Here is a 106,182-nt window from a genome sequence, read left to right as displayed (position 1 = left end):
CAAAATCTGCTTTCACTCTTACCAGAGGTCCAGAAAATCTCTGAATTACAAGGTTAAATTCATGTACCCCAAAAATATTTATCAGCTTGGGAAGCATGCTTTCTATTTAATCCATAGCACATTCTTTTGTGTACTAATTATGATATGTTGTGTTATGTTACTAAAATTATAGAACAACCCCATCATAGAATTACAGTGGGGATATTAATGATTATATTGCTTTTGCTTATTTTAGAAATATTTTATTGAAAGATGTAATAGAAAAAGATGTAATAGAAATAGCTTTTATGTATTGCCTAAATATGTATTGCCATTAAAATTTGGAAATAAAAATGCAATGCCTAATGGAAATAGAGGTTTAGAAAGTTAGTTGTGCTAATAGCACAAAAGGGAGGAGTGAGGAAGCAGGAAAAAGGGAATAAGGGAATGTGTGTGCGGCCATCTTAGTCTTGTTAACAGGAGAGCAAGAGAAAGACTAATTCTGACTCCTGACAATGTGAGAGCTGTTATAAGATGCTGCCTTCACCTCCATACGAAGATAAGGATAGAATGCTGACTCTGGCAGGGACCTTGAGATAAGGAGCATCTGGGTGGAACTAAAATAACTGTTAGCCATTGGTGTTTGTAATGGGAAGGAGGCTAATTGTTATTATATTTAATGGACAGTATATAAAATGCTTCATAATTGCTTGTATATGAAGATCTGCCTCGGGGGGCTCCCCCCCCGTCCGAATCAGTTTTTGCTGCAGCTCGTAATAAAACTGGCTCTGGCTACTTGTTGCTTACAAACGCAGAGTGAGGACAATGTTTTCTTCCACAACTGTAAGAGCAGCTGAGCCCCAACTCAAAGGAGCCCAATCCAATCACAGGCACAGCATACTTTCCTTTCTGCTTCCTTGCAAGTCTCCAAGGAGAAACAAAGGAAGCTCCCCAGTACTCATAGAACACTTAGCTGCTGTTTAAGTGCTGTATGATGTGGGAAAGAAGCTGCTTTATGCAAAAGAGTTCAATATTCCTGCTGAAACTTCCTGTTCAATCTACTACTTCTCCAGTTTGCCACACACAGACAAAGCAGAGCCAAAATCATTTTGAGTTCTGCTATTCCCATCCTTCATTCGTTTCTGGTGAGAATGAGACCCCATCCCTTCCTGTGGACTTGTCATTGGAGCTTGGGTTTCACAGGACAGAGGGAAGAAGAGCTATAATCATGTCATTATACATGAGTTTATCTTGGCAAATGGTACCCAATTCACAGTGTGAAATTAGAGATTGGCCCCTCCCCTGGAATTCTGATCCAATTGGGAGCTACCTTAGAATGCAGGGAGGTCTTCATAGCTAATTCAGGCTCTTGTCTCCACACAGACATTAACTATAGCTACTAAGAAGACATCCACCAACATAAGACCATGACAAGATACCATAAAAATGAAATTGTATAAGCTGCGGTAACAAATTTTGTTTTTACATAAAAGGACCCATTCTTTTATCAACTTTATAACTGTGAAAATTAAAAATACAAGACCCATGACTGGTACTAGGACAGTTTCTTCAGTCAGTTTAAATGAGGTGCTCCAAGAAGGGCATTGGGGGTATAAATTCATTAGGAGTTAACGTTAGATGAGCTTTTTTTTTTCCCCTTAACTGTGGCAACTTTAAATGGCAGGAGATGAGGGGCAAGGCCTGAGCTGGAGAGGAGATACATGAACACTGAAGAAGAAGCATAGTCAACAAGCTGTAACAAAGGACTGGAAAATGTAAACCATTCTCACACAACCCTCTGTTTGTTCTGGAAGGGTAAGGTGCACTGAAAATCATAGTACAACAGGCATATCCACTTTGTTTTCCTTTTGTGACTTAACCATGGCTTGCTTTCAGTTACTGCAGTTAGCTTTACTTCCCCCACCCTTCTACACGTTTTTAGTTACTGTTTTAACTTGTGCACAGAGACTTAGAAACAGGAAAGGAATGTTGATTAATTCCCTCTTCCACATCTATATTTTCATGGGGAACATCTACCACACAAGAGTTAATTTGAAGTTTCAGCTGACCTAGGCCAGTGACTCAGTTAATTGTTTGTTCCATCCAGTCAGCCCTTAAAAAAATCTGAATTGACCTTTCACTCTTTTCAGGGAAAAGAATAGTTTAAAAGTCAGTAAGTCTCAGCTACATTCAAATAAACTCTCTTACTTTGCAGACTACTCCATCCCTGCATTGCAAATGTTCTTGTTACTATTTGATGTGTGGATATGATCCAGAAGTATAGAGAACAGTATCTTTGAAAAAAGGTCAATATGTCATCACAGATTACAGAAAAAAAATCTGCCAAATATAAGCGCCACATTTCCTACGTTAGGCACTCCCTAGAACAGATCTACCTTTTTCTGAATGCTGGATAATATTAGAATCTTCAGACATACAGAAACAAAACAGGAATCCATTCAGTGACTAGTAGTTTCCCTAGTGTTCATTCGCCTAAACAAAAGGGCAAGATTTACATCATGCTTATAAAAAATAGTTTATTAGGAAATATCCGTAGCTACCAAGAATAGACTATGATTCAGAAGGCTGCTTTACGTACCCTAGCATATAAAATTCCATTGCTTAGTCCCAGTCAGATAGATGTTTTCCATTTTCAAAAGTAACTAAGGTCAAGTCTATGAGTCGCATAACAAAATGTAAAGGCTCCAGTTCAATGCTTAGAAACATAGGAAATGGGTGGCAGATGCTCCATTAACCTACTTCGCTTAAATAGTTAAATGTCAGATGTTAAAGAAGGCAGAATTAAATTTTTATCATCTCCTGTCTGCCTTTTTCCTTCATAGAGCTGTTTTAGCTCCATCTAGCTGGCTATTAGACATTTGAATGACACTTTTGGACAAAGGAACGTAATGTGTTAGGCCCAGAAAATGCTAATGATGTATTCGTGTCCTATTATATAATTATTTCAGTATTAAAAGAGACCACACTAACAATGTTGCTATCATTTCTTAATAGCTGAAATACAATTTGGACGTTGTAGGTCATGTTTTGAAACCTCATTAATGTTTGCAAAACTGCTTATTTGAGAAAACTCCATAGCATTCTTGAGTCTAATAGATCCATATTCAACATTCTGTGTTTCTAGACGGTGTTTTTCACTCAGAGAGTCTGCCTCCTTTGTCTCAGAGATCTCCTCCTCCTCCTCCTCCTCATCATCATTTTCCTGGAACAAAGACAATAAAAAAATTCATTGGACTAAACCAAACCTATCTGGTATCTTCTATAAGGACTCGGAGACGCTGATAGTGATAGCAATGTGAGTTCTCTGTTACCTTGGGCAAAGTAACTCGATTAAGTAAGGTTAGGTTATTGTCTGACTGGCTGTAACCATTATACACAGAAGCAACAGGAACCCTGTCAAAGGCCAGAACTATAGCCTGAAACTTGTTTTAAGTTTCTGGAGTAGTGTTGTGTTCTGGAATTTAAAATGCTACAAAGCATAAAATATTTAAAATATATTCTGAAAAGCAATTGTGTAAAATCACCACCATCTTACTCAGCAGCTCTCAGGGTTATTCAGAAAGAGATCTATTTGTTTTCATGGAAACCCCTCCCCCCCTAACTTTTACTATTTTTTTTAGGTGTGCCAGTTTTGCAGAATGTGCAGCTGTGGGAATGCAAGTTGGATTTTTTTTTTGGGAGGGGCATCCTTATGAATCAGAATTAGTGTTCCAGTTGCAAAGCCTCCTCTACTCTACTGTCCTCAAATTATGCTCTCAGTTTCCCTTATCAATCCCACTAATGAGAACTAAATTAAATACATATGCAGAGATGTACCAGAAAGCTTAAATTTGAGGATAAATGGGGTTGCACAGATGGAAAGCAGAGTGTTTGGCTAGTGAAGAGCCAGAAAGAACCAACTTGATTGGAAGATTACAGGTGGAATTTGCAGATCTAGAGATGAGATTTTTATATTTTTTAAACATCTGTAAAAGACATATTAAATACAGAAATAATTGATCTACAAACTGAAAACACAAAATGCCATTTTTACATAAAGTAGGTCTGTAGGCTATAGGAATAGGTATTCACCAGTAAGGCATGGGCATAAGTTAAGGTGGTAACCCAATGAGCTTATGGGCCTCAAGGCCTGTAAGACAATAGCTTACCTAAGCAAGAAATAAGGTCCCAAGGCCTTATATAGTTAACCAGGAGTAATCCTAGACCACAAGAGAATGCTGTAATGACTAAACTGCTAACCACAAGATTCTAGCTCATACTGACTTGGGATATTTTAAATTAGAAACATTCCTAATGTCTGATCATCAGAGTGCCATGGTAATTGATATAGTATACCATTCAATAGTATAGTGCAGTGTTTCCCAAATGGTGTTCCGTGGAACCCCAGGGTTCCACAAAGTGAAAATAAGGGTTCCGTGAGAAAACTCCATTACAAAAACATTTTATGATTAAAAAATAGTAATTAATATTTATTAATGTTATTTTTGTTTTTAAATACATGCCATTAAACTAAATGTTGATCTCATGATCTTGTTTAGCATGTGTTTATTATTATCCTTACTTATTTGTGGTCTACTTTTTCAGCTCCATATATAAGACTGTTATTAGGGGTTCCGCAAAATTCTTTCAAATTTAAAAGGGTTCCATGACCAAATAAAATTGGAAAACACTGGTATAGTGTATAGTAAACTGGAAGTTAAAGGCCTACTATCCTGTGGAACAAGAGCAGTTCAACATCAGTAGGGTGAGGAAATACAAGTAAGGAAAAGGAAAGAAATCCTGACTGAATACATGTTAGGCATAGTGGGGTCAACGTAACAAATCATAAGAGCTGTGTGTCAGCCTGTGTGGTGAGGTGGGGAGAGATGTATCTCTTAGGTAGTGCCAGGATGATGGCCACTGGCAATGGTGATGAGGAAGGAGATGATGGCGAGGCAGATGACTAATATTTCATGTTGTTCTGCAAGGGATGGTGTGAGTATATGGAAGTTAAGATGCACATTCTGTATCTCTCTCACTAGGTTGGAATGTTTGTGACTTTGCTAACTGTATTATAGAAAACTGTCATGAATACAGAAGGTTTTTCATAAGTGTAAGTGTTGTAACCGTGTACATCACAGTTCACAACTGAAGAGCAAATCTTATACTACTGGCCTTGATCTCGGGACAAGGATCTATCAACCCTTGGGATACTAATGGGGAATTCTTGAGTCATCAAATTAATACACAATCCATAGATCAGTTGAGGGGACCATCTTTTAAAAGAGCAAATCTGATCCCAAAGAGGTATTTTAGATTTTGGGGACTGAGAGAACTGTGGTGGGCTTAGAATTAAAAAAAAAATTTTTTTTGACTGTTCTTGTCACTAAAAGGACCGAACTTCAAATTCTTTATAAGGAAATTTCTGAAATTTGGGATGGATTCAAAATCCAGACCCAGATCAGAATTTTGTCATTTGAAGGCTCCGTTTGCAAGCAGCCTTCAACAATGTAACATTGACTGACAATAGTGTGGTGTCATTATATATTCACTTCCACCATAATTCAAAAGGCTGTTTTTTGTACAACTTTGTTACTAGAACTCAGATTCCTGTGTCTCTAGCTAAATATAAAATTCTCTATCTGTATGCTCGTTTGGGCACAGCAGTTTCCTCAAGAAATAGATATGCCTTTGATCAACTTAACCTACAACAAAACCACCATTTATCATGGTGATCAGTAACCAGTTTCTCAACATAACAGGGCAGGGCAGATCATTTTGTTCCAAGTTTTAGAAGGAATGAGTAAGAGGACAATTGGAATTATATTACATTATTCAGTTGGAACAGTTTTCTGCACCACAAGCCAGCAAAGCTAAGAGAGACATTTCAGTGGAGTAGACCTCTAGTGCCTTGCAAACAGTTAAAGACAGAAAAAATACTAAAAATATAAAGTTTTAAAGATGTTGTATTGTTCATACCCCAAGGTTTCTTCATGGTTATGCTGACTCCTCGTGGAGTTTTCATTTATTTCTCAATTCTAGGACCATCATTCAAACTTCTTCTTCTGTATTGCCAATATACCACCTTGACATTCCAGACAGGTGGGGCAAATATTTTTCTCCAACACCCATCCCAACAGTGGTCTCTAAATCTGCTAACATGGAGCGATGTTGGAATGAATGATCAAACTTTCCTGATATCAGGAAACATACTCAGGTTGTCTTTCCAATGCAGCTCAACCTCATCAACTTCGGGAGTAAGACTCCAAAAGTCACATTGGGAGAGAACTAATCCACAATATATTTAAAATCAAAATCCTGCAGTCTGTAAGTCTAATGACAATCACTTCAGCGTATATAGTGCAGTCTGATGCCAACACATCTCAAAGCTTTTCACAGGACTTATGCAGAGCTAGTGACCTTAGTGAAGCTTCCAGGATGTGATCCACTCAGATTTTAAGTTAAGTTTTATTTATTTATATTTTTTATATGTGTGTGTGTGTGTGTGTGTGTGTGTCTATATATATATATATATATATATAGACACACACACACACACACACACACACAGACACACAGACACACAGACACAGAGAGGTGCATGCACATACACACAGAGATTTGTTTAGATTATAAATTCTTTGGGAGTAAAATTCTTTGCTTTGGGTCTTCTTTGGAAAGACTATTGGTTCTTAATAATAAAACATGATAAAAATTAAGTGCCATATTTTTTTTCTCCTCTTGTATTTAATTTACCTTGGTCTGTGTCCTGTAGTATTCATCTATTGCATATTGATATTTGGGTTCATTGAGTCCCAAGAAAGTGGCAAGCTTCCCACCAAGGAATTCGCAAGCTGAAAAGACAGAGAAAATTAAAAATAACAGCAATTCTATCCCTTACATAATTAAGGAACTTGTATAGTGAGACACATTATGTGATAGGAGAAAACAGTTTTACATGCTGATGTCTGTATGAACAAAAGGACAAAGGGGAGATATAATACAAGGACTGCCTTCATCAGCTCTGGAAATAGAAGTCAACTTTTGGTAAGTCTAATCCTCACTCCAGAAAACTACTTAATGGCTACCCATTTCAATCCTTTTCCAATGAGCTGGCCAGCATGACTGGAAATGAGGTATGTCACTTACACCAGCTGCAGTTTTAGGCAGTTTATTCCATACTATGTTTCAACTATACTCTGTGTAAACAAATTCATCCTGGGTTGTTTTACATGCCAATTCACTCTCAAAGAGTAACTAGGTCATAGGCCTACTAGTCTCCTTTCTTTTCAGGATCTTCTTTCAGCTTAGGAAAGGCTCCCTTACTTTGTATCAGGGAGAAGTGATGGACTTGGTATCTCTTCTGTTGATTTTTGAAGGGGGAAAGAAAATCATTGTGACTGCTTTCAGATGCTACTTTTTCAGATTTTACACTGATTTGCCTGCAGTAGAATGATCAAAACTGCATGCAATAATCTGTTAGCAGAGCTAGATTGTCCTAATCCATCTTCCTGCAGTACTATGCTTGTTAACCTGTCTTCAATTTGTCCCATTTTCTTTTCCTTGTGGCCTCAGTTTCTTGTCCCTCTTCTAATTTCTAATCTGCTTCAGTAGTTCTACTCTTATTTGTGCCCTGATTTTCAATTAGTTATATCATTCTGATCAGAAACACTATTCCGTTTTTTTCAAAAGTTGAGGTAGATTTTGTTCATGAATAATTTTACCCCTGCCTACAAATTAATGCCATTTATGATAGGTGGCACAGATAGTGATGATTATAGTAAGGTTTCCTGACACTAACAATCCTGTTATCAGTTGCTTATAACTTTGCTAGATTTAAGCCTCCATGGCTGAATTTTTCCATGCGTGGTGTCTCTCCCAAATTAAAATTTTTGCAGAAGTTTCAACTAAAATTCTTGTTATTTCCATGAATGAGGTAGGGAAAAATACATGTAGCCCACATTAAAAAAAATCGTTACATCAAGAAGCTCTAGCATCTTCATGATTTAGAGCCGAGACTAGAGATTTGGCAGGGTTTTGCTCTGGTGTCAGAGATGTACTTTTTGCCATTCCTATGAAAATGCACTGAGATTTGGTCAAGTTGTAAACCAGTGTTTCTTAAACTTTTTGAGACCACAGAACACCAAACAATTTTTTTTTTAAATGCAGAACACCTATGGTTGCCAGATGGTGTCTTAAAAAAAAAAAAAAAAAAAAAAAGCACTCAGGAAAATTTTTTGAGGGAGACCTCGGGAGGTCGGGCCAAAATGCAGTCACAGCCTCTTTAATTGCCGCATGTCCCAAGCAGGCTTCCGTCAGCTGCCAAAAAAAGCAGAAAAACGTCCTTAAATGGAAAAAACCCTAGGAACACCTATGACAATTTTCTTCAAAAAAAAAAAAAAATGGTCACAAAAGAAAAACCCCAAAGAAGTAACAAAAACAAAGAAGAGGTTGCGACACACCTCCGAGTTGTTCAAAGAACACCAGTGTTCCGCGGAACATTGTTTAAGAAACACTGTTGTAAGCCATAGTGTAAGGAGGAAGAATGGCCATACTGAGTCAGACTCATGGTTGAAATACATCTTCCAACAGTGGCTTCAAAGGGAATGAATAGAACAAGGCATTCATCAAGTGAGCTGTCCATCCAGTCTTACCATCCAACAGTCAAAGGCCTAGGGACTCCCGGAGCATGGTGCTGTATCTTTGGTCATCTTGACTAAAACTCATGGATGAATTAAACTATTTTCCATTAACCTATTTTCTTTTTAATCCAGTTATAGTTTTGGTCTTCACAACATCCCTTAAAAATTCTCTTAGCATGTGCTCACTATAGATTTGTTAAAAGCTGGAAGCCAAGTGCTCAGATTTCATCTGCGCTGAGATGCACCATCCTCAGTATTGTGTCCAGTTCTGGGCACCGCATTTCAAGAAAGATCTGAAGAAATTGGAGAGGGTCCAAAGAAGAGCAACAAGAATGATTAAAGGTCTAGAGAACATGACCTATGAAGGAAGGCTGAAAGAATTGGGTTCCTAACTGTCAGGGTGGTTAAACACTGGACTAAATTGCCCAGGGAGGTTGTGGAATCCCCATTTCTGGAGATATTTAAGAGTAGGTTAGATAAATGTCCATCAGGGATGGTCTAGACAGTATTTGGTCCTGCCATGGGGGCAGGCGACTAGACTCGATGACCTCTTGAGGTCCCTTCCAGTCCTAGTATTCTATGATTCTATGATCCTTCACAGCTCCTGTGTGCTGACTGGATTGTGCATGCACCATCTCCAGATTGCTGTGCACATGACGTCCCTAGCTGAGTAGTTCTTTCCCTTCAACTGTTTTGCCCAGCTCCTAGGACCTACTGTAACAGAGCAGGGAGACTGCATCTCCTGTACCCTCAATGCTCCCCTTGCTGGTATCCAGAAAACACAGAGGAGGAGGAGGAAACAGCCTGACTTGAGAGGTGTGAGCAGGAGAAATAGGGAAAAGAAATGTGGGGCAAGGCAACTGGAGCAGAGACTGTGAAGTATAGGAACAGAAAGGGAAAAACTACTGTTTAGAAACCACTAAAGCACACTTTCCTCCAGACCCGGAAACTGAACCCATTATTCCCAGGTCTCAGTATTCCTTTGCTGTGTAGCAGATAGCAGTAAAACCCATGGGCCAAAGTTTGTTTTTAATTTCTTCTTTTATGTTGACCTGCCACTAGAAAGGGCTAACAGCATTCTGCTGCCCCTGGTTACTCTCTTAAATTAAGTGGCGGAGGACTGTGCTGTGGATCTACATATCCAAACTCATATGATAACCTGTGTGTGTGGGAGTGTGTGTGCAGTGAATGAAGCAGGGACTGCAGGAACAGAAAGGCTGGTCTCATGATTAAAGTAGCTGAATGCTACCCTGGAGCAAAGGATTTTATCTGGGCCTCCATTGCAAAGTTCCTGTGTGTCATCAGATGACGAGTTCCAGGTTGACACACGGGATTTGAACTGTAGAAATGCTGAGCTCACAGCTGCAACAGAAGTTAATGGGAACTTTGCTTTGATCATTACATGCCCTAATATGCTATGTACTCACAAAAAACCCTCTATGCAGCTCAAATAGGGCAACCAAATCAGTTGACACACTTGACAATTTTGGATCTAATTTACGTGCATCAATTCCCAATGTGTAAAAGGGAGAGAATATCCCTGTACCATAGAATGGTATTTTCAAAATAATTCCATTGTGTTTGTGGAGCTCTCTGGTACTATGATGGCAACATCACAGAGATGCTCAAGAGAAAAGTAATAATTCTAGGGTTTTATGGTGTGCTTAAAGATCACATGGGACCACACACTGAATGAGGATAAAATACGATACTGAATAGCTAACCATTCCGTGAGCACCATCCCTCATGCGTACTGAATGAGGCAAGAGTCTTCATGGAAAAAGTAATGTCTGATTATGTAATTGAGAAGATTATATCATAATGCATATGTACAAGGGGACTAACGTAAAATTGCATAGACACTAATTTCTAGCTTTTGAGTACTTGACCTTGAAACTTAATGTTCTTTTAAGGCAGTTAAATATTATCTTAATAGTATTTATATTCAACCCATCTAAAATAAACCTCCCATTGACACCAAAAAATATACCTACTAAAAAGTGAAGTTGTTGCAATTCGAACTGCCCACAGCCGCAGATATAGCCCCCACGAGAGCTTGGACTACAAAACAAGAGCAAAAGGAAAACTTGAATGTTAGACATACAGAGCTAAACTCATCCAGGGGTTAAACCAGAGGTGAATTTGATGCAGAATATTTGGAGAATGCAAAGAATCTCCCATTACATAGGGGAGAAAGCTAATTGTTTTCTTCAGTCTTCACACAGGGTGCTGCTCAAACTATCAAGTCGCAGCTGACCTACAGCAAATTTCTGTGTATTTACACTAGGGATGTCAGTCTCATATACCAAGCCAACAAGAATCATCAGTACAATGAACATAAGCAACATATATCCATTAGGACACAAAGGATCCAATCCTGCAAAATACATAAAGCTCTAAGGAACTTTGAGCACAACGGGACTTTATGTGAATAAAGTTGTTCACAGATCTAAGTATTTACACAATCAAGCCAAAATACTAAATATATGGATTTGATAGACATAGACAATTGCGTAAATGTCAGTATTTAGTGTAATATCAGAAATGTTTATAAATATTACTTATTTTCACTGAATCCTTGCAAGGTCAGTTGGGCTTCTATAAACGAGGATGAATTAAGACAAAGTTTAACCAAGGCCTGGTCTACATTCAAAAATTAGGTCAGCATAACTACATTGGTCTGAGGTGTGAAAAATCCACACCCCTGAACAATGTAGTTCAACTGACATAACCCCTGGAGTCAGTTCCCTACTACACAAATGTAATTCCACCTCCACAAGAAATGCATGGCTTATGTTGGTGCAGTTAGAGCAATGCAATGTCTACGTAAACTGTTACTTGCATCGCTTGTTGGCTGTCATCAACTTCATGCATAGGCATGGGAAGTAAGGGTGCAGGGAGGGCTGCAGCTGGCCCAGGTTTGGGGCATCCTGGACCCACACCCCTGCCACCTGGGATACTGGCCACCAGCACCACCACACATAAGAACATAAGAACGGCCGTACTGGGTCAGACCAAAGGTCCATCTAGCCCAGTATCCTGCCTACCGACAGTGGCCAGCACCAGGTGCCCCAGAGATGGTGGACCAAAGACAATGATCAAGCGATTTGTCTCCTGCCATCCCTCTCCAGCCTCTGACAAACAGAGGCCAAGGACACCATTTTATCCCCGGGCTAATAGCCTTTTATGGACCTAACCTACATGAAATTATCTAGCTTCTCTTTAAACTCCATTATAGTCCTAGCCTTCACAGCCTCCTCTGGCAAGGAGTTCCACAGGTTGACTACACGCTGTGTGAAGAGGAATTTTCTTTTATTAGTTTTAAACCTGCTACCCATTAATTTCATTTGGTGTCCTCTAGTTCTTCTATTTAGGGAACTAATAAATAACTTTTCTTTATCGGCCCTCTCCACACCACTCATGATTTTATAGACCTCTATTATATCGCCCTCAGTCTCCTCTTTTCTAAACTGAAAAGTCCCAGTCACTTTAACCTCTCCTCATATGGGACCCGTTCCAAACCCCTAATCATTTTAGTTGCCCTTTTCTGAACCCTTTCCAAGGCCAAAATATCACACCTACCACCCAGGCCCTCTGCTGCCCAGGAGCTCCACTTCAGGCCCTAGGTCGTGCATGGATGCCAGCCCCACGCCCAGCTCAGCCCCAGGGTCCTGCCCAGCTGCCAGCCCCAGCTCTAGGGGGTAAACAGGAGTGTAGGCAGGGATTGAAAGGGGTGCAGCTCAGCTCCTTCACTCCAAAAATTGTTCCAGTTCCACTAACTTCATGATTCTTTGCTGGAGAAGTGAAACTGACAGGAAAGTCCTTCCTGCTTCCAAATAGGCTGCTGTCCCAACTCCCCACTTTCAGCTGGGCTGCTTCCCAGGATCCCCGCTCTAAGCTGGGCTACTGCTAGGGCAAGAGCTGAGAGCCTGAGTGGTTGCTCCCATACTGGGAGGAAAGGAGGGAGGGAAGCGGTGGAGGTGAGAGGGAGCAGGCAAACAACTGGGGGGGTAGGGGGGCGCGCAGGAAGGGAGCCCATGGACCAGCCAGGCTTCCCGTGGGGAGATGTGAGCACAGCCAAGAGCCTTGGCTTTCAGCTCCCACATTGCTCAGCCTGGTCATGGAAAGTGCTTCTGGTGAGTGTGTGTACCTCCCAACTAAGGAGGATACTGTGGACATGAACTAGAGCAGGCTGTAAGCTGACCTAATATAAGCTGACTGAAGAGTTTCAGTGTAGACATGCCCTAAGGCCTCTTCTTCTGAAGCAGTGTTCAGAAAAGCATTTCCTGTGCTTGAATTTCCCATCTGTATTTAATCTATCTTAACTTTCCCCAGATTCTCCAGTGTAGACTAGGTCTCAGTCTTGTTCTCATTTTAGAGATGAGGAAACACACCTATAACATCAAATAATGGGCAAGAAAGAACCAGGGGACATATGCCTTCATGTTTTTGCTTAGGGATGAGAATTCCTTTGGGTAGGTTTTGTCTTATCTCCTTGATGCTTCTGTTCACCACAAGATGCAACTAGCCCTAAGTAGAATTATAGTGTAAGAGCCATTTTTTCCTCCTATTTTGATCTGCTTAACCACTACTCTATCTCAGGGGGTCAGTCTCATGAACGTCAGGAATAAAGCCCATTAGCAGAACCTGAAGAAGCTTGTATGGTTTCCAAATCTGTTCTGTGACTGAGAAGTCACAGCATTTACAGAAAAGAAGAGGTATGTGAGCATCTACAGAGCGGGCTACTGTGACTGTGAAGGGTGCAGTGTTCTCTAACATGCACTCCTCCCCCTTCCATTCTCCCCGAGTTGCCTAAAAGTCAATAAAGGGACTTACTGTGTCAAGTGGCTGCTGTGCCGCCTTCTCCTCCTGCTCGTCTTCCTCTTCCGTACTATATTCTTCCATGGTTTCACCATTTGCAAAGTAAATAATCCTCCTTGGAGACTTTGTTTTTCCCATGCCTTTATCTTCCATCACATCATGCTGGAAACCATCCTCCTCCTGCTCATGAGAAAGCCCTCCCCAGGAGTGCCCTCTTAGTACACTAATGGACGATGGACTATATAGTATTCAGCCTCACCTCTAACTCTTAGGCTAAGGAAGGTCAGAACTGGGTTTGAGAATCTTATTTGAATCCTCAAAAAGTTATAAATATCCCTACATATTTCAGTTTTGAGAAGAAGAAAGTCCCAGGATTGACATAGCCAGAGCTACAGAAACTTGGCCTGCATTAGGATGGCATTTTCAACTCTTATAAGAGCAGGTACCATTGCTGGTGTCACACACAGCTGTTCCATTGGTCTTCAGGTGTCTGTACATGTTTTCTGTCACTGACTCAGAGTGTACTACTACAATCGAATATGAAAACCACTTCAAAACAAGTAAGGTGTCAGAAGGGCCAAATCATGCAACACGAAGACATGCATGATACTCAGCACCTTGCAAGAGATCACAGCCTAAATGAACAATTTACAGCACGCTACTGGGTAACTGAACAACAAAGCAATATTACTTATATAGCACCAAAAAGAGCTTCACAATGATGGATGATAGGTTCCCCACCAGCACCAAAGAGCTTCCATATAAATGAACACAGATGCAATGGAGAATAATCATTACTTCCTTTTTCTATAATTTATATTTTTTTTCTTTTCTTTCCTCTTCTGCCGAAATTATTAGCATTTTCCTATTAAATTACTTAACTTGGGCCTATATGGGTTTTGTCTGGGTAAGGACTATAGAAAAAATGGCAATGCGTACACCTTTTTCATTTATCCTTTCATAATTTCACATGTCTAACAACAGCTACATAAAATGTAATCTAGAGTTAAAGAGGCAAAGGGGTATCAAGTAACCTTTAACAGCAAAACGATTAAGCTAATAATTTCATAAACTACATAGTGCTCCTAGCCAAATGGTATATCATACTTTTGTTTTTAATTTCTTCAATTTTTTTCTCCAAATGTATAGGAGTCTTCAAAATAAATACTTTACTTGAAGTCAGACAAGAAGAGTAATTATATATGCTACCTGCTACTATGTTCTCTCTCATTACCTGTAAACCAATTTAGAATCAGTAATAAGTAACAAGACAACAAGACCATTACTTCAATATTCCGATGACAAAATACATATTAGTTGACCGTGTTCTCCTTATGCTTGAAAGAGGATACTAAAATACTTGCTGAAATATATCAATGTGTGAAATCTGTAGCCAACAACACATCAAAAGCAAATTCACCTGTAGAATCTCTCTGGTGTCTTCCATCATCTGAAGAAATTGTAGTGTACAAACTGATTAAGTTGTTTCCAAGACAAGTAAGGGAAAAAAACCTAGAACCATGACACTTAGTGATCCCGTATGTAATTTGTGTATAGAAAAAACACTGTAGCATTTGCAGCAGCCCAGTTCTGGAAGCAAGTCAAGAAAGGTATGTTCAGAGTTCCAGGATACAACTATCTGAATGGGCTAGGCTTTGTTTGAATTGTGGGCAGGCCCTTTTTATTTGCATGATCAGCAAAGTTAAGATGGCTGGTTGGGGTAACCAAAGGAATGTGAGAAAGGACATATACGTTTGCAAATAGATACTCCTTCGGGGAAGCATGGAAAAACCTTCAATCTGGCTGTTTTTAAAAGCATAGCATATTTCTTGAAGACATTTTTCAGTATTCTGCTTCCCTTCATTTTTGCTTACTTTATGAAGTGAACTTAGACGTTAGTAAGGCTAAGTCACAGGTGTAGTATTTACTTTTCCTCAGCAAAGCCAAGGGACCAAACACACACATGCAAACACAAATATTTCCTGCAACTGGTATGACACCTACTGGCAGTTTGGAAAACTAGACCTATATATCAGCAACTGCTAAATAACTTTAGCAGAACTATCCCATCAAAGGAAATCTAATAGGTTGTTTCATCTGGCATCTTTGGTATTGGAACAACAGAACAAACTACATAGTGCTACAGATATGGGTGAAACTAGGGCCAACTACAACTAGTTAGGAAGTACAAATTCTGCTCACTGCTTTAGGTATGTACTGACATAATCTTGCCCAATAGAAATAGTGAAGTACCTCATCATCGTAAATTCTGTATCTTCTCAGTATATTAAGAATAAATCTGTAGGTTTTTCAATTTAGTGCAAATGCAGTAAAAATATTCAGTTTATTCAAAGGGAAATGCATTCCCTGCTACTGTAATTAAAATTTGAAAAGCAAAGCCAAAAGAGAGAGGCAAGTTGTAGATGGACAAAAAGAATAAAAATGATACGCTTGTGTTCTAGAATGTGCAGTCATATAGTTTTCAGACCAAATATGCGGTTGGTGTTTGACTTTAATTTTTAATTATTTTCCTTACTTTACTCAATTTAGAGATCAACAAGTGAGAGTATCACCTCAAATATTAGGTCATAGCCTCTGAAGATGATACACAGGAAAGATCACAGTCCTGGACTTCTTAGATGCCCAGTGCAATCTGCAGACATCAAGAGCATGATTGGCACTGAGAGGGACTATGTGAAGTTAGGATATACCATAGAGGCTATTGTGAGCTACTTACACCAAAAAAGGGAAAATAGCATGAATAATGTCAAGATGAGTATGGAAGGGTAGGTGCTTTGCACAGCACCTATACGCTGATAATCATCTTAAATTTGCTATGTTCTTTGTTTCTCATCTTATTCTCTCAATGTCAAAACACCTAATGCTGACCTTCCATAATACAAATCATTAGGGACAGAATTGAAATGAGAGGAATAAGTATTAGCAGGATCTATTTTCAGAGGGGTAACCGTATTAGTCATTTCAGAAAAAACAACAGTGTCCCATGGTACCTTAAAGACTAACAAATGTATTAAGGCATATGCTTTTGTGGACTGGAACCCACTTCAGATACAGGATCTATGTTAATTCTTTAGCTTCAGAGACTTAGGCCAGGTCTACACGAGACCTGACAGCTCAGTTTAAGATACGAAACTCCAGCTATGAAGAATACATACATAGTTGGTGGCTTCCTGACAGCGGTAGGCCTTCCCTTACTCCTCGCAGAAGGAATATTGGACACCAGCAGGAGCATCTTCTGAGTTCTATTTGAGTCTTAGAAAACTTGCTAAATCAAACTTCAGAAAATGGATCACAGAAGCAGTGATCTTCACGTAGTGAAGGTAAGCCCTTAAGATTCCTTTTGTCCCCATGTTTGGTATCACCACAAATATCCTCCTCTAACCTAAAGGGGAAGAATAAGTCTTCCTTCAGATCTTCTGTGAAAAACATATGAATCTGCTCTTTGTCCCCATCCCCATCTATTCCCTCCCACAATCTCAGGGCTGAAAAGGGAAAACAGGACAAGAAAATTTGGGTAGTAACAGAACTAGGTCTTTATAATCTTGGGAGAAGACTGTAGGTATGACCACATCAAGAAGAACCACTCAAAGGAGAGATCTTGGAGTCATTACGGATAGTTCTCTGAAAACATCCACTCCATTTGCAGCAGCAGTCAAAAAGCAAATAGAATGGTAGGAATCATTAAAAAAGGGGATAGAGAATAAGAAAGAGAATATATTATTGCCTCTATATAAATCCATGATACACCCACATCTTGAATATTGCATACAGATGTGGTTGCCTCATCTCAAAAAATATATATTGGCATTGGGAAAGGTTCAGAAAAGGGCAACAAAAATGATTAGGGATTTGGAATGGGTCCCATATGAAGAGAGATTAAAAAGATTGGGACTTTCCAGGCTAGAAAGAGGAGACTAATGGGGTGGGCGGAGGGGAGGGAGAGGGAGAGAAAGAGAATATAATAGAGGTCTATAAAATCATGACAGGTAAGGAGAAAGTGAATAACGAAAAGATCTGTACTTGTTCTCGTAACATAAGAACTAGGGATAACCAAATTAAATTAATAGGTCACAGGCTTAAAACAAACAAAAGCAAGTTTTTCTTCAAGCAGTGCACCGTTAAACTGTGGAACTCCTTGCCAGAGGATGTTGTGAAAACCAGGACTAACAGGGTTCATGAATTTATCTTGTTCTTTTTTGGAGGTTAGGTCTATCAATACTTTTTAGCCAGAATGGGTAGGAATGGTGTCCCTAGCCTCTGTGTGGCAGGAGCTAGAAATGGATGACAGCAGAGGGATCACTTGATGATTACCGGTTTCCGTTCACTCCCTCTCTAGGGCATCTGGCATTGGAAGACAAGATACTGGACTAGATGGACCTTTGGTCTGATCCAGTATGGCTGTTGTTATGTTCTGACTAACTATCTGGGCACAGACCAAGACCTGGGTGAGATTACATCTCCAAAGCACCTAGCTAGAATGTTTCTCAGTACCAACTATAAAGATCTGAACATATCATGTAGGACATTAGTGTCATGATTAATAAAAGGCAATCTGGAATCTTGTCTGCTTCTGGGAGACACTTTGGAATCAGTGCTGTGTAAGAACCCGAGGGCCTCATCAGGAACTTAAACATCAATCTAAATGGAGAGTTAAGAGCCTTACAACTTTTTTCTTTCACCATTACTGCACCAGAAATGGGGGGGGGTGGGGGAGGAGAGAATCAAATGTGGAATTTAGAAAGCATTCAATGTTCATTTATGCCTTAATGTATATTAAGAAATGAAGAAGTATATCAAGAGTTGCATTAACAGTTTATTTTATACATACATTTTAATTTTAATGCTTTCCCATCAAATCTCACTAGTATCACATTTCTGCAATCAGTACAACAGAAACAAAAATAAAGGAGTATTTACAAGCATATTGTACAGTACTGAAAATGAATTAAGTTTCTAAAGTGCAAAGTTGGCTAGACAATACTGTACATAAACACAAGTCTCTGCTTTCTTTGACTATGCACAGATATTGCCATGACACATCAGCCAATTAATTGTACTAAATATCTAAGTGGACTAAATCCTACAGTTGGATGCACATACAAGACTCCAATAGAAGTCCATGAGAGATGGGCATGCACATTCAAGAACCAGTTTTAGTCCTTTGGATGTACAGAGTGTTAGATGCTAAATGATTATATTTCATGTTAACTTAGTAACATGGACTATGGAGTGAGACACGTATCACAAGTGTTCAAAATATTTTCCTATAAAGGACATGTTTTGCTTTAATTATTAAGTTATGAGCCCCTAGACAAAGTACCAAGAGCCTGATGATCAGCTTGTACTCTAGTGCTTGCCTTCTTTATAGGTGTAAATGTTGCCTCCACTGTGAAGTGCACAAGTGAGACCTCAGACATTTACATTAACTTTTTCAGGTGTAACTAAGTGTAAAACTGTGCCATCACTAAAGCCTTATAAGAAAGCAGAGGCTACTAATGCTGATATTAATAAATATTAAGAAGTCATCTTATGAAATACATTATCTTTTAAAAAAGTACTAAAAAAACCTCAGCAGAAGGAAATGTATTATATATAGATATATGCAGACAGATTGAAGTTCCAACCCACTCCCAAGCAGGCTAACTGTTTAAGCAAATGGAATAGGTAACTCAAAGAATAGTGTCTATTTAAATACCTTAACAAAATCTCTCCTCTTCATAAGAAATCAAAAAGGAATCACATTACAGTTTAGCATCCTCTACTTATTTTCAGACTAAAATGTCTCTATTCCTTTCCCAGGTGGATTCTTGAATATCTTCTATGGAACCAACTTCAAAGACAGGCTTTCAAGCTACAGAGAGCTTGAAAGGTACTAAAAATGTCACAGTAGTTAGCTGTGACACACTTACTGTCCTAGACCTGAATAAGAACTCTGCAAGCTTAAAAGCTTGTGTCTCACCAATGGAAGTTGGTCCAATAAAAGATATGTCACCCACTCTGTCCCACTAATATCCCAGAGCCAACATGGCTATAACAACAATGCATATATTCCATGCCCACAAGCAAGACTACTTATTATGTACCATAGGCTTTAAAATACAAGGAAATAAGGTCAGTCTTGAGAAGCAAAGTTTAACAGCACTCATTCCTTTAGGTCAGTATTAAAAAGTTAACTCTCTTGTGGTTGCTGAAAACAGCTACAGCCTAGGACCAACACAAGGTTACAGACAGGACTGTATAACACTTAAGTTGCACATAGTCAACCAACATTTACAGTGAATTTCAAACAAGCCATTTAGTTATAGAAAATAAGGAATACCAGGGTCCAAATGCCAGTAAATATGCAAATTCTTAAAATCAATTTTTGAATGCCTTTGGGGAAATCAGTGATAACCCAAAAACTACAGATTTGTATCTCATGAAGAAACTTGCACAGACACATGGTCAAATGCCTCACTGCAGGTGCAAGAAAATGAAAACAAGTGAATTTGTGCAAGTCAGCAACAGCCATTAAGAACTGAAAACTGTTTTACTAAAATCTTAACTTTAAATTAGAAGAAGAATTGTCAAGTCAGTAGAAAAATGCCTCAATACAAGTATATTAAGAACAAAAGAGTAACAAAGTACATACTGAAAACATAAGATGGGAGCATGGAGCTAATCACAGCTAATCCTTTAGTAAAATGAAAGCCATGTAGCTATAGGATATAATATGCTTTAGAATTTTGTGGCAATGATACAAATTTGTCTCACTTTCTACACCCATCCTTCATCTTCAACTCCATCGCCTCTACCAATGTTAGAGATTCTAAACTGGCCCCCATAATTATTCAGGAGACTAGAAGTTTATCACTAAAATCAACACTTGGTGAAACCTTGGCCAAACATACTCAGCTCCCTTCCTTCAAAACTTGAGATGCAACAAAACTTCTGCCTTTCAACACCTAACCTCCTCAAATATTTAAACAACAGAAATGATCTTGTCCTTCATAACCTGGGGGAGAAATAGTTTGAGTAGTTTATAGGGACATGTGTATGGAACTGATTAGGAGAAAGGTATAATTGAGGAAATGAGTTTTGCATTTGATCTGTCCATATTGGTTAGTACCACAATCATTCCTGTGTCTTGGAACAATGAGTTGCCTATTCGGTCCAGTTTCTGTGAAAGTTCTGTTTCCCAATCTCATAAATTGTCTCTAATTGGCCAACTGCTTCTTTGTTCCAGCTGTTGGGGACCACGGAAGGTCACACACTGCCAGGCAGGTGGGTCCAGTCCCACAGAAGATTTTTAATATCAAGACACAGCTATTGAACCGAACTCTGTACTGAACAGAATCAGAGCACTGGCGCATACCTTCCTTGTACCCTGTGATACTAATCACATAGGTTGCTGTGTTTGTTATCAGCTGAAGCTTTTTCAAGGTGTGTATCTTCATTCCTAGGTGCAATGATTTGCAGAGATCAAGCTGGAAGACACACATACAAACATGGATCACTGTGATTAGCTGTGTGTGCCAGACAATTTTCTGATCAGTTACAAATGAAAACAGACGTTTTAGTTATTACAGTTATTTTGGACTCATTACTGCTGAATGCTCATAAGACACCAAGGTTGCAAACGAATTTGTCTGAGAGCTTAAGTCCTCAATTATGGAAAAAGTTATAGAAATAGCAAGTTCTTCTGAGCACCTCCCTCCTCAAACCAGCCTTAATCTTGCCTGCGGTCATTTTTTCCACAGCTGCACTTTATCAAGGAATCTGGGTGAAGATGCTATTTATGTTTCTAGAAAAGGAAACCTAGAGCCGGGTGTCATTTGTGATGAATTGCCAGCATCACATATTGTCTTAGCACTGTGAAGCCATTGACAGAGCAGGTATTATCCAACTGAAAACACAGCACATTAATAACAGCCCAATACAGTCATTTAAGTTCTAAAAAGTCACCCAATTTAAATTGCCCATAATTCAATCATTCCAGACCTTAAACTCTGAAAGTCTGGAAGCCTGACACCATGATTTATTCATTTTAAGATCTTTTCCACTTAATTTGCTGCCTCAGTCTCTCATGCCACCAGCAGACTCCCCATTTGAGATTAAAAGGCTTAAATGTAAGCAGTTGGATAAAATAAACAAGCTACAGAGAAAGCAGGTTACTATGAATTTGGGCATGGGGAAAATTTAAATAGAAGGGAGTGTCCAGTTGTTTCAACTGAATATAAATTGCATTCAGATTATGGAGAAATTCTGCGTCTGAAGAAGCATAGTGAAGTGTCTTCCCTATAAAAGTTTCCATATGGATAAAGCCCAACTGTGAGTGACTCTTCTTATTAATCAGGAACAACAGATTAGAAATGAGACAAACAACAAAAAACTGCTTCTGGCAAATTTCTATACGCAACTTTTTCCATTTTGGGTACTTGATAAGAAGAATTAAATCTCATGGAAAGAAACAACATCCTTCACTTTACCACCTTTTCCTTTCCTTTTGCCTATGGCAGGAAATACTAATTTTAGTATGCTATTCTCTGTACAGAAGCTAACCTGAGAACCAAACTTAAAACTCTTTCTATAGCATGAGGACATTTGAGTTTATTCTGAGGTCCCAACTAAAAACAACAAAAAGTATGGTTATAAATAATTTCATTTATAAATCTAGCCATGTCTTCAATGAAGAGACTTCAACTAAACATAAATCAATGAATTAATCTTTAAGGTTAAGAAGAATTAGAAAAGGAGATTGGAAATGAAAGCCCCAGAGTTTGTTAAATACAACTTGTAAAAGGAATTCAAAGCACTTATAATGTTTAAGAGATCTGGCATCCACTGTCTTTTTGAGGCTTTATATCTGGTTCTTTGAGCGGTTTCACTTCTTCCTCTGGTTTTGGCTTAGCCTGCAGACAAGAAAAGAGTTTGAAAAAGATGAATTAAAAGAATCATGGCTTTCACGCAATGTTCATATATAGGGTTACAGCAGCGAGGCCATGCAGAATTTAGATATACTTCAACTAGTCTTCTCTGTTCTCCCAGCTCAGGGCTTTCTGGTTTCTAACAAAAAAATTTAAATTTGTTGCATTTCAGGATGGCTTGAAATGGACAAGAGAGAATGGACTAAATTAAGTTCATCCAATTTACTGCACCTACTTTAGAAGTACAGCTGCAGTGTGTTTCAAGGCCATTGCCTTCTTCACCACATCACCCTTAAAGTCTATTTTAAGTAATGCAGGCTGGCTGCGTAACCACCTCACTCCTATATAGCACTTTTCATTCATAGACATCGAGGCTACGTCTACATTGGCCCCTTTTCCGAAAGGGGCATGCTAATTTGACAGGTCGTAATAGGGAAATCGGCGGGGGATTTAAATATCCCCCGCGGCATTTAAATAAAAATGTCCGCCGCTTTTTTCCGGCTTTTAGAAAAGCCGGAAAAGAGCGTCTACGCTGGCCCCAATCCTCCGGAAAAAAGCCCTTTTCCGGAAATCTCTTTGAAGTAGGAATAAGAGATCTCCGGAAAAAAGCCCTTTTCCGGAGGATCGGGGCCAGCGTAGATGCTCTTTTCCGGCTTTTCTAAAAGCCGGAAAAAAGCGGCGGACATTTTTATTTAAATGCCGCGGGGGATATTTAAATCCCCCGCGGATTTCCCTATTACGACCTGTCAAATTAGCATGCCCCTTTCGGAAAAGGGGCCAATGTAGACGAGCCCCGAGTGTTTTACCAAAAAGGTAAATCTCACTATATGAGCCAAGGACAACTAGGAAACAATGTAGCTTCTAGACTCTGGACTAACAGAAGTTGCTCAATCTGTAGAGAAGGTGATTGGATCTTAGATTATGACCTATAACTGACTGACTGCCTTTGCTGAAGTGGAAAATTCCACTATGTACCTCACAGGGATGTGGCAAGGCTTAAAAGATGACTTGAATGAAGAGTGCTCTAAAAGGCATGTTAGATAGTTGATACCATCATGTCCAATACCTCAAACTAAAAACAGATGCATTAACATTATGTGCCCACATAGATAATTTTTAATTATTTACATTAAGCTGCCCCATGGCTCTGGCATTAGCTCCTGTACCTCAGTACCTCCCCAGCTCCATTTAATTTAACCTTTACACCCTGAGGCATGAAAGCATTATTTCAGATGGGGACTCTGGCACAGAGAGGTTCAGTGATTTGCACCTAGTCAGGTTGTAGAAGCAGGAATAGATCCCAAGTTTCCTGATCGCCCTGCATTCCTCTCCCACAATGTCTGAATTTGTCCTACTGGGTAGGATAGAGCAGAGGACACTGGTGGAATAGCTGAGTATCAACTCTCAACTATGCAGTAGATAAAAGGGATGGGAGAAAGAGGAGGAACAATATTAAGTAAAATAGTCTTACGCTGTCGTCCTTTGGCCTCTTGGTGAGATCAAATGCAGCAAGTGTTTCAGGGGTCCAGTGTGCATGCAAGGCAGGAAATTCAAAAGGGATGGGCTCTACTAGGCCATAGTTCGCCTTCAGCTCTAGCTGAGGAGCCTCGGGTGGCACTTTCTGAAAGTAACTAAGACAAAATTTATTTTTTTAAAAACAGAGTAAACAAAAGACTTCCAGACAGAATATATACATTTCAGTTCATTTTTCTTCACTTTGGGAATAATCTGGCCACTCACAAAGGCACCATACTACGGATGTTAAATATCAGTTAATTGAAGTTGATTAGCCTAATGAATTATTGGTTACTCAATTATTCTATAGGCCCTGGAGACGGGGCCGGCGGCCCGCACGCTCTGGCCCCACTCCCAAGGAGCCTCTTGCCACTCTGCACTGCTGCTTCTGTAACAGAGGCAGCAGTGCAAGGTGTCAGGCAGGAGCTGATCTATGAGGGGAGCCAGTTTAAAAAACCAGCTCCTCTCATGGACCAGCTGCCTGTCACAGAGACAGCTCAGCCTGTCCAGAGGTGGGGCTGAGCTCCTGGACCCAGCACGAGCTGGAACTGAGCTGGGCTGCCTGCCTACCTGGCTCCTAACACACTTTAAACGCAGAACTGGGTAGGTCCTGGCAAGAGGGGTAGGTCCTGGCAAGAGGGGTGGGGGAAATGCATGTAGTCTCTAGCTTTTGCTTATCCGTTAATTGGTTTATTGACTACATTGTTACATCCCTACACCATACTATTATTGCTGAAATAGTCCCATTTTATTTAAAGATCTTAATGTTGGTATTATGAAGAGGTATTCACTTCAGTATGGTTTCCCTGCTGCTTCACAGAGACAATTTTCCATTTATTCTCTCTCCTCCCAACTGGCTTCCTTAGACTTTTCCATCAGACTGGTTTTCTCCCTTTTGTTTTGGTAGAAGTGGAGATAAATGTTGTTTCAATTTAAATACGCTTAAAATAAAAATCCAGATTAGGGTCAGAATACCATAGGAGAAAGGAAAAGACACAGAAGCAAAAATTTCCCTCTATCTCTTTGAAGTCAGATACTTGGCGTGCCAGCATGCACTAATGCTGGTAACACTGCAATGGCCAGAGAGCCTTGCTAGATCAAAAAACATAAAAGGAAGTACAGGTTGAACCTCTCTTTACCAGGACTCTTTGGTCCAGCAAGACCACGGATGTCCCAGGACCAGAGAGTCCCAGTAGAGCGCTGGTGGTTGGGCGCCCTGCAGCAGGGCTGGAGCCCAGCTGTAGGGCTGCCACCCAGCGGTAGGGCAAGCACAACCAGGAGCCTGGCAGCCCCGCTACTGCCAAGTGGCACAACTGCATGGTGGGACTAGAAGGCAGCGCAGCTGCCCCACAGGCCTGAGAGCCTGACCACAAGGCTGCCTGGTGGTAGAGCCAGGAACCTTGGAGTGGGACTGTTGCCTGGCAGCACAGCAAAGAGCCTGGCAGCCCTGCTGCTGCCTGTTGAGCTGCCAACTGAAGCTGAAGCCCCAGCAGGACTGTCTCCCAGCAGCACAGCTGGACCCCAGAAGGGGGGCTATCCCACGAGGTCAGGAGCCCAGCAGTGGGGGCTGCACGTGCTGGCGGCGGGGCTGCCACGATGGGGACAAGAGTCCTGTGTGCGGAAGGGCCGGCAACAGGGGAAGCCAGTGAGGACATGACTGGGGGGGAGCAGTGACAAGGGTCCCCAGAAATGACCTTTCCCAATCTGGCAAAATCCCTCATCCTGGACAGGTCCGGTCCCAAGGGTGCCGATCCAAGGAGGTCCAACTTGTATTGTATATTTATCTCTTTTGCAACACCACACCACACAATAGAAACTGACATTTACCTTGTGGTCAACACACATTATGTTTATGCTCTAACAGAGTTCTGTGACTATTGCTATGTCATCAGTATGGCATGAACAACATCTCAGTGGACAGGCCTTGGGCATCTGTCAGGTTTTGTGTTTTGTTGTTTTTTTTAAAAGGGACATACCATCAGACTTCTATGAATCTCTTTATATACTGCTGTCACAAGTCAAATAGAATCCATATAACTGAAGATTAGCAAAACACTTTTCTCTATTTTTAGTGTTCTGTGTGTATTTGACAGCACTTGTGTTCAGAAAGTTTCCTTATTTGAATAGGTTTTACACAGCACCAGGGGAAACATTTCCTATTTAAAAAAAAAAAAAAAAAAAAAAAAAAAAAAAAAAGAGAATTCTAAAGCCTGACAACTGGCAAGAGGATTCAGAAGAATTCAGGTGTAGTTCCTGTAAGTATTCTGAGCTTACTAGATTTAAAGTTGATGCCTCTTCAAGAGTAAGTTTATAAATCAGTTAACTGAATGCCCCATTTACCATAGTTACTTGGGCACATGGCAATTAACAAGGTCACACAGCTCAGGCTACACCACTGATTAACTGACTTTAACAACAGCTAAGTTTAGAAAGCCACAAGCCAAGACAAAATTCAACAATTCCTTATATAACATACAAATACAGAAAGTAGACACTCTTCCAGTTCCTTTAACACACTGAAACAAGTTTTTTATTTAGGGCAAAACTGTTCTTTGTAAAATTAATCTAATCTTACAAATAATAATAATAAATCAGGGATTTTAAAAATAAATGTGTAAAATAGTGTAACAAGCAGGGAATATATACTCACATGAATCCATTTTCTCTCAGGCATTTTTCTAGGGTATTCTTAACCAGACTTCCTAGTTTCCTAAAGAAGAGGTGGCCAGAGGGTTTGGCAGTAGTCCCAGGCCCTTTGGTTTCACCATATTCTTTGCATAATGCTTCAGCCTTGACAAAAACTTAAGAAAACAATGTTAAAAAAAGTTACAATTGGCCATAAAATTGTACTTATCTCTTGCTTTAATTGCAACACACCCAGTAATCTTTTCAAGATTCTGAATAGATAAAGCAGAAGAAGTTGGTTTTAGGGTAACGTCTCCAACCATGGCCAAAACATTCATGTTAGTCATGGAAAGTCAACTTTTTGAATGCGGAGGGTAGAGAAGAATTCTTACTTGTAGAGATAAGTAAAAGTGGAACTGTAAAACAAGAACTGGAACTATGCAACCATGGAACAGAACGCAGTCTTGAAAGAATTCAGGGACAGACAGAGAGGAACAGTATTGTGTTTGGCCTATTAATAAGCCAAGAACATTAAGTAAGCCTGAGATACATAGTTGTGCCTGAGAGACCAAAGCCATGTCTAGACTGCATTCCTCTCTCAAAAGAGGAATGCAAACGAAGCAGATTGAAAATTCAAATGAAGAGCGGATTTGCAAATCTCATGCTTCATTTGCATAATCACATGAGAGCACTTTTTCAAAAAAGCGTTTTTTTTTTTAAAAAAAAACCCCACAGTCTAGATGGGATTCTTTCAAAAAAAACAAAACAAAACAAAAACAAAAAAAAACACCCTTTAGAAAGAACCTGTACTCATTTTTTCAGGAGTAAGGGTTCTTTCGAAAAAAGGTTCTTTTTCCCTCCAAAAGAACCCCATCTAGATTGCGGGTTTTTTCTCTTAAAAATCCTTTTTTGAAAAAGCGCTCTCATGCGATTATGCAAATGAAGCACGAGATTTGCAAATCCGCACTTCCTTTTAATTTTCCATCTGCTTCATTTGCATTCTTCTTTCGAGAGAGGAATGCAGTCTAGACGAGCCCCCAGGGAAAAATCTAAGGGCATGCCTATGCTTACTGGGAGATCAAAGCTCCAGAGATCGATCTTTTAGCTTTCTAGTATAGACCTGTAAAGTTACCACTGAGGGCAACTCCTGCCAACATCCAGTACTCCTTTTGCAAGGAGTAAGGGAAGCAGCCTCCCACCGTGTGGACGCCTCCATAGCTCGGCTTAAGATAAACTGACTCTAGCTATGCATTTTGCGTAACTAGAATTGCGTTCCTTAAGCTGACCTTCCAGGTTCAGTGTAGACCTGGCCTAAGAATGGATGTATTTCTATGACGCTTTATTCTGCTTAGTCTATCAGAGAAGCAGAAAGTGTTCTCTAGAAATGCAAGAGTTATTTTAGTAAAGAGCTAATCCAAGGCAAAACTACCTAGTTTAACTCTTGCCAAGTATAGACTTTTCAACTGATTTCCTTCTATTTGTTCAATCCTTCCTTTTTATTGTTTTTGTTGCTTTCCACTACAGTTTCTCCAACGTGTCCCCATCCTTCCTTAAGTGTGGCACCCAGAACTGGACATAGTGCTCCAGCTGAGGCCTTATGCTGAGTACAGAGGCACAATTGCCTCCTGTGACTTGCAAAAAACCCTCCTGCTAATTCACCTCAGAATATTAGCCATTTTCACATTTGAACCACATTGCGGACTTGTATTAAATTTGCGATCCACTAGAATTCCCCCAATCCTTTTCAGCAGTACCCTCACCTAGCCAGTTATGTCCCACTGTGTAATTGTGCATTGAATGTTTCCTTCCTAAGTGAAGTACTTTGCAAACAGTCTTTGTTAAATTTTATCTTGATTTCAGACCAATTCTTTACTTTGTCAAGGCTATTTCGAATTCTAATCCTGTCCTCCAAAATTCTATTAATTCCTTCCGGTTTGATGTCATCTGCAAATTTTATATTAAATAGCACTAGACCCAGACCTCACCCCTGCAGAACTGCTCTAGATACACTCTCCCAGCCTAGCAGCAAACCATAGATAACTACCTTTTGAGCATGGTTTTTCAGTCAGCTGTGCACCTACTCACAGTAGTGTTGGCTAGGGCACATTTCCCTAGTTTGCTTATGAGAATGTCATGTGGGACTGTGTCAAAAGCCTTACTAAAGATCAAGATAGATCACATCTACTATTTCCCCCATCAGCTAGGCCACTAACCTTGTCAAAGAAGAAAATTAGACTTGGGTTTGTTCTTGACAAATCTATGCTGGATACTTCTTATAACCCTATTATCCTGCAGGTGCTTACAAAGTGATTGTTTAATAATTTATCTCAGTATCTTTCCAGATATTATAGTCATGCTGACTGATCTATAATTCCCTGGATCCTCTCTGTTTCCTTGTCAAGATATTTTGTTTTCCCTTATCCTGTCTTCTGAGATCTCAACTGTCCTCCATTTTGAAATTGCTTCAGCTAGTTCCTTAAGAACCATACAGTCTTATCAGGCCCTGCCAACTTGAATCTATCCCATGGGCCACTTGCAACCCTATCAGCACACATCTGCAGCCTGAGACATTCTCAGGATCACACAGTAAGCACTGGAAGTGGCCCACAACGGTAAAGTAGCTTGATTAGTGGTTCTCAACCTGTATAAGTTTTCTTTATTTTGTTCTTTCTCTATTTTGCTTTGTAATAGAGATGTAGCCATATTAGTCTGGTCTTGCTGAAACAAAAGACAGGACTATGCAGCACTTTAAAGACTAACAAGATGGTTTATTGGGTGATGAGCTTTCGTGGGCCAGACCCACTTTGTACCTTTGGTATATATGGTCATGCCAATTTTCTTCCACAATTTGATCTGAGGAAGTGGGTCTGGCCCACAAAAGCTCATCACCTAATAAATCATCTTGTTAGTCTTTAAAGTGCTGCATAGTCCTCTTTCATTTTGCTTTGCGTTCCTTCCTTTTTTCATAATATTAATTATATTCAATATCTGTTCACCATTAACCTTTTTAGTGAAGACTAAATCAACACAGGCATTAAACATCAAAGCCTTCTTGATGTTATCAGTTATTAACTTCTCATCAAATAGAGGACCTGTACTTTCCTTCATCTTTCTCTTACTTGTAATATAATTGAAGAACCTCTTAATGCCTTATGTCCTTGGCTAGATGTTATTTATTGTGTGCTATAGGCTCTCTGATTTTTTTCCTACATGGCTTGTGCTATTGTTTTTTTTTTTTAACTCCTCCTCAGCATTTCATCCATGCTTCCACTTTTTGTAGGATTCCCTTATGATTTTCAGGTCATTAAAAGAACTCTCAATGATGCTATCTTTAAAACACACTTTTTAAAAGCCTGCCAAGAGCTTGAATTTATGTGGTGTTTCTAGGCTAACAGGATAAAATACATTATAATAAAACGAAATACTGCATTACCAGATGTAACAAGGCCATCCCTTGTCTGGTGTTGGATCCTGCCTCTGTTCTCTTTTTTGGACTTTCCAACAACTGCTTTTTTGGACTTTCCAGACTGTCATGCAAGTCACACAACATCCCTTCTTGGGTCAGGTTTATTAAATCATCAGAGTATAAATGTCAACTTAAAATGAGTAAAACCTTTAATGGGATCATAGTTTGTTCCAAACCTAGGTCCCACTGCCTGGCATTTCCTCAGCCTTCTCTTAAAGCTTCTGCCCTCCAGTGCAGGTTGCTCCAGTCAGGCCTTTTTACATGGTGAGCAGACAGTTCTTTCCACAGTTCTCGGTGATCCTGACCCCTACAGATCACTGGATCTCCTCATGGAGCCTCCCTGTAGATCTCTCTCCTTCCACAAACTGAAGGAACATGCTCCCTCTCACAGGAACTTCAGCCTTTAACTACATCTTAGTAAGACCATTAGTACCACCAGGCACCACTCAAACTGGCCAGGCCAAAATGAAGGTGCAAAACCTGTAGGGAAAGTACATTTTCTACACTCGGAGTTTTTTTGAGTCAAATTCTTCTACAAGTCTACAATACCAACAGGAAGAGAGCCATGGGTTTACAGAAGACATCATTAGAAATAGAATAATAAGTTCAAAGAAATACATTTATACTGCTTTTAAATTCACTAGTATCCAAGTACTATTACTTTCAACAGGAGTATTCATCTTTCTATTTTATCCCTTAATATTAATAGACTCATTCATTCTATCACTGGACGAGAGCAATCTTACAATGTGGAAAACAGTGCCTTCCACCTCAATAAGCAAAATCTAGCAGCCATGCCTTGTAATCAGGATGTTAGCTATTGGGTAATTGAACAGTCATGTAACCGCACGAAATCTTTGTGGTTACACAAATATTCAATAGTCTCTAGGGGCAGGGCTGTCAGCCAGTACGCTCCCAGCCCCACTCTCAAAGAGCCCCCTGCCATCCTGCACTGCTGCCTCTGTATCAGAAGCAGGAGCATGGAGTGGCCAAGGGAGCTGGTCCACAAGGGGAGCCAGTTTTTAAAAAAAGTTCCCCGTGCAGACCAGCTGCCTGCTACCCCACACTGCTGCCTCTGATACAGAGGCAGCAGCGTGGGGTGGCAGTAGACCCTGTTAGTGGGTGATATGGGGCCCGAGCTCCAGACAGAGGCTTCTAGGTGGGATGCGGAGCAGTCTCTGCCTGCAGAGCACTTTGACACCTCACGGACAGGGGCTGCTACTGTGAAGCAGCCTCTGGCCACGATAGGCCCAGGCTCACTGCGACAGAGGTTGCTTTGCGGCTGCCTCCCCTACCTGCCCCCCAGCGAGGAGACAGCACTGCAGAGCCGGTACTGGGGGGAAATCAGCTTTTAAACTAGTTCCCCCAGCATTGGTTCCTGCTCCCCCACACTTGCTGCTTCTGATAAAGCCTAGGCTTATCGGTTAACCATATAGTCCACGTAGACATCCCTACCTTGTAACCCCCAAGTTTAGTGAGGATTTGCCTAATTTTGCTGCAGTATGATGTATAGCCTACCTATCAGGAACATGCACTTACCACAGGGATTGTATCAGTGGTGGGCAACATGCAGCTCATCGGGGTTGTGTGTGTGGTCCATGAAACATTTTGTTTACTGTTGCCTGTGTGCAGGTTTGCCAGATTCCACTGGTTTCCATCTATGTAGTTTTTTCATACCAGTATTACTAAAGCGTCATGCATGACAAGCAAGGGCATGTGAAGTGAGGTAAGTGCTGATTGAACACAACGACAGAGTCGTGTGTTCCCCTTGCATCCTATCAAAGTGCTGCTACAAGTTCAATTAGTACACTGTAGTTAGCAAAACTACCCCACCCTTATTTATGACAATCTTGCAGTCCATTGAGATGAAGGAGGGCCACTCATGTGGCCCACTCACAAGCCTAAGTTGCCCATTGCTGGGTTATATCATCCTCCCAAATAGGGGTGTAGCAGATTGACATTCATCTCCTTGCTGTGTATTTTCTTTGTACTACACATTTGTAGACTCTGGACACAGTGTAAGGACTCTAAAGGTCTTTATTGATTTTAGAGCCCGCTATAATCCGGTGATCGAATGAATGGGTCTATTAATATTAGAGCGCGCTAGTATGCATTAATTGCGTACTGTAATACAACCTTGATAATGTGTTAATTTGGTTTTAACACAAATATTTGCTATTTTGTGAGCTACTCTGAAGTATGAAAACTAAAGCTTTTTAAATATTCTCTAACCAGTACAACAGCAGATGTTCCAGGAGAGATTTGAGAATGTGGCAATCATACTTACATTTTTCTGATTCCTGCAGAGATCTGATTGCTTCTCCACATTTATCGCTGGCCAGCAGAGTTTGACCATGGTAGCAGTATGACTGATGAGAGAGAATAATGCAGGTACTGCCGTCAACTGCCAATTTCCTGGCACCACATCAGTTTTGCCATTTTACTCCTCACTGGATGGAGATCATTGCACAGTTTAACACAAGCCAGAATAGCAAGATCTGCATCTCTCTGAGGCTGCCAATAGTTGCACAGTCAACCAGAAGGGGGTGCAAGGAAGTAGCAAGAAGCAGCACTCACTGGTGCCTAAGTGAAAGTCCCTTCAGCAGAGAAGAAACTCAGTTGTTTTTATGGTGAGAATCAGGTACCATAATTTCAAATTTATGAAAAAAAATTACTCAATTCAGAAAGGCAACAGAAACATTCCTGATCTTCTGAATTGTTACAGCAACTTCCAAGTAGGACATCACCACACTCATATTTTCTCCCTTTTCTAAAACTACTTGGGCTCTTATGCACAAATAGGGTTCCTACTGGAGTGCAATATCAAATGTTCCATTTTATAAAACACACAATTTAGATGAGGCCCTGTAACGGGAGTGGGCACTCGCCTCTCATGAGCGCCCCCTGCTTGGTGGAGTGCGGGTTCCTCCATTGCCTCAGTCTTAAAAGCCTTGCAGCTACTCAGCCCTCCAGCTGAGTCTCACAGACTTAGGTGCATTCACAACACCTTTCCCGGGTACACCTCTAACAGAGGCCCATCCAGGTATGCTCTGCAGAGTGCCTTTGAGTCCAATCCAGTCTCAATCTGTTTCCCTCAGTCTCTTTCCCCACTCAGTGGGAGAGTAGTGCCTCCAGGGCTTCTCCTCCTAGAGACAGTGTCCTGAACAGCTCCCCACTTTGAGCTGTCCCTGGTTCTGCTAGCCAGCCCCCTTGACCTTCTCCCTTCCAGGTCTGGGCTGTAACTGAGCTGCCTCTGTTTCTGCAGCTTCTTCTGTAGTCTCCTCTGGCCTGTGATAGGCTGGTTCCTCTAGAGCCTCTCTAGCCTCCTGGAGGACTTCTCTATGGCCTTAGGGTCTAGCCCCATTACAGACCCAAACTAATAGAAATAGTCTCAAGATGCAACATATATATTACCTGCTATATTGTGAAACCAATTTCATATGGATGGTCTTAATAAATAGCACAAATCAAACACAGCCCAACCATAACTTTCTCATCCATTCACAAAACAAACAGCTTCTGGTTACAGACCCAAACTAAGAGAAAATCAAAGCATTTTTATTTTCAAAACCAAAATATGGCAATACCACAAGCTGCAACTATTTACAGTACAGAGCTACTGGTCCTTGATGGAGAATGTCACGCCAAGAGATAAATCATGAACTAGCAAAACACACACGATACAAGAAAGCATGGAGATGGCAACTGATATCAGATTATAACTTATCCATACATTTAGAAATATAATCAACTCTGAATTGCATCTGGAAGCAGACTGGGAATCAGTGCAGGGAATAGAGCACAAGTGTAAAATACTCAAACTGACCTGCCTCTCTCGTGGAGGTGAGTAACTACACTAAATTCCGCACGGCACAAATTGCATTTTATTCTAGAACATGTATTTTAAGTACTAAAGGGACTGCAATACATCATTTTGTAATGTGGTGACAAGAAGAAATGATAACTGACTCCCATTCCCCATCCAACTTCTAGGTAAGCCTTAGAAACCCTTCTGAAGCATTCAGATTAGCCACAGAGTACTCACATAGGCCATATAGAAACTTGTCTTCAATTGTAGGTACTTTCTCCATTTAGTAGTGTATGCTGGATCCAAACTGGATAACATTTGATCTAGAATTACATAAACAATATTTTTTCTAAGTCATTAAAAAAATGTAAAGCAGCACTCATCTAGTTGCGTCTGTCTATAGATCAGAAGTATGACATAGCTATAACCTCAATGAAGTGCAACGATTATGCCTGAAGCAGCAAAGAGATTTAAGCTGCATGAAAACATCAAGTTAAAAAAAACCTAAAAAACAATTATTTTTAAAAATCTGGGAATTCCCCTTTGCTAAACAAATATGCAATTTTCATTGCTAAACAAAGCATAGGAATTCCCTGATTCAAAAGGTTTAGTTTCTGTTTGAGGTAAGTAAGGCAAAAGAATACAGCTTTAGACTGAAGCTTTTCTTACCTTTTAATTAAAATTAAACAGATCATATTACTGCAATTTATCAAACTTTTAAATATTTCTCAGTAGTTTTCATTAATATAGTCTAATAAATTTATTTTCCCCAATTTAAACTAGTATATACACACCAGTACAAGTTTTCCCATAGGAAAAAGCCAATCTTGGCCTGAGGAGCTGTTGTCGAACAACTCAAGACATTCCTTTAACTTCCATCATTCCCTCTTGTCTACTAACTTATAATAGCAGTTCACTGAAGAACAGAACCAGAACAAAATCCCACAGAGCCAGTAGGACTGTCTCTAGATTCGTCCACTATAAATCTGTTATACAGGAAACTTCCAATAACCCAGCATCTTTAGGACCCAGGGGGTGCCGGATTATCAAATATGCTGGACTATCGGAAGGGGGGGCAATGAGGAGTATGGGGTGGGGGGGGGGTGCCACCTCAGACCCCTCATAGCCCCCCCTTCCGATAGTCCGCTCTGCCTCAGGCGTCCCCAATTCAGATGCTGCTGATCAGTTTCAGCAGCGGCTGAATCGGGGACGCCTGGGGCAGAGCAGCTGGGGTGCTGCTGGGTTGGTCCCATAGCGCCACCTCTCGGCGCTGCGGGACCAACCCGGCAGCACCCCAGCTGCTCTTCCCCAGGCGTCCCCAAGAGCAGCTGGGGTGCTGCCGGGTTGGTCCCGCAACGCCGAGGGGTGGCGCTATGGGACCAACCCGGCAGCACCCCAGCTGCTCTGCCCCCGGCTTCCCGCTTCAGCTGCTGGTCAGTTTCAGTAGCAGCTGAATCAGGGAAGCCGGGGGCAGAGCAGCTCTAAATGTCCGGCTGCCCGGAGCACGTCCGGGTTCCCGATGGTGCTGAACCATCAGGAGTGCCGGAGCATTGGATGCCGGACCAATGGAGTTTTACTGTACTGAGAATTAACATTTGATGATGATACTGTTAATGCTGTCCACAAAGAAATTGCAACAGGGTTACCTCTCTTGATTGCAGTATCAGTGTTTTATTTGTTTGTTTTCTGTAAGGTATGCAAATTAAATTACTAAGGACTTAAATAACAATGTAATTTAACTTACCAGCTTTTTGGTAGAAATTAGCTGTTTCGTAGGCTAAAGCAGCTATCAGACCAGGATTGTGTTTCAGCTCAATAGCTCTGGCAATTGTCACTAAAATCATTAACAAAAATGTAATTGCAGACAGTCACATCAAACCTAATTAAGTATTTAACAATCTGAATTCCTGAGTTCTAATAGCACAGAAATAATGGTGTGCTCTGACAACTGATGCAAGGTTTAGACACAAAATTAAGGCATAACTGAGTAGCACCAAATGAGTGAGCAGTAATGGGCTGCAGGGAGATTAGTTTTCAATTTCTTTATTTCAAAATATTTGGACTTTCAGTTTACTAGATGCTTGAATACAGCATTGAGCAAGATTGCCTGAGACTGAGAATCTCCCACAGAACTTCTTTGAAATTAAATCAACAAATATTTCCAATGTCTTATTGGCATTTAACAAAAGTGAAAATTTGGATTCTGTGTACACAATCAACCCCAAACTATAGTACTTTTGCTCTCACTATCCAAGAGACATCATGAACTACAAGAGAAATCCACAGATAAATGCCCTTTTTTTTTTACCTTCTTGAGCTTCAGCTTGGCACTGGATGATGTAGGAGTCTATAAGTCGAGCTTCTAAATCCCTTCCCTTTTCTACAGGTGTAATCAATTTGGGGATATGGCTGTCCTAAGTAATACAGAGATTGTCACTTTCAAGGTTAGTTCAAATAAAAGACACCACTATTACATTTAAGTTTTTTTCCCCTATATACACTTTTTATTACTAAATAAGTACAACTACAAGCGATGTTAAGTCAAGTTAATTGGTGGCCAGGTCACTATAATACACTATTGTAATTGCCTTTCTAGTTTGATTAATAGCCAGTCATAACAACTGACTAGTAGAGTGACTCAAATTGATGGCTTGTTATTTTCCACAGCATCCAAAAGCTCCATTATCATTGCATAAATCCCCTGCATATGACCCAAAAGTTTTTTTTTAGAAGTTATATGTAACACACTAACAATTCACTGAGTGTTATACAGGACAAGGAGAAGACAAAGTCTCTCTACAGAGAAACTTACAACTGATAAACCTGTTGGAATTCTGCAACAGAATCCATATGGCTTCAAATGCAACACTTGTAGAATTCCAGCAGAAGTAAACTGAAAATATAGGAGTAAAGATGTGTTTTCTACCTTTAGATGTTTAAAAAGCCCAGCTGCTATCTTCAAGCTTCTATGAACGTCTTTTGCTTCATCTTCTGTTATACTGAAAAATGTTTAATGAAATATGCAATTCTGCATCCAAGTTAATATTACACAGCAGAATTATTTACCAGCTCATAATCTTACAAAAAACTTTGACTACTCATATACTGGTTAATAGCCTTGTATCTGAAATTCTAAAGACCTGAGATTTTGTCCTTACTCTTACAGAGCAGTTTTTTTTGTTAACTATTCTTATAGTTTTATTGCTTGACCTTTATTAGCATTGCTTGGCTGTACTTTTTCCCTCAGCAAAATGCTACCTATGAAAGCACCATAGTGGCCGTGTTCATGTTTGCACTTTAAGCAGGACTACAATCCTCTGGTTCAAACTTAAATTTCAAAGCTAAATCCAGGCATTAATCATGCTCATTGTTGGAGAACTGAATTTTCTATATTTATTTTCAGCCTAATATTGAATAGTTTTCATAGAAAACATTATGATTTTCCTTCAGGGGGAGAAATCTCCAAAAGTTAATGCAAAGAGCCACAGTGACTAGAACCTTCTCACTTAGAGAATGTCTGAAGCTACTTTTTAATTCAAGTTGCAAAAAGTTATTTACACAGTTTCCTACAATTTATTTTACCCCTATAATGAAAAGCTAGTAATACTGTCAAGTTCTGTCAGTTTCTTCTGTTCATCAATGCTGCTAGCCGAATTTCCAGCTCTGCCCAGTCAACAGGTGCTATGGGAAGCCAAGGAGGTAGGGTTGGCAGCAAAAGATGCTGGAGAAACTATGTGAACACAAGGGAAACTAGTCTTCTCTCCAATGTGACACTGTTCCATGCAGAAATAAAATATTCTACATTTCAGTCTCTATCTTTAATGTTGTGTTCAACGCTGTATTTCTTCAAAGTTGGATGTCAAAACTGTCCAGTCAGCGAACAGCGTCACTGGTTAGATTGTGGATATCCTCCAGTGAGCCAATAAATGTTTGTGTTGGGCATTCCGCAACAACGTGGTGCATAGATTGCGGATTGTCACAATCACAAAGTGGAGATGGCAAAAAAAAAATCTACTTACGCAGTAGATAACAGCACCTGCCCTGACCGGTCCTAAGCCAGTATAGAACACACCACAGTCCTAGATTTCAGTGAACAGCAGGTTTATAAAAATGTGGTTAAAGTTTAAATTGTGTATTTCAATGTGAGGTAGAGAAATTTGGTGCATGCACTGTGTTTGGTTATATGCTGCAACAACAAGAAAGTTTGTTGGGGAAGTAAGAAGCCAGAGTACATCTGAATGATAAAGCATGTGAATGAAGTCTGCTTTAAAAGAGGATTTCCTTCTTGTTGGGGTATTATTGCAATGGAACTGCTAATGGAGGAAAACACTTACTCTTCTTTTCCAGCCAGTCTCGATGCATATTTTGTGTACCACAGAGCCACATTAAATCCCATGGAAACCAGTTCAAACACAGCATCCTGCTGGGCACTAAAGCAAAAACCAACAACAACGAAAAAGGTCACACAAGCAATGTCATGCTTGCCACTTTATTTAGGCAAGTTCTATAATTTGTATAAACTGTTCAAAGACATTTTAACACCAGACTAGAAAGAGAATCCTCTGAACTGTCATTCATGCTTAAATTTGACACTTTACGCCTAGATCTTAACAAAAACACTAATTACCTTACCCATTACAAAGATAGCTTCCCCAATTATCACTTCTAATATCATTAGCTCACAGACATTTACCTCCCCCACTCATCCTCCTTCTGTTCTGAAATTTGATTTGTCCTTTTCATATGTGTTCATTTTTTTGATTGTATCCTTTGGTATATATGGTCATGCCAATTTTCTTCCACTATTTGATCTGAGGAAGTGGGTCTGGCCCACGAAAGCTCATCACCTAATAAACCATCTTGTTACTCTTTAATGTGCTGCATAGTCCTGTTTTTTGTTTCGACTAGACCAGACTAACACGGCTACATTTCTATCAATATTCTTCATCTCAGGTGAGACACAATTGGAATGTGAGACTATCACCAGAAAGTATAAAGGTAAGACTTAAGTTTCAGATTTCCAGCTACCAGACACCGCTACAATCATATAAACTCTCATTCTTAACTACACAATTAAAAATATGAAGTATTTCCTATTTTTCACTATAACAATTAGCCTGTGTTCAACTGTAAATAGAGATTATAGAAAGCCCCAACAGATTGGATCCACCCTTTCAATGCAGTGTTTTAACCATAAATAAAAGAAAGAGGCACTTTACAATTCAAAGAACACTGTAATAGATATAAAGCAGAAAAGCAAAACAATTATTAAAATGTTAATGTAATCAGCCTCTTGGTAACTACTTAATAATCACATCATGCAACATTTACTATAGTGGCAGATCTATATTATAATCTAAAGAAACTGGCCACAAACATTGCAATCTCTATAGCCATGGTCACCAATCAGTCGATTGCGATCGACTGGTCGATTGTGAGGGCTCGACCAGTCGATTGCAAGGCATTCCAGAGATATCCTGGAAAAACTATTCTGCATCCAAGGATGCATTTGTTCTTCTTCTTTTCTTAGTGGAAGAGCAAACATACTCTTTCGGTAACCCCTATATTTCTCATTCCATGAGGAATAAGGTGGATTCCAAAAGAAGGGGTTTTTCTAACATTTGGTCCAGTCTAGACAGGCCAAATGTTGGAAAAACCTCTTCTTACATAAGAATTGGGAAAAAAAGTGGCAGTGTAGAGTGTATAAGGGCTGGGGATAGCAAGTGATGGAGAGGAGGGGAATAGAGAGGGCAAGGCTTCAAGGAAGGGGTGGGGTCTTTGGGGAAGGATGGGGCAATAGATCTTTGCTTGTTCTAAGATTTAAAAAGTGATCTTGGATGTAAAAAGGTTGGAGACCACTGCTCTATAGAATATATACCTTGCAACTTGTCCTTGTAATGTGTCTGTCCATTTAAAATTCTGAATATATCGCAACTTGCAGTCTTGGGAAGAGTTATCCAATGAGACTATAAAGCCTGTCAAAAAAACAAACACAAAACACATGACAACAAGCCATTTAAAAATTAGAAGACAGTGATATAAAGAAGCAAGTAGAACAGCAAAAGTCTCTCAGACCATTCATGTTACTCCTTAAAAGTAACTACCTAATGTGAAACCTGATACTATTTTATACTTTTGATATGATAATCTCTCTATGCTGAGAGAAGTTATAGACCTGATTTTAGAAGTAACACAATACAGTCAGAGACAAGGGAAATGAATTTCTTTCCTCCCCAAAAAAGCAGATGGTTGAGATACCTAATCTGGAACACTTGGTTAAAAGGAAGAGAGCAAAGGATTGTCTAAGCTTTTAGTATTGCCAGGATGCTGACTAAGGCTTCTAAGACCATAATAGGTGACAGGAACAGGAGACATATTTCCCGGTGAACAGACAGTGCCCCTACATAAGTTGGTATAACAAATTATTATGAATTTCATTAAACCTTTTACTGCAGTTTTCAAAATTCTTACCTTGCAAGAATGAAAAGTACATATCAGTTGCATTTTTCATCATTTCTGGATTGCAACTCAAATCAGTAAACAGCTCCAAGATCTGTGCTCTAGATGATCTTAAATCACTACATAAAGAAAACATCAACAAATTTTACACAAAAGGTGATCTTTTAAATACATAACACTCTCTCTTATCCTTTTAGCTAAGTGCAGAATCAATTTAATATACGAGACAGCAATTTGGGGGAAAAAAGAGACATATCAAACACTTCTCAGGGAGGGATCAGATGCAACATGTTTTTTAATCTCTTGTAGAATCCAACATTCATATCAACACTGGTATTTTCAGTTTAAAGTACGACTAATTTTGAACACAATATACAGCAGTTATCAGTTTTAGTAAATGAAGAACTTTATTGCTTACTCAACACATCCAACCAAAAAAATATTTGTTATCCTCCCAAAATGTCAGAGAGATTTCCACATCATTGATATTCCACTAGAATGTGTGTAATTCTAATTACAATCTGTACTAGCTCGTTCCAATAGTAATTTTTATCACTGTGTTTATTCAAAGATCTCAAATTACATTGCTAATATGAATTAAGCCTCACAATACATGACAGATTAGTAGTATACTAATTTCAGATCTAAAAACCCAGGCAAGCAAAGAAGGTAAGTAACTTGCCCAAGACCACATAGCAAGACTATGACAGAAGTTCAGGATAAAACCAAGGAGCCCTGACTCAGTCTCTGTTAATACACACACAGTGTAATTGATTTGCATGCTTTTGCACATGAAGCCATATGACTGTGTACTGCCATGCATAGGAACTGCTATTTGTCCTCTCCAGAGATGTAAACATGGCCAAGGTACCTATCAGCACTGGAATTTTACTCTACATCACTGGACTCCAACCTTTTTAAGCACAAGATCACTTTTTCAATTTAACTGCAATCCAAGATCTACCTCAAATATAAATACCCTTGCCCTGCCTCAGTCCCTCCCATTCTCTGAGGCCCCACCCCTGCTCACTCCATTCTCCCTCTCTTACTTGTCCTCACTGACTTTCATCAGGCTAGGGCAGAGGGTTGGGGTGCAGGATCTGGTCTTAGATTAAGGGATCGGGAGTGCGAGGGAGGCTCTGAGCTGACCTTGGGGCAGGCAGTTGGACTGAAGTGGTTCTAGGTGCAGGTTCTGGGAAGACGTTTGGATGCAGGGGTGCTTAGGGCAGGGGCTTGGGGTGCCGGAGGGGATTCATGACTGGGATAGGGTTTCAGGATGTGGGCTCCAAATAGGCACAGCTTACCTCAGGTGGCTCTTGGTTGGTGGTGCAGTGGGTCTAAGGCAGGCTCACCCCTACCCTGGCCCTGGCCCACTCCCTAAAGCAGCCAGCAAACTCCATTCCAAGTCCTGTTGTGTCCCCTCTCTGATTCGTGGAGAAAGGATACAAAGTGGGAGGAGGCAGCTTGACATCAGCGCCCCTTCTCTCCTTTCCCTGCCCAGAAAGCAGGAGGCTCCCCTGGGGGAGGGGCAGCTCCAAGGCAAAGGGCAAGAAATGAGCAGCAGTGAGGGGAGAGACAGCTGAAGTGCTGGCACTTGATAACCTCTTGGCCAAACTAGTTAGGATCATCTGTCAGAGGCCCAAGATCTACCAGAAGATCCCAATCTACTGGTTGGTGATCACTGCTCTACATGAATAGATGGAATTGTAATCTGTATTTATAAACTTGATTTAAATGCTTTTTCAGAGCCATTCCTATCTTTACAATAGAAGACTTTTAGTTTATTCATTTATGTAAATTACTTACACTAATCCTTCTGCAATACAATACATGCTCAGCAAAAAGTGATAGAACATCTAATCCTTTTAGCCTCTGTTTTGTTTCCAAAGACTGTGTTATGCAGCATCAGATTTGTAAGATTAGATTAACTCTTCTTTAGAACTGTATGCTGAGAATTCCATCAGTGTTTTATTGTCTTCCAGTCTACAAATCTCTAGTGTATTCAACCAATACTTAAAAGATGTCCATAATACACTCTGAACACTGGGGGGATGGGGAGAAACAGTGTTAGTGTGAAACACACTTACTTGCAAATCTTCGCTGCAGCGGGACTGGTGGTTACGCCATAGAAATTGAATGGGACAGGAGCCGTAGCTTTTAATGGGTTGCGATGAAACCAATGGGTCATTTCTCCCACTGTTTGAAATGCTATTTATTGAAAACCTAAGGAACAGAGGTAAACAGTTACTTGATAGTAATTGGGGTGCTGCTCTTATCCAAATGGAACATTTGTTGCTCCACTTGGTTCTATAAAGTGCATGAAAGATACATTATTGCACAGGAAAGCCCACAGCAGCAAGACCTTACTATACTACAAAGCACACTGTTTAAGGTGGTAGGCCATAAAGTTTTACTTGCCTTTCCTCCCATGCTGCCACTGCACCAAGAAGTCTCACATTCTTTACAGTGACTTTCCCTTTAACAAAAGACTGGATGCTCAACCACAATCAAAACAGCTAGTAATCTGATGTGTACTTACATATAGCAACATACTTTTAGGAGAAGTTAGAAGTGCTTTTTTCCCCACCTTTATCTGGAAAGGCAATAGTTTGATTGATGTGGCCTATACCTTTTTGAGCAAACTGTCACTTTAACAACTTTGGAGAAAGGAATCTCTTCCTTTGGCATTATGTAATGCCCCGAACCTGGGACCTCTGGAGTTGACTGCATAAGCCTCTACTGTTGAGCTAAAAGCCTGCTTAGCTCTCAGCCAAGGCTGCAGAACACACTCTTCTCTCTCAGCTCTAAAGTGCCACTAAGTGGGACAGTGAACTACACCCAGAAGCTGTGTGGATTACTATTACAAGGAAAAAGATGGCCAAAGAAAGTGCTCAGAACAACTATAAATAATGTCATTTTACAATATGCACCATCCCTCAACAATAATTCTTGTATTAGATTACCCTGATACCCAGGGACACAGAATATTTAAAGACCTAGAAACCAGGGAAACCTTAAAGATCTTGTAAGGCTGCCGAGTCAAGAGCTGGATGAGTCTGTCCATCATTTGGTAGCATAGCTATGTGTTTCGGTGCACTGCATACACTACGAACACGAGTGTGGCGAGCAGCTGGAAGAGTTAGAGCCACCCTCGTGCATCACCAGCGAGCCCGCGACCACAGCCCCAGAGCGGGGTGCTGCTTGGCCTGGAGCAGGGCCCCCAGACCCCCTCTCCCGGCCTTGCCCAGTCTGTGGTGCCCCGCTGGAGAAACAGGACTCAGCCCCCGCGCCGCGCCGCGCCCCGCCCCGCGCCCTCACAGGCCAAGACTCCCAGCGCGAGCGCCAGGCCGAGCTCAGAGCAACCGAGGCCCATCCCGCGGGCGCCCCCGCCGCGCTCTCGTACACTGGGGGCGGGGGCTGCTGTTTACCCCCGCGGACGAGCCAGCTTCGGGCGGAGCAGCAGCTCACCACGGGATCGCTTCCGCCCTCGCTGTTCCCAGCCTCACACGCCCTTCCCCGAGCAGCCCTACTTCCGCCCTCGTCGCGTGCGCCGGCGCAGTGTGGCGCCCACGCCAGCGCCTCGCGCCAAATGGCCGCCGCTACGCAGGCACAAGTAGAGGAGAGTCGATCTTATTGAGACCCTGCAGGCTGCGCACAACCGGGTGCATCGATCTGTGCCCGCCGGGCTAGAGACCTGCTTCCCCCGCACCTCTGGCAAGTAAGGTGCGCACGGAGACTTGCTTCTCCCGCACGCCCCGGAACGTGAAGGAGGAGGGGTTCCCACCCCACCCGGCTCGAGGCCTGTAGGGAACTGAATGAGCAAATCCGCGGAGAATTAGCGAGTGTCTGGCTGAAACATCCGGCCAAGTCCCTCCTGCCGAGGGCTGCGTGTGTCACACACTGCCCAGAGCAAGCCCTGGCCCATCTCAGCACCCCCTTTCTCCGTTTTCCCACCGTGCAGCGAGTGAACTGTGAAGCCAGCTCTATGCCACAGCGATGTAGAGGGTACAAACGTATCCCCCTCCACGTGAGCCAGGCTGTTAGGAGCCAGATTTGAGGACACGTTGAATTCCTGACCTCAGCCTCTCCTAAGGGTTAGTGAGCAGCTAGTCCAAAGGAAAGGAGAGCACAGCTCATTGTTTCCCAAAGCTGTTGCTCCCTTCAAATAGGTTACACTTTATTAACAGAACCCCCATCAAATTCAGAAACTCTGCACACTTAACATCTATCCAGCCACAGTGTTCGAGTTCACCTTATTTATACCAGGTTAGTTCTCCTGCACTAGATTTGTGCACCTGCAATGCTACTGCTCTTGCACACGCTGAGCTCCCATTATCATAGAATACTTGGACTGGAAGGGACGTCGAGAGGTCATTGAGTCCAGTCCCCTGCCCCCATGGCAGGACCTAATTCTAGACCATCCCTGATAGACATTTATCTAACCTACTCTTAAATATCTCCAGAGATGGGAATTCCACAACCTCCCTGGGCAATTTATCGTTACTAAATAAGACTGGACAACACCTCCAACCGCATCGTTCCTTCTCTAGAACTACAGATTGGAGCAGCCGATTCTCACAGTGAATCCCACCCTTTAGGGACCACTAAGGGAAGAATCCCCAGCCCGTTGTGTTTGCTCCTCATGGGCATTCTGGGTGAGCAACTCTACTGGCCTCAGGGAGTAGCCTGATTAAGACCTTTCACAACTAAAATATACACAGATCTGGTCTCAGGAGAGGAGACTAAACCACTGCATGAAACCAGACCCCAGTGAAAGAAGGGAATCTGTGTATGAAGCAGGGGTTACTAAACATAGACTCATAGAGCTGAAAGAGACCTCAGAAGGTCATCAAGTCCAGCTCCCTGCTCTAGGCAGGACCAATCCCAACTAACTCAACCCAGCCAGGGCTTTGTCAAGCTGAGACTTAAAAACCTCTAGGATGGAGATTCCACCCCCTCCCTAGGTAACCCATTCCAGTGATTCACTACTACAGTGGTGGGAACAAAGGAGGAGGAAAGGGAGACGCTAACAGTGAGGGGATTGATTTTTCTCCTGCACGGAAACTCGCCCTCTAATAGCAACTAATAGCCACCCCCGCGCACACACCTTTGGGCTGAGCAGCGGTGGATCGGGCACTTCTGAACCAGCCCCCTTAGTCTCGTTACCGCCGAAAGGCGCAGGCCAACCCCTGCTCCGGCTGCAGGAGATGGGGCTCGCGAGCGCCGGCGCAGGAACAGCTGGGGCCGCGCGGGTCAGAAGGACACGGGCAACCCCCAAACCGCGGTAGTGACTGTAGCCGGCCCAGGCGCACAGTCGCCTGCTGACCACGTGACCTCCACTCCCATGACGCACACCGAGGCGGAAGAGTCCGCACCGCCTTCCTGGCGAGGGTGGGGTTGCGTCGATAGCAACGGCATCCGAGGCGTCTCCCTCCTCTGTTGGGGCCGTGGGTGTGTCCGGCGCAGACTAGCTCGCTGGGAGGGGGCGGGGCCGACTGGAGGCGGCCGCCAGGTTCGGTTGTAGCCGCAAATGGGCTTGGTCGGCGGCTGGTGCCGCTGGGCTGGAGGGAGCGGCGCGCCCGTGTGATGGCCGGCCGGGGGCTGAGCATGCTGCCCTAGTGCTGGGGCCATGTCGGAGGCGGCCCGGAGCCTCCTGCAGCGCTGGGGCGCCAGCTTCAGGAAGGGAACGGACTTCGACTCGTGGGGGCAGCTGGTGGAGGCGATAGACGAGTATCAGATGTGAGCGCGGGCGGGGCCGGGACGGGAAGGGATGGAGGGGGCCGGGACACCGGCTGGGAGGGGGAGGGGCGGCCTGGGCTGGGGCGCGCGGGCTAGAGCAAGGGGTGGTTGCGTCCTGCCCGGCGTGCCAGGTGCGCACGCCCCGCCTCAGGGTCTTGTCCCTTGGCTTAGCTGTCCAAGAAGTCAGGTGCCCTGGGAGGCAAGGCAGCGCCTCCCTCGCCTTTGCTGCGGTCCCCCCCCCCCCCCCGCCCCCGCAGCTGCGCCGACCCTCTTGCACCTGGTCTCTGCGGGGTGCGGTGGTGGCTGGGGTGGGGCTGTGATCAGGGTGTGGAGCTGCTGGCGACAGCAGTTAGTGAGAGTGGAGGGGGTGTTAAGTAAGGATGTGAAAGGTTAACCCATAAGCATTGTGCTCACTGGTGATGCTCACTGGCTTCAATTAAACAGTGGAGGTGTGTCTACACTGGGCCACTTATTCCGGAAAAGCAGCTGCTTTTCCGGAATAAGCTGCAAGCTGTCTTCACTGGCTGCTTGAATTTCTGGAAAAGCACCGACGCTGTACTGTACAAAATCAGCCGCTATTCTGGAAACCGTATGCTGCTCCCGCTCGGGCATAAGTCCTTTTTCCGGAAAAGCTTTTCCGGAAAAGGGCCAGTGTAGACAGCTTTTCCGGAAAAGCAGAAGAAACGGAAAAAAGCGGTTTGGACGGTGGGAGACCCCGTAGAAGCCGCGGACTTCCGCGTTACCCGAGGGCTTAAAGAGCCCGCACGCTACTGGCTGCACGTGGCAGGAGCCCCCCGGAGACCACCCTTCCCAGCTCTGCCACGTGGCAACTGTGCTGCCCAGCCACCTCAGCGCAGGCATGGCAGGTCCAGGTGGTCGTCAGCCACCGTCACCCGGGGCAGGGGAGGAAGCCCCCAGGGGCCAGAAACGCAGGGCCCCATCCTGGACCCCCAGGGAGCTGGAGACCCTCCTGGACTTGGAGGAGGAGGAGGGTCTCCATGACCTGCAGTCCCGCCGCCGGAATGCCAAGCTGTACACCCGTCTGGCACGGAACCTGGCCCAGCAAGGCTACCCCAGCCGCAACTGCAAGCAGGTGCGCTCCAAGGTGAAGGAGCTGCGACTGGGGTACGTGCGGGCCACGGAGGGGAGGGGAGCAGGACCTGATGCCTGCCCCTATTTTGAGAGGATGCACTCTTTTCTGGGCGAGCCAGCCCCGCAAGCCCCAGCTGTCCCTGTAGATACCTGCCAGCACTCCCCCATCAACCGTCCCACCGAGCCGGAGGAGGGAGACTACAGTGGCGGCGCGTCGGGAGAGGAGGCCAGCGTTGCCACCCAGCAGGCCCCCTCCAGCAGCTCCTCTGTGGCAGGGGAGGAACCCACTGGTGAGTCTTTGCAGGTTACACTCCCAAAGGGCGGGGGGCGGGGGGGGAGGGAGAGCCAGGTGCCCGGAGGCGGGAGGGGGAGACCATGTCACTCAGGCCACGTGAGCTGCACGCTGCGTAGCATGAGGCAGTTAGCAGCACGTGCAGCCTGGTGACCAAGCGGCAGGTGGCCGTGGCAGGCAGCTGCAGGGCACGCCTGGGACCGTGCTCCTCGCACACATTCGGCGGGACCAGGGGGAAGGGTGGATGCTGGAACCGGCCAGGGCCCCAGGGACTCAGCCCAGAGCCCGCAGCCCCACCAAGGGGTGCAGCACAGGGAATGGCACACTGTCCCATGCCTGGCTGTGAGGCACAGCCAGCTGCTCCTGGGATAAGCGCAGCGTCACAGTCCTGTGACCGTGGACCCCCACTGAGCCCCTCACCTGCTCCCAGTGCCTTGGTAGGTTCCCCGAGGGAAGTCCCCACTGTGGCCACACCTGTCCCTGGGCTACCAGGCTTGTGGGAGGGAGAAGGGCCCCTGAGTTTTGCTGCAAGGATGGGACATCCCCCCCACCCGGTCACCCTTCTGGTTCTGTCCAGGAGATATCCCACACAAGGGGATCTGAGAGCCCAGACCGCCACTGACAGGTGTGCATCCAGGCACTGCCATGGGGATGCATCTCGCTCCCTGTCAAACACCACTGATTAGCCCTAAGATTTTCACAGTGTCCACCGGCAGGGAGTTCCACAGGTGAACGCTGCACAAGCACCCTCCCGCCCTGCATGGGGCCAGGATACAGACCGGTGCTTACAATACTGGAGGGAGGACCCTACTCCCAGGGGCGGTCCTCCTTGCCAACATACAACACGGGAGCAGGAGGGGAACCGAGTGGGCCCAAGCCACAACTGTGCGGTCACCTGGGCTCCGGGGTGGAGGGCATGGAGGTGTGGGGACAGTGGACGGCCTGCCTGACTGACCCGTCCTTTCTGCTCTTCCCTGCAGCGGGACCCAGCACCAGACCCGCGACTCCAGCAGCAGTGGCATCCCCAGCTGCCCAAGCCCGGAGGCCCAGGCTCCGACACCGGGACCAGCTGCTTCGGCATCATGTCACCGCGGTGGAGGGGATCCAGACCTCCATTGCGGAGCGTGTGCAGGGGGACCAGAAGTGGCGGCAGGAGGGATGTTCCTGGAGGAATGCCGCGAGATGCGCGCCACAATGGGTACCCTGATGGCACATTTAATACATGCTATCCACTACGGCATGGCCGGACTGCATGCCCCCACCATCCCTCCCGGAGCACAGCCCATACCCCCTCCTATCCCTGCCCTTGCCCCTGCTCCTTCTCATGCTCCTACTCGTGGGCACCTCAGCGTGCAGGCTGCCCCGACGCGGTCTGCCCAGCGTGGGCAGGTCCGCCCCCAGAGGAGCGCTCGCAGGGGCCACCCGTCCCAGTAACTGCCCCCCCTCCTTCTCCCAGTTAAAGGTCCCCCCCCTCTTCTTTGTAAATAAAAAGTTCTGTTTTCATTTGAATCTTGTGTGGTTATTGTGTTCCTCTAGTAACTGTACAGAAATTATGTGAGATGCCAATTAGCCACTTCAATTTAACAGGGTTACAAACTGTGGACAACAACTTCATGACTCTATCACCGGGGGGGAAGGGGGAAAGGGGGGAGGGCTTTTTCAGTGGTCATTGGTTTGCGGCGCATAAAGAAATACTGAGACTTTTCAGTAAAGATGTAAACCACAAACTATATTTACATAGCAACAAACAAGCAGAAATGGTTAAAAGATGCAGTACAGTACAGATTGTACAACATAGTCTAGGCGCAGGGAGGATGATTGTGGTGTTGCTGGCCACCTCAATCCTTTGGTCTTTCCGGGCCTCAGGAGAGAAAGAGCCAGGAGATCCCTCGACGGACGATGACAGCGAAGCTGGCCACCTCAATCCTTTGGGCCTTCCGGGCCTCAGGAGAGGAAGAGCCAGGAGATCCCTCGACGGATGATGACAGCAAAGCTGGCCATGTCAATCCTTTGGGCCTTCCGGGCCTCAGGAGAGGAAGAGCCAGGAGATCCATCGAAGATGGCACTGATGTGAGCCTTCCGCACAAGTCCCAAATCCTGTTGGTTGTTCTTCAGGACGGCGATGGTGGCCTAAACCCTAGCCTAACTTAAAAGAAAAACCCTAACTGCGCCCAACGCACCCGACGAACAGACTCGATGACAGCTGATGTGCTGTGACCCGACACTTTACTATACTATTGGGGGGGGGGGGGAGATAAGGGGAGGAGGTGGGGAAGGGTAGGAGCTGGGACGGAGTACTCTGGGGTGACCCAAGTGACCCTGCTACGGGGCTTGGGCAAACATGTCCACCAGGGCCTCTCTAATGCGCACCGCCTCCTGGCGCGCCTGGCAGATGGCAGCTGTGGCGGGCTGGTCCAAGGTCTGTGCCTCAGCTGCTACCCATGCAGGGAGGAAGGCCTCCCCACTGCGCTCCACAATATTGTGGAGCATGCAGTACGCGGCCAGCACCTCCGTTGCATTCTGCTCACCCATGTCGAGACGGGTGAGCAAACAACGGAAGTGGGCTTTTAAGCGTCCAAATGCCAGCTCCACTGGGTTTTGGGCCCGGTTGAGGCGGTCGTTTAACCGGGCCCGGTTCTGGTCCGGCTGCCCTGTGTAGGGCCGCATGAGCCAGGGCATCAGGTGGTAGGCCGCGTCCCCGACGATGCAGATGGGCATTGGCACATCCCCGACAGTCAAGTCCTGCCGGGGGAAGTAGGTGCCCGCCTCCAACCTCTGAAACAGTCCTGAGTTCCGGAGGATGCGGGCGTCGTGTGCCCGGCCGGACCAGCCGCCGTAGATGTCCAGGAAGCGGCCCCGGTGATCCACGAGGGCCTGCAGGACGATGGAGCAGTACCCCTTTCGGTTCATAAAGTGGGCTGCTCAATGCTCCGGGGCCCGGATGGCGATGTGGGTGGCGTCCAGGGCTCCCCCGCAGTTGGGGAACCCGAGGGCAGCGAAGTTGGCCATGGTCTCATCGACATCGCACAGGAGGATGATTCTCGGGAGCAGGACGTCATTGATGGCGTGGACAACCTGCAGAAGGGTGCAGAGAAACACAAGGGAACACCTTACATACAGCCAGGGGTGAGTGTGCGCTCCCTTGCGTTTCCCCCCTTGATTCCCTCTGTCCTCTCACACTCTCACACACACACACACACACACACACACACACACACACACACACACACCAGGGCCCCCCACGCGCCCCCCACCAGCGGGCCTGTGCAAGGGAGGGACGGCCAAAACCCCTGGGCGACCCAGCCTGGAGTCTTGGGTGTTCCTGGGCCTGGAGTGGAGCACCCTCCCCCCATCCCAGTCCCCCTGGGACTTACCTGGATGACGATCACTCCAACGGTGGATCTTCCCACCCCGAACTGCTGTGCCACCGAGTGGTAGCTGTCCGGTGTGGCCAGCTTCCACAGCGCGATGGCAACCCTCTTGTTGACGGGGATGGGTGCCCGCAGCCGGATGGCGGTTCTCTGCAGCGCGGGGGTGAGCCAGGTGCACAGCGTCATGAAGGTCCGTTTCCTTATCCGAAAATTCCGGATCCACTGGTGGTCGTCCCATTGTCCGAGGACCACACGGTCTCACCAGCCGGTGCTCGTCTCAAGTCCAGATGGGCCGGTCTATGGTAGGGTGCTGATGCCACGCAGTTGCCAGGACCTCCCTGGTGAGGGAGTCCAAGGCAATCTTTGCCTCCTGGTATATGAACGCCAGGGCACCAGCCTGCAGCACGAGCTCCAGGCACCTGTACAGGTCCAACAGGGGCCCGAGCAGGTACATGGCCACCCACAGCTCCATGGCAGATAGAGCAGGGCAGAAAAAAGAAGACGCTGGGAAAAGCAGTCGGGGGCCAAAGGGTGGTGTCCCCAAAACTCACAGGGCAACCACCGACCCTGTGAAGGGTTCCAGTCCCTGGCAGAGGTCACAAGTCACGGGAGCACGAGACCAACGGCTGCCCGGCGAGACCCCTTTAACCACGCGTCTGGACGGAGCTCCGGCCCCGCCCCCAGAAAGGTCTGGTGGCCTTTGCCCTTTTCAAAATGGTTCCGGGCTTTTGCTTTTCCGGAAAAGCGTGCCGCCAATGTAGACGTGCTTTTCCGGAAAATCGCATCGTTATCACGGAAACTCCGCGGCCAGTGTAGACGCTCCTTTTCCGGAAAAGCTGAAAACAGAATAGTATTCCTTTTTAAGCATTTCTGGAAATTCATGCCAGTGTAGACGTAGCTTGGGAGCTGAAGAAGTGCTCTGCCCACCATGGGCACGGGGCTACTCTAGCTCAGCATCAATGGCAGGCCCAGTATGTCACAGGCCCAGCCTGATTGCATGAGTGGGCACAGGTGCTGTCACTGGGTTGGTGAGGTGCCCTTAATTGCTTGACGGGTGTGAAGTAAATTTTATGTTTAACTAGTTAACCAGTGACATGTAATATTACATCCCTAGTGTTAAGGGTCTTTCCTGTGGTGTTGGGGCTTTCAAGGGGGACCTGGAGAACTTATGGGTGTTGTTTTGCTTTGGGTGTCATAGGTATAGTGGAGTCTGTGGGCAGCTGAAGGTAGTGCATAAGTCTGAGATTTAGGGGTAGTCTGGAGCAACTTTTGGAAGCGATAGTTGTGTGAGAGATGTGGGTAGTTGGGCTGGGGGGGAGGGGCGGGCAGATGAGGCATTGGTGGGCCTAGCCCCTACTTACTTAAGGGAAAGTGCTGGCCCACCCTACTCCTTCTCACATATGACCCATTGTTAATTTGATTGGGGTCAGAGTCCAATAGGCATGGGAAAAAGGCTTACTCCCCCTTTTGCATGATGGAGGTTCTCCTTTAAAAAGGGGAACCACCTTGGTGTGAGGGGCAAATACTAGCTACAGTTGATAATGCCTCTTTTGAAGGATCAAGCTGCCAAGCACACACAAAGCAATACTGGTTAGACCTTTGATCATCCTTGGTGTTTATGTATTTGTGTAAAACAAAAAACCCAGTAATCTTTGCCAAATGCTGTCCTGTCTCCTAATGTCCTTTTGTGGAATGGAGGTGGATAGGAAGGCTATCAAGGTAATTATGAAACAATTACTCTGAGTCTATAGATCTTCTTGGTCCCCCCCTCCTCCTCCTGTGTCTGGGTATAGAACAGACTGCAGCGACATCAATTGTTGATCTCCTCCTACTGATGGGGGAAAAAACGCCACTGGCTGTTGTTGGTTCCCTCAGCAACTTTTTGATACACTATTGATCTAATGATGACAGCCTGTGGAATCTTGCAGGAGTGCACAGCAGTGACTCTTCCATGAGTTAATTCCTGAAACTTCAAGAGGTTTCACTTTTGTGCAAGAACTCACCTCTTTCTCTCTATGCATTCACGCTCTATACATTACAGTCCCTCAACAGTTGAGTCTAGTAGCAGGCAGAATGCTAGCAAGATAGGTACTCTCAGGAAAATGCCTGTCAAAAGGGACAAATCTTGCATTGTGATTGGAAGGTTGCACATCTCAGAGTCAGCTTAATCATGGGGTGGTGAATATCCGAAGTCATCTGTTGCTTGGAAAATCTGTCAGCTTCACACTTGTGCTCCATCATTTGCCATTCTTCTTTGAGAATATTATAAATAAGGTGGTTTGAGAGAACCTGCTCAAAATCTTAAAGAAGTTATGAAGACAAGGGCCAAGACTTTTATTTTATCTGAAATTGGGCTTGTAGTCAGTATAGATAATAAAATGTTGATGTTTTGTGCTGTTGTTAGCTTTCCCAATTAGCAAGTGGGGTGACCCAAGTTGAACTGTTTGGTTTGCTGTTGGCCTTTTGAATGAGACATGGTATTGCAATAACCAAACCCTAGGATGGAAAAGAAAACAAAGAGCTCTGTTGCTAGTGCAGTACTTGAAAAGGGGAAGTTCCTTCAGCAGGTGAAAGTAAAAGGTGTTTCTAATAGTTATTGTTCTATGGGCATCCAGAAGGAAAAAAGTCAATTGGAACCTGAAAGTTTGAAATCATCTTGGCAATCTGCAAACAGAAAATCTAATGAAAGAGTGGTATCTAACTTCCTGTCAGTTTCCCTAAGTGAAGGTTTCTGTAGACACTTTTCTCTCTGAGGTCACTTGAGGAGGGTTCAGGGTCTCAGAGTACCTATCTTCCTAGTGCTTGCCTTGTAAAATACTTAATTCTGCATACTGGTCCAATTTGAGAATCTTTCTCTAGTCTCCTCTCACCAGCTTCACTTTTTTCTGATCAGGACTGAGCTGAAGCAGGTGTCTCACACGTTCAGTCTTGTTTCTTTCTGCCTTGTAACTGGTGATTCTCTTTCCAACACAAGTATATGAACATACAGCTGAGCATTATCAACATGTTTGTGATGTAGTCCATAAACTGCAGATTCTCAGTGGTTTTATGCATTGAATAAGAGAAGTGGAAGCAGGAGACTTGAAGATCACCATAAGAAGGGACTTTCATGAGGAGGAAGAGCATTCAGTTGATCTTACATAGGAAGGAGCAAAGCCAATTTAACATGACTGTTCACTTCTTCTAGTTACCACAGGAAGGTTAGTTGTATCTCTTGGTCTGATGGAGGTTGCTAATAAATAACAGATCCAAATATCCATGCTAGCACTATCTTAAGCCCTAGAGAAATATATCAGCATGGTTTAATGCTGTTGCATGCTAAACCCTGCATGAAGCCATATTAGAAGGCATTTATTTAAGTTGACTAAGTCTGATGATCTCAATGTATTTACCGAGGAAGTGGAGGCTGATGATGGGTTGGTCGCTGACAAGGTTGTTGCCATTTCATAACGGCTTCCTGAATACAAGCTGGCTTTTGGTTTTATTGCAGTTGGTGGTCTCAAAAAATAACTAAAGTCCATGGATTTCTTAATGACTATTAGCCAGTATGGTCAGGAACATAGCCCAGTGCTCTGGGTGTCCCTAAACCTCCAACTGCCAAAATCTCATTTGAAATTGCCCTGTACTGTTAATTCCCTCTGAAGCGTTTGGCTCTACCTGCTATTGAAAGGCAGGCTACTAGCTTAAGTGGGCCATTGGTCTAAGGGGTGACAGATTTCACCAGGCCCCAAGCAGTAGGAGAGAGGGAGCTTGGCTCTGGGTGTGGCAGAATGGGCAGAGCTTAGGGCAGAAAACTCTGTGCCCCCTGGACTAGGGATGTAATAGTATATTTGATTTAATCAATAAGCAAAAGCTTATAGATTAATGCTTTAGACAACATGCATTCCCCCCTCCCCCCCCCCAGTAAATTTTTTAGCAGGTTGGCCAGCAACCTGGCTCAGTCCTGGCTTGGGCTAGGTCCGGGACCTGCCCCTGCTGCAACTCTGCATTTAAAGTGTATTGGGAGCCACGTGGGCAGGCAGCCTGGCTCAGTTCCAGCTCGTGCTGGTTCCGGGAGCTCAGATCTCCCTCCTGGACAGGGGCTGCGCCACCCTGTGCTGCTGCCTCTGTATCAGAGGCAACAGCGCAGGATGACAAGCAATTGATCTGCAAGGGGAGCTGTTTTTTTAAACTGGCTCCCCTCATGGACCAGCTCCCTCCTGGCACCCTGCACTGCTGCCTCTGATACGTAGGCAGCAGCAGAGTGGAAGGGAGGGGGCTCCTTGGGCGTGGGGCTGAAGTGCACTTGCAGCCAGCCCCAATCCCGGGGACTATAGACTAGTCGAGTAACCAGTAAGAATTCATAAGGTTAATTGATTAGTCAACTAACTGATATTTAACATCCCTAACATGGACGACAATGCACCTCCCCCAGCCAGCCTTTAGCATGGTCTGGGCTGCACTGCACAGGGTTCTGTCAGTGATTTAAAGGGCCCGGGGCTTTGTACGCCACTGTTGCTGCAGTAGTGGCCTGGACCCATGGACCCTTTAAATCAATGGGCCCTTGAGCAATTGCCTCCTTTCCCTCCCTCCAACCCTATCACCCTGGTTGGTCTTACCCAATATTGTCATTTTTTGGTGCAAAAAATCTGCTTGCCTCCTGCAAGTCTCTGTGAACATGTGGTTAGGTCTTTGTTTTGCCTTTCTGAAAGCAATGCAGAGTGTTGGTAGAGCAGTGAATGGACAAGTACAGTCACTTTGAGTGACCATCCCTTGAACCATCCCAGTAGTTCTGATTGGCAGTAAAACCCGTGGTTTGTCATCAGGGTCTTTCAACAAAAGACCACTTATCCTTGGAATTCTCTTCCCTGGGCAATTTAAATAGAGTAAACTTTATAGAGTATGATGCAATATGGATGTGAACAAGTTGTCGACTAGCCGATTAATCGATAAGCCTAGGTTTATTGGTTAATCTAGTTGATTACTCACATTCCTCCTTCCTCCGCTCCCTCTTTATCAAAGGCAGCAGGGGTGGAGGGAAGCAGAAGCTGGTACTGGAGGGAGGCAGCTTAAAAGCTGTTTACCCCTAGCACCAGCTCCGTGGTGCCGCTGCCGCCTCCTTCCCCTCCCACTGCCTCTATCCCACTTTTGGGAAGCCCCCTGCCACCTCATGCTGCTGCCTCTGATATAGGCAGAGGGCTCTCTGAAAGTGGGGCTGGATTGCACTGGCTGCTGGCCATGTCCCTGGGAACAATAGAAGAGTTGACTAACTGCTAAGAATTCATGCAAGTAGTTGACTATTCAATTAACTGATAGCTAACATCCCTACTCTGCAAGACATGCTTACTTATTTGCTTTATTTGTTAAATTTGATCAATGGACAGATGGTTGTGCTGATGTTTCTATAATTAATAGCAGCGGATTCTGCCATGCTGCCTGTTGTGGGTGGCTTAGTGCCCAACTGCTATGGCAATAAATTTCTCATAAATCATTACAGTTAGTACTACTGTGTATACAGTGCATCTTCACACTGCTTAGAGCACGTTATGGAGGAGTAGATATGGGTCTGTTCCTGCCACGTGACCTTGAATAAGTTGCATAACTTCTCTTTAACTCCATTTCCTTGTCTGTAAAAGGGAGAATATAACCACTGTGATGTATGGCTATCATAGATTTTCTCTCCCCTGGTGGAAGGTGCTGTAAGAACTTAACTGCTCCAACTCCATATATCCTCTTTCTGGGTTTTTAATTTGTAGGGTCTTGAGCTTAAGACACAGAGCTGGGAGTTCAGACTTTCAGTGGTAGGTTAGCTAATCTCTCTGCCTTTGTTTCTGCATCTATAGAATGGCACAATGAATATCTCACAAGCACTGTAAAGCTGGATTCATTCAATAGTGTAAATTATGGGGAGATCCCAGATGGAAGGGCTGGAAAAATGTTAGGTATTCTTGTGGTTTTTGCTGCCCCTTTATTTATAGGGAATCAAAACAATTGCCACTGAAGTGCTTTTGTTTACCTTTCTTCCTCCTTGGAAGGAAATTGTAGCTCTTCCCATTAATTCTCTTTAAAATACTCTTTAGTTTCCTTTCACTTTTAGGCTATTTGCTTACTGTTACTTTCCAATTCCACCTCCTGATTCCACACAGAGAGAAGGGAGTCAGGATGTGATGATCAGAAGAACAATTGTCAGCTAAGCTATCAAATACAGTTTCAGCCCATCCTTGCCTGCATTTAATCTCCAACAGCAGAAAATGTGATTACTACCTACTGCACCAGCTGCTATTCTCCTCTTAGGCCTCCCTGTGGAAACTTTAAGGGGAGATGTCTGACTGCTGCTATAAAGCATGCTCAGCATTGACTTGCATTAAGCCAGGCTTCCTCTACTGGAAGTATATCTTAATGTTAGTTTAAAACAGGGGAGGAGGAGGGGGGAAGAGTTTAGTACCTGTTCACAACATGCACGCATTTCAAGAAGAGCATTAGTTTCCCAGTTTGCTTAGAGCAAAAATTAAAGCCTCACATCGCCTTGTTTGCTTCATTTTTAGAAGGAGGTCAATGTGCTTGCTGCTGCTCTGAATATATTCCCCGTTCAGACTTGAATGAGCATCTCCAGCTCACCTGACTATCTGAGGATAAGTTGGGAGAATGGAATTTTGTGGGGTAGGGATAGCTCAGTGATTTGAGCATTGGCCTGCTAAACCCATGTTTGTGAGTTCAGTCCTTGAGGGGGGCCATTTAAGGATGAGGCAAATCTGTCAGGGATGGTGGTACTTGGTCCTGCCATGAGGGTAAGAGACTGGACTCAATGACCTCTCAAGGTCCCTTCTAGTTCTAGGAGATAGGTATATCTCCATATATTAGTATATATGCTGCCTCTTCTCTGATAGCATGGCTCTTATCAGCAGAAGACTGGTGGTGTGCTCTCTGAGCCTCAGGACTAATTGGGGAAGAGAGAACAGCTGAAGAAGTAGCTTGCTAAGTTACACCTGAGCTCCAGGGAAGAAAGCAGGGGATTCCTGGCATATGAGAGTAACTGTTCAGAGTACAGCTGCAGCTCCATAAAGACGCCTCCTGAACGGGGCAAGAGTCATAGAACTGGAAGAGACCTCAGAAGGTCATCAAGTCCAGCCCCCTGCTCTAGGCAGGACCAGTTCCAACTAAATGAACCCGGCCAGGGCTTTGTCAAGCCGAGACTTAAACACCTCTAGGAATGGAGACTCCACTACTTCCCTAGGTAACCCATTCCAGTGCGTCACCACCCTCCTAGTGAAATAGTTTTTCCTAATATCCAACCTGGACCTCTCCCACCACAACTTGAGACCATTACTCCTTGTTCTGCCATCTGTCACTACTGAGAACAGCCTCTCTCCATCCTCTTTGGAACCTCCCTTCAGAAAGTTGAAGGCTGCTATCAAATCCCCCCTCACTCTTCACTTCTGCAGACTAAACAGACCCAAGTCCCTCAGCCTCTCCTCATAAGTCATATGCTCCAGCCCCCTAATCATTTTGGTTGCCCTCCGCTGGACCCTCTCCAATGCGTCCACATCCTTTTTGTAGTGGGGGGCCCAGAACTGGACACAATACTCCAGATGCGGCCTCACCAAAGCCGAATAAAGGGGAATGATGACATCTCTGGATCTGCTGGCAATGCTCCTCTTAATGCAACCTAATATGCCATTAGCCTTCTTGGCTACAAGGGCACACTGTTGACTCATATCTAGCTTCTCATCCACTGTAACCCCCAGGTCCTTTTCTGCAGAACTACTACTTAACCGGTTGGTCCCCAGCTTGTAACTATGCTTGGGATTCTTCTGTCCCAAGTGCAGGACTCTACACTTGTCCTTGTTGAACCTTATCAGATTTCTTGTGGCCCAATCCTCCAATTTGTCTAAGTCATTCTGTACCCTATCTCTGCCCTTAAGCGTATCTACCTCTCCCCCCAGCTTAGTGTCATCCGCAAACTTGCTGAGGGTGCAATCCATCCCCTCATCCAGATCATTAATAAAGATATTTAACAAAACCGGTCCTAGAACCGAACGTTGGGGCACTCCGCTAGAAACCGACCGCCATCCTGACATCGAGCCATTGATCACTACCCGCTGTGCCCAGCCTTCTAGCCATCTTACCGTCCATTTATCCAATCCACAATCCCTTAACTTGCTGGCAAGAATATTGTGGGAGACTGTATCAAAAGCCTTGCTAAAGTCAAGGTATATAACATCCACTGACTTCCCCATGTCCACTGAGCCAGTTACCTCATCATAGAAGCTAATCAGATTGGTCAGGCACGACTTGCCCTTTGTGATCCATGCTGACTATTCCTAATCACTTTCCTCTCATCCAAGTACCTCAATATGGATTCCTTAAGGATTCCTTCCATGATTTTTCCAGGAACCGAGGTAAGACTGACCGGCCTATAGTTCCCTGGATCATCCTTCTTCCCTTTTTTGAAGATGGGCACTACATTTGCCTTTTTCCAGTCATCCGGGATTTGTCCCGATCTCCACGACTTTTCAAAGATAATAGCCAAAGGCTTCACAATGACATTTGCCAACTCCCTCAGTACCCTCGGATGCACTAAGTCCGGACCCATGGATTTATGTACGTTTAGCTTTTCTAAATAGTTTCTAACCTGTTCTTTACCCACCATGGGCTGTCCATCTTCATCCCATCTTGTGTCACTTGGCGCAGAAGTGCAGGAGCCGACCTTGTCCGTGAATACAGAGGCAAAGAAAGCATTGAGTACTTCAGCTTTCCCCACATCATCTGTCACTAGGTTACCTCCTTCATCCATTAGGGGCCGCACACCCTCTCTGATCACCTTCTTCTTGTTAACATGCATGTAGAAACCTTTCTTGTTATCCTTCACATCCTTAGCCAGTCGCAATTCCATTTGTGCGTTTGCCTTCCTGGTAACCCCCCGGCATTCTCGAGCTATATCTCCCACCCTTCCCAACTCCCTCTCAAAACTCCCTGTTAGCACTCACCTGTTCCCAAGCTCCTTGGTCGGTTGCCCACTGCCTTATAAAGCCCCTCCCCCTACCAAGGCTCAGCCAATCAGCAGAGGCTTCTAGAATTCAAACTTTAATTAGAAGCCAACAGTTTCCACCTGCCAATCACAGCCAATCACAGCACAAACTCCATCAAGGGGAGGAGAGGGGAGGGGGAAAAAAAAGCCTCACTCTCACACACAGGGTGAAATAAATAAATAAACAAAAAAGAACACACACCAACCCTCACTCACAAACACAAGCTCAGCACACAGCAAGAAAGCCCCAAACACAACAGCCACTTCCCTCAAGAGTCCTGTATCTGCTTCTCCTTCACCTGGAGAACTCCCTCTCAAAACTCCCTGTTAGCAAGAAAGCTGACTAGGACTGTTACCTGGCCCAAGAATGGGAGTGAACTGGGTAAGTTATATTGGATAGAAAGAAGTAATAAATTAGACCCATGAAAGGGATATTGTGACATTACCTAATGTACAATCTGGACTGTTGAACAGCTGTGTCCCCTCAGTTTTCCAACCTGGGGTGCCTTTCACACCTTTTTTTGTGAGAGAGCAACCATTCCCAGTGTCTTTATATACTGCCTTCAGCATGTAAGTACTCCCAGCTATACTGTATGGGTATATGGCCAGCCACTCTTCAGTTACAAGCCAGCAAATTCTCTGTCCCAGACTTGCCTCTAGAAATGTGTCTCTCATACTGCCCAGGCCTCTCCTGGACAACACAAGCTCATATAAATACTGTCCTTTTATTAATAGTTTCAGAGGGGTAGCCGTGTTAATCTGTAATTGAAAAAAATTAAACAGTGAACGGTTCTGAAGGACCTTAGAGACTAACAATAAATGTAGATGGTATCATGAGCTTTTGTTGGCACAGCCCATTTCTTCAGATGACTGGAGTCAGGGAGTCCAGGTTGCAAATAAATTGCAGAGAAAGAGAGGGGATGAGAAGGGAAAAGGAGAAAAAGAATTGTCAGTGTCCTCATGCTAAATGAAGTTAGTTGACTTTTTTTCCCTCCTCATCCCCTCTTTGTCTGCTGTTTATTTGCAACATGGACCCCTGACTCCATTCATCTGAATAAGCAGTTGTGCCAATGAAAGCTTATGATACCATCTACATTTATTGTTAGTCTCTAAGGTCCTTCAGAACTATTCACTGTTTTTTAACTTGCATTAACAAGATTTGTGCCTATCATTTTCTATTATCTCAAATGGAGTTTCTCAAACACTTCAGTCCAAGCACACTAATTTAGATAAAAACTATGTTTTCTGTAGCCGAACTTGTTTTACACGATTACAAGTAATGAGCCATAAAAGTCTTAACTGGTTACAAAGAAATAAAAGATAAAACACATCTCACTGAACAAACTAAGGGTACATCCACACAGCAGTGTTATTTTGGAATAACTGACGTTATTTTGAAATAATATAGTGTGCATCTACACAGCAAGCTGTTATTATGAAATAATGTTAAAATGGAGGACTTCTTACTCTGACTCCTGTAACCCTCACCTCACAAGGAGTAAGGGACATTGAAGGAAGAGTGAGACCTAGCTGAAGTTATATATCTTAATTCGACTTTTGCCCTACAGTGTAGACATGCCTTAAGTGAATTCAAAGCAAAAAGTCTGTTTCTTGCTGTGTGTTTCAGCAGTCTTACTGACCAAATTCCTTGCAGACAGGCTCCCTCCCTCATTCCAAAGCTGTTGTTTCATTCCTCAGGTGTTTTAGCTGCTGTGGATTGAGGGGGGAGGAGAACATTTTGAGGCATCATTCCTCCTCTTTCTTATACTTCTTCCTCTTCTTTGAGACTCATCCCCAGCTTGGGTTCAGGAGACATCATGGCAACCTCTAGTTGAATCTTTGTCAAGATGTACCTTTTTTTTCTGCCAAAGAATGGCCACTTGACTAGGTGACAGTCTATTTGATTTCATTTGCCTTTTGTTTCTGCGGAGCTGGTTTGTGGCTGCTTCCCCAGATTTGGTATGTGTTAGTAACAACATACACTAAAAATCTGAATCTTAAAATGTTGTCACACAAATTATACCAGAACAATAAAGATTTAGTGCATGTGTTTTCAGATGATTACCTTAAAGGCACTGTTTGTACAAATTTGTCATAACATTTAAAAGGGGGCGAAAGTAGGGATAGAGGCTGTCACAGTTATGTGTTTTGAACCAATTTAGTCTGAGTAATTGAAACAACCTGAGGAGCAACTGAGTGCAATGCACCTCAAGGCCCACAAGGGTGTGTGTTGCAGTGCCACATGGAGTACCTTCAGATCTTACTATCTCTTGCTTCAATCAGTCTATCTCCAGATGCAGAATCAGTCCCTATAGCACACCTTCAGGTATTTTATCAAATATGCCTGATTAAACTACCAGGAGTCTTCCCCTTGCTGTGCCACAAGGGAAATGTTCATTGTTCCTCTTTAACATTTCATCCCACTACAGGTTGGACCTCTATGGTCCTGTACCCGTGGGACCTAACTAGTCCTCTACAAGGGGTTTTGCCAGACCAGGGGAGGTCCCTCCCCTAATATGCCGTGCTAAACTGCTACCCTCCCCACTGCGGCCTGCCCAACTGTCGCTCCGAAGGCCAAATATCTCCAGCTCCTGCTGGCCCTGCTGCAGCCAAGGCCAGAGCTGTGCAGCTGGGGTCGGATCTCCCTGTCTACAGCTGAGGCCGGAATTGTGCAGCTGGGGTCGGAGCTCCCTGACTATTGCTGCTGGGGATGGAACTGCTCAGATGAGGTCGGCTTCCTGGCTGCAGCCAGGGCTGGAGCTGCGCAGCCAAGGCTGGACTTTTGTGGCTGCTGTTTGCCCCCTGCTATTGCCCAGTTGCTGGGGCCAGATCTCCCCGCTGCAGAGCCTTCCCTCCACAGGGCTCCTGAGTGATTTCTCGCGCCCCCCCCCCCCCCCCCCCCCCCCCCGGTACTGCCTTGTGGCCGTACCATGGATGTTGCCGGACCAGAGAGTCCTGCTTAAGGGAGGTACAACCTGTACTTTTAGTTATACCTCTGGCAATACTGTGTAGTATTTACACCCCTGATATTTGTGGAATCCTTTTCTCCTTTGTTGTTGTTGTTGGGTTTTTTGGTCAATGAGCTATGTAAATGAAACTACCTTCTGAATGCTAGAAACTCACCTCTTCTAAGTGATTGGGGCTTGAGAAAATCTGTGTTGCCACTAGTCCATGTTATCAGTCTGAAATCTTACCTGAGCACTACACTAACATCTAAAGCCAAAAACCGGGGTGGTAAGAAAATACCCAGTTTTTTTCTACTGGAACACTTGTATGGCATGTGACCATTGCACTATTATTCATTTATATAATCCACTGAGGCACTGAATATTACACAGAGTAAATCAGTCCCCATATCAAGAGGCTTATCCTCTAAATTAAATACCCTCCATCCAGTCTCTCTTTCAAAGCCTGTGTTCCTGATTCAGCAAAGTACATGCTGAATGGGGAAGGACAATAGACTTATTCCTTTCTTTTTGGCAATTAAAATGTTAAAGGTAATTCAAGATGAACAAATAAACCCTATTTGCAGTGTTCAGCCATATTTTCTGTGAGTGTGTTCGTGCTTACACCCACAGCCCGAGTTGCTTTATTCATAGAATAGGAACAAAACAGTAAGAAAAAGCACAAGCTTCTTCCACACATCGTTGTGCCAATGTATGTCAACTCTTTTCTGAAACGACCACGGCTAGGAATGAGAGGATCCTGGGCTTATTCAGTCCTTGTTTGTTTTTTTTTTTCCTGATTGCCAACACAGTTGTTGTCTTGGTATAAATTGCAGGGTGTTTTGTGTTAGACACATTTACTGGAAATCTGACAGATTATCAGACTCTCTTTGCTGAACAGCCATCTAATGCTAGCAATTTTTGGTCACAAATGACCTAAGCTGAGTTTGGACAGACAATGAAAGTTACTGCATCCCAGTTCAAATCTCCTGAGTCATCTATTCCCTCTCTCCTCCCAAATACAGTTTTTAAATGGGAACTCATAAAGAGATGGGTGTTTACCATAAAAACTAGCTTTTGCCTTTTCAGCATTATGTTCGTCACTGAGAAAGATACACTTTACCAAAAATAAGGGTTTTGGAATCTGGTACCAGTGAAGTCTTTCTCGCTAGCAAGTACAGTTTGCATGTGAGAGATGAATCAAGAGAGTGAGCCTTTGCATTTTTCTAGGTTTTACTCCAGTTTCCTAAATGAGCTTTCAGGATGATAAGCAGTTGTGGGGAGAGATTCCTTTCCCTTTCAAATACCCAATTCTGTAGTTCTTCTGCTACAGAAAGTTAAGCCGTGCTCTTATAGTGGATTTTTTAAAAAGAAAGTTTGAGATTCAATTTTAGGTTTACATGGAATGCAATCTTAATAATTCCTTGTCAGTAACTTATAATACTTGGCTCTTATAGAAAGTTTTTCATGCATAGATTTAAGTGCTTTGTAAAGGAAGGTAGGGATCATTGTCCCCATTTTACAGATGGAGAAACTGAGCTGCAGAGAGAGTAAGGGTCTTGTTAACATGTGGAATCTATAAAAACAGCCACATTAGAAAAGCATAAAGTTAAACAAAAATACCATTAGGATTAATCCTTGCACTTTCTCTCTAGAGGTTTTTAAGTTTCGGCTTGACAGAGCCCTGGCTGGGTTGATTTAGTTGGGATTGGTCCTGGTTTGGGCAGGAGGATGGACTCAATGACCTCCTGAGGTCTCTTCGAGCCCTAAGATTTTTTGAATAGAGTTGTGCAAATAATAGAATTTTCACTTTGCTAGCTGAACTGAACAAAAATATTTCAGAATGACCCAAAACACAAATATTTTTATTTTCCTAGGAAACCCAAATCTCTCTCCTCTGACCACTTTGTTTTGGGTCAGATAATTTTTTGGTCTCATTTTGGGCATTTTAAACTTTTTTTTAATAGCAAACGAAATTTAGAAATGCCACTCGCAAAACTGGAGAGGGAACAAGTTCAAAATGTGCTCCCTCATTCAAAGAATCAAGTCCTCCTGTGTATGGTATTGTCTGGGTTATGCCCCAGATTCTTGAATGTTCTCTTCTATATAAATAACAATGTTTTTTTCTTCCTTAATAAAACTATGGTTCTCATGGTTTATGGTCGCAGATAGATCCATTAATTCTTTCTTGCACATTAGCAGATGGCACTGGCTTTTGTGAGCTTCACTTTATCAGTTCTGTCAAGAAAATTAGGATATAAACAATATTCAGTTTCTTAAAATATGATAAAACAGCAAGCAAATGGTCTGGTAGCACTTTATAGACTAACAAAACATGTAGATGGTATCATGAGCTTTCGAGTTTCCTTATCCTGTAATCATACCGTATTTTCCGGCGTATAAGGCGACTGGGCGTATAAGATGACCCCATAATTTTCTGGTTAAAAGTTCGTCTTATACTCGCCTTATAAGACTACGCCCCCTTAAGAGGCCAACCGGCAGCGCCCCAGCGCCCCTCTGCCTCCCCGGCTTTGCTCCCGGTGTCCTTGGTCTGCTGGGGACCGTCTCCAGCAGACCAGGGACACCGGGAGCAAAGCCGGCAGAGGGGCGCTGCCGGTTGGCCTCTTAAGGGGGGCGTCCTCAGAGGCTTTGCTCCCGGTGTCCCTGGTCTGCTGGAGACGGTCCCCAGCAGACCAGAGGCACCGGGAGCAAAGCCGAAGCGGCGGCGGGGTGCCGCGCTTCTGAGGCTTTGCTCTGGCAAAGCCTCAGAGGAGCGGGACCCCGCCACGGCTGCAGCTTTGCTCCCGGTGTCCCTGGTCTGCTGGAGATGGTCCCCAGCAGACCAGAGGCACCGGGAGCAAAGCCGCAGCAGCGGCGGGGTCCCGCGCCTCTGAGGCTTTGCCCCGCTGCCCGAGCCCCTCTGCGGCTTTGCTCCGCGTCTTCCTGGTCTGCAGACCAGGGAGACGCGGAGCAGCTTTTCTCGCCCCGGAGTATATGGGCGGCGGGACCGCGAGGTCCCGCAGTCTGTGTCCTCCGGGGCGAGAAAAGCCCCGGCGTATAAGACGACCCCCAATTTTTGGGGGATGTTTTTTACATCAAAAGTCGTCTTATACGCCGGAAAATACGGTAACTCCGGTCATCTGAAGAAGTGGGCTGTGCCTACGAAAGCTCATGATACCATCTACGTGTTTTGTTAGTCTATAAAGTGCTACCAGACCATTTGCTTGTTTTTTTTTTCTGTAGCAGGCTAACTTGGCTACCCCCTGAAGTTCCTTAAAATATGAAATCAAATAAATGCATATTATGCACGTGGTGCTTTTCAACCAAGGGTCAGAGTGCTTGACAGAGATTGGTAATTACTGCCACTGCTAGCTAAATCTAGAAACTGAGCTCCAGGTAAATTAAATGACTTGACCATGGATTTCACTGTGAAATATTGGACAATTCAAGAGTAGAACTAGTCTCCTAATTACTGATAGTGTATTAGCAGGGGATATACAGTTGTATCTGCACTAAAATATGACACTTTTGATTATATGATAGATATTGATATTAAACTTGTTTTAATACCTGATATTTTAAGTACTATGAAACCTATCCAAGAGACCACCTTCACTGCAGGGCTCTCAAGACAGAAGGCTGTCTAAAGTGTCCCCAAATATAACAATTTCAGTTCTATTCCAGCTTCATGAATAGATCACTCTGTTAAGCAAGTTATTTTTAGCATAAAATAATTGTTTGTTTAAGGTTTATCTCCTTTTTGTTCCTTTATGACATATAGGAGACCTGAAAGTTGTTTCTCAAAAGTGCTCTTAGTTTTACTTTAGAGAACAATCAGGGATGTAAAATCTGCTTTTTCTGGAAGACCTCTTGTTTAGTGATAGTTAATCATCTTAGCTGAGGGAGTTGGCATTTTGAATCTTCAACAGAAATCTCTTTTCCAGAATGTCTGTCATTACAGTTAAATAGGTGTTGTTTAAATTAGACTAAAATTGTTACAGAACTTTGATTCTTGTGATGCTTTAATGACTAGAAAACTCCTGAAACTAATGAATTATCCTGGGCAACAAGACATGTTTCTAAATAAATGTTATGCTTGTTTTTCACATTAGAGAGTTTTAGGTGATCCTTACACATCATAAAAAGATGCAATTCTGCTCTTACCTTTTGTAGATCACTTGCAGGCCTGGTTTAACTGTCTGATATGGTCATGTGTTTGCTAATATAATGTACATCATATAAGGCAGAAGTGGGCAATCATTTTTGATGGGGAGCCCACTCCAGGAATTTGGTAAATGGTCAAGAGTGCATTCTTCTGTGATATTAATGGAAGGTCGGGTGCAGAAGGGAGTTCAGGATAGGGGTTTGGGGCTGCATGCAGGCAGGGGTGTGGGATCTGGGAGGGAGTTTGGGTGGAGGATGGGGTTGTGACCTGGGGCAGAGGATTGGGGGTGGGCAGTAGTGGGTATGAATGCAGGAGAGAATTCTGACCTGGGGGGAAGGTGGGATGCAGAGTCTGGAAGGACATTCTAACCCGAGGCAAGGATTCAGGAGGCGGTGTAGTGGTTTAGGTTGCAACCTGAGGCAGGGGATTGTAGTGCAGAGTTGTTTGAGAAGGTGGTATGGATGCAGGAGTAGCAATGCAGAGGGTTTGGGTTATGTAAGGCAGGGCTTCAGGAGGGGGAGCAGAGGGTTGGGGGAGAGAGGGTTGGGGTGCCAAAAGCAGGATGTGGCTGGGAGGCACTTACCTAGGTGCAGCCCAGCAGGTCCCTCATGCAGGCTCCCTGCCTTTCATACCCTGGCTGTGAGGGCCATGTGCTCCTCTGAATGCTGCAAGTCCCGGGGGCCAGGGGGGCCAGGCGTACTTCACCTGCTGCCCCTGCCCACAGCCCAGGTAGCTCCCATTGGCCGGTTTATTTGAGATTGTGCTGGGGATGGGGACAGTGCACAAAGCCTCTTCTCCCTCCTCCCCCCCATTCACAGTGCTCAGAGGAGTACATGGCCCCTGCAGTTGGTCGCTCTGAGTGGTGTGTGGAAGAAGGGCAGGGCTAAGCTGCCACTGGGCCATGGGCTGGATCCAGTTGCTTGGGAGGCTGTATTTTGCCCACCCCGGTCTAAGGGGTTTTATATTGGGAATATGCAAGCATAGCAGTCTACAAAGCATTTAGCTAACGTGTTTTCTGAAGACTGCACCATGGGATTCAGTATGATGTTCCCAATCTACAGAAAATACCTAAAATACTTCCCCCCCTCCCTTTTCCACTTCCAGATTAGCAAGACATCTACAGAAAGAGGCCCAGTCTCAACACAACAACTCAGAGTTCACAGAAGATCAAAAGGTACATGTTACTGGTGGTTCAGTCCATAATGGCTTGATCCTGCAAGGTCCTGGTCTCCTAAGTCCTACTGAAGGCTCAGTGTCTGAAGACTGAGCCCTGTGTTTTTCTTATCCCTTGAATTGTAAAGTACCGTGAAAACAGAGAACAGCGTAGCTGAAATGTTTATCATTAGATGTGACAGCTATTCTGATGAGCAGTATTCATGTGTTACAATCTGGCCAGAATCCTTCAAAACTGGAGGTTTTCTTTTTGGGTGATCTTTTGATAATTTACTTGTGGAACTTTACAAAATTAAATTAATTCCTTGTTAAAGTCCAAATGTCTTGAACTGCAGAGATGTCTAGTGTGTGGAGAGGATGTTATATTAAAGTGCAACACCCGATGGGAAAGGGGACTGCCAAAGATGTTTAGAGCACGGGTTCTTAACCTTTTTTTTCCTGATGTCTTTCTCACATGCTATAAAAACTCCACGGCCCACTTGTGCCACAACAACTGTTTTTGTGCATATAAAAGTTGGGACCAGTTTTAGGGGGTAGCAAGCAGGACAACTGTGCAGGGCTCCATGCTGCAGAGGGCCCATGAAACTAAGTTGGTCAGGGTTGGGGCCCTGGGCTTCAGCCCCATGCGGCAAGTCAATGATGGCCCTGCTTAGCAAACCTCATGTAACCTGCTCATAGCTGCCCAGAGGTTCAGGACACCTGGTTAAAAATCACAGTTCTAGGGGCTTCACTCTTCAGTCTTTCAGTAGAAGAAAGTTGTACTGTATGTGTGTATATTTGTGTGTTGTACTTTGTCAGCATCGTGTTAAGGGGTTTCTTAAAACAGGAAACTCCAACAGGCTTTCTCAATACTGAGAACCATTTTTCGTGAGGTGAATTCAGTATAATAAACCCTGCTGTTGGAACATACGCATGATTTTGCAACCCTTCTGACATTATGTGGAGAAACAGGGTTTTATTAGGAATGATGACCATGTGGAGAAGAATTGTGATTACAGGTATTGCTCCCATGACCAATGGCTGATTTGGGAATGGAATTTTCTTGTACACAATTCTTTTCTATATACAAGTTACAGAATTGTGACATGGATTAAAGAAAAAGAGCCTAATAAGAGATTAGAGATGTGAATGAGTAGTCGACTACCAGAGAAGCAGGAGCTTATTGGATAGCACTGTTGACTACTCTGTTACTTACTCACTCTCTCTCTCCACTCTTAAAGGGACAGAGAGGAAGCAGCGCACAAAGACATTGGCTCAATCTCTGGTCCCCCGCTGCATATCAGGAGAAACCCCTGCCACCACTCTGCATTTTTAAAGGGACAGAGCAGTGGCAGCTTAAGCAGCTGCTGGTGTGCTGTCCCTTTCAAAATGCCAAGTGGCAGTGGGGGGTAGGAGTAGGGGTTGTACTGAGAGAGATCCACGGACTGGCTGCTGCTGCTTGGTCCCTTTCAGCATGCAGGGTGGCAGCGGGAGGGTTGTCCTAAGACCTGGTGGGGGACCAGAGATTGAGCCAGTGTCTTTATGTGCTGGCTCCTCTCTGTCCCTTTAAGAGTGCAGACCGGGGCAGAAGGGTTGGGCTGAGACCCAGAAGTGTGCGCTGTAACTGCCTTTCCCTAGCGACTAGTCAAGTAGTCAATGGAAATTGCCTTGACTACTTGACTAGCAAATTAATCACTACTTAATATCTCTATAAGGGATGCCTTATGATCTATGATAGTAATAGAAATGTAGCCGTGTTAGTCTGGTGTAGCTGAAGCAAAATGCAGGACTATGTAGCACTTTAAAGACTAACAAGATGGTTTAATAGGTGATGAGCTTTCGTGGGCCAGACCCACTTCCTCAGATCAAATAGTGGAAGAAAATAGTCACGACCATATATACCAAAGGATACAATTAAAAAAAATGAACACATATGAAAAGGACAAATCACATTTCAGAACAGAAGGCGGATGCAGGAGGGGGCGGGGAAGGAAGGAAGGTCCCCCCCCCCCCGCATCCCCCTTCTGTTCTGAAATGTGATTTGTCCTTTTCATATGTGTTCATTTTTTTTAATTGTATCCTTTGGTATATATGGTCGTGACTATTTTCTTCCACTATTTGATCTGAGGAAGTGGGTCTGGCCCACGAAAGCTCATCATCTAATAAACCATCTTGTTAGTCTTTAAAGTGCTACATAGTCCTGGATTATGATCTATGGACTGAGAACTTCAAGGTGGTTAGAAAAATCAGAGAAATGAATGTGCTGCAGTGGCTGCCGTTTCAAAATGTTAGCATTTGCCTTCACTTACAATGTGGAGAGACGTGCTAGGACAGTGGTTCTTAATCTTTTCCATACATGTAGATACTAAAACAAAAAAGCTTCAGGACTTTTGTCCCCTTTATTTAGTCATTGGAAGATTTACCTGGCATTGCTCGGGTCCTTAACTCAATTAGCTTTTGTTTTTCTTCCTTTACATAATTGCTCTGGGGTGGGGCTGGGAATGAGGGGTACAATATGTAGGCTGCCCTGGGGGGAGAGAGGAGTACCACAGCCCTCTATCACCATAGCAGCTTGGGGCTAGATGCCTCTCCTTGGCTGCTGAGCTCCAGTAGGCACAGCCAGGGGAGAGTTCATCCCCTGCCCTCTCTCTCTCCTTCCTAATCCCCCCCCCCTCACCAGCACTCCCTAGCCCAGGGGTGTCCAAACTTTTTTCAAAGAGGGCCAGATTTGATGAAGTGAACATGCGTGAGGGCCGACCATTTTGCCTGACATTCTTTGAACCATTAAAATTAAATGCAAATTAACTATTTTATGCAAAGTTTATTGCAAACGGCATACTTTTCATTTCATCACATGGATGACAAATCTAAACAGGTGTTAAATCACTCTGCCTTTCATATCTGAAGACCAGATGAAAAAAAAAAATCCAGGAAGCTGAAATATATGTCAGGAACATTGTAAAGTACATTACATATTATTGGTAATAAAGGTTGTCTGTCAATTTTAAGTTAAAAAAATATGAACAGGAACATAACACCAAGTATACATGTTGTGTCCAAATATATTTATAACTGATTTAGACCAACTGACATTAACTGAGATTTTACAATGTATTCATCTCAATACATGTGGATTTGTTGGGGGCCATAAAAGATAGATATTGCCAAATTACCTGTGGGGCCGTATTAAACCGGAACACGGGCCGCAATTGGCCCGTGGGCCGGACTTTGGACATGCCTGCCCTAGCCTGAGTGAGGAATGCAGCAAAGTGTGCACCTTCCCCAGGCTCCTTGGCTAAGGGAAAAATCCAGCAATGGGAGATGGGGGAGGCTAACAGGAACCTGGGGAGTGGGAGGTTTGGGACTGGGGAAGTCCCGGATGGGGGTTGGGTGTGTCCCCAGACAATTCCTTTCACCTCACTGGTGATTCTCTTTTCTGTAAGGTTTTAGGAGAAGCAGTCTCATTTCCTGGCAAAAACAAACCCTTATCTGGTTTTAAATTATGGATAAGAGGAAGACATCCACCCCTCCTACCCCCAAGAAACCATAGACTAAGGAGATCTCTTTGGAAAGTAGGCAGGTTTTGTCTTTTATTGGCTTCTTCTGCTGTCATTACAGATAGTTGTTAGTCTTATAATTTCACTTTTTCACACCAGTTTTGATTGGCTCTCTCTTCTCCTCGATTGGAAGTAAAGTTGGAAGGTGTGGTTGTGTTAGGACTGCGGTGTCAAACCAGTTCTGAAGCAGTGGCCGCTATACAGGTGACCCCCCCGCACTTACAACCTAATTGGTTCCTGGAGATCCGTCGTAAGTTGAACCCTTATTGTCCATAGGGCCAATGTTATGAATGGGGGTTCCGTCCCTGGCCCACTTTGCCTTCTGGGAGTTGTAGTGTCCAGGAGCCAGTGGTGTGAACAGCACGAACGGTGCCCTGAGCGAGCCGGCCGGCCGGGGACTGTGCAGGGCGGTAGGTGGCCCTGCAGCTCCTGGAGCGGAGTGGCTGTAAATACGGGGGTTTGCAGGTCAGGTGGCTGTAAGTCAGGGTTTGCCTGTAGTGACTACTGCTTTAGTGAACTAGCCACATTCAACTGGCCAAATAGCCACATGTGGCTAGCGTGTTGACACTACGGGGTTAGGAGGTGCTGTTAATTTAACTTGAGGCAGGATGTGATTAACAGCTTGAAGTATTTCATGCTGAGTATCAATATGAACTTCATTGTTTCAAGATGATTACAAAACTGGGCTCTGAACTTTGTGGATAGCATCTTGCCTCAAATAAAGGTAAGTACATGTGACAAAGAGGGGAAGGCTGCTTCCTGTGGAAGGTCTGGCTGAGAACCTAGGGAGGTACTGAGAGTCTGAGGGCTGCATGGATCCAAAAGCAGAACTATTTTCTCTATACTCAAAGGAGAGTGCAGGACTGTACCCCTGTATCAAGGGGAGCAAGGTAACCTAAATAAAGAACAAATGGGCATCTGCTGTTTAGATTGTGATGCAGAATGAGACTGAAATTAACCTTTTGTTAATCTCTAAGACTGCGTCTACCCTGCAGATGCAAATTGAGCCTTGTCAAAATAGCTTATTTCGAAATTGGGAATGTCTACACTTCACTTATTTTGAAATAGAGCACTCTTCCTCTGACTTCCCTTACTCCTTGTACAATGAAGGTTATAGGAGTGGGAGTAAGAAGTCCTCTAGCTTGACAGTATTTCAACATTATTTTGAAATAACTGCCTGGTGTGTAGATGTGGACTAAGTTATTTCACAATAACACTAGTTTTTTCGAAATAATGTTGCTGTGTAGATATATCTTAAGATGCCACAGGACTATGCCTTGTTTAAGTTTTTTGTTCAGTTACAGACTAACACAGCTCCTCCTCTGAGACTGTTTCCAAACTTGCCCATGGTGAACAAAGAAAGTGGGCCTCCTTTTTAGAAATAGTTAACTAACAGGATTCTCTCCTTCTTTCCCACTGAGGGAGACCAGCACCTGTCACAATCAGAGCAAATGTACCTTTTTCAGTTCTTTACATACATGCTAAAAGCTTTTTGTTTGGTCTTAAAAATATCAAGGATGTTAGAGGTTGAGGCTGCCCTGTTTATGGAGGTCTCACCCTGGCAATCCAAATGTGGATTACGATCTTTCTCTGATCTCAATTTAAGTGGGCAGGTTTGAATTTTAATAAATGTCTTCTTCCAGCTGTTGGTTAGTAACTGAGCTGAATACATGCATACAATAAGGAGTGATGTAAACAGTGTAACTAAATGTCACACCCTGATTCAGCTAATTTCTTTGGTATCTGTGACTTGTCTGCTTGTGCTGCAGCCTTACTGTCTTCTAGGAGAAAAAATGTGAAGAAAAGACCTGAATTGTGCTGGTAAAAAACATAGAAAAATAATTTTTTTTTTTGGGCTGGGGGGTGGTCTTCTTTATTGATACATAAAGAAGTAAAAAACATACCCATTTCCTCCACTCTGCATGTGGAAAGCCCTTTTCCCCCTAGAATGACAGTAATTTTATTTATATTGCCATGTTTTTAGATACTGATAAAAAAGAGAGCTACTTCCTCCTTTTTCTAAAGATAAATTATCCTCACTTCAGAGAGACTGGATTCAGGTAAATGAATTCTGGATCAGATTCTCTCCTGCGCCAAGATCCACTTGTTGATAGCAAGGATGTTTTGTCAGTTATAGCTCCCAGTTTCTTGATCTGCCATGGCTCCCATCTCAGTATAGGTTAAGCAGTCTAAAAACTGCTCCAAGTGCTAGCCTTGGTCCCTGAAGGATCATAGTGCAAGGTGAGAATTGCTAGGGGAGGTCTGCTTTGCTTCAGTTGTGTCCTCCCCCCTTCCCTGATGTACCCTCTGCACTAAAGAGAGAGTGGTATACAGTTGGTAGACAGTCCCTGCACCAGGGGAAATTCTCTACCAGGGGAAATTTTCAACTTGAGACCTATGCACAAGGGATCAGACTGGGACTGAGAACTTGGCCCTCTGTCTTAGCATCACTTTTAATGTGCACTGGTTCTTTCATGTACAGTTACGGACATTATTTGAATATATCCAACTATAATTACTAAAATATAATTAGCTAACTATCAATTACAGTAACATGAGTATAGAATTAATGCAGCAGGACATATGACAGTTAACTAGTTTACTAATGCCTTTTGTGTGAAAGAAACTGCTGCTGCCATCCATCTTGTGATAAATATTAGTTATGATGTAAATACAAAATAATTTGTACTACATGTGAACTGCTCACTGTTACCCAGTCTTTGTCATCTTACAGTTCAAGGGAAGGACTTCACCTTTGTGCTCTTAAGTGACAGCTTTTATTACATTTTTTTTTGGCTCAATACTCTTGCCATTTAATAATTCCCTGCCTTACATAGAATAATGGGAGGAGAATGCAGCCATCACATCCATGCCCTTTGCCTATTTGCTCTTATTTGGTTTTCTGGGATTTCTATTTTGCTAGGGTATGTTTATATTGCAAAAGAACACAGCAAAACAAAAAAGAGCAGGGTGTGGTAGCTCAGGTTGAAAGAACAGTAAAGAGACTGCAGTTCTGATTTTAACACTGGTTAGCAGTTAAATAAAACCTATTAGGGGATGGAATTTGAGCTGCTAACTTAAGTGCAGAGTTGGTGTGTCTTCACTGTTTTCATATGAGTTGGCTAACAAGCTAATTCGTGGTAAGATCACACTTTGCTTTGCAGTCAGACATACCCACAGTGAGCAAGCATAGCTTATGTTAATTGACCTTAGTTTGGCCATCTCTGTCAGCCTTTGCTCCTGCACAGCATGTTAGTTATTTTCACCCAAATCTCCAAACAGTGCATGTGACCTTTCAAGTCTGAGTAAAAAGTGCTTGCATGAGCCTCTTAAAAATTATACTTGGCTTTATGGAGTGTTGAAAAATCTTACTTTTTGTGCTAATAAATAATCTTAGGATGCCTCATGAAACTACTGGTTTGCTAACAACTTGGACCATTCTTGAAAATCAAACTTCAGTTAGGCTCTCTATTTATGCAAACATCTCAAACTGCATTACAGTTAGCACAGTCATTACTCACACAACAGTACAGAAGAAGCCTTGACTGCTAGATCAACTGACTTCTAAACTTTAATTTACATTGAAACGGGATCATTAACAGCTCTAACTAGCAGAGTTTATTACAGCTTTAGTGCTTGTAATAAGATACTAAGTGTTTTCATTGCTGTAGAAGGAGCCTCTGTATGGGATAGTTGCAGCTGAAAACGATAGTGTTTAGCTGCATTTTTTACTTTCGGGTTGGGTGTGGTCCCTTAAAAATAGTTATGAATAATGGCTGCTGGTATCTTGCCATATTTCAATAGATTCCATATAAAACCTGTTCTTTTCTATTTTAAACTCCAAATCTCTCCTATTCCTAGTGCTGTGTTGTCATTCTTCATCTCCAAAGAGCCTAAGGACACATCTTTGCAAAGTTTCATCTGCCCCACTGCAAGGAGTTAGTTCCTTAGTTGAGGCAGCTGTAAGAATTTAACTTCAACATGGGGTCAGTTAAGCATATGGGGAGGAGGGGGAAATTAAGTAGCATTTCTGAAGACCTCATTTAAATCTCAGGCTCAATACTCTGTGACCATAGAAGAGCAGATGTTAAATTCTATGTACAGTACATGTCTTGCCTATATCACATGGGCTGGAGATTAAGTGTACCAATCCTCTTGCTAATTGCTGCCTCTGGTTCTAGAATCATATTTGGGGAATCTGTTCTATCTGTTGCATTTTCTTAGTATTTAGTTGGCATGCTCTCTGCTCCACATTAGCACCCAAACATTTCACCGAGCTGTGCTTGCTCTAACATTAGATTTGCATTTGAACTGTAGAGATTCTGCCTCACTAGAGGAGCTCTAAATGCCCTGTCTTTCTCCATTACTTCATATCTCCCCATCCCTGGAGGTCCTGTATTTGTGGACAACATCTTTTCTTTTTTTTCTTTTCTTTTTTTGGTTAACAATAAAAAGCTCCCAGTGCTGCTGCTTAACTGACTAGAGAGAATAACACACATTTCCTTCTGAGGGTTGCCTTTCTAGCAATACTGTCTTTGATTTCCCCCTTCCCAATTATGACTGTGAGACTGGGCCATGCATTTAACTAAATGTGTAAAACATGCATACTCAGTCTGTAACTCTAAGGTATTCAAATATATTGGAAAGGAGGAGATACATGATTTCTAATAGTATTGGCAGAAAAATATTTTTCAATCTTTTTATCCTCTAACATGAGGCAGATGTCATTCAAGCATAAAAGAGACAGAGCTTTTTTAGGGGCCAGCCCAAGGGTAGAATGAACTCTCATAAGAACTAATAGCCTCACCAGCTTCCAGTGGAAGTGCAAGGCATGCTTTTTTGATTTTTCCTTCTCTAATGTAAACACATAGCAATTATATATGTTATAATGAAAAAAATCCAAAACATGATACTCCATTGCACACGCTCCTCTCCCAGGATGAGAAGAGAACCAGCATGTGACTGATGTTATATCAGAGGTCCCCAAACTGTGGAGCATGCCATAGGAATGTCTGTGGGGGGGTGGAAATTAGGGCCCAGGTCAACCTCTTGGGGAGTTAGGGAGGGAATGCCAATCAACCCCTCTCAGCCATGGCCCTAGCTCCTGGCTCAGAGTCTGCTTCTGCTCCCAACCTCAGCATAGCTCTATACCTGGTTGTGGGCCCAGCTGCTGGTTCACACACCTGAGCAGAAGCTTTTGTTCTTCCTGAAAGCTTTTGTCCCGATGGCACTGGAGATGATCTGAATCATTGCTTGTCAGCCACCTGACATTGTCTATTTCTCTTGGAAGGCCTTTGAGAGAGATATAGGGGGCATCTACACAACACCCTGAACTCGAAGTAAGATGCATAATTTGCACTATGCAAAGTGCGTATCTTATTTCAAATCTATTTTGGAATAGCTTATTTTGAAATTTGGCGTCTCTACCCAGCGTCAACTTTCGAAATAACACGCTACAGGCAGTCCCCGACTTACGCGGATCCGACTTATGTCGGATCCGCACTTACGAATGGGGCTTTTCTCGCCCCAGAGCTCACGGGCGGCGGGTTGCCACCCGTGTCCTCTGGGGCGAGAAAAGCTTCTCGCAGTCTCCCTGGTCTGCTGGGGGAGTCCAGCAAAGCCGCTGGACCCCCCCCCAGCAGACCAGGGACACCTGAACAAAGCCGCTGCCTGGGCGGCTTTGCTTGTTTGCCCGGGAGCAAAGCCGGCTTTGCTTCTGTCCCCCTGGTCTGCTGGGGGGGGTCCAGCAAAGCCGCTGGACCCTCCCAGCAGACCAGGGACACCCGAGCAAAGCCGCCACCTGTGCGGCTTTGCTCGGGGGCAAAGGAGCAAAGTCACACGGGCGGCGGGGTCCCTCCGCCTGTGCGGCTTTGCTCGGGTCTCCCTGGTCTGCTGGGGGGGAGGGGGCGCAGCTAGTGCGCCCCCCCCAGAAGACCAGGCTTTTGTTGCGGGATGCCTCGGGTAGAGAAGCTGGGGTGCTGCTGGGTTGGTCCTGTGGGAACCTACCGGGCAGCGCCCCAGCTGTTCTGTCCCAGGCTCCAGATTCAGCAGCTGTTGAAACTGATCAGGCTGATTCCAGGAAGCTGGGGGCAGAGCAACTCTGCCTCCAGCTTCCTGTAGTCAGCCCCTGGTCAGTTTCAGTGGCAGCAGCTGAATCTGGAGCCAGTTCCGACTTACCTACAAATTCAACTTAAGAACAAACCTATAGTCCCTGTCTTGTACGTAACCCGGGGACTGCCTGTATTTTGAGACATCTCTTACCAGGATGCTGCAATGGCGCTCACGTTATTTTGAAAAATATTTCAAAATAAACAGGTGGCTTGGATAGACATGGGATAGCTATTTCAGGATATCTGTGGAAGACTTCTCTTTGCTGATGGTATCTTGTCTAGGGCTCTGGCTCTTTCCTCCACAACTAGGTGAAATGAGGTCTGCATTGAATTCAAACTGGGGTAATCTCGCAGCAGAATCTCATGTGCAACTTCTGTATATGAAGGGAGAAATTACTATCCGTCCTTGACCAGTGTTAGTGTAACTTTAACTGAAGAGTTCTCTCTCCTACTTGAGTATAATTTTTAACCACTTGCACAGCATTTAAGGACCCTAAAAGATTTTACAGAACATGCTTTGAATTCATGTAGACTGCTATTTCTTGACTGTCAGCTGTTGCAGTTATATGAACCAGTACATTGTTGTTTTTTGTCATTCAGAGGAGGCCTCTTCTGTTTGTTTTCACTACACACAGAGCAAAACACTTTGTGCTTTAAGGTACAGTAGGGCCTGCTTCTGACAGATTGTGAACATCCACAGCTCTCCATAGGAGGGTGACCATTACACACGTCTGGATCAGGTCCTCGCTTATAATTGAGAGTGGCTATCTGAATCTTTCCTGGAAGGGCAAATGGTAACATGTGCTTTCATATTTTCAAAGTAATTGATCTTATTCTCAGATATGTCCCCCATCAATCCCAGAGCAATCATAAGGTTTGTAAGCATGTTATGGTGTGCAAGGAAGTGCCCCAGTCTGCAACACACTCACTATTGACACATTTGTATCGATGAGCTGTGTGGAAAAAGTTCAGTTGCCAGAGCTTATGTACAGTGAAACCTTTGTTATCCTGCACTCTGTCAGAAAACTTTGTTAACCAGCATTGCCCCCAGCCACAATACTGTCACATCTTCAGGTACACAGGCCTGGCTTGGTTTACCATGATTGGCTTAACAATTTTTTATTTAAGACATACATTTAATCATCTTTAACTCAAAATTGAAATGTGAAACCAACTGCTTCACACTACAAAACTACCAATATTAAAAATTTGAGTGTTACTATTATTGTCCATTGGTTTTTCCTAGGTTGATGGGACCCTCAGATAACTGGAATTTTTAGATAACTGGAACGCCCTAATCTCCGAGCGTGCCAGATAACACAGGTTTTACTGTAATATTGTCCATTGCACCTTCAGTTTCTCTGGCTTATGTATAATGTTTCTAGAGGCAAATATTAAATCTATTCAGATTGCTGTGCAATCAGATTTTGTGGAGAGGTGAAAATGTTAGTAAGCTTGTTTTAAAGGAGGGCTGTTGTCTTGAATGTAGCTGTACGCAGATTTAATTGGCAAATGAAATAATTTCTTTCTTTTCCTTACAGAAAACCATAGCTAAAATTGCAACATGCCTGGAATTGCGGAGTGCAGCTTTGCAGGTAATGTATTGCCCTGCCATTTCTGATTTGTGATTTTTTTTTTTAAACGAGTGTCAACCAAGATCATAGGAACACAATTCTATATGGAAAGCTGATTTGTGCCATCAGGGAATTGACTTTGCTTCTAATACTAAATGTTTCTGTTCCTCTATCGGTTAAGTTTCAATGGAATGAAGTGGAGAAGGAGGTAATGTGTAAGACTTTCCAGATGTAGGTATAATTTCTGGCTTGCAGTTTGTGATCAGTTTTAATGCTGGGACTTCCGCCACCAGGTAGTTGCCTGAAAGCCTCTGAATGTTTAAGGACGTATGTGTGCACTGAATGTCACAAAATTGCAGGCTTCCTGTTCCTTGTCACTTCAGATTCCTTCCATAGAAGATGACAGTGCTGGTGGTATGCAGAGAGGCTATATAGACAGCAGCAGAAACAGCACTGGGGTGCACTTTACACAAGCCTAGCTGTTTGTACGTAGCCCTGCTAGACCTTAAGAGCACTTCAACAGTTTTCACTCTGCGTAGATTCCTGTCCTCATTACTCTCCTCCAGGGGAAGCTGCGCAGATACAAACTTTGGGGGAGGAGGGGAATGTGAGGGAAAAGAGTTAACTTAAAAGGTGAGAGGGACTTGTAAAAATGGAAGATAGGTGAGAGAAAATGAACTTTGGCACCGAGCTGCAGTGTAGGTTTTATTTCTTCCATTACTCCTGTAAATAAGAGTGATGGTTATTAAGAACAATCAATCCACACACACTGGGCAAGGTCCTGTAGAAATAACTGTAAGATGTTTCGACTTTGGTTTATATCCTGTATACTTTTTCATACTTTTCAGTGGCTAATGAGCAAATTATTTAAAATCCCCTTCTGTTATCCTGGTTGCTTGTGAAACAGTAAGAAAGAGTTAGTCTCAGACAATGCAGATGGGTCTGTACTTGGTCATGAGTTAGGGACTGTGTGTGTTAAATATGATTTGGTTTATAAGAAATTCCTCAAACTGAGTCTTGCCAGTAAAGTAGTTCTGGCCTTTGTCAAAATCATAGCAGAAAAATCTTGCTTTTGAATGTTTAAAATATAAACTGTTTGTTTGCTTTTTGTGACTTTAAACATAGTCTAGTGTATATTCTGTGTTAAGACCGCAAGGTTTGATTTAATTTTTGCCTGTGTTAATGCCACATTCTTTAAGATGGCTGAAGATCTGGGAAGTGTCTGACCTACCTAATCAACGGAGGAGGCTAGCTCTGTTGCTATCCAAGAGCGAGAAAATAGCTCCACCCATTGAGGAGGAGGCAGGCCCATGGTACAGTTGAGAGCACCAGACTGGGAATCAGGAGTCTTGGATTTTGTTCCCAGTTCTCCATTGATTTTGTGTGATCTTAACCTCTGTCTTCCTCAGTTTACTATGGGTTGGACCTCTCTGATCCGGCACCTTTGGGACCTGACTGGTCCCGGACAAGGGGATTTACCGGACTGGGGGAGGTTCCTCCCTTAATGGCCTGTGCTAAACTGCTGCCCTCGCCCCGCTGCTGCCTGGCCAGCTGCCGCTCCCTAGGCGGGAGCTCTCCAGCTCCTGCTGGCCCCACTGCTGCCGGGGTCAGAGCTGTGCTGCAGGGGTTGGAGCTCCCTGGCTGCTGCACTCCCTCCCTCTGACCTTCTAAGTGGATAAGCTGTTCAGGAGCTGAGGCTATCGCTGAACAAGTGCAGGTCCTTTGTTCCAGCAGCCATTGCAGCAGAACAGAGGGGTGGATTCAGAAGCTGCATGCCACGCTCTGAACTGCAGCTGGCAGCAAGCTGAGTGAGGAGCACAGCACAGACTGTAACCAGCCCATTATCTGTGGGTGCAATTCCATTACAGGGCAAGAGAAATAGCAAGGACCCTCCCAAAGCTCTGTCATCTGTAACATGCTTTCAGTTTGGAATAGGGTTGGTAATGGTGTTGGCTGCTATGTAACCTACAACATTAGCTGCTTCATTTACTCTGCAACTTGCTACAACTCCAATGTGTGCTCCTTGTAACAGCTTACAGGGGCAGTAAAGAGATGTTCAAATACTAGTCGGAGCCAGATGCAGCCTGGGCAGGAACTGAGCTGTTTGGGGTAGTTTGCAGTGTGCAGGAACTTGGTTGGCTCATCTTGATTTTGAATGTAGCCACAGGCCTTTAAATAGAAACTTTCACTTGTCCCAAATCAAGTGTTGACCAGCCAACCCGCTTGTTTGTCTCTAGATTACGTGTAGAGAGAGACCTGACCAGTGGGCCTGAACCCACTGTGGTCAAACTCAGAACATACGTGTTACTACGTATGTTGAGAGAACTGATAGTCCCTACTGGATTTAGCTCCATAGCCTTGTTTCAGAGAATTATAGCTTGGTCACTAAATCTGCACCAATATGAAATATGAAGCCCCTTTAAACAATTAAAACTCATTGTGTTTGTTTAATGACGCTGTCCTCCAGCCTCCATATACTGGTCTTTCCTGACTCATCCTTTCCCTAGCTAAGGCTTACGCCAAGCAAGTCACACTTCTCTAGGCAGTAACTCAGGGATTTTATACTGTTTCAGGTTTGATTTGTGGAATTTTTCAGCTTCCACCTCATTTTAGGAAGCCACATACACGCTAAAGTTACATTGTGGCATCCTGTCTGGGACCAAAGTTGCTGATTAGCTTGGTCAGTCCTCCCTTCTACTGACATGGTATGTCTTCACTGCAGTCTCTGCCTCGACATGCCCTGCTGCTGCTGACACTTGTACAAGTGGATCCTTTAACATGAGCCCCATTTGTCCTTGTGGAAGTATTAAGAATAGCGGGTGACCTGGCATTCTGTAGGCTTTCTCCTGCAAGATGTTGAATATTTTCCACTTCCCCAGCTGCAAGTAGCATTGAAGGTACATGCAGGATCAAAGCCCAACTGAGCCACAGTTCCTAAGGCTAGAGCTGATCCATGTTTCAGATCAACTGAAGTTTGGAGGGTTTAAGATGGACCTCCTTTGCTGTCTTAGCACTTGTGTTTGAGAGGATAAATGAATAGAATCAGGTTGTTTTGAAATATTCTCATTTCAAGCATCACAATACACTTATTCTCTTCAGGAGCATTAAAATAACATTGATTGGCCTAAAAATCCTCTCACACAGAGACCCCATAGGAACAAAAGCTGGAACAGTGCTGCATGCCTAATCTGAGATTGCAATAGCAACAGAGGGTACATACTGAAACCTAATACTATCTTCCTTTGTAACCTCCTAGTCCACACAGTCACAGGAGGAATTTAAGCTGGAGGATCTGAAGAAGCTAGAACCAAGTAAGTAATATCTTTCATTTTAGGTGGGTGATTTTTATAATTACAGTGGAAAGTCTGATAGCCGCAGTAATGCTGACTGGCCTAAATGTGGGTAGACAGTAATGCCGTGGTTAGTCCTCCAAATGTTTGCTACCACATGCATTCTTTAATAAGCAGACTTTAATGTAGTGCTGGAAGATTTAAAGACTGGGTGTCCTTACATTTCATAGTCTATTAATTTGTTCCCCCTTGAATGGACAGTGCTCTTTAGGGTCATTATTAGTTTTAAAGCACAGCAGAAGCCATCCAGTAAAGAATACAAGCATTTTGAAAATTTTGCACTGCTTAGTTGAATCTTCAACCTGCATATATCTCTTTGAATAGTATTGTATTTGAATTGTAAGCTCAATGGGGTGGAAAACATGCCTATCTTTGTACAGTGCCAAGGACACTGGGCCTCGGGAAATGATTCAGAATATACTGATACCCAATCAGCTATTACACAACACACTGATGGAATTGTTGTAATGATGTTAAATCCTATTGAGGAAAATAGAAGGAAGATAAACTCTGGCAAGTCAAGTGTAAAAGTCTAGTTAGGCAAAACATTTTTGTCTTCTGCTACTTGCACTTCAAATTCTAATAGCATTTTTTAAAGTACTTCTGAAGCCTGCCAAACTATCTTTGGGGCCATTGGATGATTGGGGAGAATCTGGGAAGATAAATCTATTGCAGAGAAGCTAAATGAATTATTTAAAATGGTCTTTCCTCAGAGAATATAAGGGAGATTCCCACACCTGAGGTATTCTTTTTGGGTTGCAGATCTGAGGAACTGTCCAAAATTGAAATATTAGTTGAAGAGGCTTTGGAACAAATTGATAAATTAAACAGTAGTAAGACATCAGAACTTGATGATATTCGTCCAGGAACTCTCATATAACATTACAGAACATCTAACTGTAGTATGTAATTTATTGCTTGAATCAGTCTCTGTACTATTTGACTGGTAGGTTAGCTAATGCAATGCAGATTTTTTTTTTAAAGGATTCCATAGATTATTTTAGTAAATTCAGGTCAGAAAGTCTTAAGTTCAGTATTAGGCAAATTGTAATTATAGTAAAGAACAGAATTATCAGACACATAGTTGCACACCGTTAGGGAAGAGTCAGCGCAGTGTTTGTAAAGGGAAATCACACCTCACCAATCTATTAGAATTTTTTGAGGGGTTTCATCAACATTCACAAGTGTAATCTTGTTGATACAGTATGCTTGGACTGTCAGAAAGCCTTTAGAGAAGGTCCCTCAATATAGGCTCTTAAACGAAGTACGTAGACATGGAATAAGAGGGAATGTCCCCTCATGGGTAAGTAATTGGTGAAAAGACTGGGAACACAGGATAGAAAGAAATGGTTAGTTTTCAGAAGGAAGAGAGGTAAATAGTGCAATCGTCAAAGATCTGTACTGGTACCGGTAGTGTTCAGTGTATTCATAAATATTCTGGAAAAAAAGGGATAAACAGTGAGGAGACCAATCTTGCAGATGACAAAATGACTCAAGATAACTAAGTCCAAAGCTGAGTGTGAAAATTTACAAAGGGAGCTAAAAAACTGGCTGGCTGGTCAACAAAATGCCAGATGGAATGTTGATAAATGCCAAGCACTGCATTTTAAAAAACATAATTCCAGCTATATATACATACCAAATGATGGTTCTAAATTAGTTGCTACCACTCAAGAAAGAGATTTTAGAGTAATTGTGGATAGTTTTCTGAATAAGCAGTAGCAGTCAACAAAGCTAACAATTTTAGGAACTGTTAGGAAACAGATAAAACAGAAAATATTATATATGTCACTATATAATAGTGTAAAAAAGTTAAAGACCTGTCTTGTCAAAGGCTTTCTGGAACTCTAAGTACACTATATCTACTGGATTCCCCTTGTCCACATGCTTATATTGACTCCCTCAAAGAATTCTAGTAAGTAGATTGATGAAGCATGATTTCCCGTTACAAAAACCATCTTTATTCTTCCCCCAACAAATTATGTTCATCTATGTGTCTGATAATTCTGTTCCTTACTATAATTTCTACCAGTTACAGAAGTTAAATTTGTTGGCCTGTAATTGTCAAAATCACTTTTTAAAAGGAGCCCTTTTTAAAAAATGGTGTCACATTAGCTATCCTTCAGTTATTTGGTATAGAAGTTGACTTGAAGGATAGGTTACAAACTAATTAGTATTTCTGCATTTTCACATGTGAGTTTCTTTAGAACTCTTGGGTGAATGCCGTCTGGTCCTGGTGACTTGTTACTGTTTAGTTTATCAATTTGTTCCAAAACCTCCTCTAATGACATCTCAGTTTCCCAAACCTGAGCCATTCTCTTTAGGTGTCAAATCTGAGAATCTCCTTCACATCCTCAGCTATGAAGACTGATGCAAAGAATTCATTTAGTTTCTCCACAGTGGCCTTATCCTGAGAGCTCCCCACTGGTTGTTTAGCAGGCTTCCTGCTTCTATTGTACTTACAAAAATTTCTATTGCTTTTTGAGATTTTGGCTAGTTATTCTTCAGATTCTTTTTTCCTTCCTAATTATATTTTTACACTTCATTTGCTAGAGTTATCTATTTTCCTTCACTGGTATTTAATTTCAACTTTCTAAATGATGCCTTTTTTTCTCTCACTGCTTCTTTTACTTTGTATAGCAGTAGTGGCACTTTTTTGCTTCTCTTCTGTTTCTTAATTTTAATTTAAGTTTGAGCCTCTATTATAGTCTCTTTAAAAAGACACTATAATAGTGTTTTTTTTTTCTAAAGACCGTTTTAATTGTACATTTGTTAGCATGGACCAATAGTAAGACTTTCAAACATATTCAGCATTGCCAAGTAATTTAAGCCAATGCTGAATGTCTTTGAAAATCTCCTCAGCATTCTACAATGGTCGGAAAGGGTGTTGAGTAAAACATAAGAACGGCCGTACTGGGTCAGACCAAAGGTCCATCTAGCCCAGTATCCTGTCTGCCGACAGTGGCCAGCACCAGGTGCCCCAGAGAGGGTGGACCGAAGACAATGATCAAGCGATTTGTCTCCTGCCATCCCTCTCCAGCCTCTGACAAACAGAGGCCAAGGACACCATTTTATCCCCTGGCTAATAGCCTTTTATGGACCTAGCCTCCATGAAATTATCTAGCTTCTCTTTAAACTCTATTATAGTCCTAGCCTTCACAGCCTCCTCTGCTAACTCCACATCAGGCTTTTGCCTGTGAAAAGAAGGATAACACATCCATAATTTAGATGCATTCCACACTTCTTTGATGATTATCCTAATCAACAAAAGTTAATGGAGGTTTCTAACATAGGTGACACTAGGGCTGAAAATTTCCATGTTATGTGTCTGCCACAGGTTGAATTTCTTTTTTTTAGTTAAGCTGTTTCTAGGGATAAGGTTCTTAGCAACATTGATCTGCTCCTAGTAGCCAAACTTGTTCTCTCAAGATTATATACTAACAGCATTATCATAGGATCTCATGTGAAATCAATAGTAAGAACAATTCTCTAGTTGCTATCTGGGGTAGAACTTTTGTGGTGGGCGAGTGAGAAGTTTGTAGGGGGTTGAAAATAAAAAGGATTTTCAAAACGTGTCTCGTGTGGTCAGTGCTTAATTTGTACTGAAAGAGCTGCTGTGGCTCAAGCAATTTTTTTACATTCGTAACTGATGCAGCAAGCCGAGAGGTGCTGGGGATATGAACTGCCAGGACTAGAGATGCTGGAGCCCAGGCCTAGCAAGCCCTGGTACAAATTAAGCACTGCGTGTGATGCAAAGGCTCTTTATGGTGGAAAAGCTTTCTCCGCTTTCTAAAGAGGTTCAGGTCGGGGTTCTCCAGTTCTCTGGAATTTTGTCCCTTTGCTGGGTCCCCTTGACAGAGAATACTTGTCTGAGTGCTTGTGCTTCATCTTGTTCTTTGAGACCTACATTTTCCTAGAAGAGCACAGTTGTCATGAGGGTTCATAGATCAAAGTTTGGTCATTGATGTAAGCTGGCGCTGGATCCATTAATTGCCTTGAAAATTAGGACCAAGGCTGTAAACTGACATTGAATGCCAGCTGGGAGCACAAGCACGATGTACTTACAGAAACCCGTACCATGGAGATTGGGAGTAGCTACATTCTGAACCCAGCGTATGCTGTGAATCGTTTTTGCATTCAGCTTCAGATAAAATAGGCAATAGTAAACCAGCTTGAGCCAGCTGCTCTTCAGTGGCAAGTTAGTTTCCTGTGGGCAATTTGATATTTCAGAAGTGGCCATGGCTGCATCGAAGAATGCCAGATGTGGAATCAAGTTCAAGGTTTCAGTCCTTATCTTCAAGGCCTTAGTAGCTTGGGTCCGGGGTATGAAAATACCTTTGAAAGCTCTAGATTGCAGTCTGTGGTCATCAACTCTGGTCCTTGTGTACAGTGGAATCTCCTACCATAAGAATGAACCTCACTTTCAGACATGGGGAGTGACCATGATACACCTCACCCCCTGCTACTTCAGGTGGAAGGTGCATCTTCTCTAATAAATGCATAGCAAAGTGTGCATTAAAAAATCCCCAAATCTGAACACCCCTCTCCATCCAGACTTCTTTTCTTGGGGAGAAGTCAGAGAACGAATGAATACACGCATGGCAGATGTTAGTTATGTTGCTGAAGGCATTCAGATAATGTGGGGAATAGATTCTTCTACTGCAATTATGTAGAACAGTATAGGAATGAGAAAAATGCCAGAGTAAAATTCTTACAGCTGGTTAGTAGGGAAGCTCTGTTACTTCTGTTCTTTGGTGGGATGTCACCCTGGTGTTGAAGATGTCCCCTTCATAGTTCTCATGAAAATTTGGGCAAATTAAGAGCTTTAGAAATCTTGGTGGTTAGCATATGCTCATTAGACTTATTGGATTTGGCATCTAAGTTCTCTAAAGATTTGGTCTGTACTCTGCCTCCTCTCATAGCTTGTAGATACAACCAGATGGCACTAGGGATGTTAAATATCAAGTAATTGACTGATCAGGTAGTCAATGCATTTTTGCTGTTGCTACACTTCAAAGGCAAAAGCACCACGTGGAGCCTATGGTCAGCTGGGGACTCCCCTGCTGACCATGGGCTCCGAGTGGCGCTCCCACTTTGAAACATTGTGGAGAGTCGGGGGCCAGCTGGGGTGTCCCCAGGCTGCATGCCCCAGCTGATCCTGGGTGCCACACAGTGTTGCTGCTTGGAACCGCTGCATGAAGCCTGGGGACACCCCAGTTGGCCTTGGGTTGCATGTGGCGTTTCAAAGCGGCAGTGCCTTATGAAGCCCGGGATCTGGCTCCAGGCTTCACGCAGCCCTGCTGCTTTGAAGTCCCCCCTTCTCTCCCCCCGCCTTGCTGCCTCTTTCTGATAAAGGCAACAAAGAGGGGGGAAGCGACTAGCCTGTCGACTAGCCGATAAGCATTTGCTTATCGGATAGTCAACTAGTTGTTCGCATCGCGGGATAGCACTTGTGCCATTCACTCAGAAGGACCGAGCGGAACTTTCTTGGCAGTTCTCTCCACGCACCCACAGACTGGTGGGGTATCAGGCAAAGGAGATGAGACCAGGAGAGCCCTGCCTGTGTTCCCTCCTACCAGTGCCCAGGCAGCATGGAGGAGGAAGCTGACCCAAATCAAATGATACAGGGTGAAGAATGTGGTGGGTGATATGGGCAGGAGCTGGGATGTAGGGGTGAAGGAAGAGAACTCCAAATGTCGGGAGGAGTTTTATAGGTATCTGTCTTGAGATACCTCAGGTCTGATTTACAGAAGTGCTGAATATGCACAGCTCAACCAAATGACGTTTCAACAGCAGCACAGTCAGACTTCAGTACTCCCTGTTCTAGATGTACGTAAACTGTAATTGCTATTACTTATATGTACCTAGTACACATTATGTCAGTTCTGGGGAATTATCAGTCTGATTGGAGCTGATGGCTGTACCACTAGGATTCCTTAGGAAACTGCTGCCAAGTACTTGCTGTCACTGGTTTGCTCCCACTACACTAAGGCCACGGCTGACCTTACCATGAGCGAACTGAGGCAGCCGCCTCAGGTGCCAGACTTTGGGGAGGCATCATTAGGACCCATAGTATAGAAAATTGTGTCTGCTGCTGGTGCATATGTATTCTCTCTGCTCTAGATGCACAGAGATGGTGGAGTGCTGTGCTGGAGGAAGGAGGGCACAAGAGACATAACAGGCAGGCAGGAGAAAAGGTGACATGGGGGCTTCATTTGAGCTCCCCGCCTCAGGTGCCAAAATGTGGTGGGCCGGCCTTGACTAAGGCCCGCTGTTTTTCTTCATACTCCTTTTGTTGTGACTCTGGCTTCACTGACAACGTAAGTGTGGCTAAAACCTTGCTTGCCTTTTTGGATTGAACTAAGCTAGTTCACGAAAGCGACCACAGTTCTGGTAATGTTGTAAGCATAGTTGAGCAGTCACTGGCACTCTGGTGTATTTTGATGCATCTGTCATGAGGGCACCATGAAAATGGACTCAGTATTACTAAGTTGTGTGGAGTGCTGGCTTTTTTGTAAACTTGGTTTTCTTAGCAAATGATCTCTCCCTTTTTTCTTTATAGTCTTAAAGACTATCCTCACCTATAATAAAGAATTCCCCTTTGATGTTCAGCCTGTCCCACTCAGGTAAGGAAAATTGTCAATTTGTATGTATAAAAACAGAATTGATATGGAAGGGCAGCATGACCTGGTGGGTAGAGCAAAAAAAGTGGGCGACCTGAACTTCTTGGATCACATTCTTGCCAAGTTGCCTTGGGTAAGACAATTTTTTAAAGCAGCCTTTAATTTGGGGGTACCTAAATTTTAAATGCCAATAGCCTTTTTTTCTTCAGATTTAGTCAACATCTCCTGAAATTTAATGGAAAAATCAGGCCTTTCGCATCTTTGTTTATAGTCCTCTGAAATTTAGCCCATAATCTGTGTGTCTATAATTTGTATGTGCTAGCTTTGCAGGCTTAATTTGGTTGGCACTTTTGATCATCTGAATGCTATAAGCAGTAAGTGTGTGCTTTGAGACAATGTGTTGCTTCTGCACTAAACCTAGGGATAGTGACTTTTTTCCCTCAATTGTAAACTTTATTTTAAAAGAAGTCACTAGCTTTTTGTCTTGGTCTTACAGGAAGATTTTAGCACCTGGAGAAGAGGAGAACTTGGAATTTGAGGAAGATGATGAGGAAGGTGGAGCTGGAGCAGGGTCTCCAGATTCTTTTCCTGCTAGAGTTCCAGGTAGGGTAATCATCTGAAATATTTCATACACCAAGAGAGGGGCTTGAAATTTGTTTAGAAACTATTACAAGAGAGAGCCCTTGTCAGTCACTTCTAGATTCCTCTTCAGCAGAACTTCTCCAGTGGTTAGACATCAAACCAGTAAATATCTCATAGGAATCCCAGACTTGCAGCTGAGTCAGATGGATTTAATCAGTGAGCAAGATTTGTCCCTTCAGTGAGGAGATGGAAATTACTGCTTAAACACTATGTATGAAAACGTGAAGCATTTGATACACGTACAGGTTTTAGTGAGGACACAGCTTGTTAATTATATTTTTCTCTGCTGACAATAAATGGGAATAAGAAAGTGGAGAATTAGAATCAGAGGGATTTTGCTCTTTTTGTTTTTGTTCATTTCTTCAGAGCAAATGGCCCAATTTAAGTTTTGGGAAGGAGAACATTTTTGGTACTAGAATTGTAGGCAGCATAAATGAGGCAGGCACTCTCTTCATCTGGGCATATTCAGCACCTGGCATTGGTGTTTTTTAGTGGGGGTCCTCTGGATGCCGTCATAATACAGGCAGTCCCCGGGTTACGTGGATCCGACTTACGTTGGATCCCTACTTACGAACGCGCCCGCCCCAGCAGACTGCCGAGACGTGCCGCGGCAGTCCCGCCGCCCGCATCCTCCGCGGCGAGAAAAGCTGCTCTGCATCTCCCTGGTCTGTTGGGGGAGACGCAGAGCAAAGCCGCGGAGGACGCGGGCGGCGAGACCGCGGCGCGTCTGGGCAGTCCCGCCGCCCATGTCCTCCGTGGCGAGAAAAGCCACTCCGCATCTCCCTGGTCTGCTGGGGGAGGGGGGCCCAGCAGACCAGGGAGATGCGGAGCAAAGCTGCGGAGGACGCGGGCGGCGGGACCGCGGCGTGTCTCCGCGGTCCCGCCGCCCACGTCTCCCTAGTCTGCTGGGGGGGCGCAGCTAGTGCGCCCCCTCCGCCCAGCAGACCAGGCTTTTCTCGCCGACGCCTGGGGTAGAGCAGCTGGGGGGCTGCCGGGTTGGTCCCACAGCGCCGAGATGTGGCGCTACTGGACCAACCCAGCAGCACCCCAGCTGCTCTGCCCCAGGTGTGTCAGATTCAGCCGCTGCTGGTCAGTTTCAACAGCAGCTGAATCTGGACGCCAATTCTGACTTAAGTACAAATTCAACTTAAGAACAAACCTACAGTCCCTATCTTGTACGTAACCCGGGGACTGCCTGTATAAATGATTCCTGCATGCAACTGCGGTTTGGTTATGTACAAAAGCTTAATGTTAGCTTTCAGACTACACGTTACTAGGTTTGTGGCACAGTATATAACTACAGTTTGCTTGCTGTACATCTGTTGTGAGAAACGGTGCATAAATGTGAGTTCTGTTACTTTCAAATAAGCTCTCCCAGGATATTGTTTCTGTCTTCCCCTGTCTGTGTTGTCTTTGTCGTTTAAGTCATCTCTGAAGTTCTAATAATAAGTAACTTGAAACATTGTAGTTGAAGATACCCTTAGTGAATCTAAGGATTAAATCCTACTTATGGTTGGACTTCTTTTGTAGCCAAATGATCTTATCTTAGTGAAGCAAAATGGCCGCTGAGTTTTAGGGTACAGGAAGATACTTAAATAAAATAGGGCAGAAGTTCTCAAATCATGAGCCGCGAGCTCCATTCAAGTGGTTTATGGATTAGGGATGTTAGCGAGTAGTCAACTGGAGTATCGACTACTTGCTTCCCCCCCCCCACTCTCTTGCTGCCTCTATGAGAGGCAACAAAGGGGGGGGAAACAGGAGCCAGTGCAGGGAGGAGCTGACTTAAAAGCTGGTTCCCCACAGCACCATCTCCACTGTGCTGCCTGCTCCTCCATCCCACTGCCTTTATCAGAATCAGTGGGGGTGGGGAGAGGGGAGGCTGCTGCCAGAGCAGTCTCTGCCTGCAGCAGGCTGAGGCTCACTATAGGCAGAGGCTGCTCCTGCAGCAGCCCCTGTCTGCAGGGAGCTGGGCTGGCCCTGTAGACTGGGGCTGCTGCCGGCAAGCAGCCCCTGTTCATGGCGCCTGGGCTGGCTGTGTGCAGGGGCTGCTCCAGCAGCAGCCCTTGGTCATGGCTAGCCCTGTCCACTGCAAACTAGGGCTAGTGCCAGAGCAGCCTGTGTTTGCAGAGGACAGAGCTGGCTGCCGCAAACCGGAGCTGCTGGACTCAACGTGAGCCGGGACTGAGCAGTCCTGCCTTTTGCTAGTCCAGGAAGCTGTGGCTCTGCAATTTAAATTTCAAATGCAAAGCTGCAGTGTGGGTGGGTCCCTGAGCCAGCGCTGCGGCTCTGCAGAGTGGTCCTTATCAACGAATCGTGTAGTCAGTACAAATTGTAATCACTGTACGATTAGTGAGAGAACCCCAATTTAACATCCCTGCTGTGGATACTTCCTTCTGAAGTGTGCACCTGGGCGACTGCGCACATGAGAATGAAGAGCCGCCCACCTAATTAATGAAGCTGTGCTGGATCCACTAATTAGGTGCCTGGACCCTAGAGAAGATGTACATGTGAGGTGATGTGTTGGCCTTGAGGGTAATGAGGGTGGTGTGAAAGGGCAGTGGGGGAAATAGGAAGTAGGTGTGGGGGCAGTGAGATGAGATGAGGGGATGGGGGGAATTTGGGATATTGTAGGGCTGTGGCATCCAGAGAAAGAGGCAACTTTCCCGAGCTCCAGGGCTGTAGCTGCAGGTAGAAGACAGTCTGTGGCTACTGTGACAGCAGAGAGGAGGAGAGAATCCCCCTCCTTCCCAGCCCCAGCTTGGAGGCTGCTGGGATGGGAAGGGAGAGACAGACCTCCCCCCCCCTTCCCAGCCCACAGCAGGGGAGAGACCCTCCTTTCCTTCCCAGCTCAGTAGTTGCTGCAGAGGAGGAGAGACTGCTCTCCCCAAATTACTGCTGAAGTAGTGAGTTGTGTAACACAAAAAAAGCTAATTATTAAGGTTTTTTTTATAGAGTGCTTTTATGCAAAGTGCTTACAGTAGTTAGCTAGAGGTACAAGCAGCATCTGGAAAGATCATGAAGTGGTCCGCTGAGCAATTTTCAGCAATTTTCTAGTGGTTTTTGGGGAAAACAAAGTTTTGAGAACCACCGAAATAGTGTCTGAGAATTTTAAGTAGCCATTGTGTGAATTTTAAAGTGGGGGAAGAACTGGAAGGGTGCTGGGCAACTCAGTGATAAGGAAATGTGCAACTATATTGTGTTTACGTCACCCATCTTGAGTCCTGCCTGTATTGGCAGCAGTTGAAAGATACCACCATTTAATAGGTGTTGCTCATAAGATTTGGGTTGAGACATTCAATTCAATTTACAACTTTTTACCGTGCAATATGACCACAATTGAAAATATACTGATACCAGTGTTAGGGACACCAAGAATGAACCATGCCCAGAGGCAGCATCTTCCTTTAGGAGTTGGCCAAGTTACAATGGCAGAGCAGAGAAGCTTCCACTGGTGATACACCTGTTCTGGGGGCAAATGTCTCTCTCTTTCTGAACCTGCCACCTTTAACGAACCATTCAGTTGACAGGAACAGAGCACGCTCTGGTCTAAAAAATAATAAGATACAAATGCTACCTTCCTTCTCAGCAGATGTGCTCTGGTTTACTGGTAAACTTAGCACACTCGATATAAACATCAGAGTGAGATAATGCTCAGTGGGCCCCACAGAGCCACTTCCCGTGATCAGAGCAGGAAAGGGCACCCTCTAAACTTAGAATTAACACATTTAGTTTGTTGCCCAACTTGCATCATGGATTCTCACCCTGCCTTTCACTGAGTTGGATGTTGCCTTCAAAAAGGAAGGCAGTCTAATGATCTTGAATTGCCTTTCCACTTGGCACAGTCTGTGTTTCTCTTGACTTTCATACAGGGATATTTGTGTGGTGTGATGTTTGATGATTTGGCAGCCTAATTGCTTAACTTTGAATGTTGGCGTGTCACTTTTCTATGGATAATAAGGCTCAAATTAAATAAACGATTCACAGAACCGTCTGATCTGAGGCTTATAAATCTAAGTAACAGATTGTCCCCATTAATTCAGTAGGCTACATTGTACTCTCCTCACTTGTATACTTTGCTTCTGTATGCTTTTAATTCATATTGGATTGTTGGATTGTCTAATTGTCCATGGTCTTGTCTTCTATATGCATGGCTTCATCATGTTATCACACACGAAACCATTCGTCTAACTCAGGAGTCATTGAAGGTATGACAACATTTTAATGAATACAGCCATTGCTGTGGCATCTTTCATTTGTATCTCAATTCCGAGTGCATTTGTTTTTGTAATAAAAGACTCTCTGTATATGTAACCAGTGAGCTGACTTTCAGCTACAGAGAAAGAATGTTTTAGTGAAGCCACTTAGATGACTCTTAAGAAACGTGCAATTTAGCAAATCCACTCTTGCATGCTACCCCAATGTGTTGTGTGTAAGCAGGACTCCCTGCTAAAGTGACTGAAGTTTTTCTCTTGGGTAATTTCACTTGAGACTGTTAAAACTGAGGCCCATGGAGGGATGGACTGGTAGTCTCATGCCTATTCTTCTCCACTAGACCAACGGTTCCAATTTCTTTTTCAAAGGTTGCTACCAGCTGATGATGCCTGTATGAGATTGATCTAGTCTCAGTCTACATCCTGACAGACACACATGGTGTCTTGTATGACATGGACATGTCTAACTGCCACATTCTTAAACTGCCTCAGAGGTGCTGGGGATTAAAATGGCAGAGACCTGGGCTGCTTGAGAGAGCTGGAGGGAGGGCCATTTGATGGAAGCTTAAATTGTCACTTTTGATGATTACCCCATGGGCAAACAGGGGACTTCACACAACCCAGTGCCTTCAGGGTCAGTAAATTAAACAGGGCGAAAAATAAAATTCTTAAAACAAACCCAAGGAAAAGTCCCAAGTCTGCCAGCTTCTGACAGTGATTTTTTTAAAAACTTATTAAAAATCCCACTGATAACTAAAGCTCTCTGTCCTCCCAAGCAATAGCTGGCAAAGACTTGAATTCACAGGTTTTGTATTAAGCCCCGACAGGATTCCCTGCTCATTGGAGATGGCTTTGGAAGGCCTCCTTCATTTTTGCATTTGTTGCGGGATAGGTAGGGCGCATCTACAAGCCTGTAGGGAGCACAGGAAAGGGCTTGTTGAGGCACAAGCCCTCATTTTAAGCATGTCAAATAAACATGGCAGAAAACCCACAGCTAACCACAGTGCCAGAGAAATGGCCTCATGTTGAAGCAGGATGTGTCAGCAATTTTCCCCAGCATGAAAAGTGCCTATTCTCATTGGTATTGTGGACTATTCAGTTCAGTCTTGAGGTTTTATTCATTTGTTTATAACTGTGCAGTTAGCAGCCTTTGTCCCGCCCACAGTAAATGCTGGGGGGGGGGGGTCAAATCCTGCCTTTAGGTGTGCAACTGTGCCCCACTCCTTCCTGTGAGATGTGGTCCCTTGGAGGGGCTGGTGCATAAATGCCATGAGTCGATGACCGCTGTCAGCTAAGTTCATAGAGACTCATGCTGCTGTTGAAGGTTCTGGGTTCCAGCTTTGTTGAGGACTCCAACGCAGTGGTGGGAATAATCACTGACCCCTATACAAGTCCTAGGGGCTGCAAGGATGCATTTCTACAGGCACAATATTTGGAACTTGATTTTGAAGCCTGTCTTCCTGTCCTAATGTAAACTCCCTTGAATTTCCCATGTCTCTAAATATGTCAAGAAACTTGAAACCTTTGAAGTAGGGATGTTAAATTGGTTAATTGAATAGTCGATTAACCTCATGAATTTGTATCAGTTAATCGACTATTCTGTAGTCTCTGGGGATTGGGCTGGCAGCCACTGTATCAGAGGCAGCACGGGGTACCAGGCGGGAGCTGATCCATGAGGGGAAACAGTTTAAAAACCAGCTCCCCTTGTGGACTGGCTGCTTGTCTCCCAGTGCTGCTGTCTCTGTCTAAGGGGGGGTCTGAGCTCCTGGACCCAGTGCAAGCCAGAACTGAGCCAGGTTGCCTACCTACCTGGCTCCTAATACACTTTAAATGCAGAGCCACATCAGGGGTAGGTTCTAGACCTGGCATGGGTGGGGAGGAGGGAAATGCATGTAGTCTATAGTATTAACCCTTAAGCTTTTGCTTATCGGTTAACAGGTTAACTGACTACACTATTACATCCTTACATTGGAGGGAATGAGTGACTCCATTTGCTGAGGAAAATTATTTCTTTTCATTTCAGGATGATAAAACTTGTAATTAGAAACAAGACTACATCAAACGTGCTCATGAGTTTGATTCCTTTGTCTTACACTGTAAATCTAGCACCACCAACACCAGATTTGCTCTTAAGCCCACCCAGCTTTCTCTGCAGTCAGCATGGAGAGGAAATACCTTGTATTGATTTCAAGAGTATTTGATTTTATTAGACAACAGGGGTGGATCAGTTGATAATTGCACTGTTCTCTTTCTTCTCCCTGAAGTACCTGGCACTGGCCACTGGACAGTAGACAGGATATAGGGCTAGATGGCCTTTGGTCTGAAACATATTGCCATCCATATGTTCCTTCAGAAGCCACCTGAGGCCGGCTGCGGCAGCTAGCGCCCCAGGTGGAAGGCGTGATCGGCGCCCCCGCCTGCACGGCCATCAATGGCTGTGAAGTAATCATGGGGTGCCTCAGCACCCCGTAACGTCATCATCTAGGCAACTGCCTAGTTTTCTTAGGCTCACAGGCCGCCCGTGTTTCTTACATACTCTACTGATAGCTGAGACTTTCTGCAAACTGCGAGCAGTGCTCAGCATTCTAGGGATTCTCCTACAGTAACGTCCGTCTGTATCTGAACTAAGAACATCTTTGATTTTCTTGATGTATAGGTGGAAATGACCTCACATTCTCTGTTGTGATTAATGTGTTTTTATACTGTGTCTTTTGATATCTAATGCCAATAGATGCTAAATACTCTAGACCAGTATTTCTCAAACCTTTTGTTACCAGAAATCGGCTTGTTGCTTTCTTAAACAGTGTCAAGAACTTGGGGACTAGTGCTGGTCCCCAGACCAGTCATTGAGAAACACTGCTTGAGAATTTTTCTTCTCTTACTACATAGTGGGGTTCATATTGATGCAACATTCCCTTCTCTATTGCTTCCATCTCTTTGACTAGTTCTAATCTAACTGATTAGCATGAAGCTGGTGGATAGATACCTGAACTCCCTACCATGCACAAGTTCTAATCCTAGCAGGGTGGTCTCAGTCCTTCAGAGCTACAGAAATGGAGTTTCTGTGTAATTTACAATGTGTGCAAAAAGAAATCCCAAAACCAAAAGTCGTGTCTTCTCCATCTGATGTTAAAGAGCCTGTGGCACTTCTTGTAAATAGATGCTTATCGCTGTGGCCCTCAATGTAGTTCAGTATGTTATGTGCTGACTTGCCACGCTGCACCCCAGAGCTGGTGACTGCGTTTCTTTGCACTCTCTAAATGTGTAAAGCACTTTGAGAGCTGTTGGTGATAGATGATTTGTGTCATTAGGATGCAAATGTTTGGCCTTTGGAGACTAAGCCCTATCCCTTCTCATTATCTGCTTTAGGAGGGGGTGGAAAAAGACTTCTGTGTGCAATGAGGATGAGGGAAGGCTGAAGTGGGCCTTAGCTGTAAGAGTCCAAAGGGTTAATGTTTTGGTTTCCTCTCTGTTGCCAGGTACTTTATTACCCAGGTTGCCCTCAGAACCTGGGATGACATTACTCACTATCAAAATAGAGAAAATTGGTCTGAAAGATGCTGGGCAATGCATTGATCCTTACATCACCGTTAGTGTAAAGGGTAAGTGTTGCTCTTTCTGCTGTGTTCTTCTGCTCTCTGTGAGGGGCCTGTGTACTTTAGGGAAATAGAATCCCTCTTTCTCCATACAGCGAAACACTTAGATTGGCACTTGGAGCCTGTAATATCATTTTGTAGCTTAACAAGACTGTTACCTTGGAAGGGTGGGGGAAGACTGATCATGTTTCTGGGGAGGGTCTTGCATTTCCTCCCATCTATCAGCCTAACCAATTGGATATGAAGTTTTCTCTGCTCTCTTGATTCCTGTAATATATTTCACATTCAGACCGCTGCTTCTGAGGTCTGTTTACTGTGCAATTAGACACTCATGGCTGGCTCTTGGCAGCTGACTCAGGCTTGTGGGGCTGTGTCTAATTGTGATGTAGCTGTTCGAACTTGGGCTGGGGTCCAGGCTGTAGGGCCCAGCGAGGTGGAAGTGACACAGAGCTTGGGTTCCAGCCTGAATTCAGGTGACTACACTACAATCAAACAACCCCTTAGCCTGAGCCCCAGGAGCCTGCATCAGCTGGCCCGGGCCAGCTGCGGGTTTGTATGTGAGATGTAGAAATACTTACCCCATGTCTCTGAGCTGCTCTACATGAATGCTTAGTTTGTGGTAAGCTGGGGGGTGACTCTCCCCACACAAGCCTGCTGCACTTGCTGTGCGTATCTATGCGGCACTTGCTGGCATGTTAGCACTCTGTTGAGAGTGCTTTGATCTGGGCTTGCCACAAAAGCAAAACTGGAGCAAAGAATATTAACAAACTGCTAGTGCATGGCAGTGGGGTGCACATGGACATTAGGCCCATGTCAGTCTAGTGAGGGGCAGATTCACACCCCAGCTGGTAGCACATGAATTGTTTGTATAGAGAAGCCCTCAGTCTGAAGCCTTCTTCCTCTGATGGAAAAACTATGGAACCTGAATCCTGCTGTCTCCCAAAAAACACATCCCCTCTACATTACCCTCTATGAGACCCTGAAGGTGCAAACGGTTTATTTTCAATAATATTGCTATGGTTCTGCAGCATTGTTTGTAGACCCTTGAATTACACTAAATTTCTCAGGTGCTTCCCAGATTTCTTGTCCGTAACTTGGTTGTGTTCCATTCTCCTACTGGCTATCGATAAGACATTCGTGGGACCAGGGGTTAGTTATTGTCAATCCAACAGCTGATCTGGGTCACATCAAGCAAAAAAGAGTGCATTTGGTTTTTGGCTAATCATAAAGTACCAATTGTTAACACCTTCTGAAATGTCAGAGTTCAGAGCAAATAACCTGTAGACTGCCACCCTGCTCTGTGTGAAATGTATTATATTTCCCCTCTGCTAGTTATGTAGTGGAAAAACACAAAAGCTAATGGCTGCAGGAGGGCGCCAGGGCAGTGTGTGCAAGAGCAATGCAGGCTTTTCCTGTACAATCCTGCCCCTCAGCCCTGAGCTACAGTCTGTGTGTGTTCTTTTGCGAATAGAATTTCCCAAGTAGCACTGTCATCAAATTGTATGATTGTCTGCCTGCACTGACACATCAAACTCTCAGCTCCCCCAAGGGAGACTGCATCACCTACTGAAATGAGGAGGGGTGTACTTCAGTTCCCCTCTACGTTTTTAAAGTAAATCTACCCAGAAAAGCCACTGTTGATATAACTTTTAAAAGGCATTGTGAGACCATATTCATTGTCTTAGACACTCCATAGCAAACCTACACAGGATTTAAAAAAAAAAAACATTATCCTTAAAATCAGTCTGGAATCTTAACATTGGTGGCCAATTCTTCAACAGCAATAGTTCTGTCACTGGCTATTTGTCATTGTGTTTCAGAAGCACTTGCCAAAGAGAAGCTGTGCCCCAAATACTCATGATCTTATCTGTTGAGGCACAGCACAGCAGATGGATGGAAAAAGCTGGTGGGGGGAGGAGGGCAGAAGTGGGAGAGGACAAAGTAGCAGTCAAACAATTATAAACCAGCAGTCTCGCTTGGTCTGGCTTATGCTGGAGCATCGTAATTGTTAATCTGGGCTTGCATAATGGAGCCCAGTTTCCTCCCCATACCCGTACTGGCTGACTGAAAAGTAGTAAGTGCTGTTTCTAGCCAGGAAAGCAAGCAGATCCAGTGGTTTTCAAAGTTGTGCCACAGGACCAGCAGGGTAAGCGCTGGTGGGTCTGTGCCACTTTTACTTAACGTGGCCATGGCCACGGATCCTCATAGCTCTCCTTGGGTGGAAATGGCAAACCACAGCCAATGGGAGCTGTGAGGTGCTGTGGGCATGGACACATTAAGTAAAAGTGGTGTGGGCTGGCCAATGGCTTACCCTGACAGCCCTGCAACCCACATTTGAAAAACTCTGAGCAGATCTGCATTGGGACATTCAGTGGTGAGGGTTTCAACTTTATTTTTCCATAGACTTTTCTCAGAGTAGACCTTTAAGTAGAGTGAAACCAGTCCTCAAAGGGGAATTTGATACTTCACTGGCAAGCATAAAAATTGCCTTTTTGAAAAATAAAATTGACTGTGACAGTTTGAAAATAAAACTGTCACTGATAGCAAGGTAACAGACCAGGGACTCTGAGATTTCAGGGTGTTCTCTTTGAAGAAGGAGAGAGGATGCAGACTTTAGATGCAGTGCTGGTTTTGGTATTGGAACCCAATGAACTGATAATAGGCAGTAATAAATAGAGATTATGAACAAGATTTGTTAATATAAGAATGGAAAGTGCATGTGTGGTAATGATAAATGACAAGCTTTTTTAAAAAAGATGTTTTGGATACTTTGATCTTAAGGCTCTAATTGGTTGTTTCCTCCAGATGTGAATGGGATAGATCTGACCCCTGTGCAGGATACTCCAGTGGCCTCAAGAAAAGAGGACACCTATGTTCATTTTAATGTGGACATTGAGATCCAGAAACATGTTGAAAAACTAACAAAAGGTTGGAATTTTAGATTTCTGAAATGGGGTCCATGCATCTTCGGGACAGTAGTCTTGATGCTACTCCTACTCTGAGGAGCCAGGTCCAACCTGCTCAAGACACAGGACTTGTCTATGTGGCAAGTTACTGTGTGTGGCAGGTTAGGGTGTGAATCTACAGAGTGCTAGTTCTTGTGCGGACACTGCTACAAAGTCCTAGAGTAGTGACTTGACATATTTTGCTCTCCAGTAGTACACTCTGTTACATGTTCGGACCAACCATGCTGTCTAGCTATGGTTCTGGTTTTTTGAGAGGGGGCACAAGTACAGGGGAGTAATTCTAACATTTCATCAAATCAGGTGATGTAGAAAAATAATAGAAGCCATTGACTCTGTATGTAGAACAGGTTATGATGACCGCCATGTTTTTAGGCCAAGGGATCTGTTATAGGCAATATTTGAATAGTTTTTCTCTGATAACTTTTTCCCCCTTTAGGTGCAGCTATTTTCTTCGAATTCAAACATTATAAGCCCAAAAAAAGATTTACCAGCACCAAGTGCTTTGCTTTCATGGAGATGGATGAAATTAAACCTGGGACAATTGTTATAGAACTGTAAGTGACCTAGCATACTATCGGATATAGGGATTGTATGTATCTATATGGTAGATTCCAGTGACATGATACGAAGGAGCTAATCTAGTATTGTCTACTGAGGTTTTGCTGTTTTAGAAATAGGAAACTGTTTGTTGTCAAACTTACCACTTTGTCTCCTCCTGGTTTTCTTGCTACTTTAAACAAACCAGCAAGATTTCAGGTTACATGTATGTGTTGTGCATTTTGATCCTCAACTAAAGTAATCTGATCTCCTGCTAAAAAAACAAACATCTTCCTAACTAGAGTGCAGGGTTTATTTTTGAATGAAATCCCTATGACTTGCCACACATGCAAGGGATAGGATCCTGTCAAAAATAGGTTTCACAAACAGTTTACCCACTACAGTAAACTGGAATATTAACACTGAAAATGTTAAAACCCCTTCACACTTGGCAGCTCACTACTTCTAGTGACTTGGAAAACGCAAATACACTGGCTGGTTTGTCTTTTTGTTAGCAGGGCTTGACAAGCCCCGGCGAGAACTACTCGCCAGCCCGGCACTGCGCATGCACCAGACTGGCACTGCGCATGTGCGAAGCACCAGTGAATGGGGCACACGGAGCGACTGGCTGAAATCTACTCGCCTCGGGCGAGTAGATTCAGCAGTTTGTCGAGCCCTGTTTATTAGTCTGTTTTGATTTCTGATTCTCCTGGTATTGCTACTGTAGTGCTGTAATGTGAGTTGCAAACATTGAAGAGTATGACAATTTGTCTTATCTCCTTAACTTTATTTTAGTTCTTATTGGGAGTCTTGAGCTGCTGTTGCAAAATGGCCATTTCAGGACTGCAGCTATTCTACTCGCCTAAATGTAAAGGGCCAATCCCCAAAAGGCATACAGGTCAAAGTATTTCTGATAAGAGCAGTCATACAGTTAAGATACCGGAGAAGAGGGATAAACAAGGTCCTGCTTTGATAGTCTCAGCTGTTGTCACATGGGGAAATGGTTTTAATTCAAAGTAACTTTAGTGGAAAACATCCAATGAAAAATGATCCTGGGAGTAGCAATTTTGTAAGACCTATTTTAACAAACCTAAATGTTGAGTGAGAAATACCAGATAGTCTTTCTAAGGGTGTGTCTAGACTACTGAGTTTTGTCGACAAAAGTGGACTTTTGTCGACAAAACTATACCCGCGTCTACACTACCGCTGAGTTCTGTCGACATAACGTCAACAGAACTCAGCAGTTTTGTCGACGCTGGTAAACCTCATTTTACGAGGCATAACACTTTCTGTCGACAGAGTTCTGTCGACAGAAGGTGTTATTGCCTGTAGGGTTGCGTCTAGACTACATGGTTCTGTCGACAAAGCAGCTTGCTTTGTCGACAGAGCTCAGTGTGTCTGGACGCTCTTTGTCGACAGAAGTTTTGTCGACAGATACTGTCGACAAAACTACTGTCAACAAAACCCGGTAGTCTAGACGTACCCTAATACAGGTTGAACCTCTCTAATCTGGCACTGTGTGGTCAAGCATGATTTTATTTGTCAGGATGTCCGCTTATGGGTGTGGCCAAGTTTTCCACAGTCCTGTAAAGTTTGTTTACAGCCACTAGTCTTGGCTTTGTGTTCTATGCTGCTATTTATCTACGTGCCCAGTAAGCAACGGAAGTGTTGGTAGCGCTGCTAGACAATATTGACCACCAGTGTTTCGGCAAATTCTGTGGTTCGACACTGGTTAGGTCCCCAGGGATACCGGACTAGAAGGATTCAACTTGTAGAATTAAACCTCCAGTAACATGTTGCAAGTGTGTGTGAGGCAAAAGAAGATAACCCAAAACCTTGCAAATGAATTCTGTTCTACTCAGGCTTGTATGCCTTTGAAAGCTTTTAACTTGCTTTGCCTTGGTCTAAAATAATATTTCAAAGAGAAGAAAATGAAGCAGCTCAGTTAATTTTTTTTTCTGTCTAACGTAGTTTTCATTATTGTTTCTTTGCATGAATCCTAAATTTGTATCTGAAGCACTTTAACAGATGGTGTCAGTGAGACCTGGGTATGGTTGGAACCTGGGTATTTGAGTGTGGGTTTATTCTGATGCATTTAGTCACCATGAACATTTGTCTTCCATTTTATTTCTTGTGATTACAGATACAAAAAACCCACTGACTTTAAAAGGAAGAAACTGCAATTGTTGACCAAGAAACCACTTTATCTTCACCTCCATCAAACGTTGCACAAGGAATGACCCTTTTGTGAGACTTCTGTGAACTAAACCACTTGTCACAAATCATGGTAGCTGCGTGTGTAGCACCCCCATCCTTCAACAGGCAGGAAAGTGGCTGTACTCATGCTAGTAGGTCAAATGAGACCATCACACACTGCACAGCAATACCACAGGGTCAGAGGATAAACCTACCATTCAGGTGCAAGTTTTCCAGTACTTTTTTGGACATCAGTTTTATCACAAGCGTACTGAAGCATTTTGTGACTTTCTTTTCATAATGGAGCTGTTTGTAAAATTTCAATTTTGTAATTTACCTCTATTTTTACCCTTGCTTCAGAAAACTTGCTAGAGGGTGGGAAGTGCCCAATATGCCAATTCTGATATAGCAAAATGTCATGGCAGGTTTGCTAGCTTGTTTACTCTTGCTATGCTTGCTATTGCAGACCCCTGCATTTTAGAGTTCTTCGCTCTATATTGTGGGGAAGGTGATAGGAGGGATTTTACTACAAGAAAGTGTCTGTGAGTGGTTGAAGCAGCAATAGGCAGATTCTGGGTAGAGAGAGATTCAATCCAAAGTTGAAATGCTGCTTTAGAACATCTTGTTAGCCTGCTGTCTTATCTGCCTAAGTGAGGGAGGAGGGTTTTGAGGGTGAAAGGGAAGATGCTGATGAGACAACTAAATTGTCAACTGTTTCTCAGTTCATTCAGCTAGTTCCCAGCCTTGCAGGATTCAGTGTATCATGTGACTTCAGGTAGAAGTTGTCTCATTACAGGTATTGGAATCCCTTAATCATAAATGCTTAAGGGAACAATCTTTCTTTTTTTTTCTATACTTTGTATTTCCCACCCATTTTCTTCTTTGTGCACCACTGTCCGGGCATGTGTTGGAGAACTCTGGGGGCCCATCCTAACTCCCTTTGCTGTCAGTGGGAGTTTTTAACTATTGATTTCCACAGGTGGTAGAACTGGGCCCTGATTACTCAAATCTTTTTGGTGGGGTTATTGTGCTCTGGTCACCTCAGGCTGTCGGCAGAAGACAGACACGCCCTCCCTGGAGAAACAGTTTTCATAAAATCCAATTGTGGATCTTTGTATGCAAGCCTGGAAACTTAGTCTAAAATAACTTGGTTTTTATGTAGGTAGATAGGATGATCATTTATTTTCTATATTATTGAGATGCATAGTGTGTAATAAGCTGCAGGGCATTGGCTTATTATAACATGAATATTTGCATCTACCTTTTGACTTAAAGGGACCGAAGTAGAACCCATTCAAACTTTTCATATATTCAATGAGTGGAATATTTAATACAGTTCTTCAAGGTCTGATGTGCTTCATGTGTATCCTAAATAGTGCCTACATATGCTCTGCTATGCTAACAAAGGACAAGCACCAGGAGAATGCAGTGTCAAATGTTAGCTTTTCTGATCGCTTGGATGTAAATGTACCATTAACGCCTTCCTTTCTGCACCATGTAATACTAACTCCAGAACATTGTTTAAAAAAAGTGAGTGAACAGGATTTTTGCACTTTTTATGATGTGTGTTGGGTGTTCCTTTCTGCCTCTAGTACAGTGATTTGAAGGGAACCAACACCTGGGTGGAAGAGGATAAAATGGACCTTTTCGGTTGTCTTGTCTTGTCCACAAACCAGGAGAGGGGAGAAGTTCATCTCTTGAGTATTTGACTAATGGCTGAAGAACTGTGTATTTTCCTGTGAACAGTTCATAAAGGGATTCAATTACATAATCTTTTAAAATACAATATCATGCCTGAAAAGAACACTATCTTGATTAGTTTTGTTAAAATAAATGTAAATATGATCTGACAGTGAGCCTCCATTGTGTCTGCTGGTGTTGTATAAAGGAAGGAAACATTAATTGCAAAAACCGACTTAGATGCAAATCCACAATCTTTCACCAGTGCAACTTGTGTAGTGTATGATTCTGCTCATCTAAAGCACTTAATTGCCATTAGATGCATGCACTTTGCTGACTAAAGTTGCAAGCCCCATGTTGCCTTTTCAAAGTCCATTCAAAGAGACTTCCATTTTTTTATATGCATTTGTCATACTAGACACACTGTGTAGCTATGTACATCTCCATCTGCCATATTAGGCTACGATCAATAATTGGGAAAAGGTACTGAAACTGAGTTTAGTTCTCTCTCTGGTAAGATGTACTCACACTCTGTGTGTGGCTGATTGCTGGGGATAATCCTTTCAAAGTTAAGAACTACAAGAAGATGTTAGTTAAATGAAATGGAATAAACTTGCTTTTGGGGGAACCTACTAGGTTAAAAACTTGAACCTGAATGATCTGGCTTTCAAAGATGGGTGTCCTTAAAATGCATATGTATACAGTTAACCAGTTACATGTCTACTAGTAAATGGTTAATGAGCCAATGTATACACTAGTGCAGGGGTGGGGAATTTTTTTGGGTCAGGAGCTGCACTCACGTGAAGCCCAACACACCCTCCTGGACATGAGACACTCCCCACATGCTCCTTGCACATCAGATACTAGGGGGGACCAGGCTAGTAGATTTGTGTGTTCCAGCCTCAATAGGAGTGAGGTGGGGACTGGAGCTTCAATGTGGGCTCCCCACTGCCTGCAGGGGGCAGGGAGAGCAGTCTGGGCCTTAGGTTCCCCACCCCTGCACTAGTGCCTATAAATGAAATACTTCCCTGTGAAACAGATCCAGTTGTTTTAAACCTACACCCCTTACATCTCTAGTCTGCTGCTTGAAGTCCCAGTTCAATACAATTGTGTAGAAATGTTCAAGGCCAGTGAA

General features: G+C 43.7%; 3 protein-coding genes across 10 annotated transcripts; 1 reads left to right on the top strand and 2 right to left on the bottom strand.

Annotated features, from left to right (window-relative positions):
* Positions 1-2,505: 2,505 nt before the first annotated feature.
* FAM177B (family with sequence similarity 177 member B) lies at positions 2,506-18,171 on the bottom strand. Its single transcript, XM_006115596.4, has 5 exons — positions 14,863-18,171; positions 13,458-13,622; positions 10,616-10,682; positions 6,736-6,833; positions 2,506-3,202 (listed from the first exon to the last, which is right to left on the bottom strand). The coding sequence occupies exons 1-5, from the start codon at positions 14,890-14,892 to the stop codon at positions 2,981-2,983; spliced, it is 582 nt and encodes a 193-aa protein (XP_006115658.2). The 5' UTR covers positions 14,893-18,171; the 3' UTR covers positions 2,506-2,980.
* Positions 18,172-18,256: 85 nt separating this feature from the next.
* BROX (BRO1 domain and CAAX motif containing) lies at positions 18,257-45,574 on the bottom strand. Of its 7 annotated transcripts, XM_075925245.1 has the most exons (14): positions 45,350-45,574; positions 42,330-42,465; positions 40,255-40,361; positions 39,662-39,758; positions 38,118-38,213; positions 36,710-36,782; positions 36,092-36,197; positions 35,528-35,617; positions 34,021-34,106; positions 32,263-32,344; positions 26,535-26,685; positions 23,841-24,000; positions 23,345-23,393; positions 18,257-22,354 (listed from the first exon to the last, which is right to left on the bottom strand). In XM_075925245.1, the coding sequence occupies exons 2-13, from the start codon at positions 42,428-42,430 to the stop codon at positions 23,346-23,348; spliced, it is 1,197 nt and encodes a 398-aa protein (XP_075781360.1). In that variant the 5' UTR covers positions 42,431-42,465; positions 45,350-45,574; the 3' UTR covers positions 18,257-22,354; position 23,345. The 7 variants fall into 7 exon arrangements, with proteins under 7 accessions (XP_075781360.1, XP_006115655.2, XP_075781356.1 ...); XM_006115593.3 differs by lacking the exon at positions 23,345-23,393 and having other exon boundaries at positions 45,350-45,573; XM_075925241.1 differs by lacking the exons at positions 23,345-23,393; positions 45,350-45,574 and adding an exon at positions 43,711-43,852.
* Positions 45,575-45,696: 122 nt separating this feature from the next.
* AIDA (axin interactor, dorsalization associated) lies at positions 45,697-105,217 on the top strand. 2 transcript variants are annotated; one of them, XM_075925246.1, is made up of 11 exons: positions 45,697-45,981; positions 67,958-68,027; positions 79,214-79,267; positions 82,503-82,557; positions 89,159-89,222; positions 89,716-89,822; positions 94,055-94,066; positions 97,552-97,674; positions 100,474-100,596; positions 101,071-101,188; positions 103,315-105,217. In XM_075925246.1, exons 1-11 carry the CDS (start codon positions 45,872-45,874, stop codon positions 103,409-103,411), a joined length of 933 nt encoding a protein of 310 aa, XP_075781361.1. In that variant the 5' UTR covers positions 45,697-45,871; the 3' UTR covers positions 103,412-105,217. The 2 variants fall into 2 exon arrangements, with proteins under 2 accessions (XP_075781361.1, XP_075781362.1); XM_075925247.1 differs by lacking the exon at positions 94,055-94,066.
* The last annotated feature ends 965 nt before the right edge of the window (positions 105,218-106,182 follow it).

Source organism: Pelodiscus sinensis, chromosome 3 (genome assembly GCF_049634645.1).
Source record: "Pelodiscus sinensis isolate JC-2024 chromosome 3, ASM4963464v1, whole genome shotgun sequence".
Lineage (NCBI taxonomy): Eukaryota > Metazoa > Chordata > Testudines > Trionychidae > Pelodiscus > Pelodiscus sinensis.
The sequence above is the reverse complement of the archived record's forward strand: the minus strand, read 5'-3'. Positions and strand labels throughout refer to the sequence as shown.

Excerpts from the sequence above, each read along its gene's own strand:
- FAM177B (XM_006115596.4), bottom strand. The coding sequence starts at position 14,892 with ATGATGGAAGACACCAGAGAGATTCTACAG. Across the intron at positions 13,623-14,862 it reads ACACCAGAGAGATTCTACAG|GAGGAGGATGGTTTCCAGCA; the intron begins GTGAATTTGCTT and ends TCTCATGAGCAG. Across the intron at positions 3,203-6,735 it reads ACTACAGGACACAGACCAAG|GAAAATGATGATGAGGAGGA; the intron begins GTAAATTAAATA and ends TCTTTGTTCCAG.
- BROX (XM_006115593.3), bottom strand. The coding sequence starts at position 42,430 with ATGACCCATTGGTTTCATCGCAACCCATTAAAAGCTACGGCTCCTGTC. Across the intron at positions 40,362-42,329 it reads GCTGCAGCGAAGATTTGCAA|TGATTTAAGATCATCTAGAG; the intron begins GTAAGTGTGTTT and ends TTCTTTATGTAG. Across the intron at positions 38,214-39,661 it reads TTACAAGGACAAGTTGCAAG|TGCCCAGCAGGATGCTGTGT; the intron begins GTATATATTCTA and ends TTTTTGCTTTAG.
- AIDA (XM_075925246.1), top strand. The coding sequence starts at position 45,872 with ATGTCGGAGGCGGCCCGGAGCCTCCTGCAGCGCTGGGGCGCCAGCTTC. Across the intron at positions 45,982-67,957 it reads GCGATAGACGAGTATCAGAT|ATTAGCAAGACATCTACAGA; the intron begins GTGAGCGCGGGC and ends TTCCACTTCCAG. Across the intron at positions 82,558-89,158 it reads TCTGAAGAAGCTAGAACCAA|TCTTAAAGACTATCCTCACC; the intron begins GTAAGTAATATC and ends TTTTCTTTATAG.